The sequence below is a fragment of the Protopterus annectens genome, chromosome 12.part0 (assembly GCF_019279795.1).
Source record: "Protopterus annectens isolate FY-2018-M chromosome 12.part0, PAN1.0, whole genome shotgun sequence".
In the NCBI taxonomy this organism is placed as follows: Eukaryota; Metazoa; Chordata; order Ceratodontiformes; family Protopteridae; genus Protopterus; species Protopterus annectens.
This window is the reverse complement of record NC_056746.1, coordinates 919,296,093-919,440,271: the sequence shown is the minus strand read 5'-3', so window position 1 is coordinate 919,440,271 and position 144,179 is coordinate 919,296,093.

The following is a 144,179-nucleotide window of genomic DNA, read 5'->3' as shown; positions in this document are numbered from 1 at the left end:
ACACTGGTGCTATACAATGCATACAATAACACTACTCACACTCTGTCTGTAGTTCTGGAACCTCATGCAAATATGTAACTGGCCTGAGTGTGCAAGTTCTCTTGTAAGAGGTTTTGTTACCTGCTGTCTGTAACACTGCTGCCCACACACAGGAAGGATGTCCACCATACAGGAAAAGTAAAGGGTCCATGCCCACATGATGTAGGGATTTATAGTAGTGGGTTGCCATGACAGTGTTAATTGGAAGTACTACACAGCATGCTGCATGCAGGTAGCAAGTGGAGGACACTGATTGGTGCAGAGGCCATCACCTGATCATGTGCATCACCTACAAAAGCCATGCTGCAATCTATTTAAAGCAGCTCAATCCATTTGCTGGAGAGAGACTGAGATAGAGAGAGAGAGTGTGTGTGTGTGTGTGAGAGAGAGAGAGTGAGTGAGTGAAAGGTTAAAAAGAAACATCCATACAGCAAAAAGCAAACTCTCCAGAAAAGACTTTATTCCCACAAAAGGTATGTGAAGTATACATGCATGTAATTGACTGTAGTACATGGTCCATAATAATGGTATAGATGATGTGGAATGATTTATATGTGCCATCAGGTGTTGTTGTTGTAATGATGTTCAGCTGAACAACTGCTAAGGACAATAGAGTCTGTCTCTGTGGGTAGTGGGCCATACCCATCAACTTTGCAGAGCAGCACTTACTGATAAAATGTAAGCCATCATAGTGTGTGTTGTGTAATGGGAAGCATGTATATTACTGTGGCCAATAGCTGGTGGTAGAAGTAATGCCATAATGATGGGCATGTGGGTTCCACAGCCCACCACTTGCAGGATACTCAGATTAGCCTGTATTGTAGCATGCTGGAATGCCATAGGTGTGTAATAGGGTTACCTGCAATCTGTCTCTACATATACCCCCCTAATGTTAGAGTGTGTCCATATGTGGCACCTGTCTGTGTTGTAGCAAAGCAGAATAATACAGCTGTGCAGGAAGGTGTTGTGAGATTGTGGACCTGATATCTGAATGTACCCCATATATAGGTATGTATATGTTTACACACACACACACACACACACATATATATATATATATATATCTACATGGATCTAGGACTACTAAATGAAAGTCATCCAAAAATCTCGAGGCATTTAGAGGAATGATACATTAATGAGTGGTATTAATGAGTGTATGTTACCAAGTGTGATGCAGGATGGAGAACGCATGGGAATAAACGTGGGACTGTCTGTAAAGTCAGACAGGTAGGTATTAAGGTGGTATGTGTGTGTGTGTGTGTGTGTGTGTGTGTGTGTGTGTGTGTGTGTAGGGGGGTCTATATTAAAACACCAAAACTTCATTTACACGAATACCTAAATGTCGACACATAAATACCGAACCGCGAGAACACCAAATGTCCTGAAGCACAAAATTCGAAATATCAAATTCGCATAGTTGGCCCTTATCTGGTATAGCTCCCTAACGTAAATGTCCAATGGCTGAATATCTACTGTGAAAAACAAACTCCTGCTCCCAGAAGACCATTACATAGTAATGATCAGGTAAACAAACTGCTGGCATTAATGGAAATAGTACTAATAAAAAATTTGGTATTTTTTGGAGGCCAATACTTCAAAAAGGCAACCGGAGTGGCAATGGGGGCAGCCTGCACTCCGGTGTTTGTTAACTATGTAATTGCCTTCTGGGAGCAGGACTTTGTTTTTCACAGTAGATATTCAGCCATGATTCATCACTACATGAGATTTTTGGATGATATTTTTTCTGATTTGAAAGGGGTCTGAGGATATGTTAAAAGAATTTTTACAATTTATAAATGGAACAGCGTATTTTTTTAAATTTACACACCAATATAATATGGAATCCATTTCTTATTTGGACATACACCTTATTATAGACAAGGCTAATAAAAGTTTGGTTTCTGAAATTTATCGTAAACCCACTTTTTCGAATTCATATATAAATGTTGATAGTTGGCACCCTTATCATCAAAAAAGTCAATTATTAAGGAGCAACTAGTTAGGGCTGCCAGAATGGTAAGGGATTTGGAAAAATTTAAGGAAGAAGTGTCTTTCATTAGTAAAATGTTTGAGCATAGAGGTTACCCCTCACAATTATTGAAAGATATCACAGAAGAAATTATAAGGAAACGTATGGAAGAAATATTTAAACCAATTTTGAGGGGTGATACATTGGCAGTCACTACATTAAGGAGTGTTACAACAGATCAGAAAAATATGAAAATGAGTTTCATTACAACGTTCAATACAGACGCACTTAAACTTGTTGAAACGATAAGGAGGAATTGGGAGATTTTACAATTAGATCAACAGATATCAGAAAAGGTTGGGAAGATGCCAACAATTGTGTATAGGAAAGATAAATCATTTAAACAAATATTGGAGGCAAGTATATCCTATAATAAGGTGGAGCAGTGCATGGTAAAAGGAAATTTTAAATGTGGGATGGGGAATTGTTGCAAAAACATGTTGGAAACAGGACAGTGTTTCAGGGTGAATGGTACACATATTCATATATTTGGACATTTCAATTGTAACAGTAAAAATGTTGTATATTTAGCAAAGTGCCAAAATTGTCCCACATTTTATGTGGGAAAAACATGTAGGCATATGAAGGATAGATTTAATGAACATTTATCATATATAAAACATAAGAGGATGACAAATGCTCTATGTAGACATACACACCAAAATCCTGAGTATTTATTTACATTTATGGTCATACAATTGATCAAAGATTTACAAGGAAAAATTACAGATTTTCATTTAGATATATGTGAATTGAAGTGGCAGCTGAAGCTGGATGCTACAAAACATCTAGAAATAAATGAAAATATCAATATAGTATGCCTATTAAAACTGAAACATATTCAAGGTTAATGTGCATATGATAAAATTATTTAGTAAATATACACATTTTTTATTATTCAACATGGCTATTATTCATTCATCCTATATATATTTTTAAAATTTGTGAAAGAAATTTTTTTGTAACATCTGCAATATATATACATTTATGTCTGGTCTCAGGAAATGCATTTTTTAATATTTTTTAATATTTTTAATATTGTTAATATTTTGCAACATTTTTCCATAATGTTTTAATTCATGTGCTTCACATCGATATGGCCGTTCATTAAGTGTATTTTAATAGTGGTTTGCATGTAATGAGATTATATATAGCATTGCTTTTTTATTTTGAAAATGCATTTTGTAAATGTGACTTATATTGGTAGATTGAATTCATGTACTGGATTTTAGTTACTTAATTGTATTGAGATTTGAGGGTATTTAAGGGCTCGGTTGATGTTTTATGTTTGTACTGAGGTAGTCCCTAAGGATAGGGAAGAAAGCGCTCAACGTCTTTTAGTCAATAAACCTGTGTTTGGCAATTGGATTTCCTGGCATTATTTGTACAAGATGGTCTGCAGCTGTCCATAAACACCTGTGTAGGGCAGCCACATGGCAGAACTGTGTGCATGCATACCCACACACTATACAAACACACCTAGGGCAAACCCATACCTACACACACCACATCACCACACCCAGTTCATCTCACTACACCCCTCACCCACACACATGGTGTCAAATGTATGGCCAACCCTCAGCCTCCGGCAAACCAGCAACACATCCTCTGCATATGATGATACCTGTGCCACATCCCTGTCATCCATAACATTGATACAGGGACATGCTAATATGGTTCTGATGCACATGGTGACTGTACTACAGTGTACCAAAGTACTGCAGTGTAACATGTTGTCAGGAGTAAAGATTAATGTATACATGTCAGGTAGTGTAGCCATCCTGCAATAATGCATTATAGCTGTTAGTAACACTGGTTGATTGTGGTTTCCATAATGTTATCCATTTGTGTTGTAGATGTACACGTGTTAGCAGGAGGATGGTCTGCAGTCATATTCCACAATGGGGTATGGCATTGTGATGACACCATGGCTGTGACATATCTGGGGTACAGTTGAACACATGTCACAGGTTTGTATAACAGTTATTGCCTGTGCCACATGGACAGGTGATCCATCGGGACATGTATAATCTGCAACCTGATGTAGACTCATCATCATGCATGCACACTCTTAATTAGCAACAGTGGGATTAGTCCCCTACCTAGGTATGTAGTGCTGCTGAAGTGTGTGGCTTTCATTGCACACACCACACAACGTTTAGGGTGAGGTGTGTTCCAGGTTACATGTTACATGCTGAACATCCCCCAGACATGTACAGTATGCTAATGGGGGATGTAATGGGGGTATATGGACAATACATAGTGTGACATACCTTCAAATACACATTAACAGACACATAACAGGCAGACACACATCTGAGAGACCTGGGCCTATTGTTGCTAACTGACCATTTGTCCAATGTGTTACAGGTAGGCTGCACACAGCACATGCATAACTGGATTGGATTGTGGTATCAGTTACCTGTATGGTTGATGGTGACAGTGGTAAGCATAAAGTGGTACATGGGGCATATACTGGGTGTACCTTGGTGTAATGACAGTGTACACAGCACCCACACCCCCCAGTGGATATTGTACTCCCTGAAACCCATGATGACACTCTGATATACCCACCATCACACATTGCCCACGACTGCGATACAACCCATTGTATATCCCAACAATGGTACTACAGGGATATGCATCTAATGCACATGCCACAGGCATAGTAGGGTGTTGCATTGTCATGCCTCACCTATGGGCAGCAACAGCACTATCTGTACTACTTTGTGGCAATGGGTATTGTAATAGAAGTATGTGGGTTCGGAATGCTGTACCCTACAGATATACGGACATGCACACATACACACACTTGGCCAGAACTCAATGGGTATCCCATGCTTATCAACCCATTTGTAAAACACTGTTGTGCTGGTACTGCAAGGCTTGTGTAGCCAGTATGGAGAGAAGCGTAACAGGATACATGTAATGTCCCATACAGCAGCAGCCACAACTGACTATGGCAATGGGTGTTGCGGTGGTTGTGAAGGCCCTCATGAAATTCCCAAGTACAGTTTTGCTAACACACAGACAATGCTATACTCAGTAATGCACACATACACATGTGTCAGTACTGGGGTGCATCACTGCAGGTGGTCATAGCTGTGTACCTAGCTATTGTCCATGGAGAGATGGGTTGTGTAGGGGATGTGTGTACAGTGGAATCCTGCCACCTGCCATGTGGTAGCAGGCAATCTATCGACAGACACACTGTAGTGACCCTCAGGGTGACAGTGGCATGCATCAGCCAATCCTCTGGGTGCCTCCTGCACATGGCCACTGAGGTGATCAAGTTGACATGTATGCAACATGTATTACAACACATGGTTAGTGTCTGTGATGGAGACCTGTACCCAAGCATGTTCTATTGACTGTGCTAGTGTAGTGGAGGTACCCGTGGCATGTGGCACGTACAGGGTGTTGTCACCTATATGTGCCAGTTCTTACACAGCTGGGCAGACATGTAAGTGTCAATCAAGCATAGATTGCCTGTACATATCCCAGCTGGATACTTGCCATCTGCACAGTGACTGACAGTCATCAGCTTGGCAAGTAGCTATGCAGTAGGATGAATGTGTTGACAGATAGATGTTTCACAACAATATGTATGCCATAACTACATGTTGGAAATCCTCACTAACATGTACTGTACAGACAGTAGTCTACAGTTACATTCCATATGTCAGATCATTATCCAGTAGGGGATATATACTGTGACACAGTTCACACATCAGGGATACAACAGGGAGGCCTCAGAGTCCAGCTATGCCTGCAGGTGTGCCTGTTGTCAGTACTACATTTAGCACTCTACTCTTGCCTGGGAAAGCACTGTCAACAGTAGTACCACCATGATACACTACATGCCAGTGTGACAGCACGTACCCTGGGCTACTACCCATGTATGTAACACATTCACATGGACAACAGTGCTGTACAGGCCTCATATACTTCTGTGTCCCAGACATGACACTCATACCTCTTGCTACTGTAATGACAGCACATAGGTGCATGTATTCTACATGGCATTACATACACTTATTACAGATGTCATTACCCTGCTATGTTATTGGATTAGGTGGTGTGAACTGGTTACCAGGGCTAAGCCATGCTTAGCAGGTATCAACATTGCTCTAATATAACAGATAAGCTGATTTGCGCACTGGTAAGCAAAGCCTACACTGTGTAAGCGCCCATACATTTACCCATAACTTAGGACCATTTAGCTTCATGCTAACCCGCACAAACGCACTTAAAGCTGCTCAAAACTGCCTTAACCACACTGTATCCGACAGCCTATGTTCTGCCTAGCAACAAAATGAACAGCCTTTGCAGGTCTTGAACCCAAGACCTAGTACACTATAGTCACACCACTTAACCACTATAGCATGACCACTGAGAAGACAACGATTCTTTTTCGAATATATCTGTCAATACTATTGATTAGTATTGAACAATTGCTTTACTTCCACAACTGTGTAGTACTTGTTATTAATATGACTGTTGCATCACATATGTTATTTTATCATAATGTACACATATCAGATACATACGGTGAGATATATCTGGGAGGGTATACACAACCATGATGTTTACACATGACAGGAATATGGATATACACATATACATATGTTGATATATGTCTACATGTACATACAAATGTATATTCATACATATGTCTGTACACACATCAGTATAGTGCTTCATACATATGGCCATGTGTAGATCTCTTTGTAAATACACACACACAGATAGATAGATAGATAGATAGATAGATAGATAGATAGATAGATCGATAGATAGACAGATAGATAGATAAATAGATATATGTATATATAGCTATATATGTATGCACAGCCTAAGTGTACAGATATGCCTATTTATGTATATATATATATATGTAGATATCAATAACTAAATGTGCATACATATCTATCCTGATATACCTATCACTGTCAATATATATGTAGATATCCATAAGTATATGTGCATATGTATCTCTATCTGTATATGTGTAGACATATATTGTTGTGTATATGTATATATTGAACATGGAGTGGAGTCCTACCCCAGCCCCAATAGTCCAAACCCCAGCCCCAATAGTCCCAACCTCTTAGTGCAAGGGGATGTCAGGTATGTATTGCAGGTATATATGTACACTGTTGCTACTGTAATAGGGGTTGACTTAACAGACATGTTGTGTGTGGGAGGTCACATCTGCTTTTAACATGTGCGCCATTGGCTACTGACAGACATCCTAGGGACATCATAGTGCAGTACCACTGCTAGCACAGTAATGATTCTGTTGACTACAGCAGAGATATGTCCAATAAATGTGGACTGTCTGACACAATCTGATCAGTGCAGAGCTATGCACAGAACCCCTTAGTGCAAGACATGTGGAACAAGCCTGACAATGTGGATGTTAACAGCCATGTGGATGGGTATATCACATAAATACTGGAATTCATTTGCCCCATAGGTTATGCATTCACACACTCCTGTCTGTCCTGACACATAATAACCTCTGGTGCAGAGGTCACATGGCCACATACTACCCACTAGTTAGTGACATACATTTGTACAGCATGCCACTGCTTTGTCAGAAATACATGACAGTTATGGTGGCCCGGCAGCAGTACATCTGGCAAACATCTAGACATAAAATCACACTGGGTAAGTACACTAAGCTGCTAGACATGTAACAAAACACTGTACAGGCTACAGGCAGACTGACACAACACTGGCCTACATTTCGTATGGGGGGAATGCACATGTACCTGCAAATATAGCAGGATCTACAGGCATGTCACAGCACAGAGTAACAGACACCTGTGTGAAAGTGCATAACCACAACCAATGTGAACACAGCCACATATGGTAAGCTAGCTTAATATTACAGTATATGGACTGTCTGATCAACACCATCCTCATATGTGCCACTCACACACTATATACAAACTATAATATATATATATACACACTATATACACAAATATACTGGGCCACTACAGAGTGTGGTCCGATGGCTGTCTGTGGTATGGGACATGTGTGTGTTTGGCTTTACAAACATGTAAGCTGATAGGGTACCATACACTGGAGCAGCATATAACATCAGATAGAACAGGACGAAGAACAATGGCATCTACCACAGTCTGTACACAGGCCAAGGTACATATTCACAACACACACAGTGTCAACAATCACCATAAGTACACATACCTCAGTACTGTACACACAACCACAGAATGCCCAGGTTATGTCCTCAAATATAACCCCTACTATACATAACATGTGTAGCAGTCTGATATCTCACTGGCTTGTTATCAGATATGATGTCAATAAATAATGATGCACAGAACATATGCACCTCTTACTGCATGACATATGTACAAAGGTTGACAGAGTTATAGTGGAGCCACAAACGCAGGACCAGTATTGACATGTTGCTGTGATAACCTCATACATTTACTGTTGTAATAGGGTTTGTTGTGACATATGTCCTATGAGGGATATGAAGTCAGTAACTCTCATGGCTATCACCATGTACTGACTGCAATCCTCACACTATGCTTCTGCAGTTCTCAGATAGGTGCTCTGTGAGTAACACAAAAAACAAAAGGCACAACACACTGCCCAGTCTGCAGATGACCCTACAGATGGGAGTTCATTCAAAAACAGCACTGTCATGACAGGTATTAAAACATGTAGACCAGCTATATCCACACACACCCTGTTAAACCGATATTACTCCAAATGCAGAATAGCAACACTTACATTCTGTAGTCATGTCAGGCACATTCCCCTCCTGTGTGTTGGCCTGTTTCCATAGTGTATGTTGTCAGAGGTAAATCCCAAATCCATCTGTGATGCTGTTTGCCAAACAGCAGATCTAGGTCCTGCTCACAGTGAATGAAAAGGCCCAACACCAACATGATGTTCCTAGATATTGGAGTGTGTTTCCATGCAATTGGCTATTGGAATGTTACTACAACTGTTCCACATACAATCACCTAGAGGAGGGCTGCAATTCGTGCAGAGGCCTTCAGCTGATCATGAGCATTACTTACAAAATGCATGCTGCTGCCTAAGCAAAGCGGGTATAGTTCTCCACATCCACCAGAGAGGGAGGGAGAGAGACAGACAGAGACAAAGTAAGTCAGGGAGGGGGTGGGAGAGTAAAACCTTAGCATGTCTGTGTCACACAACTACCAGTACAGGGTTTCAAACCCCTGACTGACTATGTATTGCTATTATATGTCTATGCAGTTATTGCATGTGCCACATAGCTTACATGTTAAGGCACTAGCCAAACGTATATGTGATGTTGAGTGACATCTGCAACAGTGATAGGGTAGAGATACAATAGGTGTAATACATGTGCCTGTCCACATGAACATGTGTCAGCATCAACACACCCACACTCTCTCATGGACTCACACACATTGACACACTTGGCAGGGTCAGGAATACACTTCCTAATTAGTTAGTTTGGCACAATACAGTACTGTGCAGGTATCATATGCACCGCAGGGGTTATCCGGATGTTATACGGGCAAAGGGTATGTGAAGGTGTCTGACATCAGACAAATTGCTTCACTATACCAATGGGGGTTGTAGTGAGTGTGAATGTGGTCAAAAGCATCATACAGCACACACACACAGACACACAGTGCAGTACTGATATGCATGCGTGCATTGCTTCACAGGTGTGTAGTGGCTGACTGCGCCAAAAGGCTATACAAGGTGAGGGGTATACCTTGCCATCAGGCCACATGACAATAGTCTGCTGTGCGGCTCAGGGGTGTAGTGTCCTGATTGGGCCACACAGGTGGGTATTGTACTCACCACCCAGTCACCTGGGTAACTATTGTGCGTACAATTGCTGTGCAATGCTTACCATGTATGTGTTCTTTAGTCCATGACATGGACGCTGTCTGGGATGTGCACATATCCCACATACATGTACAGTGACATGTGGAACTGTACCTGGGGTGTCTGGACCATGTTGTGTACATAGATTGTTATCATCAGATGTGCCTGACCTGGCCTCATGTGCCGGGAACTGGTTAATGGACAGGCAGGTTGACCCTGCACCTACATTGATAGCATGATACAGGTATTCCTTGCTGTCTGTAGCATCTGTCCATACAGGGCATGTGTTTAAGGCATGGTATGTCCTTTGCGGGTCACATGTGATGACACCACAGGTGTTGCAGGCATCCAGTGAGGAACATAGTGAAGGCCCACTGTCTGCATGTACGTGCTTATTGTACTTATGGACAGGGTAATATGCCCTCTGTAGTCCACTGCAATCACACCATGGTTACTATCTGTGGGCAACATGCAGGGTACTACCAACATAGCGGTTGTTGCCTAGGCAATTGTGTTTGTGTATGAGACATGGGTTGAGAGTGTTCTCTTTGTAATACAGGGGTTGCTAACTTTGTTTGCCAGGCCTTGATGCCACATGTAGGGGTATGGATTGCCACCCCAGCCTCTCTGATATCACAGAGTGTGTGCAGCAGACAGTGTGCCTTCACTATGTTCCCCACTGGACGCCTGCAACACCTGAGGTGCCATCAAATGTGACCCACAAAGGACATACCATGCCTTATACACATGCCCTGTATGGACAGATGCCACTAACACCAGGGAATATCTGTATCATGCTATCAATGTGGGTGCAGGGTCAACCTGCTATCTATTACCTGTTCCCAGCACATGAGGCCAGGAGAGACACATCTGATGATAACACTCTGTGTACGCAACAAGGGCCAGACACCCCAGGTACAGTTCCACATGTCACTGTACATGCATGTGAGAAGTGTGCTCATCCCAGACAGCGTCCATGTCATGGACTAAAGAACACATACGTAGCAAGCATTGCACAGCAATGGCCACACACAATAGTTACCCAGGTGACTGGATGGTGAATACAATACCCACCTGTGTGGGCCAATCCAGCCACCATTGTCATGTGGCCTAATGCCAAAGAATACCCTTCACCTAGCCTTGTATAGCCTCCTGGCACAGTCAACCACTACACACCCATGAAGCAATGCATGCATGCATGTCAGTACTGGCACCCTGTGTCTGTGTGTGTGGTGTATGATGCTTTCGACCACATTCACAATCACTACAACCCCGATTAGCATACTGAAGAATGCTGTCTTATGTTAGACACCTTCACATACCCTTTGCCCATATAAAATCCCGATAACCCCTGTGGTGCATGTGATACCTGCACAGTACTGTATTGTGGAAAACTAACTAGTTAGGAAGTGTATTCCTGACCCTGCCAAGTGTGTCAATGTGTGTGAGTCCCAGAGAGAGTGTGGCTGTGTTGCTGCTGACATCTGTTGATGTGGATAGGGACGTGTACTACACTTACCGTATCACTACCATATCACTGTTGCAGATGTCACTCACCATCACATATACATTTGGACAGCTCTTCAACATGTAAGCTATGTGTTGCATGCAATAACTGCATAGACATGTGTTAGCAATACATACTCATTCAGGGATTTGATACCCTCTACTGTTAAGTGTGTGACACAAACACGCTTAGGTTTTACTCTCCCACCCCCTCCCCAACTTACTTTGTCTCTGTGTGCCTCTCACACTCTTTCTCTGGTGGATGTGGAGAACTACATCTGCTTTACTTAGACAGCAGCATGGTTTTTTTAAGTTATTATCATGATCAACTGATGGCCTCTGTATCAACTGCAGCTATCCTCTAGCTGATTGCATGTGGAACAGCTGTGGTAACATCCCCATAGCCAATTGCAAGGAAACACATTCCAATATCTGGGAACATCATGTTGGTGTTGGGCCTTTTAGTTCACTGTGAGCAGGACCTAGATATGGTGTTTGGCAAACAGCATCACAGATGTATTGGGGATTTACCTCTAACATACACTGTAGAAACAGGCAAACACACAGGAGGGGTATGTGCCTGACAGGACTACAGAATGTAAGTGTTGCTATTCTGCATTTGGAGTAATGTCAGTTTAACAGGGTGTATGTAGATATGGCTGGGCTACATGTTTTAATACCTGTCATGACAGTGCTATGTGTTTGAGGAAACTCCCATCTGTAGGGTCATCTGCAGACTGGGCAGTGTGTGGTGCCTTTTGTTTCTTGTGTTACTCACAGAGCACCTATTTGAAAACTACAGAAGCATAGTTTGAGGATTGCAGTCAGTACATGGTGACAGCTATGAGAGTTACTGACTTCATATCCCTCATAAGACATATGTCACAACAAACCCTGTTACAACAGTAAATGTATGAGGTTATCACAGCAACATGTCAATATTGGCTCTGTGTTTGTGTCTCCAGCCACAACTCTGTCAACCTTTGTACATATGTCATGCAGTAAGAGGTGCATATGTTCTGTACACCGTTATTTATTCACATCAAATCTGATAACAAGCCAGTGAAATATCAGACTGCTGCACATGTTACGTATAGTAGGGGTTATATTTGAGAACATAACCTGGGCATTCTGTGGTTGTGTGTACAGTACTGAGGTATGTGTCCTTACAGTGATTTTCAACAGTGTGTGCATTGTGAAGATGTACCTTGGCCTGTGTGCAGACTGTGGTAGATGCCATTGTTCTTGGTCCAGTTCTATCTGATGTTACGTGCTGCTCCAGTGCATGTTACCCTATCAGCTTGCATGTTTCTACAGCCAAACACACACATGTCCCATACTACAGACAGGCATTTGACCACACTGTGTAGTGGCCCAGTATATGTAGGGTTAGTGTATGAGTAGCACATGTGAGGATGGTGTTAATCAGATAGTCCACATGCTGTAATATTAATTTAGCTTACCATATGTGGCTGTGGCTGTGGCTATATTCACATTGGTTGTGGTTATGCACTTTCACACAGGTGTCTGTTACTCTGTGCTGTGATATGCCTGTAGAGCCTGCTATATATGTGGGTACATGTGTATTTCCCCATAAGAAATGTAGGCCAGTGTTGTGGCAGTCTGCCTGTAGACTGCACAGTGCTTTGTTACATGCCTAGCAGCTTAGTGCACTTACCCAGTGTGATGTTATGTCCAGATACTTGCCAAATGTACTGCTGCCAGGCCACCATAACAGTCGTATTTCCAACAAAGCAGTGGGATGCTGTACAGATGTATGTCACTAACTAGTGGGTAGTATGTGGCCATGTCACCTCTGTGCCAGCTGTTATTATGTGCCAGGACAGACAGGGGTGTGTGAATGCATAACCTATGGGGGCAAATGTATACCAGTATTTACATGATATACCCATGTACATGGCTGTTAACATCCACATTGTCAGGCTTGGTCCACATGTTTTGCACTAAGGAGTTCTGTGTATACCTCTGGACTGGCCAGAGTGAGTCAGACTGTCCACATTTATTGGCAATATCTCTGCTGTAGTCCACAAGATCATTACTGTGCTAGCAGTGGTACTGTACTATGATGTCCTTAGTAGTAGTACAGTAGCAACAGTCTACATATATACCTGCAATACATACCTGACATCCCCTTGCACTAAGAGGTTGGGACTATTGGGGCTGAGGTAGTATTCCACTCATGTTCTGGACATATGGTGAACATATATGTATATATAATTATCCATATATCTATACAGATATATACACATATACATATTGACATACATAGATGGATATGTATATGTACATATATATACATATAAACACTCAGATATCTACATATACACAGCAATATATGTCTACACATATACAGATAGAGATACATATGCACATATACTTATGGATATCTACATATATATTGGCAGTAATAGGTATATCAGAATAGATATGCATGCACATATAGTTATAGATATCTACATATATATATATATATATATATATATATATATATAGGCATATTTGTACACATAGGCTGTGCATACATATATAGCTATATATACATATATCTATCTGTGTATATATATATATATATATATATATATATATATATATATATATATATTTATATGTGTGTGTGTGTTTGTATATACAAAGAGATGTACACATGGCCCTATATATGATGTACTATACAGATGTGTATACAGACATATGCATGAATATACATGTGTATGTACATGTAGACATATATCAACATATTATATGTATATATCCATATTCATGTCATGTGTAAACCTCACGGTTGTGTATATCCTCCAAGATGTATCTCACCATATGTATCTGATATGTGTATGTTATGATAAAACAACATTTGTGATGCAACAGTCATTAATAACAAGTACTACACAATTGTGGAAGTAAAGGTAAATGTTCAAAACTAATCACAATATGTACTGATAGATATATTGGAAAAACAACAGCTGTTTTCACAGTGGTCATGGTGTAGTGGTTAAGTGCTGTGACTATAGTGTACAGGGTCCTGTGTTCAAGACCTGCAAGGGCTGTTCATTTTGTTGCTGGGCAGAACAAGGGTTGTTGGATACAGAATGGTTAAGGGAGTTTTGAGCAACTGTAAGCGGGTTTGCATGACGGTAAGCGCTGCTAAGTTACTGGTAAACATACAGGCGTTTACACAGTGTAGGCTTCACTTACCAGTGCGCAAATCTGCTTAGCTGTTATATTGGAGCAATGTTGATAACTGCTAAGCATGCTGCAGCCCTGGTAACTGCTCACACCACCCAATCTGATAACATAGCAGGGTAATGACATCTGTTATAGGTGTATGTGATGCCATGTACAATACAATAATGTGCTGTCATTACAGTAGCAAGGGGTGTGAGCATCATGTCTGGGACATAGACGTATATGAGTCCTGTACAGCACTGTTATCCATGTGAATGTGTTACATACAGGGGTAGTAGCCCAGGGTACATGCTATCACACTGGCATGTAGTGTCTCATGGCAGTACTACTGTTGACAGTGCTGTCCCAGACAAGAGTAGAGTGCTAAATGTACTACTGACAGCAGGCACACCTGCAGGTATAGCTAGACTTTGAGGCCTCCCTGTTGTATCCCTGGTGTGTGAGCTGTGTCACAGTATATATCCCCCCTACTGGATAATGATCCAACTTGTGGAATGTAACTTTAGACTACTGTCTATACAGCACATGCTAGTGAGGGCTTTCAATATGTAGTTATGGCATACATATTGTTTTCAAACATCTATCTGTCAACACATTTATCCTACTGCATAGCTACCTGCCAAGCTAATGACTGTCAGTCCCTGTACAGATGTGTAGATGGCAGGTATCTAGCTGGGATATGTACAGGCAACCTATGCTTGATTGATACTTACATGTCTGCCCAGCTGTGTAAGAACTGGCACATATAGGAAACAACACCCTGTATGCACCACACGCCACAGGTACCTCCACTACACTACGACAGTCAACAGAACATGCTTGGGTACAAGTCTCCATCACAGACACTAACCATGTGTAGTAATACATGTTGCATACATGTCAACTTGATCACCTCAGTGGCCATGTGCAGGAGGCACCCAGAAGATTGGCTGATGCATGTCACTCTCACCCTGAGAGTCACCACAGTGGTGTCTGTTGATAAATTGCTTTCTGCCACATGGCAGGTGGCAGGATTCCACTGTAAACACATCCCCTACACAACCCATCTCTCCATGGACAATAGCTAGATACACAGCTATGACCACCTGCAGCGATGCACCCCAGTACTGACACATGTGTATGTGTGCATTACTGAGTGTCTGTGTGATAGCACACATGTACTTGGGAATTCCATGAGTGCCTTCAGAACCACCACAACATCCATTGCCATAGTCAGTTGTGTCTGCTGCTGTATGGGACATTACATATACCCTGTTATGCTCCTCTCCACACCAACTACACGAGCCTTGCAGTACCAGCACAACAGTGTTGTACAAATGGGTCAATAGGCATGGGATACCCATTGAGTTCTGGCAAGTGTGTGTATGTGTGCATGTCCATATATCTGTAGGGCACAGCATTCTGAGGCCACATACCCCTATTACACTACCCATTGCCATACAGTAGTACAGTATTATTGCTGCCCATAGGTGAGGCATGACAATGCAACACCTTACTATGCCTGTGGCATGTGCATTAGATGCATAACTCTGTAGTACCACTGTTGGGATATACAATAGGTTGTATTGCAGTCCTGGGCAATGATGTAATGGTGGGTATGTCAGAGTGTCATCATGGTTTTCAGGGAGTACAATATCCTCTGGGGGATGTGGGTGCCATGTATACTGTCATTACACCAATGTACACCCGATATATGTCCTATGTACCACTTTATGGTTACCACTGTCACCATCAACCATACAGGTAACTAAAACCACAATCCAGCCCAGTTATGCATGTGATGTGTGCAGTCTACCTGTAACACATTGGACACATGGTCAAGTTAGTTAGTAGCAATAGGCCCAGGTATCTCAGATGTGTGTCTGCCTGTTATGTGTCTGTTAATGTGTATATGAAGTTATGTCACACTATGTATTGTCCATATACACCCATTACATCCCCCATTAGCATACTGTACATGTCTGGGGATGTTCTGCATGTAACATGTAACCTGGAACACACCTCACCCTAAATGCTGTGTGGTGTGTGCAATGAAAGCCACACACTTCAGTAGCATTACGTACCTAGGTAGGGGTCTAGTCCCAGTGTTGCCAAGTAAGAGTGTGCGTGTATGTGGATGGGTCTACATCATGTTGCAGATTATACCTGTCCCAGCGGGTGACCTGTCCATGTGGCACAGGCAATAACTGTTATACAAACCTGTGACATGTGTTCAACTGTACCCCAGATATGTCACAGCCATGGTGTCACCAAAGTGCCATACCCCATTCTGGAATATGATTGCAGACCATCCTCGTGCTGACACATGTACACCTACAACACAAATGGATAACATTATGGAGACCACAATCAACCAGTGTTACTAACAGCTATAATGCATCATTGCTGGACGGCTACACTACCTGACATGTATGCATTAAACTTTACTCCTAACAACATGCTACACTGCAGTACTTTGGTACACTGTAGTACAGTCACCGTATGCATCAGAACCATATTAGCCTGTCCCTGCATCAATGATATGGATGACAGCGATGTGGCACAGGTATCATCATATGCACAGGGTTTTTTGGTTTGCCAGGGGCCGAGGGTGAGCCATACATTTGACACCATGTGTGGGGGTGAGGGGTGTAATGAGGTGAATAGGGAGTGGTGAAGTGATATGTGCAGGGATGGGGCTCCCCTAGGTGTGTTCATATAGTGTGTGGGTATGCATGCACAAAGTTCTGCCATGTGGCTGCCCTACACATGTGTTTATGGACAGCTTCTGACCATACCTTGCAGGGTGTGCAGTTCACTGCCTCCAGCCACAGACACTTGGACTGTGCCTGCCAGGGGTTCCATAGGCCCATCCAGGTACAGGCCTTGATGTGCTACTCTCCCCTGATGATGACAGATGTCTACTGGAACCAGGTCCCTCCTGGGACTGGCCAGGACCACATGCTCATGGCCTGCTGAAATGTGGTGTGGACAGCGCCCCCCCCCACAGTCCCGGGTCTGGTACTACCACTACGAGATCTCCTAGGTGTCCTAGCATGTCCACATTGACTGCCAGCTGTTGGTGTTGCTGGCCTATGTCCATGCAGCCGTCGCCACACCCTCACGACGTGTTCAAGCACGGACATACCATGGTCGATGAAGGCCATCATCTCACCAGACCATCTATCCATGAGCTCTGTCCAAGCACGGATGGCACCAGACACTTCACGAAAGTTGTCGCTTGCAGATGTGAGAGCAGCCCTCTGCAGCCTCAGGCCCTGTCTGATGTAATGTTCCATAGATGCCAGCACCACCATGAGAGCCAGAAACATGCGCCTGGTGGTACCAGTTGTGGCACGTCTGCCAGGGGCATGATGACCAGCGGCCCTACCACAAGCACTCTGGGACATCTGCCTATGTGGTGCCCTACCGGACATCCGGCTATGCCTGCTGTGACCAGACACAGTAGGCATGGTTACCACACTCTCCTGTGCACTGCCACCAAATGCCAGCTGTCCCTCCGCTATGGCCACTGGTGATGGGGTATGTATAGGCACCAAAACTGAGTGCAGGTTTGGGGTGGCTAATAGGCAGATGTCAAATGATGGTGCTGTTTCTGCCGCTGACAACCCCATCTGTGTCTCAGCAGTACTATCACCATCTTCGATGTCTGTATGGACACCAACATCAGACTGCATGTAGGAGGGAACCTGACCCACCTCACCACCTGTAGGGGAAAACAATAAATGCACTGTAAGACCTGTACAGCATTGCATAACAGTATACACATACACACACATGCACACACACACACACACACACACACACACACACACACACACACACACACACACACACACACACACACACACACACACACACCACCTTAATACCTACTTGTCCGTGACTTTACAGACAGTCCCAGATATATTCCCGTGCGTTCTACATCCTGCATCACACTTGGTAACATAACAGTCATTAATGCATCATTCCTCTAGATGCCGAGACAAGTGATCACAACACAAGACCTGTTACTCCATTACCTCCCTGACCTGAGAGGAGTGGTTTTACATGGCCTCACTACTGTCATTCAGTGTTCACCCTGTGTATGTCCGGACATCATGAGCATGGCCCCAGTATGTGAGGGGCTACTATGTTCATGCCATAATGTCATGCACTGGAGTGTCATGTGTATGTATTGCTCAGTACATGCCAGATATGCTACTCAATCAGCCTATCGTGTGACAACTGTAATATATGGATACTCTCCCTGGTGTTGTCTAGTAATTTCCCAATGCATCTGTAGTGCTGCATACGTGGGTTGTCAGTCACCTCTCTGCTGAATGCGATATTAAGGGTATACCTGGTGCCTCCCTTCCCTCCCAATGCCTGTTCCATGCTGCAGACTTTATTATACTATCAGCTGTCCTGTGATTACATACATGACAAGTATTCCTGGTGTGTCATGTGTCAGTCCATGTCCATGTACTGCACAATCCCAAAGGGAAGTACTGCTGTATGAACAACCCCACAATCACACATGTGCATACATGGACACCTATACAAACAGACACACATGCACACAAGCATCCTACATGCATCAACCTCCCTCCACTTCACCAGAGTGACCCTACACACAAACTAACCACCCACTGCGACACACATATACACACACACACACACACACACACACACACACACACACACACACACACACACACACACACACATACAGGAGAGGTTGCACAATGATAGTACACACAGTCCTCCTATAACCCATCTGTCAACATGCAGTACACAACAGCATGCAGTGCAGCTATAGTCAATCCATGCTAGCAACAGTATACATGCGTGTGATGCATGTGCTGTGTTACTAGATGATGCCCCTTCCCCTGGATACCACTGCACCCATGTACACAGTATTGCTGTGCACCTGTTCTGCACCATGCCATGTACTGTGCACCACACCTCACAGATGTAAAACCCATTGCTGAATGTGGAGTACTGTGTCAGTTATGTCAGCTTTAATGCTCACAGCCCATATGTTTTTCAGCAACCCATACCTGGGATGATATGTGGACAGATGTCATTTGTGAATGCCTGATGTCTGGTTTAAAGCTCTCAACATCAGCGGACCATGTATGACCAATCCAATACTATTACACTGACAACCATCAGAGCATACCATGGATATGGGGAATGATATGACGTACCCTTCCTTGATCTGCCACAGGACCACATCACCACATATATTAACAGTACATAAGCCCGATATGTGACATATCTGTGTGCGAATGCTGACCATGATGCTTACACTCTGTGTGTGCATATGTGTGCACACCCTTATCTTGATGGTCTGTTGCACCTATTATTATGTGTACTACAGCAGTCACTACTCTTGGCAGGGGTATACTAGCGTGGGCCATCTGCATTTGCCAGTGTATGTTCAGTCTGCCCTACACGTCCACCTAATCTGCATGATTGCAAGGTCTACTCATGTGCACATCCCTTGATGTTTAGACACTGCTGTCACTATTGCTGTCGTGGTATGGTTACATCTGCCACAGTTATTGAACATGACTGTGAGCAGATACAGCCATTCTTAGCATCCTTAGGATCCCTGCTGCAGTGCACTGGTGTGTCATGCTGACACCACCCCCACCTTCAGCCTTTTTGCAGATGCTTGACGAGTAAGGCCAACACATCTGTGTCAGTTTGCAGTGTCCCATACACTGAACACCACATGTTACAGCCTAGTCCAGCTGATAATGTGGACCACAGTAATATGCTATGCCATAGTGTAACTCTGCAACAGTTGCCTTAGTACTACTTGTATATACACAGGTGTTGCACTGTATACGGGTGATGTTTCAAACATGTCCCTACTGTAGGCCAAGTCTCCCACTGTTATGTTACTCCCTGTGGACTCATTCAGCAATGACAGGATGTTAGTTATCTTGCAGGTGTCTGACATACCCTTCCAATACCACACCATGGTCACCACTGTGATGCCGTGCACTTAAAAGCAACCATACATGCACATGTACAGCATGCATTCTGGACAGGTGTGTTAGATGTGTCCATGGACTATACCATAGCCATTACATGCCCGGTGTATTGGCAAGCATCAACATAAACCATACTCACAAGCTACAGGCTACTGCCTTGGTGGTATACTGGAGGGAACTACATAAGAGGGTGAGAGATGTAAAGTTAGTGGCCACACTTGTGGCATTGCTACATGGTAGGTGCAGCATTACAATATATCAACCGCACATGTCCACAATACTACCAAGTATGCCAATCTGTTTATCACTACTATGCAGCAACATACTATATCTATGACATGTCAGATATGCATGATCTACCTATACAGATGTGGATGCATATGCAAAAGTGGTCTACTGATATACCCTGTGGCCTTACCTGCACACTCCTCAGCCGGTGTGTGGGTAGCACCCACCTCCACAATGGTGTCTGGCAATTGTTGACTATGCAGATGGGCAGGTGCCATGAGGCTGTGATACCCCCGGACTGCAGCAGCATGCCAATGAGCATTGAGAAGCAGGTCAGAACAATGATGCCAGACCTGCTCATAACTGCGGTTGTGCAGTCCGACATCATTGACCCTGTGGACTAGGTCGTTCCACAGGGTGGTCCGCTCCTGCTGCTCATGGGTGGCCCTGGGAAATAAGATAGGGTAGTGCTGGATTAGGTGGTTAACCACAATGTCATTCTCAGCAGCTGAGTAAGTTGGGAGCCTACCATGTGACATCTTGCCTGAAAGACATAAAGATGGAAACAGATGTGAGCAAGTCATACAGCGAGGTTACCACAATTCTTAATACAAATCACTGTCACCCCCCCACCATATCAGTGACAACAAACTGTACACACAACTCAATAAGTATGGCTACAGCTTACCTACCAGTGAGACAGATATTGTACTGTACCACACTTTGTGCAATGTGTTTCTAGCCATGTTCCCTGTGTGGACACTATCATTGCTGGCCTGTTATAGACTACTCACCTGCATGCCATTGTCAGGGCCACTATGGTTCCATATATGCCTGTGGTATGCTTGTTATGTGATTGCTGCACATGTGACATTTTGTGTTATTGGGGATATCTATGCATACCGTTCAACATGTTCCAGGATTGTGTAGACTATCACTACCTACATACGTTCTATAACAGTGACACAACTGCATGTTTATGGACTACTGGCCAGCAGAACCACCTCTCCAAACTCATCTGCCCATGTTACCCCACCCAGGGGCCTCCTCATGTACTGGTCCAGCAATACCTTCAGGTGGAGCCAACTCAGGAGATGTTGTCCCCCCATGAGGGCACAAACAGACATGATCTTGTCCCCTGAGGTCAGGTCCATGCTCTGTTCCATAGTGGACTCCACAGACACATGTGGGATGTGCTACATCACTTTGAGGCATCCAGTACACATTCACAGGGTCCACAGGCTCCTCCTGCTCAGCCTTCAAGCTAGGCACCTTCAGGATGTGGACTTCTGTTGTGAGTAGCAGTGGGTGGGAGGCTTGTTCCCATTATGTCCATATTGGGGCTCATGGAGCTTCCACATCACAGACCACACACACCATCCAGGGTGTTTACCCACCAGGTGTCACATACCACCCCTGTAGGCTGTCCTCTATATCTACCAACCTTGACCACCTCCAACAGTATACCTGCCATACTTCCCCATATTTCCATTCCATACTTTATAGACAAGGGCAATGTGGGCCCAACAAGGGGTTCACATGTGACATACCCGTCCATGTTGCCCACAGTGACAGCTGTATATATCTGTGTGTACTGCTATGTGTGCTGTTCCATCGCACATAGCATGCAGCACTGCGGTGGTAATATAGGGGACATGTATTTACATACATATATGTTTGGTGTGTGTTTGTTTATATGCAGACACTTCTGCAGCTGCACTGTTCTGCCTTGCTACAACACAGACAGGTGCCAAACATGGACACAGCCTGACATTATGGGATATATGTAGGGCCAGATTGCAGGTAACCCTATTACACACCTATGGCATTCTGGCACGCTACAATACAAATTACCCTGAGTATCCTGCAAGTGGTGGGCTGTGGAACCCACGTGTCCATCATTATGGCATTACTTCCACCACCAGCTACTGGCCACAGTAATATACACGCTTCCCATTACATAACACACACTATGATGGCTTACATCTTATCAGTCAGTGCTGCTCAGCACAGTTGACAGGTATGGCCCACTACCCACAGGGACAGACCCTGTTGTCCTTAGCAGTTGTTCAGCTGAACATCATTACAAGAACAACCCCTTATGGCACATATAAATCATTCCACATCATCTATCCCATTATTATGGACCAAGTACAACAGTCAAATACATGCATATATACTTCACATACCTGTTGTGGGAATGATGTCTCTCCTGGATAGTTTTCTGGATGGATGTGTTTTCTTTTCTGTTTTTTTTTTTTTTTTTTTGCCTTTCACTCTCTCTCTCTCCCTCTATCTTGGTCTCTCTCCAGTAAATGGATTGAGCTGCTTTGGATAGATTGCAGCATGGCTTTTGCAGGTAATGCACATGATCAGGTGATGGCCTCTGCACCAATCTGTATCCTCCACTTGCTACCTACATGCAGCATTCTGTGTAGTACTTCCAATTACCACAGTCATGGCAACCCACTACTATAAATCCCTACATCATGTGGGCATGGTCCCTTTACCTTTCCTGTATGGTGGACATCCTTCCTGTGTGCGGGCAGCAGTGTCACAGACAGCAGGTAGCAATACCTCTTACAAAAGAATTTGCACATTCAGGCCAGCTACATATTTGTATGAGGTTCCAGAAATACAGACACAGTGTGAATAGTGTTGTATGCATTGTATAGCACTGGTGCTACAGGGTTTGCATGTACATACTAGTTTAATATGGAATGCAGTATGTCTGCATAGCTCTCAACTGTCTGCCTATCCACTTGATGGTCAGAGGTGTCCCTGTTATGTTTTGTCTGTCCACCACATAGATCTTGTGTCAGATATATCACTGGCAGTGTGTGTGTGTGTTGAGTGCTATCAGTACATGGCTACATCCATTTGTGTTTCTAACTTCATATGCCTGACTAAAGGTATGCTGCAGCCTATCCTGTAACACCAGTGACTTGCTTAGTGTATGACAACAGTATTTCACATATGGACCTGTGTTCCAGCCTCTGTCCTCCACCTACATACCTAGCTTTGTCCATATGATATGCTGTCAGGGGTTGTTATGTAGTAGGCTGTGAGTATGCCATGCTGCCATTCCTGCCATCAATCCACTGCTGTTGTGGCCTCCACACATATTGTGGGGGTTGGGTACATATATGTGTGGGCTTCACCTACACAATATATGTGTGCCCTTATGCACTCCATAGACCAGTGTACGTAACAATGTTATATGGCCCTGTATTATTGAGTCTGGGGGGGATGCACCATAAGTAGCCTAGGCTGTTATAAAATGGGAGGTATCAGGGGTAAGCTGCCTTAAGTTATCTGGATGTACATCGCCATACAATTCACCTTGGGTAAATGCAGGCCTACTGCTTCCTGCCATACAGACTGTTCTGTCTGTCAGTGTGATTGTGATGGTGTCAGTTATGCCTTGTTATGTAACATATACATCCCATTGTGTCAGCTGAGGTCTGTACCCCTAGGGATTGTGTACAGAGTGCAGATAGAGGCTGCTGGACTATACATCTGCATTACTTACTGTTGATTGATTGATATCCTCTGGCCCAGTCTGTCTTTACTATTATACTACCTGAAGGCCTCAGCTTGGACAGCAACATATGTAAACCTTTCCAGACTACTGTATTAATATTACAGTTTCACAGTTGCATTAGTCTGTTTAAAGTCTAAACAGCTATATGACATGGCATATACAACTGTAATAGTACACAAATAAAGCTTTCCCATGTATTCCACCTGTGTGTGGTGTTATATCCTTTGACCTATCTGTGGGTATATGTTGCAGGCAACAATTGTCATTTGTATGGGTGGCTCATACAGTGTCCAGTCAGTAAGGTAGCAACTGTAGGCAGAGTGGGTATTCCGTATTGTGTGCACCTTCAACATGTGTATCTTCCTATACATATCTATGTGTATGTATGTGTAGTTTTGTATATATATATATATATATATATATATATATATATATATATATATATATATATATATATATATATATATACACACACACACACACACACACACACATATATATATATATATATATATATATATAATATATATATATATATATATATATATATATATATATATATGCAGATGCATATATGTGTCTGTGTACATGTATCTTAGGAATGCTGATTGCTTCCACATTGTACATTCCCTATGGTTGCCAGGCTGTACTGCATGATATGTTACTTATACCAGCCTGACATTGTACTGGTGGGATGGAGTACTGTTAACCTCTTGTGCCAATGTTGTGTCAGGTCCTGGTTATGGGATTTGCAACAATTAGTATTGTATTGCAGGGCAGATGTGTTTGGCTATGGGGGGAATATCTATACGTACAACACTTATGTTGTTTGGGCCTCCCTACCCCCATTAATGGTGTATGTGGACATATATCTTTTTGTTATGTTCTCTTATATATCTATAGATATATGTCTGTATATATAAATATAGATATATATTTATGCTTAACTATATATATATATATATATATATATATATATATATATATATATATATATATATATATATATATATATATAGACATACATATATAGACATACATATGTGGACATATATATCTATAGATGTATGCATATGTGTGTGTGTGTGTGTGTGTGTGTGTGTGTGTGTGTGTGTGTGTGTGTGTGTGTGTATATATATATATATATATATATATATATATATATATATATATATATATATATATATATATATATATATATATATATATATATATATATATATATATATTTATATATATATATATATATATATATATATATATATGTGTGTGTGTGTGTGTGTGTGTGTATGTGCATATATATATATATATATATATATATATATATATATATATATATATATATATATATATATATATAATATAAATATATATATATATATATATATATATATATATATCTACATATATAGATACGTTTTACTATTTAGATATAAATATATCTACAGACACACATACATCTACATGTTTAAATACATTTCCTTATTGTTGAATGACTGTGCTGGATGGTATGTTTGTGAAAACATCAGGGTTATGTATAACTGACATGGCTTAGTGGTAAATCACTTTGGCTATGGTGTGCAGGGTGTGGGTTCGAGCCTTGCAGAGGCTGTTTATTTTGTTGCTGGGCAGAACAAGGGCTGTTGGATACAGAGTGCTTAAGGCACTTTTAAGCAGTTGTAAGCAGGTTTGCACGGGTTTGCGTGGAGGTAAGCACTTCTAACTTCCGGTTATAATTTCTTATACTGATTTAGCGTCTCAATTGCTTAACCTGTGTAGGCATTGCTTACCCCCTCGCAAACAGGCTTAAACCCGCTTACTGCTGCTTAAAAGTGCTTACTCCCACTTATCCCCACGCTAATTTCTTTAAAAGAAAAGAAAAAAGGGTTGATAGGAAAGTGGTGAAAAAGGGGCACAAAGGGGGAAAGACAGTAGGGAAAATAGCTAGGGATGTGCTGGAAGGGTGTAGGGAAGGTCCATAGCTGCCCATTTTTTATACAGCAACAGCTGTGCATATACACTGAATTTGGAGGTAGATTTGGACACTCAAACCCCTGAGAGAGGGGTGAGGACAACAATAATATGTTGTGATGCCAGTTAGGCAAGATTACATGTGTCCAGTGGACATGTGTGCGAAATGGACAGCTATGTATGGGGCGTGATTTTTTTTGGGGGGGACAGATTGCCCTTTTTTTTTTCAGGTGAGAGTGGGATGTTGGGGAGGGATAGTAGGTATATTTGGGGTTGTAGGTTGGGTAGGTTAATAGGCAAGACAGACAAGACACATACAGGGGTGGTAAATGACACATGTGGGGGGTAAACACCTTGATGGGGAGGGGTGTTGGGAAATCAGAAGCCCATGAGCCCCCTAGTGGAAACAGTGGGTCTGAGGTCCCCACCCATGGGCAATCACCACTGCATCTTCACAGCCTGAAGGTGGCTGTGCTGGGGGCTGAGTCAGAGAACCAGGCCGACCCTCTAGTCAAGACACGTGGCTCTCGAGTTGGAGTAGCAGATCTCTGACCTCCCTGTGGGAGCTCGCTATGTACCATGACCCAGACCTGGCGATGGGTGACATGTTCCTGTCCACGCCCACTCCCAGGGGGGAGAGCCCCATCCCCTGAGGCAGTTACACCCGAAGGTGGTGCAGGACCAATGGACGAGGAGGTCCCAGGTTGGGTCCCAGACGTGCTGGTGCCCAGTGCCACGGCCAGTTGAGGTAGGACAGGTGGGTCAGCTGGGACCCACATTTCCATACGTGCTATGGTGTTTATGTTTTATCAACATATGTGGGTTAGTAATAGTCAACACATTCCAGGATTAGGTATAACAGTATGCATAGATATTCACATTAACCCAGACACCAGATATGGAACAGTTGCATAGCAAACAGAACACATGCATATATGGGACCACAGTGGTAATAACAACAGAATGGAGGTACATTGATGGCACCATGCCACCAATGTTGGAGTATTTCAACATAGTACATGCATAGAAACAGATTTAAATAATTATCAAACAATAGGACATATGTCCCAATATTACAGTGAAGTCATCACGTACCAATTGAGTTGGGTATTTAGTGTATTGTTGGAGATACGGTGGGGGGGGGGGGTGATGTCAATTAACAAGTAGTATATTCCTGTAGTTCACATTACTTTCCTAGTCAGTGCTGTTATATGTGCCTTACAAGAATTACTACACTACCCTATTGCCTTAGTTTGGACAGTGATATGGCTGTCGACAACTATATACATGAACTGGTTTTACCTGCAGTATACACCTTTTACCTGGTATACCTGTGGAGGAATTCTTTGTTAATACTGACTAAATGTTTCTACACATGCTCCTAGATTCCAGGTTGATGTTATGCGCATGCCTGTCCATCTCTTTTTGCACGGACTCTGGCCATGTCTTGATCACATGCAGGTGAACCGGGACATATGTAGACTATTGCCCTCTTCGACCTTTAGTGACTTACAACACTCTTATGCAGGATTTCCTAGACAGTTAGATTATGTAGTACAGTGTGGGTGACAGTGATGAGTAATACCTTATTATTCAGAGCAACTGCAACACTAACAATGCTATACAATACCAAAGTAGACAGTACCAGTACAGGGTATGACTTTTTTATTTCTGAGCACAGTGTTCGTATCTGACGGACCTATGGGAGCAATGTTTCTTAGCACTACCTGAATGTTGCCACACAAAGTACCAGATTTCACATTATTATTATGCACTTACATCTCACTTGGTTACTGTGCACACTCTGGTCACAGCTTGACAACATGGGGTGTCAATGCGACATACTTGGCTTATTACTCTCATAGTAGTTTGGGGAGTTGCTAAAGTGACAGGTTTGTTCTTACAGATGTGTGATAATCAGTTGTATTTCTTGTTTGCAGACTATATGTCTGGGTTCATCCCACTGATTTCCCAGGGGGACACAGTGACAGGCAGCAGATATCAGCCAATTTACTGGACATTCTGGACATATCTGTACAGCTCTGGGTTATGATTATGTATGCAGACTACTACCACTCCCAGGATTCGAACCATGGCTGTGTGTGCTAAACGTTCAACAGTTCACGTCTCAGTTGCATGTGCTATTTGGATTTTGTTGTCTGTCTTTTCACTCTTTTCTGTCTATGTCTCTCTCAGTTGTACCATCTGATCTCTGGGAATTACACCAGTCATATACAGACATTCCTGCAAATTTTTTTATTCATGTTGCACAGTGTGGGTAACCGTGCTTAATACAACAGTACTATTAAGTGATTGCAAATCTACATTACCATATGATACCAGAGTAAACACATGCAGTACAGTAGTTAGACCTTCATTGTCAGGCTATTATGCTTTTATTTACATACAACCTATATGAGACTTTTCCTGCAATATTATCTGGTATATGCAGTATTTGCCTTAAACAATACAGGTTTTATACAGGCAATTAACTTACTAATACTTTTAGGTTTATTTCCTATGACAGTACATGCAAGAGTATTACTAACCTGCCTCGCATTGCAACCTCTCCAAGTGACATCCATGGGCCTCCTGGTTCACAGCCTGCTCACTTGCCACTGTGAAGGACATAAGAGGAATATTTAGCCATACCTATCCATAATATACATGAGCTGGCAATTATTAAACAGGTAGTGGAGTGATACTTACACACTACTGGGACCTCCCTTGTCATCCTAGCCTCTTGGATCCACTAATCCAAGAGATCCCCCTTTTGCCATTTCAGGTCGGCATAGTGATGCCTGACCTGCTCACCAGTTCGGGGTATGTCAGTGGCACTGGTGAGGTAACGGGCGAGACGGTCCCAGGCTTCCGTTTTATATTGGGAACCCTGGTACTGGCCCTGCAGCAGTCTCTGCTCATAGTCTTTGACAAGGAGTCCTGCCATGGCTCAGGACTCCTGGATGCCCCAGTGCTTCACCCAAAAGCGCGCTCTCTCTCCCATTCCAGACATGGTGCCTGCAAGGGGAAGCTACAACCAGTTAAGATACGCATTCCCACCCGTTGAGTTTAAATAGGGCCAATTTCCCATACTTTGCCATGATTGGATGATTTTGAAAAGGCTGAGCTATGGCAAACCTGCTTACCTAAGGTTGGCATTGTTTAAAGGGGTATACCAATGGGCAACTTGAGTTAGCTGGCCTACACATTGCTTACACCTACTAAGCTGGCCTGTGCAATGCTTAGAGTTGTTTACTATTTACTTTACATTATATTTGCTTTTTGGCATTGATTTATTATTCATTACACATTTTATATATATATATATATATATATATATATATATATATATATATATGTCTGGTATCCATGATTCATGTGTACATACACTGTATGGGGTCCTTGTGTTTATTAGGGGACTTCAACACTTTATTACAATTACACCTCACATCTGGGCTTACTGCAGTACTCCAGTTCACATATTTATGTTATGTAGTAGTTTATAGAACATAAGACTGTATATAGATTCCTTTCACATGTTCAGTTTGATTTTACTATAGTGAGGATTTGTTTGGTGATACCTCACTTTCATGTAGTGCTGCAATGGCTTACTGGTTAACTACTGTGACTGCAGTGTACAGGGTCCTGGGTTCAAGACCTGCAAAGGCTGTTTATTTTGTTTCTGGCCAGAACACCGGCTGTTGCATACAGAGAGATTAAGGCACTTTTAAGCACTTGTAAGTGGGTTTGCGTAGGTTTGCGCAGAGGTAAGCAATGCTAACCTCCGGTTGCATATGCCTACAGAGAGTTAGCTTCAATATTACTTAACCTGTGTGCGCATTGCTTACTCCCATGCAAATGGGATTAAACCCACTTACTAGTGCTTATATATGCTTACTCTCACTTAGTTATGCTTACACTTGCTTACTAGTGCTTACTCCTGCTTACCACTATACTAATTTAGACAGTAATGTCTAATGGTTCTCGTGATGGTGGGGGATTTGGAAGCTATATGGAGTTATCATTCATTACACATTTTACCTTACATTTGTATCCCTGATTCCTGTGTACATATACTGTATGGGGCACATGTGATTATCTGTGGACATTGCAACATTATGACACTGACACCTCACATCTGCATTTAATATAGTACTCCAGTTCACAAATATATGTTATTTCATAGGTTACGCAACTAAAATATTGTTCATGAAGTGATTTGACATGGAAAATGGAATGTGCTGCAGTCGGACTCAACCCGGGAATGACTGGTCATAAGGCGAATGCTCTGTCCACTACACTATTGCTGTACTGCTTCATTTGCATATAGCTTGCTTTTTATCCTCTTGTGCCATTTAACCATAGCTAAGTGATGGGTAAACCCATGCACCTATGGTTAAATTGCATCTGTTTCATAAAAAAATCTTTATATTTGTTGTTTTAACTATTGCTCTTGTACACGTGGGGAGATGTTGCTGGGGGTATGCATACACCTATCAGCGGTCTCTCTCGTTCTTTTTGGACTTGTCTGCTGTTCTTCATTGCAGGGGAGTGTATATTCAGACAGCTCTGCTCTCAGAAATGCCCCCTGCACTCTTACATGCTCCGTGTAAGATTAAGAGCTCAGGCAGCATGCCTTTATTAATATGCATGGCACACTGCCATCATGCTCCTAAACGGCCACTTCCATGCAGGACTAAGCTAGTCCTGCATGGAAGGATAATAAATCTGGGGGATAATCTTTTATACAACTGTCAAAATTGGGAAGGTTTGTTAAAAACAATCATAAAAGTTGAACATTTACTCTAAAAATCAGACAAAAAATAATCTGCAGTTGTATAAATTGCCTACCGCCAGTAGATCAAGTTGCACAATTGTGAAAAATGTGATTCAGAGACAGTTGTAGGTGCTCATGTTAAAAACTTTACTGAGGTGGTGTCCTTTGGCAGACTATGCATTATGTTGGCACAGGAATTCCCTACACACACACACATGCACACACACACACACACACACACACACACACACACACACACACACACACACACACACACACACACACACATTCTTTCTCACACCCATATCCACAGGCATATACACACATACAAACAGACACACACAGACATGCATATATGGTTTACTATAGTTTTCGTGCAATTCACATTAGTGCAAATCTACCGATTTGGTAGAATTGGAAGAAAGAATGCCAAAATGTAAAAATTTACAACAGCGAATGCAATACCTCATTCGCTGTTGTGACTTTCTACATTTTGATGCAGATCGCACTATAGTGGGGATCGGGAAATGTACCCTTTCCCTCAATATAGTGCGATCACGGAGTTTGTATATCTAAATAGCAGGGGTGTTGACTGGAAGTGTAGTACTTTTGGTAAAGTCAACATTTCTGAGATGTTGATTTTACCAAAAATACTTCCTTCTACATTTTGTTAGTTCGTTGTTCTGATTTCTGATATTATTTTTCAGAAATCTGAACACTCACAGAAAGTTGGTTCGCGGAAACTATAGTAAACCAGATATTCATTTATGCTCACACTCTCCCACAGACATCCCCCCACACACACGCATGTGCACGCGCGCATGCACACACACACACACACACACACACACACACACACACACACACACACACACACAAATCCATTTACTATCATGTACTCCCCACCACATTTGACTGGACTTATGGGAACACTCAACTATCCACTCATACCCATGCTCCCATAAGTGTACATACTCACAATCCCCTACCTAACCTCCTGCTGTAACCACCCAAGTAGACACACACACACACATGCACACACACATACACACACACACACACACACACACACACACACACACACACACACACACACACACACACACAGTCATCTGACTCAATTCATACCTCTACAGACATACAAACACACTGTAACACACAAGCACACACTTTAACCTCCCACCCTACATCTCCACTGAAGTTCAATTATCTTCCAGCAGAGTTAGATTTTTTTAATGATGGTAATTTTCAGAGAACTGCAGCATAAAATGGTAGCGGCAGGCATTACAAAGGGAGACTACCTGACTAATTTAGCATTAGCTGCTCCCCTAGATTTCCTCATTAGCATGTACCATGACTGGTGGGACCAGCATCCATGCTGATACTTCTGCTTGCAGAAAATCAGTGTGGTCAGGCAGTCTCTATATCAGAAAAGGCCATAGCATAGGGTTAGCTGCCTGTGATAAGTCTTACTGCTCACTGTAACCTTTTCAGAATCCCAGGGATAATCTGGACCTAAAGGTTAATTAGAAGCACATATTTTATGACTGCACTTTATTGTATGAATTTAGAAAGATTTCCAGCTGTTTAGCCAATCACTGTGGGAAATAAATTTATGTTAATTGATTTTCTTGTAGTATATAATGCTCCATATCCTACTTGTGTAAATACAAATGAATGATACAGGGATTGATTTTGTGAGACTCTTTTTATCTAAATATTCATCATATAATACAAAATATATCTTTTATGTACACTGCTCAATGTTATCTTAGAGAATAACGTCTTCACTTTCAATTACCACTATTTTCTTCAGAGGGTTGATGTTGCAATGGGCACCATGTCTGCCAATAATTATGCCAACATGGTGCTGGCATATTGGGAATATCTATACATCTTTAATAAAAGTAACTTCTTTCTTAAATATGTTTCTTTTTATGCACATTTTGTGGATGATATCTGTATGGTCTGGTCGGGAACGGATGATTTGTTACATGAGTTTATATCTTATTTGAATCATACAACAGCATTTTTGAAATTTACATAATCTTTTTCTAAAACAAGCGTTGACTTTTTAGATGTATGTGTATTTTTAAGTGATAACAGTTTGAGTACCAAACTTCATAAGAAAGAATGTAAAAAGAATAATGTGTTACATCGAAGCAACGTGTACCTGAAACATGTTCACCTAAATGTATTGAAAAGGCAGTTTTATCAGCATGCACATCTTAATGCTAGTGATGTTATCATGAAAGAAACTTCTGAGAGCCTCAGAAATGATTTTTTAAGGAGGGGATATAAGAGTATGAGATTAGTACAGACTGTAATGAAGTTGTTCAACATAGAGGCGACAAGGTAAGACCATATTTTTCTGTGTGAACTTATGATGAAACACCCGCTACTTTTCATGATATTGCTAATGGAAGTAAACTCAGAATGAGTGCCACATACTGTAATGATGTTGATATGATATGTGAAGTGATAAAAGGAAACAGGCATATTCTAATGTCTGATATGAGGTATAAGAATATATTTGGTGACTCACTACATAGATCTTTGAAGAAGATTTTATTGTTATAAATGTCTTAGTAAAAAGAAAGGTTGTTGAACAGACAGGATACATATGCTTGTAAAACCTGTAATTTTTTCAATTGTATACATAGCAGCACTACCTATATGCACCCCACCACAAGACACACTTACACTTTTCACTTTTATGCTGACTGCAAAAGCAGTGACCTTGTTTACTTAGCTTTCTGTAGGCTTTTCAACATTTATTATGTGGGCACACCTAATAGATGCTTGAAAGATTGGATACGTGAACACCTGTATGAGATAAGAAAACAGGACAGTAGGAATGCTTTAAGTGAACATATATTAAAGCATGGCAATTCACATCAATTCAAGTTTATGGTATTGAACTGTATGAATGTAATAAAAGAGGGGGTGCTACCAAATCCATGGTTGACTATATGGAAACTAAGTGGATTTTAGAATTGCAGGCTGACAAGGGGATCGGTTTAAATTAGACTGTCCCTTTAAGGTTATTAAAGTCACAAGATTTGATGAGGTAACTCTGTACCTTCTTAAATGTTATTCTGCTTGTTATTTGTTAGATCTGATAAAGAAGCCATAGTAAAAGGCTGTGAAAGTGCTTATCTTTGCTTTTAATCTGTTTTATGAAGAATTAAACTGATTTAATATATATATTTGGAAGCTTTGGAAGTTTTTGTACATCCAACAACAATATATGTTGCTGTGTTGTGGCTGGTTATCTGTTTCTATTTGGATTTGGACATTTTGTTTGATTACCAGCCTTTACCTTGCATCTAGTGTCTCTGCTTTCAAATGACCATCCTCTTTTCTGGTGCATTTTTGTAACACCTGCAAAACTTATTGCCAGAAGGGAGAAAAAAACCCTCTCCCTCCATCTCATAATTCATTTGTTAAACCATCTTAGTGCATAGCAGAGATATTAATCATATTATTATTATTATGAAAACAAACTCTTGAATGGTTAACTATAAATTCCTGCCTAAATTAACTATGTTATTTGATAATTACAGGAATCTTTCGAAGCATAAATTAACTGACTGTGAGTACAATGTATTAAGTAAAGGGTTAAGTTTCATTCCAACTTCTGACATGAATATTGTTGATTTAATACTGGATTTAAAAATGTTTTCGAGAAATTTGATGCTAAAGAGCATGTATAAAAATAATTCAGATGAATATTACTCTAAATTTGTAAGACCAAGTAGTTTTATTCCTGTATTATCACCAATAATTAATGCATTTGAGCAGATCTGTATTGCGGATATACATGCAGTATTCAATGAGAAACAGCACAGTAAGAAAGGTTATAGAGTGTCCAATTTGACTAAAAAAGAATTTGATGCACTACATGAGTTAGAACATAATGATCAATTGGTAATACGGCCGGCTGATAAGGGAGGCCGTATTGTTGTTTTTGATAAAAACTTCTATAATGTGTTGATGCATGAGATGTTATCGGATAGGAAGTTCTATAAAATTATTAATAACCAAAATGTACTAACTATGGTCAATAGCATTAGAAATCAGGTCAGGTTGCTGAACCTGAATGGCAGTTTCAGTGATGAAATATGGAAGTATTTCAGAATAGATAACTATATTATACCACAGATACAAGGACTGCCTAAATTTCATAAAGACCTGAGTAGACCCCCCATGAGGCCTATTGTCTCGGGGGGGGTGTACAGAGTCTATTTCCATCTATTTAGATCACAAACTGAAACCTATTCTTGGTAAATATGAAACACTTTTGTCCAATACAGAGCACTTCCTGCATGATCTTTTTGAGTGTGTTGAAAATAATACGAATTTGAGTGAAACTTTACTTGTAACCCTAGACGTTGTCTCATTGTTTACAGTTATTCCCAATGACATAGGGATAAGTGTGATGAAAGAATTACTGAATTCTAGTTGTATGTACAGTGTTGAAGAAGTGAAATTAATGCAAGAATTATTAAGTATAGTCCTAGAAAATAATATATTCATGTTTGAAGGTAATACATACCGTCAGAAAAATGGTGTGGCAATGGGCAGTGCATGCTCAAACAGCTACGCGAATGGGGTAATGTTAGTATGGGAACTTGAACATGTTTTTCCCAGCCCTTATCAGAAGAGTATTATTTTATACAGGAGATTCGTTGATGATCTCTTTATTTTATGTGATGGCACTGAGAAAGAATTATTAACCTTTGTTGAATATGTAAATGGGACTACTACTTTTTTGAAATTCACAGTAGGATACTCTAAATATGAAGTCAATTTCTTGGATGTTTGCATAAAAAATGGTGTGATGGGCATTATAAATACAAAACTATTTAGAAAAGACTGCTATGTTAACAGTCTTCTCAGTAGGGACAGCATGCATCCAAGTTATGTATTTAGTAATGTGACACACAACCAGTTCTACAGAGCCTCTAGGCTCAGTGCTATGGAGAGTGATTATGAAAAACAGATTGCACAGACTAAGCAAGAATTAGTTAATAGAGGCTATGATGAAGAAATGGTAGAAATCAGTAGTACTAAAATTCAACATTTGAGGGCCACTAGAGCGAAACCCTATTTTTCACGTAAAGAATCTTACATGAAAAATGTACCTCGAGGTAGAGAGAAGTTGGGTGTTTGCATTCCCTATACCAGGGACGTCAGAGAATATACCAAGATTTTTAATAATCATTGGAATATTTTACTGACGGACCCAGTGCTAAGGAATATAGTAGGTGAGACACCACAATTTACTTTTAGAAATAGAAAAAATCTTAAGAGGAGACTTTGTGCACCTAGGAATAATACCTTGGATGAAATTGTATATGGAACCAGACCATGCGGTAGTTGCAAGCAGTGCATACACATTATGGAAGGGGTAGAGTTTAAACATCCGGACACTGGAAGAGTTTTTGAAGTTAGGGTTAATGCCACATGCAGCACGAAACATGTTGTCTATCTCGCTGTATGCTCCCAGTGCCGTAGCTTCTATGTGGGCAAAACGGACAGAATGTTAAAAGAAAGGATGAGGGAGCATTTGTATCATACAATGAAAGGGACAAGGAATAATGCTTTATCCAAACATTTTATGGAAAAAGGTGCAGGGCATATTTTTAAATTTATGGTTATTTCTAAAACTTCCCCCAATAGTAGGTATAGTGACATTAAGAATAGGACGGAAGAGCTTGAGGCTAGATGGATTATCATGTTGAGAGCTACATATGGGCATGGTCTAAATGAGAATATACCTATTAAACCAGCTCTTAAGAAAAGGAAATTACGTAGGTAATGTGACAATTTCATATACATATTTATATAGGTATGTCACTGTATATGTTTTATACATGTTTTTTATTATATTATATTTGTATGAGAGTTTTTATGTGTGATTTTCAATAAGAAATTCTATGAACAGGTGTACAGTACCATTAGGATCAATTGTATATATATCTATTGTTTGCCCGTTTTTATTCTTAACATATAAATATATATATGTTTTTTAAGGTGGATATGACTTTAAGTCAAAATGGCATGTGATTCTTTTTGAGTATTTAAACAGGTGTGTTTTTTCTATGAGTTAGTACACCTGATGAAGCTGTAGTGAAAGCGCTTGTGTCTCTCGAATAAAACAGTGCTGTGTTTTTAAGATTTGGAGTTGGACGTGTATTCTTCGTTTGGAATTGCATTTTTTCATAAGGACGGGTAATTATTATAACAGCTGCTCTTTTGGAAAAATATTTTTGACTTTTCTAGTTGTTTTTGCTGCATTATCTCCTGGAGCTGACATAGACTCAAGTGGGTACTGCTTTGGAATATAATTACAGGAATGTTTATAATGCAATAGTAGGGAATAAAATCTTATTTCCAATTTGAGGTTAGATTTAGACTTCAGAATTTTGTTCTGATTTGAATAATATGAAAAAGACATGCTTTGTACAACAGGTACAACCAGAGTGGGATAAACGGGGCAGTCTCTCCAGGTATAAGGTGTTAAGGAGCATGATTGGCAGATGCCAATCAGTCAGTACACCAAGACTGACATAAATTTTTCTACTGGCATTCACATAAATGAATGATGATACTGTTTGGGGGATCATGACTTCAGCAAGTGGTATATGCAAGATGAGTAAGGGGTATGTGGAGGCTTTACATTTTAATTAATGTACCTGTTTCAAGGGTCACACCAAAAAAAAACAAAAAAACAAACAAAAAAAAACAGAGAAACATCTAAAGATTGCAAAGAAGTAAAGAATGTGGTAAGGGAGATGAGCAAGGCATAACTGAAAGAGGTGGGTAAGGGAGCTTACCTCTTAATTAGATAACTGAATCTAACACATTTTCAGAACTACAACAGAGACAGGTTTGGGATTGCCATTCAGTATTGGAAGTCAGTAAGGTGAAACATCTAAAAACACCTCTAGTGGTATTTCATTCTCAAGGTGAACATAAATAATTTTTCACAATGTCCAAATGTCCCTTTAAGTCAGTATAACTTGTGAGTTGAGCAACGGGTTAAACAGAATATGAGTAACATTACCATAATTTGGATAAGAGCATATGTGAAACAGAAGTAATGGGACATGAGGAAAAAGTAAGACAGTTATGTCATAGATAAGTAAGGGGACATGTAGGAAAACAAGGGGGTTATGTGGATGATGAGAAAGGAGATTTTGGAGAGGAGTAAAGGAGTATATGGAATCAGCTGACACTTCACCTATGCATTCATCTGTGATATTCTCCTCTCATGGATGTGTATTTTTTAGCCTACAAAATCTAGATTTGTACTTAGTCATCTACTGCACATTGCCAGCTAGCCCCAGCACCCCAACCCTCTCTCCACACTACTACACCCTTTTCTATCATTTTACCCATTGACTATCTCCTATTCTGCTTACTGCTCTTACCTACCTGCAGTCCTTGCACTTTACTGCTCTATCATCTGCTTACCATTTTATTCTCCCCTCCCTCCCCCTACCTAAATCACTCTATTTTTAATACTTGTTACCCACTCACACTCCATATGTAAAGCTTTATTCTCCCTGTCTAGTTATACATTAGCAGCACTGCTTAGCCTCTCCCCCTTCTGTATTCCTTTCCTCATACAGCTTAACTATTATCTCCCTCCTCTTCTGTTTTATCTTTACATTGTGCTATATCGTCTTAAAGCTATCTGGCATATTTTGTGCATATAATTTGTTTTAAAAGCTTCTCACTAATTTGGAAGTGCTTACTGACTGTGTTTCTTCTCAGTGGTTCCAATTCTTGACCTGGTCTAACCCGTTCTGTTCAACCTTGCTCTGCTCAGGTTCACTCCGCTTCTCTACCCTACCCCCTATTCCCACCCACACCCACTTCAATTACATTTATACACCATAAACACTCCCACACCTGTACATGGACAAATCACATCCCTCTGACATCATCCACTCATCTATCCATTCCATCCAACCCATTCTTTCTCTCCTCTCCACTCTATCCATAGATCTAAGAAACTATCAAGCTACTCCCTACCTATAACTATCCTACCTTAGCTCAGGTATCCATATCCTTTACATGCAAATAAAACAAAACAATCAAACTCTCCAATCCACTACATAGCTCTCCTATTCTAGACAGCTTTAACTCCTCTACCAAAGGCTCTACCATATAATAAAACTATAAACATATAACAATATCATACTAGGAAAACATAGCTATTTAAAATACTTCATCTTTCCTACTTTCTCCTCTACTTCTTGTACACATCAGTGATAACATTACTTACTACTCATCTCACCTAGGTTAAAAGTTGCTTTCAATACTGCCATAACCTATAACTAAACTATACCCTACTAGATAATTTGGTAGCTAAAAACATTTAACTTTAAATATCAACAAAATCCAACTATGCCTCACTGCCTTAACAATTCTGACAATACTTTCCAACAGTATTTCATACCAAATGGACATGCTGCACCTCAGAAAATCCAAATCCCATCGAGCTACGTGCTCAAGGGACTTAAACCTCAGCACTGAAATAAATAGGACATGCTGGAGGGACAGATTCATAACCCAGAGGCTCCCTTTACTTTGGAATAAAATCCCAGTCCAGGTTAGGCAGAGGCCCTCATTGACTCTCTTCAAGAGGAATCTTGATGAGTGGATGGGAGATTGTAGGTTTACCCCAGGTATCACTTCTGTGTCACTGTTAGACAGAGGCACAGTATACTAACCTCGGAAAAGGGCATAGCAAAATTAATTTAAAATGGGTGGCGAAAGCCATATACACTCTGGCTAGGCTTATAAATGCCATAGGGCAGATAGCCTAGTATGAACCTATGAACCTATGAACCTATGTCAGTCTAATTGACCCAACACGCCACCATGCTACCACTACCCCTTATTCTAAAAGCCCTGCTTATTTCACTTCCGTTATCCACTCAGCCATTTTTAACTTATCAGCAATTCATTGCACTCCCTACGTATCCCCATCTCACCACCATTCCCCCAAACCATCCCTGAAATATGATAGTTTTTTTGGCCAAAATCATAAGGTATGTGGCATCTAAACTATCGCTCAGCAGTGAAATACATCATAATCCAGGTCCACCTACTCTTATTCCTAGCACCTCCACTCAACAATCTAGTCACTATCACACCATACTACAACCCGCTAGAAAAGCTGCAGACTTAAATATAAGAAGCATTACTAAAAAAATTCATGACCTACACACTAGCCTCTCACTATAGTCACCAGATATTGTCCTTCTAACTGAAAAATGGCTAAAACCTGACACTGCAAATAATGAAATCTTGGCACCAGGTTATAATATATATAATGACAGAAAAATTAAAAAGGAGGCAGCATTGCCATTATGTTTAAAAATCAGCTTAATGTTGAAACCTTTGAACTATCCACTCCTACTCTTGACAAACCTGAAGTTATCCTTACCAGACTAAAATTAACCCCCCCAAATTTTTTTACATAATCAGATGCTACATTCCGCCCAGTAATAACATACCCATATTAGAGAACGTACTACACTAGGCCTCCAATGTATTCTCATGTGAAACAATCATTATGGGGAACTTTAGTATAGAATGGCTAACTTGTAACTCAATAAATCCCACCAATTGCATCAACCTCCATGGATATAATCAATCAATCCAGTCACCAACTAGAACTGATGAATCATCCAAGAGACAGTCACTTCTGGACTGGATATAAATAAATAGGCTAGCTAATTCACCACCTACCAAACTTTATGATAAAACAACATGCATATCAGGCTAAACCTACAACCTACCAGCTAATAAGAAGCAAAAGAAACTTAACCTCACTAACTTTATTACTACTCTAAAAAACTGTAATTGGGAAACACTTAAGACCCTCACCCTAAATTAAGCAGTATATTACTTTATCTCTATCTTTATAGACATACTGAACTCACATGCACCTCCCAGAACTGTCAGAATGAAATCCAAATTTGCACCATGTCTTAGAAAAGAAACTAGATCATTATTAAAAGCAAGAGAAAACATTTGGAACCAATGGCATAAAACTGGATCTCAAGCCTCTAAACAGTTATACCTAGAGCTAAGAAAAAAGCAAAGAAATTTGTAAAATAGATAAGATAAATTACAATCACAATATACAAAAAAGCATCTAAACAAGCCTCAAAAATTCTGGTCAGCCATTAATAACATTCTCCTACTTGGTAAAACTGGTACACCCTCCCCACCACAACAAACTCCTCAGAGAACATAGCCACACAATTCAACAAATATTTTATTGAATCTATTCTGGCCCTAGTCAGCCCTCAACCATCCCCCACTCACAAAGAACCAATTAAACCAAAAATTAAAACCCACAACATTAGCTGCAGATAATCTCCCAGCTGATTTTCTGGGAACTGCTGCTGATGTAATAGCCTACCCTGTAGCCATTCTTATTAATAGATCTATATCTGAAAATCTAGTTTGTGATATCTGCAAAATTTCCCATATAATTCCACTTCAAAAAGGAGGTGATTTAAAAGAACTGACAAACTACTGCCTCATCGCCATTCTTTCCCCCTTATCTAAAATCCTAGAGAGGTGTAGACATACTCAAATCATGGAATACCTAAATACTCACAAACTTCTGTCTAATACACAACAAAGATTTTGGCCTTTTCATAGTACCACCACTGCCCTAATTTTATTCAAAGTGAAAGTTAATGACCACAGAAACAATGGAAAATTTATATCTGCAATCTTTCTGGACCTCTCTAAGGCATTTGATACGATGCACACATGAAACTTATTAATGTTCTCTCTGATCTAAATTTCAGTGAAACTACTACTGCCTAGTTCCAAAGCCATCTATCAGGTCAAAAGAAAGCAGTTCAATGGCAGAAAGACATTTCTCCTCTATTTCCAGTTATTGTAGGTGTTCCCTAAGGTTCCATCCTTGGGCCCCTACTGTTCTCTGTTTTAACTAACAGCCTTCATACCTCTACACTACATGCTACTGTCATCCAATATGCAGATGATTCCACATTAATATGTGCTGCTTCTTCCCTTCAAGATCTTTATTTACTAACACAAGCCTCCTTTCTCTCTGTCGAATCTTGGCTCTCTAACTCCCAGCTTATTTTGAGCCCTAATAAAACTAAACTGCTGCTCTTCCACCTGACTATATACACTTCACCATCTCCCCAATTCAACATCACATCTAAAAATAATATCATTATCTTACCTGTCACCCACCCTAAACTACATGGGGTTGAAATTGACTGTAATTTGAGATTTGATATTCACATCTCCCAAACCATAAAGAAGGTCCACAAAAATTGAGTGTCCTATACAGAAATAAGCAATTTCTTACAAGAACAAGTAAAGAAATAATAGCACGCACACACCTTCTCTCACTGCTTACCTATGCTTCTCCAATTGTCACTAATCTAATAAAAACAGACATTGCAAAACGTGACTCTTGATATAATAAACTTGCTAGGTTTGCCACAGACAATCCTTATAGGTCTCACCACTGCTCTAAAGCAACTTAAATAGTTAGAATTACCACAGTTCATCCTTTATAGGCAACTTTCTCTAGCCCATAAAATTCTGTATCCCCCTGAAAAAAACTTGCTCTAAAAATGCCTAATTTATACCTACACCTGTAACAAAGTACTACGCTCCTTGAATTATTAACTTTACTAACCCTTACTTTTCCATGTACTCATTAATGTTGAATTTGCTCCTTCTTTAAAACATTTAAAAGCAGAAATGCCAATGTTCCTTATGAACAGAGGCAGTCTGTAAAATGACTCAGGGTTCCATCACCTAAAGACTCACTACCCTGATACTAACCCATCCCATATCTGGGGAAATAAGACATAATGTTGTCATATCCTGGGTATTATTAGCTAGGCATGTAAAGGCTCTTGTGCCATTAGACAAGTAATCACCTATGAACCTATGAACAAAAAAGAAATAAAAGATATGGTCATTTCTTTAAGACTAAATGCTTAAATATAAAGTGTCTTAAGAATTTAAGATAAGTAACTTCTATCAGATTGGATATACTTTGCATCTAAACCTGTTCCCACAGACTTCACTATATTCTCCATAAGCAAAACCCAGACAGAGTTAGTAAATCAGGCCAAACTGCTAGGAATTACCATTGACAGCAAACTTAGCTTTGACTTGCATATTAATAATGCAATAAAAAAGACTCACTTCAAATTAGGCAAATGTTACAGAAGCCAACAATACTTAGACAAATCCATCAGAATAAAATTTTAAAAAGTCTTCTCCTTTTCTATATGGGTCTCCTATCTTCACCAGTCTCCACAACTCTTTGCAACACAAACTACAGTCCTGTTATTATAAGACTGCAAAATTTGCATCAGCCCAACCAAATCACACTCACCATTGCCAGGCCACTAAAGAACTAAACTGGCTAGAATTTGGACATTACCTACATTACACAGAACTTACATTTGCCCAAAAACTCATTTGTAAACCCAAGTGTTGCCCTTCCCTGAAAAATATCATTGAACTTTATGTCCCATCCAAAAATCTACACTCTAACAACAAACACCTACTTAAAGTATCAAAACCTAGTAAAAGAGCAGGTAACTGCCTCTATTACCATTCCATAACTAAGCTGTGGAACACCCTTCCATCATCAGTTACAGAATTAGACAACATAATCTCCTTTAAAAGAAAATTAAAACAACATCTCACTGATAACCCCAGCTGCACATGCAACACATATCCGCAGCCTCCTTAATCTAGCAAAACTGTTTCAAATAGCAAATATACTTATGTATATGTTATGCTGTTACACCATACAAGTTATCCCTAATCTTTAGTGTTATAGTCCACACATCAATACAACCATCTTAACACATTTTCTCTTCTCTGTCACTTTCTACTTTTAATACTACCATTAAATATATGTCACCTATAAGCTACTTATACCTACTACCTAGCTATAAGATTCTAACTATACCTGTCTTACCTTTAAGTTTAACTCTCTAATTCTATCTTTCCCTTTCCCTACTCCCCCACAAAAAACTGAACTGTATTGTTAAATAACTGTATAATTTTCCTACATGCTAATATTCCATTGTTATTGTATTGTGCCTTTTTACAACATATTTGCTGTTTAGATAGTTTTCTGTATTATTTCACTTACTTTATAATTATAATGTTGTTTCCTTATAAATTCATGTAATGATTTTAATGTAACTTGTTGCTTTTCTCCCCGGGCCTCCACTGAAAATGGGTGTCAAGCCCAGTGGACTTTCCCAGTCAACAAATGTCAATAAATAATATTATACTGTAAAAATTTGATGTAGTTATCAACATTTTATTACCTGTGATTATTATTGGATATTCTAGAATTTTTTTCTCATTTATTAATCCCAAGTGCAATTTTTTTTCAGTTAGCATTATACAAGGAGTCCAGACAAAATGTTATTGCTTTCAAGACAGATAATAAGTTTCATGTCAGGAAATTTTAAATCCCCTTTCTTCCAGGCTTTTATATGGTGTCCATAAGCTAGCCCTTTTTTATGATACCATAATATTTTAATAGTTAATTTTTAATAATTGCTAACTGCTGCTTATTAGGCTTAAGAACAGCATAATTAATTAAATATAATACTTTAGGTGAAAGGACCATTCTAATGAGATACAATCTATCTTCAAAAGAAAAGTAAATTTATTTCAATTAGTGAAATGAGTTTTTATTTGATTAATTAATGGTTTGTAATTTGATAATTTAATTTCTTCTAAACTAAGTTGAATTAAAACTCCTAGATATTTGAGTTCTCAATAATCACTTTTTAAATTAAACAAAACAACTAATAAACTATTGCTTTATTTCTTTATAAGTAATGATTTTATTAAAAAAAAAAACAGAAATTAATTCAAAAATGTGATTAATATATTTGGATGTATTGTTGGTTATCAATATTTGTAATATCATCCACATAAAATAACATTTTTGAATTATAAATATGTCCTACTGAGATACCTGAAATATTAACATTCTGTCTAATTGTATCAGTAAATGGTTCCATTACTACAGCAAGTAATAGAGCTGACAAAGGGCAACTATATTTAGTCCCTTTGCTGATATCAATTGCTTGAGATAAAAAATGCCAAAGTTCAAAATAATCATTTTTAGTGTAAATATTATTTAAAAAAATAATAAACACTATAGAAAAGCCCAACATGCCAAGTACACAAACAAATAATCCCAGTTTATAGAATCAAATGCTTTTTTATAAATAAACCAATAAATGCAGTCTCATATTTCTTTTAAAATGATTATAATCCAGTAAAGTTAAAATGTATTTAATGTTGTCTTGGGTATGATTCTTCAAGATACGTCCTACTTGATCAAACTGCATTAAATTAGAAATGTGAATTTTTGATTTCTCTATAAAAATTGAAGTAGATAATGTATAATCAACATCTAATAGAGAATATGTCTATAATTAGAACACTCTAATGTATCTTTACCTTGTTTTAATATTGGGGAAATAAAATAATATTTCCAAGAAGGACAGATTATATTAAATGACTGTATTTCTAGATAACTTTTGTGTAACATATGAAGAAAACATGAGGAATGCTATTTATAAATTTGGGGGATGATTCCATCTATATCCAGTGCTTTATTCAATTATACTTTTTTAAGTTGTAAATTAATTCCCATTAAAGTTAATGGTTTACATAAATTATCATTTTATTTAGAATGTTTGTAAAATAATATTAAAATATATAGGTTCATAGGTTCATAGGTCCATAGGTTGGTACTAGGCTATTGGCCCTAAGGCCTATGCAAGCCTAGTCATAACAATTCCCTTGTAATTTTTCCCACAATATTTACTTCTCTGGGCCCCTGTCTAGCAGGGTGACTGACATGATCCCCGGGGTGAATTTCCTATCTTCCATCCAATCATCAAGGTTCCTTTTGAAGAGGGCCAATGAGGTGCTCTGCTTGACATGTATGGGCAGTCTATTCCAGAGTATGGGGAGTCTCTGGGTCAGGAACCTATCCCTCCAGCATGTTTTGTTCATTGTGATGACAAGGTTTAGATCCCTGGAGCGTGTGGCTCTGAGGGATTGGGATTTCTTTAAGTGTCGCATGTCCAACAGCTCAGGGTTTGACATGGCCTTGTATGTTAAGCAGAGATCGCCTCTGAGTAGACGATATGCCACAGAGTATAGCTGGAGTTTTTTTAGATGGTCAGCATATGGCATCTGCTTTAGGCCTGTGATTCTTTTAATGAGGTATTTCCATGGCCTTTCCAGCTGTTGCAGATGTTTTGTGAGGTACATACCAAATGGGACATTATACTCTATAATGGGTCTAATGAGGGATGAGTACAGTGGGACAATGACCTCCTTTTTTCTGGATTAAAAGCCCTTAGTGATGAGGTGTGCCACGTAGAAGGATTTCCTGACTGTTGTGGTGATGTGGTTATCGAAAGTGAGACCACTGTCCACTTGTGTCCCTAAGTCTCTCATCACACTTTTGATGTTTAGTGTCCTGCCACCTATGTGGTAGTTCATGGGTACATGTTTTTTTCCAAAGGGGATGACTATACATTTCTTGGCATTAAGGCATCTGTTTCTGTAAGGCCCTTTTGTAGAATATCCACATCATTTGGGGATTCAATAATGGCTCCCAGTTTGCAGTCATCTGCAAACTTTGTTAGCCAGAGTCCCTTAGTGTTGGCCTGTACTTCAGAGAAGTAGATGCCAAACAAGAGTGGTCCCAGGACTGAACCCTGAGGTACTCCACTTGTCACTTGTCTGGAGCTGGATTTGGAGTCAGTTATTTTTACAGTCTGGGTTCTGTCAGTAAGCCAGTTGGCAACCCATCGATTGATGTAGGGATTTATGCCCAGCTTAGTAAGTTTATCTATGATTCCAGAGTGGGGGATGGTGTCGAAGGCCTTGGCGAGGTCCAGATAGGCTGTGTGGACCTCCTTACCCTCGTCCACAGCTCTGGAGACCGATTCAAAGAAGTCAATCAGATTCAAGAGACAAGATCGGCCCTTCACAAACCCAAACTGGGTGGGGTCCAGTGTCTGGATGTTACCAATGTCTTTGTTTATAAGTTCCATGATAAAGCGTTCCATGCCCTTGCAGATCAGGCTTGTCAGACTGATGGGATGGTAGTTCCCGGGATCCAAGGTAGATCCTCCCATGTGGATCGGGATAACTGTAGATGTGGACTACTCAGTGGGCACGAAGCCTGAGGTGAGGCTATGATTAAACATGACACTTAGGTGGGGTGCCAGTTCATTTTGTAGTTCATGTAGTACACAGGCTGGGATGTCATCTGGTCCCATGGATGCTGTATTCTTAGATTTGGAGAGTGCTGTGTCTACCTGTGTGGCTGTGATTATTGGAATTTGGCAATCTTTTGGTATTTAGATGGGCTCTTTAGGGGGTAAGAGGAGAGTAAAGTTGGCACTAAATCGATCTGCCAGGATATTGGCAATATCCTTGGGATCAGTATATTTAATGCCATTCTGTTGTAGCTCAGAGCAGATCTGAGCATTGCCATTTAGATTCTTGACATAACTATAGAATGCCTTGTGGTTGTCTTTGGAATCTTTGGCAATTTTATTTTCATAACTAGCTTTTGAGGATTTTGTGAGTGATCTCAGCTTCTTACTGAGGCTGGTGAGGGAGTTTTTTGCATCCTGAGATTTTCCTCTTTTCTGCAACAGTTTCTTCCTTCTGTTGTATAGTTTGTTTATAGCAGGGGACCACCAGATTGGCTTCCTTTTTTTGGAGAAGAGTGTCTTGGTTCTATTTGGGATGGCACGATTCATGCACGAGTGGATGTGCTCGTACAGTGCCTTAGTGTAGGATTCTGCAGTCGAACTTCCAGATCCCGTCGGTGTGGGTGTTGTGAAGTTTGTCAATTATGACTTCAGTAGCATGAAGTTGGCTTTGGAGAAGTTTTTTAAGGAGGTTTCCTTACTGGGGGGTGGGGGTGGGATGTGGATGTCAAGGGTGATTTGCTTATGGTCAGACCTGACCAATGAGGGGGTGACCACTGGTGTGGAGCATCTATCTCCCATGTTGGTAATGACCAGGTATAGGATATTGGAGCCCCTGGTGGGACAATGAATTAGTTGATCCAGGGCATTGGAATTTATGAATTCTAAGAACCGTTGGGAAAAGGAGTTGGTACCTGAGTAGTTTTCCCAATTAATGGCAGGGTAGTCGAAATCAATTAGTATTAGGGTGTTTGGTTGTATCTTAATATTTTCCAGTATGTTTAGGAAGGTGTAGTGAGAATCTTGGGGTATGGTGGGGGATCTGTAGCAAACTACAATTTGGATTGCAGTCTTACCTAGTATTAGTTGCACCTGGAGAATTTCAGATGCATTGTGTTGGGCAACTAGCCTGGAGGTGTAAATATCCTTGGTGAATATGGACACTCCTCCACCTTTAGTGTTTCGGTCTTGGTTTTGTGTCCGAAAAGTGTGGTAAGAATTGTAGCCTGGTATTGCAGGGGTGCTCTCTGGAGCCTTGAACCAGGTCTCAGTCACTGCACAGATATCGATGTTCTCCATTTTTAGGAGTGCCTCAAGAGAGTGCATTTTGAGGTTTAGACTTCTAGCATTGAGTAGCATTACCTTCAGATTTTGCATGCTTGTATCTGTTACGGTGGTGGTTTTCTCCTTTGAACCTTGCCTAAAAAAGGCACTTTAGGGGTGGCAAGAGCTTTAGCCAGTAACCTGAATCCCAGGGGTGACAGGTGCAGACCATCTCTGGCAAAGCATCATGGTTTGTCGATCATGTCTTCCCAGGCAGACAAATACTGGATCCCCTTTGAATGACACCAGAAGCTTAGCCAATTGTTGAAGTCAATCATTTTGTCCTTATACTGTGGTATAAATCTGGGTGAAGGCAAGATGCTACTCAGGGCTAGGGCCATACCTGCCTGGGTCACATGATCCAAGAGCTCTTCCATGTCTCTTTTCATGTAGTCCAGGGAGGTACGTCTCAAGTCATTTACTCCAGCATGGACAAAGACAGAGTTGTATTTCTACTTGTGGAGTGACTTGAGTGCATGCGTTATGTGGTGGATCCTGGCACCCGACAGGCAGCTGACTGTAATTTTCTCCTTGTTCAGCCTGGTGAGTGGGACATCAGTGTGCCTGACTATAGAGTCACCTATGACTAAAGTGTTGGGTACATTGTCTTGCCTTAGGGGTTGTTGTTGGATGGCATACTGGTGTTGTGAGCTGTGTGTCACTTTGGTTGTGACTGGTGTTTGCATTTCAGCTTTGGAGGTCCTTGTTGCTTGGGCAGGTTAATGTTAAGGGCCTCCGCATATGTGGGTTTAGTGTTGCTATGTGTGGAGTTGATGGTGTGGGTTTTGAAGGGCTATGAATTGCTAGAGGTGTAATGCAGGTGCTAGCCTTCTCCTCTTGACTGTCTAGCACAGTCTTGACCGGAAATAGCTTTGCTTCCAGTTTGGCTATGTAAGTGCATCTCTCACAGGTTGTAGTGTTGGGTGGTAGGAGGAGAGGATTGTCTGTGTACATGAGGCAGTTGCCACATTGCCCCAGTATGCCCAGATTCACCAGGTGGACAGGAGAAACCACTGGAAGCTGCCTCTTGGACATGCCTGTTTAGGTTTTTTTTTGTAAGGTTTAAGAGCTGTTTTCCCTTACCTTTGCAAGGTACTTTGCAATTGTAGGCTGTTTAGTGCCTATGATTAATTTCTCCTTATTGACAAGGGGAGCTGAGTGCTTGTGTCAGATTCAGGCTTCCTAGTGCTTTACAGCAGGTTCTAGAGAAAGTGCTGGGGTTCAGATTTTAGTGCTACTACTGAGAAACCAGCTAGTTTTAAGGGAAAATTTGAAGAGCAGACTTTCTGGCACCTGGAATAGTTTAATTGTAGCCTCGTAGTGCTGCACGATGTGAAAAATGTATATAAAATTCAATTTTGTTATTCTTAAAGGAGATATTATTAGAATTTAATTCACTGTAATATTATCTAAATTCTTGTAAAATATCTGACATTTCTGTTTTAAGATTTTATCCTGGGAGCTCTAATACCTTGAATTTGATTTGATTTTAGAATTAATTTTGATCTTCTATTTAAGTTGCACATTCCTCTAACATTCATCTCCAAATAATTAAGTTTAACTTTTTCTAAACTAATCATAGTTTTATGATTTAAGACATGTTGATAATTCTCTTCAAATTTTTAATAGCTCCTTATAGAGTATTATCCCATTTTTGGATTTTGTTTCATCCTAGTTTATATAGTTGTTTAAATATATAATAATTCTTTGTTCCAATATTTTAATTTGTTTTTGCACGAATATAAGATTTCCCATAAATGTGAGTTTTAAAGATATCCCATAGAATAATGTCATTAATTTAATCATTGTCATTTGTTGACCAATGTAATTCTAATCCCTTATTGATCCAAGACTGAAATTCTTTAAATTTGACCATATAGCCTGGAATTCTAGTAATTGTTGCTGGTGTATTTCAATTGGATGTTAAATTAAAATGTCAAGGCTTATAATCAGATAATAGACAATATATCATTTTGAAATAACTTATTTTGATAATAAAACATTTGAAAAAAAAACTTCATCTATGTTTGAATGAGTGGCATAAACATAAGAGTAGTATGTATATAATAAAGAATTTGCATTATTAATATTAGAGAGATCTTCTAAATTTAGTAAATTCACATGAGTTATAAACAATTTTGCTGAAGCTGATATTCTTGGAGATTTGTGAGCACTGGAATCATTATTATCAAATATACAATTGAAACCTTCCCAAATAATTATACTTCCTTTCAAATGTATAATTAATATATTTATTTTTTTAACTTTTTTAGCTCCCATACTGGGTATTCAATGCATATTGGCAATGGTATAGTTTCTATATTGAAATTTGATAATAACCATCGTAAACATATTTTCATTATCACTATAACTAAATAATGTTTTGGCATAATAATATTTTGTTTCCATAATACAGTTACTCATTTTCTTCTATGCTTAAAAGAAAAATGAGCTACAAGGTCATACTTGCTAAGATTAATATTTTAATTTCTAATGGAACTATGTATATTTCTTGAAGAAAGTTAACTTGAATATTATTTCTTTTCAAATAATTTATCAGTGCTCCTTTTTAAGATGATTATTTAAACCACTAATGTTTAATGAAAGAAAGTTCATGGAAAACATTTTAATTCAAAACAAAATTGAAAAGATATTAAATGTTGCATATAATATACTCATTATACAATTTGAAGTAAGTTTTAATTTTAATTTTGACTTTGTAATATGGAAGACAGGTAAGGAATACTTTAATATATTAAGAAATTACCACAAATAATCTACCCCACAAGATGACAGCAAATGCTAGTCAAAACCTTTCATCAGTTTCAAAATGTGTTAATTATATTTTAAAAGGATCTCTACTCTCCAGCCATATAATCATATAGAGTGATAGACAGTGTTGTTTAAACATCACATTCATAGAGTCATAGATTATTAGACTAACAACCCAGGGAGCCTTTCTAAGCCTAGCCAAGTTTTCCCAAAAAGAATAATTTATGTCCTGCATCCAAATAGGACATTTAGGGCCAGGCACTTAAAAGCTATCTCTGTCCATAAGAGACATGGGTGCCAGGCCTGATATAAATGTCCTATTCCCAAAACACTAATCTAGGTTGCCCTTAAACTGAGTAATACATGAACTCAGCTTCACATGGATGGGGAAGATTGTTCCATAGGAAGAGCAGTCACTGGGGCACATATCTGTCTCTCCAGCATGTTCTGTTTAAGTCATAGACAAAATTTGGGTCCCTAGATCTTATATGTCTGGTACTCTTTAACTTGCAAATATGTAGGAGATTCATAAGTGTGGGGGGGGGGGTGGATGCCTTGTAAGCCAGACATAATAATGTTTAGAATTGCAATCTCAGACTTTTCAAACCTTTCCTAAACAATTTTCTGCTACAGTCCCAGAGAAGCTATGCATAAATAGAAACTATCTCTAACATATTCCTCATTCAACATGGAATTCTAGACAGTATCTAGATATCCTAATGTCTAGGTAAAATAAAGGACCCCCCCCCCCAAAAAAAACAGATACATCACAATATTGATTAACAGCAAACTTGGGAATGCATACACAAACTCACAAAGTTCTCCAATTCAGGATGGTGCTGGTAAGTTGACACACACTGGTGAAGAATGGTAAATCCCGCTATGCAGCTCTGGAATAAATAAGTCCTTTCTTGTTCAAAAGTTATCCAAGCAATTGCCACGTTCAAGCATCCAAGTATAAATAGTGGACAAAAGGTAGAACTAAAACCAAACTGGACCAAACAGGGCCAGAAATTTATTAAAACATTAAGCAACACGGTACAAAAATATTGCTTTTCATCCTTTCATCATACAAAGACTTCTTCAGACAAATGGTTCTACACAAGAAACCAGCCTGTGTTATAAAGGCAATTTCAAATTCAAATTGTGCCCCTCCCCTGCTACAATCCGAATGACCTCATTTCCTGATCACAAAGCATTTGTCATTTCCTCTTCCTAGTTATACACCCATTCAGTGATATACACAATTCACTTGCAAAAAACAAGAATAAGGTTAAAACATTAAAATGAAATGAATAAGAGTACAATGGGTAAAAATACACAAAAGTAAATCCCCATTTCAAGTATAAATTCACTAAACAAATATGAGTAATATAAACTGCAAGAATAACAAGTCCAAACATACACATTTAAACATTTAAACATTATGTCATTATATAATAAAGGTAAGAGTGGGAAGGGGGGGGGAAGTGGGGGAGAAGGGGGAGGGAAGAGAAATGTTTGCAACAAAATGATGACATAATGATGAATAACTCTGCTTTCTGTTGACTTCTAACAGAATTTAGTACTATAATGTATGAGAACCAGTCAATCATAAAACAATGGAAAGTAAAACTTAAAATAAACACTTTATGACAAAGTTATGCTAAAAATAAAATGATGAAGTAGTAATATAAATGTCGCAAATATATATTGTGTATGTATATTGAACATTGAAAATGAAGTGCGTATTCAAACATTATATGCTCTACCATTTCTGCATGTGTCACAATAAATGTCAGAGATAAAATGGCCTATCTATTCAATGCTTTCAATTTCAAAATACTAGAAATAGAATATTGCTCATTAAGCCCTGGTACTGAGCAGGCTCTTGTACGAAGTTGCCACAACAGTTCTTGTCTCTCTAGAAGCAGGGGGGTCAGTCCCCCTCTATCATTGTGGACACATTCACCTATTACTCTAAAGCCAAAGGTATGATTCGGAAATGTCGCTGTGTGTCTAGCTAAAGCATTGGTCATGTTTCCAGTTCGCATACTATATAGGTGTTCATACACCCTTTCCCTCAGTCTCCTCTCAGTTTTGCCGATATAGAATGAGGGGCATGCTTTACAAATAGCTACATATACCACATTCTTTGAATTACAGTTGAATTTACCTTGGCTGATGTATTGCCTATTTCTCAGTGTAAAATGTTTACCTATGTCCATGTGAGTACAATACCTACACATATTGCATTTATTCATGCCTAACATAGATGGCCTACAGTTATTCATTTTGCTTGTTTGCAAGATGCTCTTTGTATTTGCTCCCTTCCTGTATACTATTTTAACTCTATTTGGTAGTGCACTTGGGAGTCTCTCTTCGTCTAATAAGAATTTCCAATTCTTGTTAATAATGTCTGAAATTTTGTAAGCATCCAGACTGAATGTTGTAATAAAGCAAAAACTATTGATGTCAGCATGTTCCTCCCTATTAAGTGGTTCACTTAACGTGTCACCTCCATTAGTTGTACTACTTAAATTTTCTCCCAAAAGTGGTATGCATATGTTTTTCATGCGTTTCAATGATACTTCCCTTATAAGTGCATCCACCAAGGTAGGAGGATATTTCCTCCTCAAGAACATACGTCGCAACAATTCACACTCTAAGTCAAAGTCAGTTTCCCTGGACACCATTCTAGCTGCCCTCACCAGTTGGCCTTTGACAACAGCTCTCTTTTGAGTCACAGGATGGCAGCTAGAATAGTGTAAAAAGGAGTTTGAGTATGTTGGTTTCCTGTAGATCCTTGATACAAAGGTACTGGTTTCCAAGTCCTTTTCCAAGTATACATCAAGGTATGCAATTCTACTTGTATGAAAGCTGTGTGTAAAAGATAAAAAGGTGGTGCTATCATTGAAATGGATGAGTAATTCATCTGCAACTTCAGAGTTGCCCTTAAGCAATATAAAAATGTCATCCAAAAATTGAGTGTAGTACCTGATGTTGCTGGCCACCTCTAAGTGGTGAAGTACATGAGTTCTCTCCCAGTGTGCCATCACCAGATTGGCGAAACTGGCCCCACAGGGAAAGCTCATCAATACACCTATTTTCTGCACAAAATATTCCCCACCAAATGTAAAGTAGTTGTTATCCAACAAAGCCTCAAGTAGTTCACATAATAATGAAACCAACGCAGTTGTGGCCCCCATTTTGAGTAATAACTCCCTCACCCATTCGACCCCCGTGCTTTGTGGTATCAATGAATATAAGTCCTTAACGTCTATAGTTAAGAAATTTAACTCTTGGTCGAATGGAATGGAGCTAATAGATCTCAAAAACGCCCAGGAGTCCTTACATATCTGTGGGAGCTGACATACAAATTTCTTTAAATCATAATCTATAAATTTAGCTATTGGGTAAGTTATAGTACCTCTAGCATCTATCAAGGCTCTCAATGGTGGGTCCGAAATAGATTTGTGAATCTTAGGGATCCCGAAAACAGTCGGGATCTTTGGAAATGCCATGAACAAAAAAATGTAAGTATCTTTGTCTATTCTAGCCTCTACAAAAAGTTCCTCAATCAGTGCTCTTATCCTGTTGTATGCTACGTTCAGTTCATTTTTAGATACACTTTGATATGTATTTGTATTAAGGATCCGCTTAACCCTATTATTGTAGTCTGGTACATCAAATATAACAAGACCACCTCCCTTATCTGGTTGAACAACCCTAACATTGGTGGTCTGGATCAACTCTATACATTGTTTCTCTTCATTTGTAATGTTATTAGTAGTTGAATTGTTACTAGGTTGTACATTATTCAAACAGTTAAAAATATCCCATTTGCATATTTTCTCAAACAAAGCTAATGATGTGCGCATTGGTGGACAAAAGGAACTAAACACATAAAGTGGATCAAGTGCTCCTTGTGAGGCTTTACTAGGACCAAATAAGAAATGCAAGTTGAGTCTTCTCATGAATAACTTTAAGTCCACCATAGTGTGTGCAATACTAGCTCTTGTAGCAGGTATAAATGTTTGACCCTTCGCAAGAAAATCAGCCATTATTTTGTCAACCTGAATGGTGGAAAAATTGTAAATACAAAAGTCACCTTCTGAATTCATGACAATTTCAGGTACTGGAACCGGTCCTGGATCAGGGTCAACGTCATGGGCGTCTGTTGAAGATGGAAAAATTATTTCTTCCATGAGTTCGCATACTTCACCTGTTGACCCCGCCTCAAATTGTAGTTCGAGGCAGGCATTGGAAAATTTTGCCCCTTCTCCTTAGCCCCTCTGTTCCGGTTCCTGGTATCCGATGAAGGAATTGCCTGGTTGCCTTGAGTATGCTCACCCACTACCTCGTTGTTCTCATTAAGGTTCACGTCATCCCCTTCGATGTTATCATGTCAGTTCTTCATAGAATTATCATTCCCCGATTGAGATTTGGGGGGGGGGATAAGCTGCATTCAAATGGTAAGCTTCTTTATCTCTATTTAGTTTCTTAATTTTGATAGATTTAAGTTTGACAAGATGCTGGTCAATGCTAGTAAAACAGCGCTCATAATCGAATTTATATCTAGAAAAATCCAGACTTGACTTTAGCTTTGAGTCTAATGCATTGAGTTCTTGCACTAATGAATCAGCCCATGACTGATAATGCTTAGAAATTAAAGTCATTAACTCAAAGCCATGTTTATCAAACAAAGATATAAGGTCCTTATGAAAGTCAGTCCCCCCCCACAAGGCCAGTTGGATACTGCCATGAACTCAGTCCTTTTGGGACAATTCTCTCACTGAGACATTCCTTAAAGTAAGCAAGTTCAACTTGTAGTTTCTTATATTTGTAAAGTTTGGCATCAAATTCTTTCAATAAGTTAGTTACTACTTGCCCCTCGGGTTCATTAATTTGAAGGCATTGGTCATTGTTGTCATTAATGAAAGAGACTACAGTTCCTAACCACTCATCAAGATTTAATGCAATAGGTTGCCTCACGTGGTTCTGTTCATCACCAGTTCTTTGGATATTATTTCCGTCTAAACGTTGCATCCCAGACCCCTCAAATGGGGTCGAGTGAATAGACATGTCCAGGTTAGGGTCATTCATTGACAGGTCTATATTTTGGGTAAGGGGGTTTGGGGGGTTTAAAAGTTCACTAGTAATACGAGGGCCATTATTAGTAGTAGAAAGCCCTCTTAACCCCTTGTCAGCTAAAGTATCGACCCTCTCAGTTAATAGTTCTACCTTTTTAGTTAATTTCTCCATCAAAGTAAACAGTACCTGTAAGTTGTTAGAGTTGTCATTATTCGGTTGGCTTCCCTGCACCACTTCTGAATCCATGACAAACAGCAAACTTGTGAATGCATACACAAACTCACAAAGTTCTCCAATTCAGGATGGTGCTGGTAAGTTGACACACACTGGTGAAGAATGGTAAATCCCGCTATGCAGCTCTGGAATAAATAAGTCCTTTCTTGTTCAAAAGTTATCCAATTGCCACGTTCAAGCATCCAAATATAAATAGTGGACAAAAGGTAGAACTAAAACCAAACTGGACCAAATAGGGCCAGAAATTTATTAAAACATTAAGCAACACGGTACAAAAATACTGCTTTTCGTCCTTTCACCATACAAAGACTTCTTCAGACAAATGGTTCTACACAAGAAACCAGCCTGTGTTATAAAGGCAATTTCAAATTCAAATTGTGCCCCTCCCCTGCTACAATCCGAATGACCTCATTTCCTGATCACAAAGCATTTGTCATTTCCTCTTCCTAGTTATACACCCATTCAGTGATATACACAATTCACTTGCAAAAAACAAGAATAAGGTTAAAACATTAAAATGAAATGAATAAGAGTACAATGGGTAAAAATACACAAAAGTAAATCCCCATTTCAAGTATAAATTCATTAAATTTGTTTAGTGAATTTATACTTGAAATGGGGATTTACTTTTGTGTATTTTTACCCATTGTACTCTTATTCATTTCATTTTAATGTTTTAACCTTATTCTTGTTTTTTGCAAGTGAATTGTGTATATCACTGAATGGGTGTATAACTAGGAAGAGGAAATGACAAATGCTTTGTGATCAGGAAATGAGGTCATTCGGATTGTAGCAGGGGAGGGGCACAATTTGAATTTGAAATTGCCTTTATAACACAGGCTGGTTTCTTGTGTAGAACCATTTGTCTGAAGAAGTCATTGTATGGTGAAAGGACGAAAAGCAGTATTTTTGTACTGTTTTGCTTAATGTTTTAATAAATTTCTGGCCCTGTTTGGTCCAGTTTGGTTTTAGTTCTACCTTTTGTCCACTATTTATACTTGGATGCTTGAACGTGGCAATTGTTTGGATAACGTTTGAACAAGAAAGGACTTATTTATTCCAGAGCTGCATAGCGGGATTTACCATTCTTCACCAGTGTGTGTCAACTTACCAGCACCATCCTGAATAATATTGATTAAGCCATAACTGTTGAAGATGTATCAGGTGGAAGTAAATATAGGAACACTAGACTTGCAAAAGCTGCAACATACTCACCAAAAAAACACACACACACAACACCTCAAGACTGATATAATGCTTGAAATTCTTAACTATGAGACATACAAACATAGTTGTATATAAATAACTAAAAAAGTTACAAGTTTCTTACATTTTGTCCTGAGCTGTACAACTAGCGCCAGCATCATGCATTTCCATCTAACCCATATTCAAAAAAGGAAAAACCTAAGCCACTATAATATTCTGACAATAAATCATTCCTCTGCTCATCAATCTCCAGACTGTGACAACACATGAGACAAGCTGAGAAAGAAACAAAAAGGAAAATTAAAGTCAATTGCACCATCCCATACTCCCTGTGACAACCACTGTCAAAGCCTTTCTCATTATATCTGATGCAAACAGCTCCTCAGTAAACAGGGAATGAATATCAAATGTATTTAAAGGGTAAACCAGTCAGAACCATTATCTCATCTTGGCAATAGGCAAATGTAATGCATCCTGAAAAATAACATATAATATTTTGTCACAAAGCCTGACAATAAGCATTTATGAGGTAACTACTTAATCATAAAAAGAGCAAGTATTCTATTACTATACCACATCATGAACATTTTACATATTTTCAGTTAGTCTGACATTACTGATAGGCAGAAATGGCATTAGCATACCAAACAGCAGAGACATTACGTTTTTTTCTGGAAACAATACAAAAATGTGATAGAAAATAAAATATTAAACAAGTTCACTTTACTTATAATCAAGACAATAACCCTATAATTTACAAATGCTAAAAAAATCAACTAAATTAAATAGGAAAAAGTAATATAATTTTAAAAAGAGTTGCATAGAGAATTTATATAAAAGAGAAAGAGCTACATATAGGGATGGTCGAAGAGAAAGCAAGTCAATAGTTTTGTCGGTTAAAACTCTACAGAGAAAACAACAAAGCATTTGTGAGTTCTGTCACTTTAAGACTATTAATAAATATTTAATAGGTACTCATGTTCTTATGGCAATGACTGCACAGTATCACAGAAAATGAAAATAGTAAAATGACCATGTAGTAAACGATCAATATACGCAGCATTAATAATAAAATCCCACTAGATGTCCACCAATTTGATATCCTATGCCTATCTGAAACATGGCTTAAACCCACAGTCAAAGACAATGAAGTCACCCCTCCTGGTTATAATATCATTAGAAAAGACCGTACTACCAAAAAGGCAGGAGGGGTTGCAATCCTCCATAAAACCACACTACAAATTAGTACCTTTGACCTCAACCCATCCTTAGACAACAAAGCTGAAATTCTGATCACTAAACTTCAGGTTAACCCTAATAAAGCCATTAATGTCATCTGCCTATACCTACCACCTGGTAATAATATTAACACTCTCGAAAATATCCTGAATTGGCTTACTATCAACCTCCCACAGGAAACTATAATTCTAGGTGACCTTAATATTGATTGGCAGTCCTGTAATAGTTCACACCCCTCTACCCATATCAACCTATATGGCTTTACTCAAACTATCAACTCCTCTACCAGAACTCACATGCCCAACAGCAAAGAAACTATCCTGGACTGGATACTTACTAATAATCCTCTACATTCCTACAAAGTAGGAACCCTCCCAGATGATCTAAGTGACCACTCCCTAACCTATTTTATTAGATCTAAAACCAACCTTACAAATCCCAATACTGCCAGAACTGTTCGCTCCAAAAAACAATTTAACCATGATCTATTCCTTACAGAACTTAAACAATGCAATTGGACACCTCTAAAATATCTTCCACTTGATGAAGCAGTATCATATTTTAATTCCACGTTCTTATCCATCCTGAACTACCATGCCCCACTATGTTCTATTAGATGTAAAGCTAAACCTGCTCCCTGGCTCTCAAACACTTCAAGGCATAAAATCCATCTGAGAAACAAAGCTTGGGTTAAATGGCATTCTACAAAAAACCCACTAGATCACTTAATTTTCAAACAACTAAGAAATGACACTAAAAAAGCCATTGTACTAGATAAAAAGAACTTTTACCTCCAAATACAGCAAACCCATGTTAATAAACCACAAATGTTCTGGAAAAGCATTAACAAACTTCTTCATCCAGGACAATCAGTCACCCCTAACCCTCTAGGCTCGAACCCAGATAATCCCATGGACACTGCCAACTCATTTAACTCCTTCTTTGCCAATGCCACCCAATCTCTTGCTAGTCATCTTACACCAGACATTGCAAACCTTCCTAATTCATCTGTAAATCCTCCACCTTCCTTTCTATTGCATCCAGTGCCCACATCCACTATTTGCTCTCTACTACGTAAACTTAAACCTTCCACCCCCTCAGCTGACCAACTCCCAGAAGAATACCTTCAAATAGGTGCTAAATCTACAGCCTACCCTATATCCATTCTTATCAATAGAACCATTAGTGAATGAAATATCCCGTCCATCTGGAAGATTTCTTGTATCATTCTTCTACAAAAGGTGGGAACTCAAATGATTTCTCTAATTTTCATCCCATAGCCTTGCTATCTCCCCTCGCAAAAATTATGGAAAAGTGTATTCAGAAACAACTACTCAACCATCTGCTCCAAAATAAATTTCTGGCTAACTGTCAACATGGCTTCAGACCTTACCATAGTACCACCACTGCCCTGCTATCTTTTACAGATTGTATTAACAATAATCGTAACAACAGCCTTCATTCCTCAGCAGTATTTGTTGATTTATCCAAAGCCTTCAACATGGTTCATCACCACCTGCTCTTACACATCATACAATCTCTGTCCTTAGACCCATTAACTATCAACTGGTTCAAATCTTACCTTGATAACAGGAAACAAGCAGTACTCTGGCACAATAATCTATCAAATCTCCTACCTATATCCCTTGGTGTCCCTCAGGGCTCCATATTAGGGCCACTCCTATTTTCCATCTACACTAATGATCTTCACTCAACAATTCCTTACTCTACCTGCATTCAATATGCAGATGACTCCACCATTATCTGCTCAGCTACCTCTCAAACTGAACTGCAAACCTTGACCCAAAATGCATTTAACACTGTGGAACAATGGTTTACTAACCGCTGCCTCCTCCTTAATCCCAAGAAAACAAAACTGCTACTTTTCTCCCCAACACGTAAGTCCACCCCCATACAATTTTCACTTACATCCAACAATGGTACTGTTATCTCTCCAGACCCAACTACCAAGCTCCTAGGAATAACTATTGACAACAACCTCAACTTTGACACACATATTAACACCACAATAAAAACTGTCAACAAGAAACTTGGATCCCTCTATAGAATCAAACCTTTTCTCACTACAACAGCCAGGACTGCTATAGCCAGAACTCATCTCATCTCTACTCTACTCTATGCCTCACCCATATTCACAAACCTTTCTAAAACCAACATTAACAAGCTCACTGTATCATATAATAACATTGCTAGATTTGCTGCTGCCTCCCCTTACCATACTCATCACTGTCTAAACCTTTTACAACTTGATTGGTTAGAATTTCATCAGCATCTTCATCTTTCTCAGCTTACTATTGCCCATAAAAGCCTGTATCAACCCTCAAATACTCCTATTCTCTCAAGACTACTTACGCCCTACCATAATCCTAAAAACTTACGCTCAGCTAATAAACTACTGTTTAACACCTGTAGAGCTCATAACCTAGCAGGTGACTCCCTCTTCTGTAACACCATTGGTAAACTATGGAATCTACTACCTACTGAACTTCAACTCTCTCCTCTCATATACTTTTCAAAAAGAAGCTCAAGCTTAATCTCAAAAAACACTGGTTATGTTCCTGTATTACCCCTGACTAATTGCTTTATCATCTAGCATTAACCACCTGCATCAACTTCCATTCACTTTCTAACCTTTTATTTATATTTTCTTTTTTCTGAATCCTGGGACTTTAGTCTTCATAAGTCTTCTTAAGTCTTCACATATATTTCCTTATTATCAACATTGGTAACTACCTTCCACACTATACATTGTATATATTCTATGATGACTTTTTTTTCAAAACCTTACTTAAAATGTTTTTATCATATTATTCTCTAGACTTTTTCATGACCTTATTTAAAAATGTGTATCTTTTATTTTTATTATTATTATATTTCTCTTCTTTTCTATTTTGTCATTTTATATGTTGTTATTGTTTTTTATCTATATTGTTTTGCACATGGAGCTTTTCTCCCTGGGCCTCTACTGAAAATGGACATGTATCCAGCTAGACTAGCCCGGTCAACAAATGTAAAATAAAATAAAAATAAAAAAAATAAAAAATAATGTAATTCTTATCTTAATCAGAATTATTTATGGAGAAGAAGTATTACCTTTCCCACATGGTCTCTGGGAACACCATACATTTTTCTCAGTCCTAGAGAAAGTGGACACTGCTACACCATTCACAGCCAGACTCTTCCTCTATATATTTACCAACATAGAAGGTGAATGTGAATGACAAGTAAACAAAGCTAGAAATATTCTGTCTCTTATTTTGCCCTCTTCCTTCTCTTAGTTTTCTTCTGAACTCACTGCCATCAGGGCCCATTCCATCAAACACAGTACAAGCAGCCCAATGTGAAAGAGTGGATGAAGGTTCCATGCCAAAGTCAAAGAAAAATTATGCAATGACAACATTAGAATTAGCTCTATCACAATACCACCCTATGCTCACTGACCACAAAGTCTGCCACATCAACCAAGGCAGAATTAACCCCATACAAAACAATATGTACTTGTCACTCACCTGCTGATGGATGAAGAAGATCTAAGACAAAATGAGTCCCTCCCTTTCCATCATTCCCACAACCACTGATCTAATAAAAAAAAAAGAATTCTGACCATATCTCTACAATGAGAGAAAAAGAACAGAGCAATCACATCATATAGTGACTATCCTATACACATACAGTATTAAATTAGTCAAATTACCCAATTTCCCATGTTTGCACCTATGCAAAAAAAAAAAAAACAACCACAATAAGAACTTTCCCACTAAATATACTGCATTTGCAGTGTCATGATGGGAATAATGTATATCTACATGGTCTGCCATGTATCTAACAAACTATACTCTTGCTAGAAAAAATTACTCAAATGAAATAAAAATATTTTACTAATTTGTTAGATGGAAGATAAATTAGTTTAATATTACTTTTTTTCTTGTTTTTCAGGAGTCCACTCAATATGAGAGCACTATTACAACTTCACACTCAAAATAACATTTAAGAATTTGTATAAGGTAAAACAATGTAGTTTATGAGATGCCTGCATTCAAAAACTAGAAAAGAGAAATCTACAAATGTAAGGCAATTTGAAATGCATTTATAATTATGAATTGAAAGTTTGTAAACCCATTAGTGGGTATGCATCAAAACTGTTAAAATAATAAACGAGAAAGCCGATTGCTTTAATGAATTTAAAGATGCTCAAAACAATACATTTATTACAATCAACTCATAACATATAAAAAACTAAAGCAGAACTTTTAAAACCTAAAAATAACATTCATAAAAATACTGATGTAATCCTCTAAGGGAGAACTAAAATATAGTAAAAGAGTACTACAGAGATGCTTAGTAAGACTAAGTTACCTTTCTTCAAGTCTCAGTATGTATAATATAATATAATATAATATAATATAATATAATATAATATAATATAATATAATATAATATAATATAATATAATAATACAGATTGACATATGTTGTAATAAAACTTTCAAACTTTATATTGAACATTTATGATACAAGAAAATACTTGAATGTATTATAACAAAGTCAAGTAGTGGTAACACTTAATATAGATCTCTTTTTCTCTTTATCTTTGCTTCATGCTGAAGGAGAAGGAATCTGATTTTTTTTGCCTGACATTTCTGACCATCCAGTCTTGCTAGCTGATCTCTTTAGTGAAGAATAGGACCAGTCCATATTGTTTAACATAGGAATGATATTAATATTCTTTACAAAGGACATAGCTACTTCTAAAGTGTAAAACATTCTTGGACCAATGGTAAGGAAATGTTTTAGCCTTGCTGGATACAGCAAATGCTGCTGCAAGGACTTACACAATGTCCAGCATTCCCTCCTTTTACCTAAAGTTTTTTTTTTAGCATAGTCATTGGGAAATCTTACAGTAGATTGAGCTATTTTGATTGGAGATTTTGCCCAAGCCATTTTGAGTACCAGCAAGACAGTGTTACTGTGAAAGGATATGCATGTTGTTCCTCACCACTCAAAGAAATCATCCACTAGAATAACATATATCTCTGACTGTAAGTTATTAGATTAGTATCAATTTTCAGGCCTTTCCAATTGCATTGAGAAGCTTTTGAGCTGCAAACATTGTATAAGCTAAAGTAAGCTTTTGGGATTTAGCATACTTGGGATTTGCACATGTTTTGGTAGCAAAGTGGGCACTGGATATTGATAGTTTTAGCTTGGTGAAGAGTAGAAAAGTCACCTTTCTTCTGTACTCCCAGACTGAAATGAGACTCGTGCTTGATGCAAACCATAAGGGGGAGCCCAATAACCATGTCTAAGAAAAAAAACACTGAAGTGTGGAAGAACAGACTGCTTCTCCTCATTCTCCACTATTTTTCCTTTGGACAAATATAACAAAAAAATATATTGAACAATAGTCTCTGCAAAGAATGTCAGGTAAGTGTGTGTATGGAAGGAAACTGTAACCTAGTTATTAGAGACAAAGGTTAGAATAACTTCAAATTACAGGTGTCAAGTGTTCCCCAGTCTAGCTTATCATGTTAACAGGATTCTGCTAATACCTTACAAGATCTTACCACCTTGATAACAACAGCAAACAAAAAAGAACCAGCACTCCTGTGTACTTCTATTTGTAATATGTAATCTGACACCTGTCATACTAGAAACTCTTTACAAAGACTACAGTTATATTTGGTTGATTATGGGAAATAAGTGACATATCTTGAATACTGTAGTACCAAATTTATTCATGTAGTTAATACCCTATACAACTGTCCTATTATTTTTAAAGAAACAGTTTTGTAACCGAGAGGAAATCCAGGACAGCAAATGTAATTATTAGAGGAATGGGTGAGGAGTTCCTAAATGATAGACTAAATTAAGCAATTCATGATATTTTTAGTTCTTTGGTGGCCTCTGCAGGACTTTATCCACATATAAAGTCAAGCATGCATATAGAGCTCTGCAATCTTCCCTCCATTTAAGAGACTTCTTCCTAGACTCATTAAAATTACTCTGTGCTCCTGATGATTTTTATAGTTTAATTTCCTCTGAAAAACGAAATTCCTTTGCATGAAATAGATATAACTTGAGTATTTCTGCTGATTTACCAAAAGAGTTGAGAAATTAGTGCAGCAAAATGGTGTCAATAGTTTATCTTTTGGTGTAACACAGAATCAGGTTCAAAATGACTTAGACATCCATTCTTTATTTTTTCATGGGAAAAGGGTAAAACTGTAAAGTACATAATGCTTTAGGGATGTCACAATTGTGTAAAGAATTATTTGGCAATGACTGAAATCATTGTCCAATGTACAGTAATTCCGTATCTGATGCAGTTACTTGACTTTTGAATGTATGATAGTTGTATTTTGTTTAATGGTATGGGATCAACTATATGTGATAACTAGGTGTGAACTGAATGTTTTTTAGTAGTGACTTGGAATTTTAGGCAAAACTGCTAATGGTCCAAGTACAAGTGTAGATATATACATATATATATATATATATATATATATATATATATATATATATATATATATATATATATATATATTTTATACGTGCAGAATGTGTCATCAATGTGGTTTTTCATTGACGAGTGAAATGCCAGTATATTTGATCAAAAATGAGATGATCTAATACAACGTCTTTTTCACCATGAGGTTGTAGTACAGTGGAGAGTGGGGAATGTGCCCTTTCCCTACATAAGTGCAATTTCACAGTAGGTATATATAAACAGCAGGAGATGTGGAGGATGCAAAGGGACTTGTTTAGTTTTCATATTATTTTTTACCTTTTGTGGATCAATGCTTTTCTTCCAACCATTTGAGTTCAGTCACTTCTTGATCAATATGTAATGGGTTTGATGAATTGTTAAGCATTCTTTTATATTTACTTACACACACACACACACTCAAACACTTAAATACCTAATCTACATTTTGGATCAGAGACATACATAGTTGTCTAATATGAATGTCAACATCCTAAAGGTAAACCACTCTACATCAGCAACAGAAATATCATCTTCCTCATACCTATGTGCCTAGGCTGCTTCTTGACACATCAAAATACTACTTCCAAAAAATAAAAAAATAAACAATATCCTTCACAACCCCTGCTAATTATTTATACGTACTAAGAGATTGCACAATCTCCATCCTCTAGCAAACTATCTCAATAGTCAACCAAATGCAGTCGATTAAACAGATGTCGACCAAACTCCCTGTAGACCAAACCTCCAGAGTATATATATATATATAGATAGATATACATAGATATATATATATATATATATATATATATATATATATATATATATATATATATGTGTGTGTGTGTGTATGTATATATATATATATATATATATATATATATATATATATATATGTGTGTGTGTGTGTGTGTATATATATATATATATATATATATATATATATATATATATATATATGGGAACCTATCAGATCCACGAAAAACCACTTACCCGAAGACGAGTTCACTGAGACCAAATCGCTGACACAACACATCACCGACAATGGTAAGTAGGTGGAACAGGATGTATTCCTGTTTCTGCAATGTGGTGCAATCTTGGAGTTGGTATATTTAAGTAGGGGGGCTGCTGCTATATACATGTTTCTTGTTTTTTATTTAATTGCGGTAACAGGAACACATTCTGTTCCACAGTACTTATACTTAACCTGTGTCGGTGATGTGTTGTCAGTGAACTCGTCTTTTGGTAAGTGTTTTTTCGTGGATCTGATATGGATCCATAATATATATATATATATATATATATATATATATATATATATATATATATATAGATATAGATATATATGTATATATATACATATATATATATATATATATATATATGTATATATATATATATATATATATATAAAAATAGATGTTGATATAGTTTGACAGATATATATGCAGTATATATTGCCAACTAAATAAATAAACTTGCTCCAGCATTGGTATCTATGTAAATAAACAGTAGTGCCTTTCAGTTTCAGTCAGGCTGCCTCAGTCATGTAGCTCAACATAGGGAAAGCTCCTGGTTCCAGTGATTTTGATGTCATGTTTTATAAATGTTTGAGAAAAGGTTTCTCTCCAGTCTGACTTAAATCATGCAGCTCTGTAATATGCAATTGCAGCAGTGTCAAATATGTGAATCGATAAAGAAAAAAAATTATTACAAAATCTAGCTGAAAACTCTTTACAAATTACATACTATAGACCAATCTTGTTATGTAATCTCAACATGCAAATTTATTCCATGATGTTTTCAATTATATTTCATGGAATGGCATCAGTCCCAGGATGATAATATAATGCATAAACTTTACACTCCCCATGTTATCAAGCAGTATTTACTCTAGACATAGTAAAAGACAGATATCCATAAATTTATGAGAATCAATATTAATGATACTGTTTACAAAATGAAATCAGATGTATACATGCAGTATAACCTTAAATGTGACTTGCTAGTATGGGTGTCTACAATCAAGATGAATGTTTTCCAATGATACTTTATTTTGACAACAGCTCCAGCTCTCACATTTCTGATGAATATTTCAACTTAATCAATAAACTCACTGCATCACGCATTTGGGGTATCATATATCCCAAAATAAATCCAAGCAAACCTTTGGATTTCAGGATATAAGATGGTTTAAAATTCCAAACAGTATTCTCTTTTATACAATTTCAAGAATAGCTACACTTTTGTTTACTACTGGATATTTAAGCATTCATTAGGCAATATACATCTGTAGATTTTAACCATAAGATCTATGTTCTAAAAAAGTGTATTTCTTTTCCCTCCATTCATAAATAATTGGATGTTTTCATTAAACTTCCATCAAGTATTAAGCTACTAATAACAGATCTAGAATACAAAACTACACACCCCAGTAATAATCCAAAAGACTCCTAGTTAAGCTATGTCACCAAGACCAGCAGAAAAAACAAAAAAAGTTTCTACCTAAAAGCCATTCATTATGTGTAAAACAAACTATTGAAAGATAAATGCTTTCATTCCAAGTTCATTTTTAGCTACAACCTTTTTTTTTTGCTGGTCCTAATAACAGAGTTACATAATTTATTTAGTAAGTTAACTCTTTTTAAGAAACTCATGTTATTTCAGCCCACTGAAAATAAACTAAACATCACCTTTACCAGTGAACCACTAAGATGATTAACGGAAAGCTTCATTATGACCTGTAAGTCAACAATTGCTTGGCTACTGTACTGGATTTATCCCATCTTTGGGAAATAAAACCAAATGCCACTTCATAACTGAATTTTATATGTATTAGCACAACAGCATTCTTCATAGATTCATGGATAAACAATAACAAAGTGAACTTAATCTCTTCCTGGTTCAATTAGACTAAAAAAAAACAGAATCTCTTTACTATATAGTTCAATAATACATGCACACAGTCTATTAGAGTCTGTTGTCTTTGACTATTAGTCCTCCGTACTAAAAACAGTAAATATTTACCCTGAGAGTCAATCTTGGTTGACACTTGTAAAATATTATCCTTTTCTAAGTTTATTCTTCAGCAGTTTATATTTTAATATACTTCAGAATGCCTACCTGACTCCCTGTAAGTTAGCTGTAATGAGTAAATTGGATCCATCCGCATGTTCCCTATCAGATAATTATATTTTTGGTGTATGTAAATCTGTGAAATCTGTTTGGTCTCAATTAACTAAAATATTTAAGGAATATTAAATTCACAATCTAGGTGACTATCAATGACATAACTGTCTGCTGGGAATTCATGTTCTGAAACCCCAAGTTTGTTTTGCTTCACTGTGGGTTAAATTTTATACAGCAAAATACTGGATCAAAACAAAGGATGTTTCTATGAAGAATTGGAATACCTTCTTAAAAGCTCTGCTTTTTGCTTGGAAATTTTAACAGAAAATGTTGATGTTTACCAAAACACTCCCAAGTCTATGGACAGGCAAGTACAAAGTATGATGCCTTGTCTGAACTGTGCCCGTATGGCTGCTTTTGCAATCTTTCTTTACTTTTTCCTAAGCCTGAATGCCTTCTCATGCTGCCCTGGCAAATTGTCTCTTAACATTTCTTTTATCAGAGACAGCACAACTGCAACTTTATCAGATGTGTGTCAAGCATCAACATGGAATATTGTATTGATATGTCATTTTTTTATTTCCTGCTGTACTTTTTATATTAGTCTGTTCTAATGTACTTGTGGTCACATGGCTAGACAGCATTGATGTTATTAATGTTTTATTTGGCTGGATGTTTGTTTTTTTTCTTGTTCTTTTGGGTTGTCTACTTTTGGATAAAACTTTTAAATAAAACATGATTGTTAAAAGCATCTAAATACTGATCTGAACAAGCAGTACACCTTATAACCTTAGCAAGGGTTAGACATTACAGATGTGACAATTATCACTAGAAAACATCATTCACTGCATGAATTTATTTAGTGCTTCAAACTTGAGTGCAACTTCGAGCATCTGAAATTAACATAGTTGATAAATGGCATTGTACAGACTAAGGGATTTCCTTCTGTAAATGTTAGTCTGCTGCGGAATGTTGCTATAAATGTATGAGTTATTTTATCTTCTTGTTCTTAACCCACTAAATGACCATCAGCCCTCCCCCCCCTCAACTACATTGGGTGCTAAGCCCTTTTTTTCCCCTCCATGCTTGCTGATTGTAACTAATGGGAGGGTATGTCTGTCCACTGAAGAATTTACAAGTGAGGGTGTGTGGTGAGGCCTGTTCTCCAGGGAGGCAACCACCCCAATCCCTTCCATGGTTATGATGATTGGGGTGGTTGTCTAGGTGTTTTACCTCAGTCTCTCCTTTTGTGATGATCAGTGGAGTGGTTTTCTTGGTGTTTTACTCCTCAGCCTCTCCTTTTGTGGTGATCAGCGGGGTGGCTGTCTAGGTGTTTTACTCCTCAGTCTCCCCTTTTGTGGTGGTCAGTGAGGTGGTTGACTAGGTGTTTTATTCCTTAATCATTCCTTGGTGGAGATTTGTGTTCCTGATGTAGCACGGCATGCCACACTGGACCTAGCTGTGTTTATGTGATCTCACACTTCCACCTCATTCCCAGTGACACTATTATGCACTACTTAACAAGTTTAAGGCACCCAATCTTCCCATTTTTTTTTTTCATTTTATTGTTAAACTACTTGGTGTCTATCTGCTAACAGAGGCAAAATGAGCCAGACAGCATCCCCAACACAAAAAAAAAATAATAACCAGACTAGGGAAGCTCACTTCTATCCCCTACATGGCTCCTCCATTATCTGGATTGCTAGTCAAAATGGATCTGCTGGGGCACAGTCAGACCTTTATTCCTCTGCACCATTAAGCTGACTAAATCTAAAATGCTGTACAAAACGAAACACTTCAAAATGTGCACTTACAATGGCATTTGAGCAGCTAAACTAAACCTGGAATTTTAGCAGCTCAGACCTAGACATAAACCACTGTTTCCAAGGAACATACTAGTCATTCCACTCAACCTGCTTTGTCATGGCATCATGGCAGACGTGTTCTGCCTAGACTTGCCAAGGACAAAATACAGAGATGTGCAGGAGCAGTACAAACTACATTAGTCAATACATTACCTTCTACTTTATAAATGAATACCAAAGATTGCTTCCTATGTGCTTTTTCATCTTCCACTAGTGATGTATTAAAAGTTTCATACTTGAACCTTCCTTTTCAGATACTTTGATTAACCACCAGGTGTGATTTGATCTTGATAAGCCACTCATCTGTACACCAAGGAGTTGCTCATGTTTGAAAAGTAACTAATTTGCCCATAATATTAATCCAGACTGATTCCTAAGAGACTAGTGGACTCTTATGTTTTATATGTTCAAAAAATGTGCCAACATTTTAAGTTGAGACTGGCAAGATCTTTCATGCATTCATGTTGAGCAAAACCTGGCTGACTTCTGTTCTGCTCTCAAAGCAGGAATCCCTTCAAGCCTGGAGAAACTTTGGCTGACTTCTGTTCTGCTCTCAAAGCAGGAATCCCTTCAAGCCTGGAGAAACTTTGGATGTACCTAAGGCATTGAGGAAAGTCATTGACTGTTTCTGAAGAATAAAAACTGAAAAGCTTAGCTAATTATAAACCCAGATGTTCTTCAGACATTTTGTAAATCATTGATATTTTTATTACTTTTTAAGCCAGTTGTTGGAAAAAAATCAGACTAGTAAATACACAAGCACTGAAAAACCTTGGACACCTACGCAGTTGTATAAATCATGGGACAGGGGTTGATCTGTAGACAGTTTAAAAGAGGTTCATTATATTGGGTTCTAACTGCCCAGTCACATTTTTGTGAAGTGAATAGGTTTTTAGTTCTTGTATTACAGACAGTGCAATTTCAATTTTTGTGTGAGACCACTTTGTGCTTGAATGAGTAGTCACTTCTCTCCCCACTGTCATGTGACTGTGGAGTTAGGGAATGTGGAGGACAAAGTCCCCCTCATGGGTGAAACAGAAGGGCAAATAAAAAATGTGTCTCAAGTAATTTCAGAGTTAGTTGATATGAACTGTGTTTTCAGAGATGTGTTGAGATCATTTGAGTCTCTTATGTTTCACATAGGAAAAATTTAAAATTGAAATGTAAATCAGTAGTTAACACAGTCATATTGCATTAACCTTATCAGATTCATATTTCAGAGATAATATGAGGTGTTAAAACAATACATCTTTGGCTGAAATATTTAGTCTTACAGCTTGATAGTAATCATGAGTGAACTGATAATGTTACATTTAAGCCAAATTCAGTGTTTGCAGTAGGTGATGCACTAGGTGCTGCTGGTTATCCAGAGAGTATTGTTTTCACATTAACATGAACATCACTTTTACAGTAAAGTGGGCATCACTTTCATAGTGAATTGAAAGTATCACACTTGGTTTAGTTAAAGATTGATTTAGTATGCCTTCTAGTGTATATTCAGACAAAGAAGAGAAAGACAATGGTTCTATGAATGTTAGTTGGGTAGAATTGGGTCGAGCAGCATACTCTGTTCTCTAGAACTATGCTGAATGTAAGATGTATTTGTCCAGGACTGTCTATAGATCTCCCATGTACTCACTAACTATCAATACTTTTTTTGTTCCCATAAGCCTAGCATCTAACTCCCCAAGGACCACCTCTTTAATATTTCTTTACCTGTTCTTGCACTTAGACTCTCACATGTCCACCTCTCTGAAATGGAAAAAGTAACGGACTCCTTGCACCAGCAAACAACGAAATGGTAAAATCTTAACGCAATTTTATTATTTTGACAAGCGTTTTCGCCACGAAAATAATGTGGCTTCTTCAGAGAAAAATTTTAAAATGAACAACCATCTTACAGCACGCTCAGTATAAATAACACCAAAGAAGGAAATGACATCACAGTTAATTCACATAGCATATTCCTGTATACTAAAATAAATTAATTAAACTTCGAGTAAATTAAATACTTTAAAATTGTGACAACTAAATAATTGTAAAAACAATAAAACAATAAGAGTATATCATAATATATAATAGTATTATGATAAAAAATTAACTCCATATTAAAAAGGGCTCAATTCTTAAATAATATTGTATGGGACAGAACAGGGCTTTACCATATACCCAGTCATCAATAACAGGTCAACAAGACGATATTAATTAATAAATGTTATTATGCCTAGAATAGATTTAAGCAAAAACTTTCAAGAAATTAATTATAAGCAACTAATTAGCAATAAGCACACAAAACACTATCTAAACTATTAGTAACGCTACCTTAAGTAGCTTCTTAATCTCAATACTGCAGAGATGTTACAGTTTTCATTAAGCCCTGGGTGACAAAAGGCATCAGTTCTTAACTGCCACTCTAACTCGCGGGTTTCCAAAAGTAGTGGAATAGGACCGCCACGGATGTTAGTTGTCACTTGGTCAATGGCCATAAATGAAAAACTATGGCCTGGAAAACTGTCCACGTGCTTTGCTAAAGCATTAGTGTCAATTTTTTTCTTTATAGCATACATATGTTCGTAGACTCGATCACGCAGTCTACGATCGGTCTTACCTATATAAAAGGAGGGACAGCACTCACAGTAGGCAACATACACTATAGATTTACTCTCACAATTGAGTGGAAATTTTATAGTGTACTTCCTATCTCTTATTCTACGAGTCTGTCCCGTCCTAACTTTATGGCACCAATTACAAAATCCACATATGGACATGCCAGTCTTTTTATTGAACTCTTTACTATACAGATCTCTTTGCAGGAGTTCTTTAAGATTATTGTTCCTTTTGAAGGTGAAATTGGGTGATAAACCCAATTTCTCTGTCAAAACAGGGCTACTCAAAATGAATTGCCAGTTCTTCCTTATTATAGCCATAATAGCTCCAGAATTGAAGCTATAAGTAATAACGTAACTCAAAGAAAAGTCACGTCCATTATTAGGGCTGATATTACTAAGTTGTAAATCAGTTATACTATTAGGTGAATTTGGCGTAACTGGTGCCAGAAAGTCCAAGCTAGTTTGAACTTGGTGCAGAATAGGTTTAAAGAAGCCACTTAACCTCTTGTTATGGACCTCAGAAATGAGCTCATCAATCAGATGTCTCGGATAGCCTCTGTTAGAAAACATGTTACCGAGCTGCTCACATTCACTCTGGAAATCAGCCAACGTACTGCACATTCTCCCCGCTCTGACCAGCTGGCCCTTTACAATGGCCCTCTTTTGTTTAAAGGGATGCTGGCTCGAAAAATGCAGGAAGGAATTGCAGTACGTGGGCTTTCTGTACACATTTGAGACATAAGCATTCATATCACCATCCTTGCGTAGTCTCACATCAAGATAATCGATGTCTGTCACAGAAAACCTGAATGTGAATCGTAAAAATTCCGTTGTACTATTGAGTAAGTCAACAAAATTACAAGCTTCGGTATAACTACCCCGGAATAAGATAAAAATATCATCGAGGTATCTCGTGTAGAATCTAACAGGGGCCATCGTGTCCGGGGAGGAGAAAAGAAATTTCTTTTCCCAGTACCCCATAAAGAAATTAGCCACAGATGCTCCGCAAGGTGACCCCATGGCTACACCTTTTTTCTGCAGAAAAAAATTTTTATCGAATAAGAAATAGTTACATGTTAGAACAACATCCAAGATCTCAGTAACTAAGTCAATTTCCGTTTTGGAAGCTCCAAAGTCACCAAGTAATAGAGCTAACCATTCCAAAGCTTCCTGGTGGGGGATCGAAGTGTATAAGTCAACAACATCGATGGTGAGAAAATTATTCTCACCTCGAACGACAAATCATTGATGCTTTCCAAGAAAGACCAAGAGTCCTTACATATCCTAGGAAGATGTTTCAAATACTTAGAAAGGATCTTATCAACCAGTTTGGCACTTGGATACGTCATTGAGCATCTTCCATCAACTAAGGCCCTCATAGGCGGGTTGTTGACGTCCTTATGGACCTTAGGAATGCCAAACATAACAGGAAGTTTGGGCAAAGTTATATCTATATAATTGTAAGTGTCAAAGTCTATCTTACCACCCAAAAACAAATCCCGAAAGAGACCTCTCATCATGTTGTGAGAACGGTTAATTTCGTTGATGGAAGCTTCGGTGTAAGCAGGAGTGTCCAAAACGGAAAGCATTTTCTCCGTATACATGGAGTTGTCAAAGATGACCAACCCACCACCCTTATCTGGTTTAACTAGCCTGACAGGATGGCGGCAAAGGTCATCAAGAAGGAATGCCTGTTCTTTTGTGATATTATATCTAAGGGCTCCAACCCTGGACCAATGTTCCTCAGACACATGCCTAAAGTCAACCTCACAAACCCTCTCAAATAACTGGAGAGACGGGTGAAGGGGCGGATTGAAAACACTAGGCAACTTCAAGGAATCTTGAGTAGTGTCCGAGCTGTTATTGAAAAGTAACTTCAAATTAAGCTTACGGACAAAACACTTTAACTCAAGTATCTCTTTTGGAATGTCACCAGTTCTACTAGGAACGAAAGTATAGCCAAGGGCAAGCAATTCAACTAGTTCATCTCGCAGTTCTAACCCTGTGAAGTTGTAGATTTTAAAATCATGCTTTTGGTTAAAGCTGATCCTAGGTACACCTTGTTCCTGGTGAGGACTAATTGTGTTTACCAGAGTACCAACACTGGTATTCTCTAGATCATTAATAACATCCGAGTCCTTACTACCAAAAGGAACTGATGCCTTTAGTCACCCAGGGCTTAATGAAAACTGTAACATCTCTGCAGTATTGAGATTAAGAAGCTACTTAAGGTAGCGTTACTAATAGTTTAGATAGTGTTTTGTGTGCTTATTGCTAATCAGTTGTTTATAATTATTTTCTTGAAAGTTTTTGCTTAAATCTATTCTAGGCATAATAACATTTATTAATTAATATCGTCTTGTTGACCTGTTATTGATGACTGGGTATATGGTAAAGCCCTGTTCTGTCCCATACAATATTATTTAAGAATTGAGCCCTTTTTAATATGGAGTTAATTTTTTATCATAATACTATTATATATTATGATATACTCTTATTGTTTTATTGTTTTTACAATTATTTAGTTGTCACAATTTTAAAGTATTTAATTTACTCGAAGTTTAATTTATTTTAGTATACAGGAATATGTTATGTGAATTAACTGTGATGTCATTTCCTTCTTTGGTGTTATTTATACTGAGCGTGCTGTAAGATGGTTGTTCATTTTAAAATTTTTCTCTGAAGAAGCCACATTACTTTCGTGGCGAAAACGCTTGTCAAAATAATAAAATTGCGTTAAGATTTTACCATTTCGTTGTTTGCTGGTGCAAGGAGTCCATTACTTTTTCCATTTGTACAGTGGTTTGCATTTTTCGTTGGTTTCACCTCTCTGAAATGCCATTAACCATTCAGCAGCTCTTTCGCCTTTTTATTTGATTCACTTAATTTATTTATTTATAGACACACAAACATTTCCCCACTGTAGCACTATCGGTAGATCTTTATTTTTGTTGGGCTACACCAGCTCTGACCATCTGAATGCCCCATAAAAGGCTGTTAAAAAACAAACATTGAATAATAAGACCTCATATTCACATGCAAAGACTTTTGGGATGGCTTTCCACAAAGACTGCAGTGCTACAGGCCCCATGAAATGCCCCCTTATCCCTCCTACCCAGAAAGTGTACTTCCAATCCCTTAAACATGGTGCACACTTGAAATGACCTTGTCAAATCCCTCCCAGCCCATTCCTTTGTGAAAATCAGTTCAGTGATGACAGGTAACTTCTAGCTTTACCTGGATTCCTACCTAAATTCTAAATCACAATGATGTGGATCCTAATCTGGTCACCTGGAATAGGACATGTTGCTTTTGACCCTAGGGAGATTCTCATTTCTAGAAAGTGTTATATTCCCCTTTCATGCATTACTCTTGTCCATTAACTGAGATAATTAATCATTAGCTATAATTCTTGCTTCGTCAAAGTGCCCAAAACTGGTCTAGAACCCACTCCTGCACTGGTGCTGTATGTGACACCAACCTTGTGAAACAGTTCCACTGTAAATGAAAAAGGGAATTTGCTGTTGAGTTTTCTAAGCCTGGCACATATTGGGCTCTGATAGTCACACTGACAGGCATCAAAGAATAAAGTGCCGCGTCAACCTCCCCATAATTCTTCTACCCCCACTTGGTTATTCACAATCTGTATTATACTATTATTGTCCATTCTAAGTCTCACTGACCTATTTCTTATCTGTTTTCCCAGAATTCCAAGACCACTGCCACCAAGAAGAACTCCAGTTCTGCAATGGGTATTCTCTAGTGGTCACATCTCATTAAACCATTGCCCCTTAAAGGAGACTGCAAAACCAATGCTGCCATCTGCTGCATCTGTGAACATTTCTAACTGTTCCCATTTATTACCATACTGCCAGCTCACTGAATTCCTGTAGGAACATACCTTTGGCTCTATCTTCATATCTGCGGTAATCCTGATTGTGTTTTGTGACTTTGTGCAATCTGACTCCTTTTCTAATAATCTATGCATGAAGAATCTGTCCATTGGGATGACCCTGCAAGCAACATTCAATAAGCCTGCTAACTCCTGCAACTGTTTTAATGTTACTTCCCATTGCCTCAGTGCCTGGTTCAGGCAATGTAAAGTTTAGTTACTTTATCTTCCTGAGCTCTGACTTAACTCGGCTGCACAATCAATCTCTATGCCAAAAATTAAATTTTGGAGGTACGTCTTTCAACCTTCTTTGCTGACAGTGTCAAATTAGTTCTGCACATGCCTATGTAAAGGCAATAACTGTCTGTTGACATTTATCTGTGTTATTCTGGCCTTCCCTGGCCATCCAAATAGGCTATGATGTTGTCGCTGCTTAATTTCTGCACTGTCTTCCAGTGCAACATGGTACTGAACTTGTCAAACATTGCACAAGCAATGGCACATCCATAGGCCTGCATCTATTTATCTATCCACATAGTACTGTCTCTGCACTACCATGCCCAACCACCCTTGGTCTTCATGCCATATTATCAACAGCCTAAATGTTGAAATTATATGTGCCTCAGCCATTAACATCCTTGTGCCATCTTCTGCACTTTTTAAACTGCTTCATCAAAAGACAAGTAGGGCACTGATGTTTCATTGCCATCTATGTAATCATTAATTGATTCCCCTTCAAAGTATGACAGGTAGATAAATAAGATGGAATCCATACAAGTATTTTTGTATAACTAGACCAATAGATGATATCCTAAATTCTTTTCTATGGGCAGAGGTATTGCTAAGATGGAGCAAAGGTGACACTCATCCAAGGTACATTTGGTAGGGGACATAATTGTCAGATGCCAATCAGGCATAAGTGCAGTACTGGCATTCGGAAGCTATGATTGAAGTGATTCAGTGCTTCATGTTTATTTAACTGTAGAAAGTCACTTGTTACTTTTGTAGCAAGCAGTTTGCTATAGCTCAAGAAGATTTTTTTGTCCTCCACTTTGAGATGGGGTGGGGGAGGACACAAGACTGGGGAACTGACCAGGAATTCAGAATAGGTAGACACCATACTGTTAGGTGTCCACTTAAATGGTCCTATCAACCTGCCTGACTTGACCTCTTTTTCCAATTTTATCCACATGATCTCTGTATTTTCCCTGCCTGATTTCAAATTAGTGCTAACCCTTTCCTTTTACCCCTTTTACTTGTATTCTAAATCCCCATGTAAAATCAGCACTCGCATAAAAGGAACTCTCTTATTGACATTAGGATTGAAAGTGAGGTTGCCTGTCTGCACCTGGGGAGGATGTTATCCCCTGTTTTGCAGCACTATGAGACTGATGCAAGCCCTTGTGGGGCAATGTGGCTTCCTGTTGGCCAAGGGATGATGCCAAATGTTGCATATGAAAGGATATGGGCACTGTCCAAAATTGTATAGAAAGCATCTGGTAGCACCACTTCATCTCACCAGGGCTAGTTTTTAGGACCATTCTTAATCCATCATCCCATATTCCTTCTTACTGATTCTGTGAGTTGTCTGGCTGGAAACTACAACCCATTGCTAGATCTTCTCCCCCAGTTTCAGTCCAGCAGGCTATACCTATTTCCATCCATAGCCATTGTATTTCTGGATAGGTCTGCCTCATTTTCCTGTAGTCCTCAATGTGCCATAACCATGTCAAACCGTCTTGCAGAAAAAGCATGGTTGTTACCCTATTGAAATATGGCCACCTACATGCCACATTCTTAGGAGTCCTGTCACCAAAAATTTTCATGTATAAAGAGAACTCAGTGACCTAATTCTTCCATGACTTCCTAGCCATAACATTTCTTTTCTATTATATAAATAACCTTTTTTTTCTTTTCTCTCTCTCTATCCTCATGCTCTCTGTTCAGTTGAGAGACTATGTCTACACACATTCCACTCAATCTTTGCTGTTTAACCTTTTTGGTTAGATGAAATCCTAGTGGTTGATTCTATGTAGTTATCCCTATAGTACCTCTGATAATTAAATGTCCTGCCATCTGCCTCTATAAGTTGAGTACTGTTAACCTCTTGATGTATTTACTCCTTTTACAAAAGGCTGACACCTCTTAACTGACCTACCAAAGCAATTTGGTCTAAAATTGCCTCTACTGCAGCCATCAAACCTAACCCCTCCATTCCAATTCCCCATGAATTCTGTGTCATTTGCCCCTTTATCACCATTCTGCTTATACCCTTGCTCCACTGTCCATATATCTCCCCATTCTGTCTGCTCTCTCCCCCTGATTCTTTTGACTATATTATGGCTAACCCCGCCACCTCCTTTCTTTTCTATTTCCTGCCCTTTTCCTGTCATGGCATAAGCTCACATTGTATCCTCCTCATCCATAAAAAAAATGTATGTGTTCTTTAACCACTACAGAAACAATTGATCATCATTTAATTCTATCTAACCACCCTCCCCTCCTTCCTTCTTCCATTTTTTTCCATGTTTCTTCTTCCGTTGTTTCATTCATTACCTTCATGTTCACCTTAGATCCCCTCCTCCAGACCTTCATTCATCATACTGATCCTTTCCATGGGATCTAAAACCTAACCCCCTCCATGCCGTATCTGAACTCTGGTCATTGGTCACAACAGGTTGCTGTGCACTTTCTACCATCTGATGAACTAAGCCCACCCACCAATGACTTCCTTTGAGCTTTTACACTGCATGTAACTATGCTTGAAGCTCTTGCTCCTTGATGTCTGTAATACAGGAAAAATTTTGGTGTTACATCACAGCACTGCTTGGGTCACACATCAATACACGAGCCATATCCAGCAGTGCTTCTCCAACCTAGCCACCAGCTGCATACTTATATCCAAAAACTGCTTAGCCACTATGCACACCTACCACTTACCTATCAACCCTTTAATGCAAGAAATGTGGACAAAGCAAAAATAATGGGGGAGGCAAAACCCCAAAAATAGGGGAGGCAAAACCCCAAACAACCACCGCAGGTTGCTAATGCTGAAATATTAGCTCTAAAAATACAACTAAATAAACTAAAAAGCATAAACCTAATAGTTACCTACATACCCTCAGGGAACAATATCGAAACTTTAGAAGCCATCTTAAACTGGATAGATAACAACTATCCACAAGAAACAATAGTCCTGGGAGATGTTAACATTGACTGGGACCAATGCTCTGCACAGTCCAATCCTACTTCTTTAAATCTCCATGGTTTCTCTCAGATTATAACCACTACCACCAGACTAGGTAATAATAAACAAAAGGAAAGCATACTTGACTGGATGCTCGTCAAGGAGCACCCCCAAAAATATACCCCGGGGACTCTCCCCAATGATCTTAGTGATCATATGCTTACTTACATTATGAAAGATAATACACCCAATGCTAGCATGCCAGTCTATAGAACAGTCAGAAACAAAAAAAAATTTGATCCTCTAAAATTTAACATGGAACTTAAATATTGCAACTGGTCAACATTGAAATCCCTTCCCCTAGATGAGGCAGTCTCACATTTTAATGAAACATTCCTTACCATACTTGACTCTCATGCTCCCAAAAGGGTATCTAGAATCAAAACTCACATAGCACCCTGGCTAACTACAGAAACCAAAACCAAAATGATTAATAGGGACAAAGCATGGAACAAATGGCGTACTACCAAGTTACCACTAGACCGGATCATCTTCCAGCAAAAGAGAAATGAAACTAAAAAAGCCACCACCCAAGATAAGAGAAACTACTTTCACCACCTACAAAACAAAAACCAAAAGAACCCTCAAAAATTCTGGGCAGGATTGAACAAACTTCTCCAACCAGGAAAATCCACCACTCCTACCCCAGAAACTCTGTCTGACAAAAACCAAGAAGAAGTAGCTAACAACTTTAATACCTTCTTCACCGAAACAATTCAGCTACTAGCTAACCAGCTACCTGCTCCCTCTACCACACCTAACAATATGACACCCGACTCTCCACTATCATTTAACCTCCAACCCATATCCACTGCCTTCATCCGATCCTGCTTGAAAAAACTAAAGCCAACTACCCTCTCAGCTGATCTTCTACCTGCAGAATACCTGCAAATTGCTGCAGATGTCATAGCATACCCCATTTCAATATTAATTAACAGAACCATTACTGAGTCCACTATCCCAGCAATCTGGAAAATATCTCACGTCATACCTCTTCATAAAGGAGGAACATCCACTGAACTCTCTAACTATAGACCAATTGCCATCCTATCACCACTTGCCAAAATTATGGAAAAGTGTGTGCATAACCAGCTCATGTCCTATCTCACCCAAAACAAGCTACTAACTGACTGTCAGCGTGGATTTAGACCCCACCATAGCACGACCACTGCCCTCCTCTCTTTCACTGAGAAAATTAACCACAACCGGAATAACAAAAATATCTCCTCAGCCCTCTTTCTAGACATGTCGAAAGCTTTCGACATGGTAAACCACCAATTACTTCTCAAAACCTTAGTAACCTTACATCTAGACACCCAAGTCCTAAACTGGTTTCAGGCCTACCTCATAGGCAGACAACAGGCAGTTATGTGGCAGGACAAGCTCTCCAGCCTACTACCAAACAGTATAGGCGTACCTCAAGGGTCCATCCTAGGACCTCTTCTGTTCTCAATATTCATAAATGACCTCCATTCAGTTATCCCCGAAGCCACCTGCTTAAAATATGCTGATGACTCAACTCTCATCTGTTCTAATCCTATCCTTGACAATCTTCTAAAAACCACCCAACACTGCTTTACCAAAGCTGAAAATTGGCTAACTGACCATCAACTCATCTTAAACCCAAAAAAAACCCAACTTCTTCTTTTCCACCCAACCAACCCAACGCCATTCACACACTTTACCATTCAATCCAACAATGGTACCATTATTTCTCCTACTACCAGTGCCAAACTATTAGGAGTAATCATCGACAATAAACTACGATTTGACACCCACATCAACCAAACTATTAAAATGGTTAACAAAAAACTAGGGTCTTTATATAGGTTAAAAACCTTCCTAACTCCAGCCGCTAGACTAGCTACTGCCCGCTCGCACCTCTTATCCACCCTACTATACGCCTCCCCAATCCTTACGAACCTCAATAAGTCTGACCTCAATCGTCTGTCCACTTCTTATAACAACATTGCTAGATTCATCACTGCCCTACCCTATAGAACACACCACTGCATTAACCTGAAAAAACTTGACTGGCCAGAATTCCCTAATCTTCTACTGGAATACCAACTCACAGAAGCCTTTAAAATCCTGAAACATCCAGATAACACCCCAGCACTAAAGAACATCCTAACCCCTTACTCCAACCTAAGTTCTCTTCGCTCATCTAACAAACTCTTAATACAAACTTGCAAGTCCCATAACCTGGTGATTCACTGTACTCAATATTATTGGCAAGGTATGGAATTCACTTCCAAATAAGCTAACGTCCTTACCATCACTAGCTCTATTCAAAAAGAACTAAAAATCCACTACAAATCACATTGGCTCTGTCCATGTACAAACCCTGACTAACTTTCCCATGAGCAATTCTTACAAGTATGCAATTTTTTGTATTATTCAGCTAAGAGTGAATTAACCAGAATGCAATGTAATGTAATCAATTGTACCTTCTATTGTAATATGTCTTCTTACTCTTAATACAATGTAATATGTCTTTATGTCTTTTCTAACAATATATTACTGTTTAACCCTGTTGGAGCTTTTCTCCCCGGGACTCCGCTGAAAATGGACATTTATCCAGTCGGACTATCCCGGTCAACAAATGTAAAATAAAATAAAATAAATAAATAAATAAAATATTGCTCTTATTAGCTTAGAAAGCTGCTAGAATAATACGTTTTGTATTAGCATGCCTTTTTAAAATGATATGAAGTCTGAAACTCAAATGTCTGTCATTATTTATTGACTTCAGTCCTAAATGATTTAATAGAAAAATACAAATTTTATGAGGAACAGACCAAAAATATCTGGTAAAAATCTGGACAGTTGAGAGTGGCTTGCTGGCATTTAAAATTATATGTATACAGGTATATGTCTATCTTTTTCTTCATTATGTATTTAGTCTATATTTGACACATGCCTAACTAGCTTCTCTTGTTGTTTTAATTATTAACTAACCCATCCCCCGTATAAATCTCGACCTCTTTATAGATAAACAGAAGAATCTATATGCATGTATCTTTTCAAACTGTTCTCTTAGTTGCTGTTAATCAAAAACATATTTATTGGCCAAGTGTGTGCACATACAAGTAATTTGATTACGGTTTCAATGACTCTCCAAGTATGAATTACATAAATGACATACATATAACTATTAAAAACAAGGCAAAAATGTAAATATACATATACATACAAGGTGAAAAGTGCAACTCAGTGCAAGAAATACTGAAATAAACTCTGAAAGAAACAAGTATTAACAATAAGTAAACAGTACTGCAGATCTCTCAGAGGCTTGGGAAAAAGAATACCCAGCCTAATAAGCTGAGTTAACCATTTATGGAACTTGATGGCCTTTGGGGAAAAAAATGTTCTTATATCTGCTTGTTTTGATGCATATTAATCTATAATGCATGGAGAATGATAATACTTCAAAAAAGATGGTGACCTGGATGTGAAAGATCAGTGATGATTTTCCCTACCCTTTTCATGACTCTGGAATAATACAGGTCCTGTAAGGAGAATAAACTAGCACCAATGATATTTTCAGCAGGCCTAACTATTCAATGCAACCTATTTTTGTCATGATTAGACAGAGATCCAAACCACACTGCTGTAGATGAGCTGAGAACAGACTCAATGACTGCTGTATAGAACTGAATCAACAGTTCCTGTGGGAGGTTGAACTTCCTCAGCTGTCACAGAAAGTACCTTCGCTGTTGTGCCTTTTCTATGAAGAATGCTACATTGTTCTCCCACTTCAGGTCCCAGGACATTATAGATCCCAAAAACTTGAAGGTTTTCACAACTGACATAGCAGTATTGAATATAATGAAGAGGGATAATATGGTTACCTATTACAACCGCGAAATAGCAGTTGCTCGAATACGGAAACGTCAACACATATTGAGCGAACTGCGAAAACACTGAACGTCCTGAAGCACGAAATTCAAAATGCCAAATCGTCATAGTTGACCCTTCTCCAGTATAGCTCCTTAAGGTAAGTGTGCAATACTTACGGATCTTAGGGTTAGGGTGCAGGTTAAGGTAAGTGCATACACAGTAATACATGTAAGCTTTAGTTTAAGGTTAGAAGTAGGGTTTTGTTAAGTGCATGTATGTGGATTATTTATTTTGTTTGGGTATATCTCCTTAAAGTAGTTGTGCAATAGTTATGGACCTCAGGGTTAGGGTGCGGGTTAAGGTAAGTGCATACACAGTAATATATGTAATCTTTAGTTTAGGGTTAGAAGTAGGATTTTGTTAAGTGCATGTATGTGGATTATTTATTTTATTTGGGTAGGTAGTACGTAGCAGGTGGTGAGGTTGGCCAACTATGCCAATTCGACATTTTGAATTTCATGGTTCAGGATGTTCGGTGTTTTCGCAGTTCGCTCAATATGTGTCGACGTTTCCGTATTCACATATGTGAGGTTTTGCATTTATGATATAGACCCAATAATATTGTAGTGCCACTCCCAAAGTCAACTGTCATATCTACAGTTTTAAGAGTGTTCAGCTCCAGATTATTCTGACTACACCAAAGGGCCAACTGTTCACCCTCCCTTCTGTATGCTGACTCACCACGATTCCTGATGAACTCAATAATGGTAGTATTGTCTGCATATTAAATAAGTAAGACAGAGGTCATCAGAGGTGCAGTCATTAAAAGGTTAGATCCAGTTGCTAGTTCTGTTCCTTCATCAATGCACACACACACAAACACACACACACACACACACACACACACACACACACACACACACACACACACATGTACGTGCGCGCGCAGACACACACACACACGCACACACACACACACACACACACACACACATGTACGCGTACACGCACACACACACACACACACACACACACACACTATGCACTTTTTTATTAATATGTCTCCCTTCACCATTACCCATCTCCTTTATTGCTTATGTGTGGCTTTATCAACCTAATTACCAGCAATAAACTTACAAGCTTGTTATAATGTCTTCTTTTCTTTCTCTTGGTTTATATATGTGTTCTTTTCTAAATACTTTCAATCAAAACTATTTCAGCATTGTTTATATATATTTTTTTTTTACATAACTCCTTTTGACTGATACCATTTCAGCACTTTGTATTACCTATTGGTAAATTAACCACTGCCTGCTAACAGCCATTATCACTATTACCTAAACTTATGTTTCTCTCCATAGCAATTCATAAAGTGATATATACCCACCTCTGTATTATTTTTATATCGATAGCTATGTGTGTGCTTGTGTGTGTGTGTGTGTCTATCTCTCTCTCTCTCTCTATATATATATATATATATACACACACACACACACACACACACACACACACACACACACACACACACACACACACACACACACACACACACACATATACATCAGCCCATCTATTTCCCATCTTTTTTATTCAAATGTGCAGCTATCTGTAACCTCATATATTTAAAGAGGTTACAGATATCTGCTGACTATATATATATATATATATATATATATATATATATATATATATATATATAGTTGCTGTCTGTAACAGTGAACATTCTTTTTACCTTGTTTTTCAGCCTACTGGCTGCTTTACAATGTGAGATTGCAATACTCAATTGCAATTAGTCTGGGAATTTGCTGTTTCCCCTCTGCTTTGTGATCTTGGAGCTGGCATATATGCAGGGGGGTGTGGAAAGGTGCAGGGGGGGCTTACCTCCCAGTAGAATATGTCATTCTGGGTGGGTCTTTGATCTTTTTAGATTTCATTTAAAAAGATTGCTCTTTTTGAATTTGCTCTTTAGAATGCTCAAAATTTGATAATATATTTATATCTGTCCATCTATCCATCCACAACCCCTTTTCCAATTTTTGCACATGGGTTGGGGTGTCACTTCAATGGTGACAATCATCTGGATCCAAGATTCACACTACTGGGTTTATATATATATATATATATATATATATATATATATATATATATATATAGATATATATATATATTTTTTTTTTTCCTTAACACTTTCCTGTCATTAGTTATTTTCACTTTCTTAACCTCCTTTACCAATTTTGCCTTCTTCTTCACCAGTGATTTACTACCTGTCCTTCTTTAAGCAGGACAGTCTCTGTTTGGAAGATGCACCTTGCCAAAAAACAAGAAAAAAGGCAAATGTCCTGAGATTGTAGGACAAAATATATTTTCTAAGTTTCTTCTAATGGTTACACACAACAGTTATTTTGTATGTGAAGCACCTTGTTATTATATGAAATAACAGAGCAACTCAAAGTCTACAAGAGTGAGCTTTTACTTTGACGAAAAAGTGAAGTCCAGTCCTTTGCTTTGGTTATGTGCATGATTTCGAGGCATAGATAGGGCTGGGCAAAAGTTGTGGTTGCCCTGAGTACAACTTGCCAGGATGCCTGATTGGCAGATGCCATCTGAATGGTAGTGCAGCACAGACATTCAGAAAAGACTGACAATATTACATTTGCTTCCAGAGCTGAAGAGCTTTAGCACTGTGTGTGGTATAGTGCAGTACTATACAGAAATGAAAATAAATGAATCCCAACACTATATTTGCTTACATGAGAATGTTTTAAAAGCCTTTATTGTTTTAGGTTCCTACATAAAGTTAGGGGGTGCCCAATCAGGGAACTGCACAAGGTGCTTGAATACCTAACTTTGGTTTTGGTATGATGTATCCTGCAACATCTTACATTTCCATGAAAAAGGCCCACCTTGGACACCTGAAATGCTGGCATTCCTACCTAGAGCTGAACCCTCCACCTTCTGATTTTAAAGCCAAAACAATTAAGCCTGCACTAAAACTAATGTGGTTGAAAGGCCCCTGCAAAAGATCTTTATGTTATAATCTCATCTTTCCTTACCTTCTATTGTTTGTAATGTAAGTGTTTTTTCTCTCCCTTTTTCCAGTTCAAATTGTGGCCTTATGAGGGACTCACACACTTGAGTTCTGGACAAGGCCACAAAATGGGCGAGGAGAGAGGAATAACGCCAACCTCTCAACATAACTGCAAGCCTGCTTCACTCAAGCATTAATTGAGTTAACAGTTGGATCTATGTGCATTTCCCATTCATACCTCTCTACATCAATTCTCATAGTGTGGACCAAGTTAAGGATAATGGAGCACAAAGGCCCAAAATCAAGGACTATTTAAAATATTACTCTAATTCACTTCACTTAAAATGTTAATCAAATACAAGGCTTTGAATTTTGAAGTATGAAATTCAAATGAATGACATTATTTACTAACTGTAAACATCAGTGATGGCTCTTAGTTAAACACTAGAAAATCAGTCTATAGACTGTCACGCACATAGCCAATAACCAAAGGTGAGAATCAAATTATGACCCTTTCGATTATGAGATAAACACCCTAACCACTATGCCATCCCCCAACCTGTAGTGCCTTATCAAATACTTCAAAATTGTAAGACGTACTGACCAAAGTTTGAGACAAAATCAGGAACGTTCCATTCCACCAAGGGAAAAATGCACAGATGCACAGGAGCAGTACAAATGGCATTAGCACACTACCGTCTACATTATAAATGAATACCAAAGAATATTTCCCTTCTGTGTGCTTCTTCATCTTCCACAGTCTCATGCCTGAACCTTCCTTTCCTGTTACTTCCGTTAGCCATCATACATGGTTTGATCTCGATAATCCACTCATCTCTATACCAACAAAATGCTCATGTTTGAAAAGTAAGTATTCAACCATTAGCACACTATTAATCCAGACTGATTCATAAAAGGCCAGTGTACTATTAAGTTTTATAAGTTCAAAAAAGTTGTCAGTGTTTTAGGTAGAGACTCTCAACATCTATCATGCATTGATGTCAGTCCAGCAAAGCTTAGCTGTGCTCTCCTCTCAGTTATCTCAATACAGGAATCCCTTCAAGCCCGCAGAAGATTTTGGGATATACCTACAACATTAAGAGAAGTCATAGAATGTTACTCAAGAAAAAAAATACTGTAAAACTTATAAAGACATATGCTCTGCACACAGTTAATAAATCATTGATAATTGTGTTATCTTTGCAAGAACAGAATCAGACTAGCAAATACAAGTGCACTAAAAAAAATCATACTTGGGGTTGGACACATTTCTAATTATAAACCTGCACCATGCAATTCAGGGGGGGGTGCACTACAAGCAGTTTAAAAGAGGTTACCTGCCATTGAATGATGGTTATTTTATTGTGCTCCAACTGTACTTGAAGTAAATATTGCTTTTAGCTCTTGTATTACAGACAGTGTGGTTTCACTTTTTGTGTGAGACCACTTTGTGCTTTAATGAACATTTCACTTATTTTCACTGTTGTTTGACAATGGAGTTAGGGGATGTAGAGGACAAGGACTCCCACATGCATATCCCTCAACCTCTTAGCACAGAAAATCTGGACAAAGGCAAAAATAATGGTGCCCGAAGGCCCAAAAATAGGGACACAGTTTACATTTTGCTTTTGTAAACTTAGAAAGTTGCTAGAATAACAGGTTTTGCATTATCATGCATTTTTCTGAAGGAAATGAAGTCTGAAACTCAATTCCATCCTTCCATAACTCCTATTTCTCATTTTGTACATGGGGTTGAGGTGTCACTTCAACAGTGGCAATCATCTCAAGCCAAGGTTTGCTCCACCAGGTGGCTAGCCCTGCTGCAGTAGTTCATCCATACCACTCACACCTACAGCCATTTTATAGTGTCCACTACACCTACTGCATGTCTTTGGAGTCTGGGAGGAAAACTGGAGCACCCAGAGGAAGCCCACTTGACTGCAGGAAGGATATGCAGACTATACAGAAGGCATCCCAGCCAAGAACTGAACCAGATAACCTCTTGCTGTGAGGCAACAGCACTAATGGGTGCACCACCACAGCCACCCTCAAATATGTCTGTCATTATTTAGTGACTTTAATCTTCAATGATTTGCTAAGAAACCCCAAATTTTATGAGGAATATTCAAAAAATATGAGGCAAAAATCTGAACATTCTGTGAAATTCAGAACAGTTGAGAGGTATGGGGAAGGAAAAAGGGTAGCAAAGATGTTTTCAAGTAATTTCAGTGCCAGTTTTGTAAGGATTGTGTTGTCAGTCAGAGATGTGTTGAGATCACCTGAGTCTCTGTCATTCACAAGGGAAGAATTTAAGAGTGATATTTAAATCAGTAATTAACACAGTCATATTTCTTTAACCTTACCAATTTCATATTACAGAGACAGAATAAGCTGTGTGTATTCTCTAAGAGGGAACATGCTGAAACAGTCAAGAGTGCAGTAATAAGTTTCAGCTGTAAATCAGTGCCTGGTGATTTTCCAGCACGTGACTAAGTGAACAGTGGGTGATGTACTGGGTGCTTACTACTGCTGGTTATCTGGAGGGCAGTATTTTCACAGTGAAGTGGAAGTATTATATGGTTGCACACTGATTGCTTTAATAAGCCTTCTGGAGTGCATTCAGACTCAGAAGAGACAAACAGTTGTATAGAATGCTGGGCGGTAGAAATTGCTGAAGTAGCACACATCGCTCTCTGGAATTCTGCAGAAAGACGGATGTAATTTTTCTTACCTAGTCTGCTAATCATCTAATCCAGCAGCCTCCATCACACATTGTTTTTGCCAGTACAGATATGTGCAGCCAACAGTCAGTGAACAAATGACTGTGTCTATCCTATAGCTGTCTGAAAATATGTAAACTAAAGTAAACTGCATAGGTAAAGATGCAGTTAATCCAAGGAAACATAAAGGAATTTGGCCCTACTTAAACCCAACAGGCGGGAATATATCTCATAACTGGTTGTAACATCCCCTCGCAGGCACCATGGCAGAAAGGGAAGAGGGAGTGCACTTACGGGTGCAGCGCTCAGTCATCCAGGAGTCTAGAATCATGGCAGGACTCCTTGTCAAACACCATGAACAGAGACTGCTGCAGTGCCAGTATCAGGGTTCCCAATATAAGGTGGAAGCCTGGGACTGTCTTGCCGTGACCTCACTAGTGCCACTGGCATACCCCGAACTGGTGAGCAGGTCAAGCATCACTATGCCGACCTGAAGCGGTGAAAGGGGGATCTCTTGGATCAGTGGATCCAAGAGACTAGGATGACAGGGGAGGTCCCAGCTGTAAATAAATATCACTCCACTACCAGTATAATAATTGTCAGCTCATGTATATTATGGATAGGTATGGCTAAATATTCCACTTATGTCCTTCACAGCTGCAAGTGAGTAGGCCGTGAACCAGGGGGCCAATGGCTGTCACCTGAAGAGGTTGCAACACGAGGCAGGTGAGTAATACTCTTGCAAGTACTGTCATATGAAGTATTAGTAAATTAATTGCCAGTATAAAATCTGTATTGCTTAAGGCAAGTACTGCATACACCGGAAAATATGGCAGGAAGAGTCTCATATAGTTTGTATGTAGATAAAAGCATAATAGCCTGACAACAAAGGTTTAACTGCTGGACTGCATGTGTATACTCTGGTATCATATGGTAATGTAGAATTGCAATCACTTAATAGTATTCTTATAGTAAGCACTGTTACCCACACTGTGCAAAAGAAACAGAATGTGTAGGAATGTCTGTATATGACTGGTGTAATCCCCAGAGGTCATTTAGTACAACTGAGAGACACATAGATAGAAAACAGTGAAAAGGCAGACAACAAAATCCAAATAGCACATGCAACTGAGACGTGAACTTTTGAATTTTTAGCATACACAGCCATAGTTCGAATCCTGGGAGTGGAAGTAGTCTGCATACAGAATCATACCCCACAACTGTACAGATATGTCCAGAAAGTCCAGTAAATTGGCCAATAACAGCTGCCTGTCACCCTGTCCCCCTGGGAAATCAGTGGGATGACCCCAGATGTATAGGCAGCAAACAGGAAATACAACTGATTGTCACACATCTATGAGAACAAAGCTGGCACACTAGTAACTCCCCAAAATCTTATGAGAGTAATAAGCCACGTATGTCCCGTTTACACCCCATGTTGTCAAGCTGTGACCAGAGTGTGTACTGTAACAGAGTGAGATGTATGTACATAATAGTAATGTGAAATCTGGTACTGTGTGTGGCAACATTCAGGTAGTGCTAACAAACATGGCTCCCACAAGTCTGTCAGATACGAACACTGTGTCCAGAAATAAAAGAATGATACCCTGTACTGGTACTGTTTACTGTGGTATTGTATGGCATTGTGACCGATGCAGTTGCACTGAATAATAAGGTATTACTCATCACTGTCACCCACACTGTGCTACTTAATATAACTGTCTAGGAAATCCTGTATAAGAGTGTCGGAATACAAGGTCAAAATGTAAAAACACAGGAGAATTATAAGACAGAAAACAGATAGGAGATATACAGCAATTTCTATATAGCACACACAACTGTGATGGACAGTGTTTTAATTTTAGCAGACACAGCCATGGTCTGAAACCTGGAGGTATAAGTAGGCTGCATACAGAACCATACCCCACAACTGTACAGATAAGTCCAGAATGTCCAGTATATGGGCTCATATCTGCTGCCTGTCACCCTGTCCCCCTGGGAAATCAGTAGGATGCTCCCAGATGTTTAGGCAGCAAACAGGAAATACAACTGATTGTCACACATCTATGAGAACAAACCTCTCACTCTTGCAACCCCTAAAACTGTTATGAGAGTAATAAGCCAAGTATGTCCTATCTACACCCCCATGTTGTCAAGCTGTGACCAGAGTGTGTATAGTAACAGAGTGAGATGTATGTGCATAATAGTAATGTGGAATCTGGTACTGTGTGTGGCAACATTCAGGTAGTGCTAACAAACATTGCTCCCACACATACGACGGATACAAACACTGTGCCGAGAAAAAAAAAGCGTGATACCCTGTACTGGTACTGTTTACTCTGGTATTGCATGGAATTGTGAGTGTTGCAGTTGCTTTGAATAATAAGGTATCACTGATCATTGTCACCCACACTGTGCTACATAATATAACTGTGTAGGAAATCCTGTATAAGAGTGTCGTAAGTTAGTAAAGGTTAAAGAGGGCAATAGTCTAGATATATCCTGGTTCACCTGATTGTTGTCAAGACATGGCCAGAGGCTGTGCAAAAAGAGATGGACAGGTTTGTGCACAATATCAACCTGGAATCTGGGAGTATGTGTAAAAACAGTTAGTGTTAACAAACATTTCCTCCACAGGTATACCAGGTAAGAGGTGTATACTGCAGGTAAAACCAGTTCATGTATAACGATGACAACAGCCATATCACTGTCCAAACAAAGGCAATAGGGTAGTGTAATAATACTTGTAAGGTACAGCTAAAAGCACTGACTAGGAAAGTAATGCGAACTGCAGGAATATACTAGTTGTTAATTGACATCTATCTCTCAACCACACCATATTTCCAGCAATACACTACATACCCACCTCAACTGATATGTGATGACTCCACTGTTATGTTGGGACATATATCCTATTGGTTGATAATTATTTAAATCTGTTTCTATGCATGTGCTATGTTGAAATACTCCAACATTGGTGGCATGGTGCCATCAACGTACCTGCATGTTACCACTGTGGTCCCATATATGCATGTGCTCCATTTGCTATGCAGCTGTTCCGTATCTGGTATCTGGTTTAATGGGAATATCTATGCATACTGTTATACCTAACCCTGGAATGTGTTGACTATTACTAACCCACATATGTTGATACACCATAAACAACATAGCACATATGGGAATGCAGGTCGCAGTGGACCCACCTCAGCTGGCCGTGGCACCGGGCACCAGCACGTCTGGGTCCCAACCCGGGACCTCCTTGTTTGTTGGTCCTGCACCACCTTCAGGTGGAACTACCTCAGGGGATGGGGTTCACCCCCCTGGGAGCGGGCGCAGAAAAAGAAGCTGTCACCCATCGCCAGGTCCGGGTCGTGGTGCATAGAGAGCTCAATCAGCAGTTTGGAGATCTTCTACGCCAGCTCGAGGGCTGCGTATCATGACTAGAGGGTTGACCTGACTCTCTGGCTCAGCCCCCAGCACAGCCACCTTCAGGGCTGTGAAGGTGCAGTGGTGACTGCCCATGGGTGGGGATCTCAGTCCCACTGTTTCCACTAGGGGGCTCATGGGCTTCACATTTCCCAACACCCCTCACCATCAAAGTGTTTACCCCCACATGTGTCATATACTGCCCATGTATGCATCTTGTTTGTCTTGTCTGTTAACCTACCCAACTTACCTCCCCAAATATACTTACTATCCCTCCCCAACATCCCACTCTCACCTGAAAAACAAAAGGGCATCCTGTTCCCAAAAAAATAATATTGCCCCATGCATAGCTGTCCATTTCGCACATGTGTCCACCGGACACATTTAATCTGGTCTAACTGGCATCACAACATCTTATTGTTGTCCTCACCCCTTTCTCAGGGGTGTGAGTGTCCAAACCTACCTCCAAATTCAGTATATATGCACAGCTGTTGCTGTAGAAGAAATGGGCAGCTATGGATCTTCCCTACACCCTCCTGCACATCCCTAGCTATTTTCCCCACTGTCTTTCCTTCTTTGTACCCCTTTTTCACCACTTTCCTATCAACCCTATTTTCTTTTCTTTTAAAAAAATTAGCGCAGGGGTAAGCGGGAGTAAGCACTTTTTAGCAACAGTAAGCATGATTAAGCTTGTTTGAGTAGGGGTAAGCAATCCCTACGTAGGTTAAGCAATTTAGAAGCTAACTGAGTATAAGAAACTGTTACCTCCACGCAAACCCACCTACAACTGCTTAAAAGTGCCTTAATCACTCTATATCCAACGACCCGTGTTCTGCTCAGCAACAAAATAAACAGCCTCTGCAAGGCTCAAATCCAGGACCCTGCACACCATAGCCAAAGTGATTTACCACTAAGCCATGTCAGATACACATAACTCTGATGTTTTCACAAACATGTCATCCAGCCCAGTCATTCAACAATACAGGAAATGTATTTAAACATGTAGATGTATGTGTGGGTGTACATACATTAATATCTAACTATATATATATATATATATATATATATATATATATATATATAAGCATATATACATACATATGCATACGTCTATAGATATATATGTCTACATATCTCTCTCTCTCTCTCTCTCTATATCTATATATATATATATATATATAGATATATATATACAGCAATATATATATATATATATATATATATATATATATATATATATATATATATATCGGTATCTACAGACATACATCTGTAGATAAAAATGGGAACATAAAAACATATATATCCACATGCACCGTTAATGGGGTTGAGGTGGCCCGAACAACATATGTCTTGTATGTATAGGTATCCCCCCGCAGCCAAACACGTCTGCCCTAAAATACACTACCAACTGTTGCAGATCCCATAAGCAGGACCTGACACAACATGGACACAAGATGTTAACAGTACTCGGTCCCACCTGTATGATGTCAGGCTGGTATCAGTAACATATCATGCAGTACAGTCTGGCTACCATAGGGAATGTACAATGTGGAAGCAATCAACATCCCTAGGGTACATATACACAGACACATATATGCAGATACAGATATACATATATATATATATATATATATATATATATATATATATATATATATATCTATATATATATATATATATATATATATATATATATATATATATATACACACACACACACACACACACACACATATATATATATATATATATATATATATATATATATATATATATATATATATATATACATATATGTAACTACACATACACACAGAGAGATATGTATAGGAAGATACAAATGTACATGGTGCACACAATACGGAACAGCCACTATGCCTACAATTACCACGTTACTGACTGGATACTCTGTATGAGCCATCCATACAAATGACAATTGTTGCCTGCAACATATACCCACAGACAGATCGAAGGATATAACAACACACACAGGTTTGCATACATGGGAAAGCTTTATTTGTGCACTTTTACAATTGTATATGATATGTCATATAGCTGTTTAGATACTGACATACATATAAACAGAGTAATGCAACTGTGAAACAGTTATATTAATACAGTAGTCTGGAAAGGTTTACATATGTTGCTATCCAGGCCGAGGCCTTCAAGTAGTACAATAGTAAAGGCAGACTGGGCCATAGGATACCAATCAATCAACAGTAAGTAATGCAGATGTATAGTCCAGCAGCCTCTATCTACATTCTGTACACAATCCCTAGGGGGTACAGACCTCAGCTGACACAATGGGATGTATCTGTTACATAACAAGGCATACTTCACACCATCACAATCACACTGACAAACAGAACAGTCTGTATGGAAGGAGGCAGTAGGCCTGCATTTACCCAAGGTGAATTGTATGATGATGTACATCCAGATAACTTAAGGCAGCTTACCCCTGATACCCCCATGTTATAACAGCCTAGGCTAGTTATGGTGCATCCCCACCCTAGACTCAATAATACAGGGCCATATACCACTGTTACATACACTGACCTCTGGAGTGCATAAGGGCACACATGTATTGTGTAGGTGAAGCTCACACATATATGGACCCAACCCCACAGTATGTGTGGGGGACACAGCATCAGTGGACTGATGGCAGGAATGGCAGCATGACATACTTACAGCCCACTACATAACAACCCCTGACAGCATGTCATATGGACAAAACGTGGTATGTAGAAGGAGGACAGAGGCTGGAACACAGGCCCATATGTGTAATACTGTTGTCATGCACTAAACAAGTCGCCGGTGTTACAGGATAGTCTGCAACATACCCATAGTCAGGAATATGAAGTTAGAAACAGAAATGGATGTAGCCATGTACTGATAGCACTCAACACATACACTGCCAGTGATATATCTGACACTAGATCTGTGTGGTGGACAGACAAAACATAATAGATACATCTCTGGCCATCAAGAGGATAGGCCCACAGTTGAGAGCTATGCAGACAGACTGCATTCCAAGTTAAACTAGTATGTACACACAAACCCTGCAACACCGGTGCTATACAATGCAGACAACAATACTACTTACACTTTGTCTGTAGTTCTGGAACCTCCTACAAATATGTAGCTTGCCTGAGTGTGCAGGTTCTCCTCTAAGAGGTATTGCTACCTGCTGTCTGTAATACTGCTGCCCACACACAGGAAGGATGTCCATCATACAGAAAGGTAAAGGGACCAACACACATGATCTAGGGATTTGTAGTAGTTGGTTGCTATGACAGTGGTAATAGGAAGTACTACACAGCATGCTGCATGCAGGTAGCAAGTGGAGGACACTGATTGGTGCAGATGCCATCACTTGATCATGTGCATCACCAACAAATTCCATGTTGCAATCTATGCAAAACATCTCATTCCATTTACTGGAGAGAGACGGAGAGCGAGAGAGAGAGAGGGGGGGGGAGAGAGAGAGCGTCTGCGTATAAGGCACAGAAAAAAAAAAACATCCAGAAGAGTCTGCATTCCCAGAACAGGTATGTGAAGTATATATGTATGTCATTGACCATAGTACTTGGTCCATAATAATGGGATAGATGATGCAGAATGATTTATATGTTGTGCCTTCAGGTGTTGTAATGATGTTCAGCTGAACAACTGCTGAGGACAATAGAGTCCATCCCTGTGGGTAGTGGGCCACACCCATCAACCGTGCAGAGCAGCACTGACTGATAAGATGTAAGCCATCATAGTGTGTTGTTGTGTAATGAGAAGTATGTATATTAGGTGGCCAATAGCTGGTGGTGGAAGTAATGCCATAATGATGGACACATCGGTTACACAGCTCACCTCTTGCAGGATACTCAGGTTAACCTGTATTGTAGCATCCTGGAATGCCATAGATGTGTAATAGGGTTACCTGCAATCCAGGCCTACATATACCCCCTAATGTCAGGCTGTGTCCATATGTGGCACCTGTCTGTGTTGTAGCAAGGCAGAACAGTGCAGCTGTCTGGCAAGGTGTTGTGAGATTGTGGACATGATGTCTGAATGTGCCCCATATATATAGATATACATATGTGTGTGTGTATATATATATATATATATATATATATATATATATATATATATATATATATATATATATATATATATATATATATATATATATATATATATATATATATATATATATATATATATATATATATATATATATATAAATATACATAAATAAACATATATATATATATATATATATATATATATATGCATATATATATCTACAGGTATGTCCACAAATATCCAGATACCCATGTGTAGACATATATATGAGCACATATATACATCACATATATCTACACATATATAGATATATACCTATATGCACATGTCTACATATATACAAACACACACAAACATATGTATGTAAATACATGTCCCCTATATTACTACCACAGTGCTGCATGCTTTGTGCGAGGAAACAGCACACATAGCAATACATAGAGATATCTACAGCTGTCAGTGTGTGTAATATGGATGGGTATGTCACATGTGAACCCCTTGTTGGGACCGCATTGCCCTTGTCTGTGAAGTATGGAATGGGAATATGGGGAAGTAGGGCAGGTATAGTTGTGGAGGTGGTCAGGGTTGGTAGATATAGAGGACAGCCTTGTATTCTTTTTCTATTGAAATGCTGATGTAGCTTTAGTTTCTACATATGCCTGGTCAGGCATGTACTGAAAGGAGCATTGTACTGTATGATTGCTGTGATAAGGTTAGACTACAGTAGGGTAATGGCCTCTTTGGATCTAGCTGGCATGCTGTTATCTATAACTTGTGCAACACAAAAGGATTTCCTCACCACTGTGGCCATGTGGTGGTCAAGGGTCTATATCACGAAATCGAAATGGCTAATCATTGAACGCCATTTCATCAACCACTAAATATTGGAATACAAGTTACTCAAATGGCAAAATCACCGTTTTCCTAGAGAAAAAAAAATGCTTTGCCATTGCCATGAATTTGTCCTTTTCCCCACTGTAGTGCAATCTTGGAGTTGGTATATTAAGTTAGGGGGGTGGGGCAGAGCCTCCCCACATTGAGGGGTGTGGGGGTGAAGCCCCCCTGCTTTGTAATGTTTGACGTTGTGTGTCGTGTCTGGTTAGCCAACCAATTTTTTTTCCCTAGAAAAAAAAATTGGTGATCTGTCCATTCACATAAATTGTCCTTCAAAGTTTAGTGGTCAATGAAATGGTGTTTGCTGTTTAGCTATTTCAATTTCATGATATAGACCTGGTGGACAAAGGTAAGGCTACTGTCTACATGCATACACAGATTCCTGACCACTGTATTGACTGTTGGGGTGGTGTATTTTCAACATGTTAATTATCCAGGATGGTTGACTTTCCAAATGGGTACAATTATGTAATTCTTAGAATTGATTTTAAAACCATGGCTTGGACATGATTTGTTAGTCAGAGATAGGCCTTCTATTTTGGCCTCATGTGCCCTATCAGTGAGCCATTTGGCTATTCAGTGATGGATAAAAGGGTTTATACTTTATTTATTGAGCTTGTCTATAATGTCTGAGTGGGGTAATTTATCAAAAGCCTTGGCTAGGTCGAGGTAAGCTGTGTGCACAGTCTTGCCCACATCCATTGCTTTAGTGACTCTTTCAATGAAGTCCAGCATATTTAATAGCCATGATGTTCTTTTAACAAAGCCAAACTGTGATAGGGCCAGCATTTGCATGTTACCCATGTCCTCATTTATCATGTCTATGATGATTCTTTCCATGGCCTTACATTTGAGGCTGGTCAGACTTATGGGCCTTTATTTACTCTGATTAGTGATTGGACCTCATTTGTGCATGGGAATGACTTCAGCCATCTTCCATTGCTTGGGCACAAAACCTGACTGAAGGCTGCAGTTGAAAAGTGATTCAAGTGGACCAGAGAGGACATCTTTTATGCTATTCAGTAAACTTCCCGTGATGTTATTGGGGCCCACTGATGTAATTTTTTTGTCCTTGGAAAGTACATTGAAGACCTGTTGTGTAGTAATGCTTGTGTGGAATGTGGTACATTATTTCCTTTGGACTATCAGGTTGAAGTGGGTGGAGAAATTTCAGCAGAAACTCACATATACATTCACACACAGGCATAACTACTCGGGGAACACATGCAAGGGGAAAATAATGACCTACTGCAATACACTCAGATGAACAGTTTACTAAGGCAGACAGCATTATTAAACAGTGCAGGTCACAATAATAATGCTATGCTGACATTTACAAGTTTTTTGGTCAAAGTTCAGTTATGGTAATGCTGCATGAGGCAGAGTTGGGCATGCTTCCATTCAAATGTCAGGATATGTTGCATGTGCTTGCTTTGCATATGCTTGACATGCTTCATGCTGCTCAGTTTTCAAATGTTCAGGTGATGTCTTGATTTTCACTGGTAAGCTGTATTATGCATGCCATTACATGGCCTTGATTAAACTGCTCTCACTGTTGATGGATACATTCTCCCTGACTTGTTCTGTTATTGGTCTTGTCCATAATTATAGATAACGTGACACAGGGAATGTGTTACGTGCATTAGGAGCTATTCACTAGCAGCAGTTGTGTTGATTATAATTCTGCTATTTTCTAATGTTAGCATCATTTAAAATTAAGCTGTTTTAAATAAGAAGCTTGATGTATGCCACTACACCTTTAGTCTCACATTTGTATCTTCAGAAGTCCCCAGTGGATGGTATGGTAATTATGGTAGATTGCAGATGTGCCCATGAGTTTCATATTAAGGTCAGCTATGATCTTCATGGGAATGTGCTGTGTGACAGACATTTGCTTTTCATTTCTGTCGTATTTTGCAAATCATCTTGACAGATCATAGGACCTGTGGACATTCGCCTGTTAAATGCAGATGATGAGCACATGCCAGGCCACTGCAGGAGTCCTCAGATGACAACAATGATGATGACAATGACAATGATGAGGAAGCTAGACCCACATCTGCCAGACCCATCCTGCCTGCTGAACCCTGAAGGAGACAATGCCAGGACTAGAACATAAATGATTATTGGGTGGACATAAGGGAGATTGTGGTTGATGTGTTTCAAACACAGATGAGGAACATGAAGGGGGCATTCTTCTAGCTATGCACATCTCATTCAGGGAGATAGCCTGTGAGGTCATTCATGAGGCTCAACCTCATCGGTCTGGTCCCTCCAGTTAGTAAGCATTGTCTGTGCGCTGATTGCCATATAATTGAATGGACTGTATATGCAATCTTGTGCATGCATACCATGTAGCTCTCATGCTTATGTGTTATTGTCATGTGACATTTAACTATGTTTTAGTGTGTGCATAACACACACTAACACATTATACTTTCCTCCAGCATTCAGACATCCATGCATTGAAGCAATTAACCTGCAGCTAGTGCTGCAACAGTTAGCCTGTAGACATGTGCTTTACTGATGTTGTCCATAGTACAGCACTACCACTGTGATATGGATTGAATTTGTGTATTGATACATCATGTATGTGCAACAGAAGAACATGTCATTGTCCATGCATTTTGGATGACAGTTGTCATACTGTTCCACTGGCAAAGTGGGGTGTTATGTGCCATGTGCTGGCAATGCTGATGCTATGTGGGATCATATACAGGTATCTCATAGCTATGGGCAGTCCTACTTTTCTGACTGCATCAAACACAAATGTAAGATTACTGTGTACACACTGTTACAGATAATGTATTCTGTAGTAGTACAACATTGCACCACATTTGCTGTGTTTTACGTTTCAACATCTATTACTTATTCACATAAGTTCACATCTTCTGCAACCAGATGAACATATTAACTGATTGTACAATTCTCTGCACATAGCCGATCAACAGTGACACACAAATGTACCTTTGATATGTGATCATTCACTGATTTTCTGCTGATGTGCTGTAATGATGCTCACAGGATTGCCCTCTGTTCAGTAATGAGTGTGTGCATGACATACACCTGCAGTTGCTTATTCAGCATTTGCATGAGGATATATATGTATGTGCTTGAAATTCTTAGCTTGCTTACCAATGTATGTATAAGTTACATTATTGCACATAACTGTGTATGTGTGATTTATACATGGCCATTTCTGTGGACATCAGAAATCACTCTACCCATATGATGTATGTTTGCCATTTGCTTAAATGCATTTTGGGAAGACTTCTACAGCACTCTGTGTGCTGTACACATGCATTTGCAATATGTCAAGTTACCTCATCCTGCTTTTCCTCGATGTAGGTCCAGGTTGTCCACTTCCATTCCACCTTCATATTTCAGTAATATACTTTGCAGATATGTTTGCCTTTGTTGCAATTATTGACCATCACCATGTATTACATTGCTGACATGGTGAACATGTGCCAAATGTATGCCCATTTTATGGATGCAGGACATTTGCACACAAGTCGCTGAATACTGCTTGCAATATATCCTTGTTCCTATTATACTTATGTGTTAACCAGTGTACATTGTTGAGATCCATGTGCACAACCTGATATATATTTTAAGCTGTACTGTTAGATTTTTGTAAATATTCTTACATATCATTGGTATGAGTATGTTTATTGGTATTGCTTTCATGTACGTTCCATTTAGGCCTCTAACAATCATACATATATGCCTACACCTGTGTGTTGCTTTTGACATGGCATATGTGTGTAACATATGTGCATTCCAGTACTCATTTGTTTGGGTTGTGTACACCTACTTTTTGTATTTAGCAGCCATTTTGGTGCTTTGGGGTAGTACTGCTGTTTGGCACTCTGCTTGATTATTTGCTTCTTGCATGCATGGTTGGAGGTTTGGTTCTGTCCTCTGCTGGTGTTATTTAGCATTGTTAGACCTGCATTTGTTCATCTGTGATGTTGCTTCTCTTATATTGCACTGCTGACACACTATTTGAATATCTCTTTATTCATCTAATTTGTACTGTGATCCTTATTTATTACCCTCCAGCATACATCTACCATTGGTCATATACATCCAGGTATGCGTGAAACACAGTTTGCTACATGTTGTAACATGTTAGTGCATAGGTAGATACATTTTTTGCATTTCACCATGGCTGGTGTGCATCCCCACCCTGTATGATGACTTTCTATTGCCCATGTTGTACAATGTATTGGTTGTGTAACTTACCTGTTTTTTCCAGCTTTTGTCTGTTATGTGTTATGATATTTATTATATGGGTATACTTGCTATGATGGCCTTCTCCTCCTCTTTCCCTATCTTGACCTTTGTTTCTATTCTTAAAAAAAAATAAATGGGGCCTATTCCCACCAAAAAAAAATTGCCCTTGCCCCTCTGACTTTCCCACAGATTTTCCTATTCCAATATTCCTCTTGTCTGTCCTTCTTCTTCACCCATACCCCACATCTTTTTTATCTCCCATTTTCCTTGGGTGTGTACATTACCTGTGCTCCCCACACAGGTTCTGCACCCACTGTTAGCTAATCTTAGTTATGGTGATGTGGCTGTGATTTCCTTCAACCTTTATTAATTTTTTTATAAAATTTATGGATTCTATCAGAATCTGCAAGTGCAAACATATTTTATTAGTACATGACTTATGGAGATATCCGCACTTGTCCCTAAGCTGAATGAACAGATTGTTGAATATGTGTATTACAAATGGCATACAGCTTGCAAGCAAATATATATAATCAGAAAAAGAGTTACGGAAATATCCATAGTTGTCTCAAACATTACTGGACAGATTTCTGAATATATGTGTTATGAATGCCATGCAACTTACATTGAGATAGTTACCATTTTTTTATAACAGAGTTAGTTATATTCCATAGTTATCCTTAAGCTTCTTGGAGAGATTTTGTTATAAATATGTACCATCAGCATGCTTGAATTGTGATAATCTTTCTATAACTTTGTTAATGCATATCACACTTTGACAGTGATTTTTCATTACTTACTGATTACTTGCTGGTATGTTTTATGTGCCATTGTTATTGAGATAATACCTTTTGTGCTGAGGTATTCTAAGTTCACTGTGGTACATTTAGATATTATATTGTTATCCACAACCTTAGTGTTGATATTGAAGCAATGCACCAGATTCCACTATCTTTACAGAATACGGCCCCTGATCTGTGACTATACCACTCAGCATATTCAATGTTAATGTGTGGTGTAGCTAAATTTACATATTAATAATCCCTTCCAAGCAGCTTTGTGTAAGATGTCATATATATATATATATATATATATATATATATATATATATATATATATATATATATATATATATATATATATACATTCTTTTTAGAATATCCCACTAAAATCTCAATGTATAAACATGTAATACATAAAGTTAATTATTTCCTTTTTTTAAATCAGCAAGCACACTATCCAAAAAAAAAAATCATGCCTCGTAAAGGAACTATAAAACTCTCAGCTTTGTCGTCAGTGGATATTCAATTAATACATTCCAAAATAAAATTTATTTTTATGACATTCACAAGCCTTTGGACATCACTAAAAATAGCATTCTTTTTCAATGCATTTACCTGGATATACAAATATTTTGATTTATACATAATTGTAAATTCATAATATCTTTATGAAACCATATTCTGAATATACCTGACTACTAGTTATGGTTTCAAAATAACCTCAGCAATCCAGTAGTCATACAATTTCACAATTAAATCTTGTGTTCAAATCCCAAAAATATTTGCATCAGCTGTAAACTTTAAATACAGAGCAAAGAATTAAACAGTTTTGTGACTGTCCTCTGGATTCAGCAAGCCCTGCATGGTGTGCAGGACTAGTGCAGAAGTTCCAGCAGGCAATATGTCTGCCATGCGATCCAGGAATAAGATGTAGGGACATGCATGAGCGCTCCTGCACTAGTCCTGCATGGACTCACCCCCTGTATGCAAATTACCCCATTTGCAGGAGAAATCCATGAAAATCAGGTGAATTTTTGATTCAGCAAGCTGGAAGCCGGCCGTGCAATACTAGTGTAATCTACAGAAATGTACTCCGCCAGTAACGGAGTAAATTTCTACAAACTACAAAACGGGGCCATGACAGTGCCAAATAAAGGGTGGATATTATGTAGAAAGCATGCCAATGATCAAATATAAGGCCACTGGCATGGAAAACAGTTGCAAAAATAAAAAAAAAAATCAACTTTTATATTTTTTTAGCTGATCTCGGCTGTTTAAGCGTAGGGCAGCTGCGCGCAAATGGGACCAGGCGAAAAATAAGAAAAAAAAACTAAAATATGCATTCTAACCAAAATTACTATTTTGCCATTATATTCAATGGCAGGCAGAAGACAACATGGCCATTGAATAGTGATTGCTAAGGGGGGAGGCTCAGTGTGGGACATGTAACTATGCATCAGCAGGCAATCTTATGCAAATGAGGGGAATGATACTGAATCCCAGATTTCCCCTGCATGCTAGTCAGCACCCAACAGTGTAAGAGCAGGAACAGATTGTTGCAAGTCTAGAAGTTAGCTGACATCATAGGGGTGTGTGTCAGGCATACTGTTATCAGACTGGAGCCCTGTGGCTCAGGATTGCCCTTAGCTTAACAGAGCTAAGCAAGGGGGTGTGTCTGAGGCTGCCTAGCACTCTTTACATTGCCTAAACGGGTGTGCGTGCCACGCACCGTTTTTTAAAGGAAAAAAAAAATAAACTAGGAAATAGCAGCTCTGTGTACATTTGAACACTGTGTTTGAGCGGCGTGCCCTCAGGCTTAAACAGGAAGGCAATGGCAAGGGAAAACTGCAGTAGGAAGGTAATCTAGGAGAGCTAGCATAGCTGGCAGGTGAAACGTATCAGAATCAGCCAATTACACAGGCAGCAGACCAGCCCATCCCAGAACACTACTATAAACTATGCAAACACCTTTCCCTCTGATTTTTCCCGCATACTCTACACCACTGGTGCATACAAGCGGGGAAATTTTAACAAACAAAATCAACAGAATGATAGGGGCTGCAGCAGCTATCAGACATCAACATTTGGAAGAGGCTGAGGGTGGTGAGGATGAGAATGCTGCCAATCAACCCACAGTGAGGAGACGGAGAAGGGTGTACAGACCCAGGTTAACCTACCAGGGGCTACATGAGCTGGAGATATTGAAGCATTATAGGGTGGACAGGGACTTCCTACAGCAAATTGGTGAGCTGTGCTGGCCATGCCTGACACACAGAACTAACAGAAAGAAACCCATCCCAGTGGATACCAAAGTATCTGTAGGCATAGGTATACTAGCCACAGGTACCTCCCAAAGCCCAACTGGAGATATCATGGGGATCTCACAGACATCAGCATTCAGAGTATTCCACCAGTTCCTGGATGCCATGTCAGCACATGCTGGTGAGCACGTATATTTCCTCAACACCCATGAGGTGTTGACCAGCAATATGCGTCTCTTCCACAAAATAGCAGAATACCCTGAGGTGGTGGATGCTATAGACTGCATGCACATATACATCAAAGCACCACCCAGTGAGCGGGGTAGGGTCTACATCAACTGCAAGGGCTTCCCCTCCATCAGCTGCCAAGTCATGTCTGATGCCCAGGGCATTATAATGAATGTGTGTGCCAGCTGCCCTGGAAGCTATCACGATTCCCACATGTGGCATCTGACACAGCTATACCAGAGATTTGCCAGTGGGGACATCCCTTATGGTCAACTAGTTTGGGATGCTGGTTACACACTGGAGCCGTGGCTGATGACATCCATCAGAAATGCACACACACCTGAGCAAGACCACCATAATGAGGCACAAGGACAAACCAGAATCATAATAGAGTGTGCGTTTGGGATGCTCAAGTCACGGTTCCGGTGCCTGGACACATTCAGTGGAGCCTTGCAGTACTTACCAGCTACGTGTACCCAAATTGTTATCGTATGTGCCATGCTACACAATATGATCCTGCAGAAGCAGCTGCAGCAGGAACAGAATGGGGCAGAGCCACACAGCCCCCCACTAATGCCAAGGCCTGCACAGGCACAGAGTGACTCAGAGGAACAACAACCTGAGCCTGCCCCAGTAGGCAGATGGAGGCGTGCCCAGTATGTCATGGCCTTGGCAAAGAGGCAATGCATAGCACATACACTCACACAGTAGGGGCCCAGAGAATGAGACCTCTCCCTGACTCACACATACAGTAAAAGGGTTGCCAAACATGACACTACCTGTACTCAACCATGTATATGGAGTATACTATATGCATCCGACATAGGCAGCCCCCATCACCATCCTCAATACTGGCACATCCACAAGGTAAGTCACTCCCCTTACTGATTGCTGATTGGAGTAGTATGTGTTGTTACTTGTATCTATGGTATGGATGTGAGCATGCAAGGGAATCGAGTGACTGAATGGGATGCCAGCAGATAGTAGACACCTAGAGTGGCAGCATGAGATCTGTAACAAATACGGGTGTCACCATAGTAGCCAGTACTACACATGGTGACAAAACCCACTGCAGGAAATGTGCTGGGCCACATGTGTGTCCATATGACACACACATGCCAGTCAGGGAGGTTCACATACCCAACAACAGTCACAGCCAGCAGGGCAGGTGTAGGCAATCACAAACAAAGGCTGTGCTAAGGCCACTGAATGATACCTATGGGTAACCCTCCCCAAGCCTACACAGACAGACTACATCAGGTCAGGCAGTGGGACGTTAGTTTTGAAGGGTAGGAAGTCAGAAGGTAATATGTAGGTCAATCAAACGTAAGACCTGTAGTACACTGACATGCCTCTAGTCAGCATGATAGGTTAGAATGCAGAATGAAATGAAGTACCTGACATACCTGTACAGTCATAGCAAATGTGTACAAGTGTCAGGTATGCCCCCCTGAATCCTGTGTAGCAATATAGAAACAATCAGGTGCCCCCCCCTCCCAGCCTATATAGACATGTAGTAACAGTCAGGTGTGCCCCCCCCCCCCAATCCTATGTAGACATGTAGTGACAGGCAGGTGTGCCCCCAATCCTGTGTAGCAATCTAGAAACAGTCAGGTGTGCCGCCCCCATATACTATGTAGACAGTAGTAACACTCAGGTGTGCCCCCCAGTCCTATGTAGAAATGTAGTAACATGTATGTGTAGGTATAATACCAATGAAGCACAAATTCCCAGAGTTGGCCAAGGTAGCAGGATAGATTGTAGCATTTGCACAATATGCAGGTATGTGTCTGTTAGGTTGGTGTGTGTTTCATACTGTGTGGGAGTGCTCAGTATGTATGCATGTTGGGGTATGACCTGGTGGCCATTGCCCATTACTGCTGATGACAGGGCCAAGTCCCTACAAGCTCAAATATATGTGAGAGATGCAACTACATAGCCAAACTGGAGGCTGAGCTCTCTCAACCCAGTACTGGCTCAGTCAGTCAGGAGGAGAAGGGAACCACACACCCCACAATTCCAGTCTCACATAGACCTACCACATCAGCAAACCAAACACATAAACACACAAAAACATACTCGGAGGCTCTAAATAAAAATCTGCCTACGCAGCAGAGACCTCCAAAGCAGACATCCAAGCAAACCCTACCGCACACCAATACCCACGTATCACATAGTTCACAAAGTCAGTGTGCCACACAGTCATAGCCCTTAAAGCTAAACAACACACCTAATACACTTGTAATAGGTGACTCTATTGTCAGACACACTGACATCCCACTCACCATACTGAACAAGGAGAAGGTCACTGTAAGCTGCCTGTCGGGTGCCAGGATCCGCCACATAATGCATGCACTCAGGTCACTCCAAAGCAAGTACAAGTATGACTCCGTCATTGTACATGCTGCTGTGAATGACCAGAGACCTACCTCCCTGGACTACATGAAAAGAGACATAGAGGAGCTCTCTGATCATGTAGCCCAGGCCGGTATGATCCTGACCTTGAGTAGCATCTTGCCCTCACCAAAAATGATGCCACAATATAAAGACAAAATGATCAATTTTAGCAATTGACTAAAGTATTGGTGTCATTTAAAGGGGACCCAGTGTCTGTCAGCCTGGGATGGCATGCTCGACAAGCCACGTTGCTTCGCTAGGGATGGCTTGCACCTGTCACCCCTGGGCTTTCGAATACTGGCTAAGGCTCTTGCCACCCCCATAGTGCCTTTTTTAGGCAAGGCTCAAAAGACAAACCCACCTCCATAGATAACACAATGAAAAAAAAACTAAGGGTAATGCTGCTCAACGCCAGAAGTCTAAACCTCAAGATGCACGCACTCGAGGCTCTCCTCAGTATGGAGAATATCGATATCTGTGCAGTTACAGAAACCTGGTTCAAGGCTCCCGAGAGCACCCCAGCACTACCAGGTTATACTTCATACCATGCTTTTCGGCCACAAAACTCGGACCGAACCACAAAAGGAGGGGGAGTATCCATATACATCAAAGATACCCACACCTCCAGGTTAGTAGCACTGCACAAAGCATCGGAGACCATCCATGTGCAACTAACAGTGGGCAAAACTGCCTTTCAGTTTGTAGCCTGCTACAGACCACCCTCTCAAAATCAGGAACCCCACTTGGCTTTCCTGAGAACACTGGAGAATATGAAGGTCTCACCAAACACCAGTATATTGGGTGACTTCAACTACCCAAACATCGACTGGGAAAACTACTCAAGCCCCAACACCCTCGCCCAATGGTTCCTAGAATTTATAAACTCAAATGCTATGGAACAACTAGTCACCACACCCACAAGAGGGAAAAACATATTGGACCTGGTCATCACCAACATGGGGAATCTATGTTCCACACCAGAGGTATACCCCTCATTGGTAAAGTCAAGACCATAAATTAATCTCACTGGAATCCATATTCCGTCCCCACCCCCAGCCAAGGAAACCATGGTGAAGAACTTCTCAAAAGCAAACTTCACACTTCTCAAAACCGAGGTGGTATTCTTCAAAGCTCCCGGGCCAGTGAAAAATACAGCTCAAACCGCAGAATCCTTTACAAACGCATTCTATGGACACCTACAGGAATGCATGGATCATTCTATCCCAAATAAAACCAAGACTCACTCCCCCAAAGGCAGGAGACCTGTCTGGTGGACCCCGGCAATAAATAAGCTATACAACAGAAGGAGGAATCTACTACATGATAGAGCAAAATCCCAAAAAGGGAAGGCATCTCTGATCAGTACTAGCAAGAAACTACGATCCCTCATAAAATCATCTAAGGCTAGCTTCAAAAGAAAAATTGCACAAGACACTAAAGACAATCATAAGGCCTTCTTTTGTTATGTCAGGAACCTGGGTGGCAACTCCCAGATATGCTCTGAGTTAGTGCAAAATGACAAAAAATACACTGAACCCACAGACATTGCCAACATCCTGGCAGACAGGTTCAGTGCAAATTTCTCCCCCCATCCCCCCCAAAAGAGCAAATGTCTATCCCAACAGAGTGTAGCCTCCCTGATATCACAGATGAACAGGTGAGAGCTGCCCTCTCCAAAGCAAAAAACACAGCATCAATGGGACCGGACTTGTCCTGGGCTGCGTCTTACACAAGCTTCAAGAAGAACTTAACCCTCACATAAAGTCACTGTTCAATCTCAGCCTTACTACAGGATATGTACCCAAGGAATGGAGTACAGCAACAGTGGTCCCGCTCTACAAAGGTGGTGCCACAATGGACCCCAGAAACTATCGCCCTATAAGCCTGACTAGCCTGGTCTGCAAAGCTATGGAGCATATCATCATGGAACTCAAAGACATTGGGAACCTCCAGACACTGGATCCTACCCAATTCAGCTTTGTTAAGGGCAGATCTTGCCTCTTGAACCTGGTTGACTTCTTTGAAACAGTTACCAGGGCCATAGACGAAGGGAAGGTAGTCCACACAGCCTACCTGGACCTCGCAAAAGCCTTCGACACAATACCCCACTCGGGCATCATACATATGCTCACCAGCTTAAATATCAACCCCTATGTCACAAGATAGGCTGCAAACTGGCTCAGGGATAGAACCCACATGGTCAGAATTGCAGGTGCCACGTCAGATTCTAAACCAGTTACAAATCATGTCCCACAAGGCTCAGTCCTGGGACCTCTCTTGTTCGGTATATATTTCTCTGAGGTACAGGCTAACACGGGAGGACTATGGCTGACCAAGTTCACAGATGACTGCAAACTGGGTGCCATAATTGACTCTCCGGCTGACACAAGCATCCTCCAAAACGGTCTCACAGAGACAGATAACTGGTGCCAAAGCCATGGCCTAAAGCTAAATGCCAAAAAATGCATAGTCATCCCTTTTGGGAAAAACAAAGTGCCCACAAATTACCCCATAGGTGGTAATCCATTAAGTACGGAAGAAGTAATTAGGGATTTGGGGACCCAAGTAGATAGTAATCTCTCCTTTGACAATCATGTTGCCAAAGTGGTTAGAAAGACCTTCTATATAGCCCACCTTATCACGAAAAGATTCACATCTAGATCAAGAGAGGTCATTGTGCCCCTCTACTCATCACTCATCAGGCCCATAATTGAATACAATACCCCATTTGGGATGTAACTTACCCGACACCTGCAGCAACTGGAAAGACCCCAAAAGTACCTCACCAAGAGGATCAAGGGACTCAAACAGATGCCCTATGCAGTTCGGCTAAAGAAACTCCAGCTCTACTCAGTTGCCTACCACCTACTCAGAGGTGATCTGTGCCTGACGTATAAAGCCATGTCCAACCCAGAATTAATGGACATGCTCCACCTCAAGAAATCCAAATCCCTTAGAGCTACATGCTCCAGGGACTTAAACCTCAGCACAGAAATAAATAGGACATGCTGGAGGGACAGACTCATATCCCAGAGGCTCCCCTCACTCTGGAACAAAATCCCAGTCCAAGTTAGGCAGAGCCCCTCACTGACCCTCTTCAAGAGAAATCTTGACGAGTGGATGGGAGATCATAAGTTTACCCCGGGGATCTCTTCTGTGTCCCTGCTAGACAGAGGCACAGTAAACTAACCTTAAAAGGGCTATGTTCTGTGACCTACTATTCAAAGGCACCGTCTACTAATCTAAAAGGGTGGCGAAAGCCAAACACTCTGGCTAGGCTTATAAATGCCCTAGGGCAGATAGCCTAGTATCAACCTATGAACCTATGAAGTCCTCACAACTGCAGTACCAAAGACAATTCCCACCACTATAATACATGCTAGCATGTAAATGTATGGTGGTAATATGTGTCACCATCTGAAAGACTGACATGGCATGGCTGTTGGGCCAGATATACAAGCAGTACACAAGGAAAAGTACCCCAGACATATGGTATATAATGTGTAACTGTAAAATGGACACACCCTTGGAATTGTACATACAGGTATGCATCACATTATCTGGGCCTGTAGTAGGGGATACCAGTGTCCTCTGGCCGAATACTTGCAGATCACAAAGGTGGTAGACTGATGTATTGGGAAACAGCTGATGTACCTGCACATGCCAGCATAACTGGAATGCCCCATGCATATCTGTGCATCAGATGCAAGTAGTGTCCATAGCACACATGCACCCAGCTCACTAAAACACCACCCACAGGTACCTCTCTGGTCGTATCCCTGCTGTTGGGAATGGGTACAATATGACCCCCACCTGTATATGGCAATAGCGAAAGAATGCAGCATGCAGTGCAAGTGTCCCATGCAGGTGTGTCCCTAGCTGTAGGAAGCACACTGCCAGCATCCACATCACCTGATCAAGACTGATAGAAAGTATTGGCATGAACACCTATCACACCTAACCTGTCACCCCAGGGTAATATAATTTATGGCAGCCTGAGACTGTAGGACTGACAGAATGCAACGGCCTGCCACAGCTGGCCCACCTCAACACCAAATGGCCTACAGTCCTCTGCCAAAGGCCTGTGTCTCACAAGTACTGCCAATACATGTTATGTTACGGACACCCAAATAACAACATAATACACTCCACATAAGCCATATGCAAGGCCATGTGGACAAACCACAGTAACATGTCCACCATGTCCCACTGCATGAACTGTGGACCAACACCAATACACAGCTGTGATGAGGTGATAACCTTAGGGAAAGTATTAGAGAATGTATGCATAATCTATGGAAGAGGATAGAATGATAGAGGGGGGTGGGAGCATGGCCAGCATGGAATGTGCAAGGTCCAACACACAACTATGTGCACACACTATCCCTGGCTGCAAACACATAAATGGGTGGCTAAAAACCTGCCCGTACACCATAATAGGGGTAATGTCCTGACCCATGGCCCCTGCCTCTGGGTAACCTGTGTGAATCTATACAGCTATGAGGTATTGCCACAGCAGGATAAGGCCATACTGTCATGTCGATGGATGCCAGCACTGTACCAAGGTTCTGAACCAGATACACAGACCCAGCAGCAAGTGTCTGCAGCTCCCCCTCCAGAATGGCATAACTTACTATGAATATGTAGGCACCTGCCCACAATACCGGACACAGCTGCAGTCACCCTTGTCCCTCTGGACATCACTGTAAGCAAGAATGTCCACCTGACAGTACTTGAGGACATAAAACATCACAGTGTATAACAGCACACATGTCTGAATATCTCTGCTAACACCAATACCATGTAGCAGAAGCAGCACAGACACAATCACCTACAGTACACACTATCCCCTGCACAGTTTGCCCCCATATTGCCAAATGATCTATGGACACCCTGCTACCTGTAGGTGTACAACACAAAGGTCTGCACTGGAGTGCAAACTACCTGGAATGGATCCACACATTCAATACAGAAGGGCATACTGGGCATGCTCACACACTTAGAGAAATGAAGGAAATGTCAGACAACAACATACAGAAAGGTCATACTGGCCATGCTCACACACTTAAATGAAGCCCATGTCTGCAAACAATAGTGGACCACACATATCTGATAGTTGCAGATGTTAGTGCATACACTCCTCAGTATGCGCCAGTCATACTTTGCACACACATTGGATAGGAATACAGACATATATCAAGGGACAACACACTATAATTAGCCAAACATAGACATACATAGATGTGTGGAAGAGAGTGACTGTGACAAAGAACCATCTATCATGAGGCCTGTCCCACCCAGCACGCATCCAAATGGCTACAACCACATGATGTGTAAATGTCACTCACTGTAAAAATTAGCCACTGGTACCCATCAGCATTACAGACTATGTGGTGCAAGTGCTAGCTGTGCAACATGACTGTACAAGGCAGTAGTCATCTAGCAGCTGTGTACAAGTACCTGTGGACTATAACCCTGCATGTGCCTGCATGTGGTATGTCAACCTCTAGATGAATGGGTTATGGCTCATGCACACACACTGCTCTCCCCATAGTCCTACTATGACAAGCCTGCTGATGATATACACTTTGAAATACACCTTTGGGAATAGAGTAACCAGTTAATCTCTGTGGCATGTCCTAAAACTGCATAATGCTGTAGTGTGATAAACTAGTTCGATAGGAGCTCTAATCCCAGACATGGCAAGTGTGTGTGTGTGTGTGTGTGTGTGTGTGTGTGTGTGTGTGTGTGTGTGTCTGTCTGTCTGTCTGTGTAGGGAGCAATGCTTTTTAGGATAGTCAACCCCATTACAATTCAAATGCCCTATTTTGGCAAGGCTGCTGATGTCATTCACTATGAAATACACCTTTGGGAAAAGAGTAGCCCATTAATCTCTGTGGTGCATCCTAAAATTGCTTAATGCTGTAGTGTGATAAAGTAGTTAGGTAAGAGTTATAATCCCAGACATGGCAACTGTGCGTTTGTGTGTGTGTCTCTGTCTGTGTAGGGAGCAATGCTTTTTAGGTTAGTCAACCTCACTACAATTCACATGCTCTACTTTGACAAGGCTGCTAATGTCATTCACTGTGAAATACACCTTTGGGAAAAGTGTAGCCCAGCAATCTCCGTGGTGTGTCCTATAACTGTGTAATGCTGTAGTGTGATAAAATAGTTAGGAAGGAGTTCTAATCCCAGACATGGAAATTATATGTGTTTCTGTGTCTCTGTCTGTGTAGGGACAATGCCTTTTTAGGCTAGTCACACTCAGTACAATTCAAATGTCCTGCTTTGGCAAGGCTGCTGATGTCATTCACTGTGAAATACACCTTTGGGAAAGATGTAGCCCAGAAATCTCCGTGGTGTGTCCTACAACTGTGTAACGCTGTAGTGTGATAAACTAGTTAGGCAGGAGTTCTAATACGAGACATGGCAAGTGTGTGTTGCTGTCTGTGTAGGGAGCAATGCTTTTTAGCCTAGTCATGCTCACTACAATTCAAATACCCTACTTTGTCAAGGCTGCTGATGTCATTCACTTTGAAATACACCCTTGGGAAAGGTGTAGCTCAGTAATTTCCATGGCATGTCCTATAACTGCATACTGCTGTAGTGTGATAAACTTGTTACGTAGGAGTTCTAATCCCAGACATGGCAACTGTGTGTGTCTCTCAGTCTGTGTAGGGGAGCAATGCTTTTTAGACTAGTCACACTCACTACAATTAAAATTCCCTACTTTGGCATGGCTGCTAATGTCATTCACTATGAAATATACCTTTGGGAGAGGTGTAGCCCAGTAATCTCCATGGCATATCTTATAACAGCGTAATATTGTAGTGTGATATAGTACTCTGTGTGGATGTTTGGGTGTGTGTTCCTTTGTGTAGGAAGCAATGCATTTTAAGCTAGTCACACTCACTACAGATCAAATGCTCTACTTTGGCAAGGCTGTTGATGTCATTCACTGTGAAATACACCTTTGGAAAAGGTGTAGCCTTGTAATCTCCGTGGTGTGTCCTATAACAGTGTAGTGCTGTAGTGTGATATAGTACTCTAGTAGGGGTTCTTTTTCCACACATGGCAAGTGTGGATGTTTGTGTGTGTTTCTTTGTTTGTGTAGGGAGCAATGCATTTTAGGCTAGTCACACTCACTACAGATCAAATGCCCTACTTTGGCAAGGCTGCTGATGTTATTCACTGTGAAATACACCTTTGGGAAGGGTGTAGCCCAGTACTCTCCATGTCATGTCCTATAACAGTGTAGTGCTGTAGTGTGACATAGTACTCTGGTAGGGGTTCTTTTCCCACACATGGCAAGTGTGGACATTTGTGTGTGTGTGTTCCTTTGTTTGTGTAGGGAGCGATGCATTTTAGGCTAGTCACACTCACTACAGATGGAATGCCATACTTTGGCAAGGCTGCTGATATCATTCACTGTGAAATACACCTTTGGGAAAGGTGTAGCCCAGTAATTGTTGTGGCTCGTCCTATAACTGTATAGTGCTGTAGTGTAATAAACTAGCTAGGTAGGAGTTCTAATCCCAGATGAGGCAGGTGTGTGTGTGTGTTTCTGTGTTTGTCATTCATATCCTGTGCGGAGGTGGCTGTGAGTGTGTAACAACTAGACTCATTGTGGAGCTGGTTTTGCAAATTTCTTATATGGTGGCCCCATTATATATCACAATGTCTACCTTACAGGGATAACAGATGTGAAATAGCCGAGAGGCTGGGGTGCCAATCCATACCTCTACATGTGACATCAACGCCTGGCTAACAAAGTTAGCAACCTTTGTATTACCAAGAGAACACTCTCAACCCATGTCTCATACACAAACACACTTGCCTAGGCAACAACTGCTATGTTGGTAGTACCCTGAATATTGCCCACAGATAGTAACCACGGTGTGATTGCAGTGGACTACAGAGGGCATGGTACCCTGTCCATTAGTAGAATAGGCGTGTACATGCAGACAGTGCGCCTTTACTATGTTCCCCACCGGACACCTGCAACACCTGTAGTGCTGTCAAATGTGACCCACAAAGGACATACCATGCCTTAAACACATGCCCTGTATGGACAGATGTCACCGATACCAGGGAATACCTGTATCATACTATCACTGTAGGTGCAGGGTCAAACTGCTGTCCATTACCAGTTCCCATCACATGAGGCCAGGACTAGCACATTTGATGATAACAATTTGTGTACGCAACATGGGCCAAGCACCCCAGGTACAGTTCCACATGTCACTGTACATGCATGTGGAATGTGAGCACATCCCAGACACCATTCATATCATGGACTAATGAACACATACATGGCAAGAAATGCACAGCAATGGCCGCACACAATAGTTACCCAGGTGACTGGATGGTGAATACAATGCCCACCTGTGTGGGCCAATCCAGACACTACACTCCTGAGCCACACTACAGACCATTGTTATGTGGCCTGTTGCCAAGGTATACCCATCACCTAGCCTTGTATTATCATCTGGCACAGTCAACCACTACACACCTGTGAAACAATGCACCCATGCATATCAGTACTGGCACCCTGTGTCTGTGTATGTGGTGTATGATGCATTTGACCAGATTCACACTCACTACAACCCCCATTGGCATACTGAAGCATGCTGCCTGATGTCAGACACCTCCAAATACCATTTGCCCATATAACCTCTGGATAACCCCTGTGGTGCATGTGATACCTGCACAGTACTGTATTATGGCAAACTAATTAGTGAGGAGGTGTATGCCTGACCCTGCCAAGTGTGTCAATGTGTGTAAGTTCCTAAGAGAATGTGGCTGTGTAGATGCTGACACCTGTTCATGCGGCCAGACACGTGTACTACACCTACTGTATAGCTGCCATATGACTGTTGCAGATGGCACTCACCATCATGTACATGTGTCGAAAACTCCTCAACATGTAAGCTATGTGGTGCATACAATAACTGCATAGACATGTCATAGCAATACATAGGGGTTCAATACCCTGCACTGGTAGGTGTGTGACACCAACATGCTTAGGTTTTACTCTCCCACCCCCTCCCTGACTTATCTTTCCCTCTGTCTGCCTCTCTCACTCCCTCTCTGGTGGATGTGGAGACATACACCTGCTTTGCTTAGGCAGCAGTGTGTGTTCTGTAAGTGATGCTCATGATCAGCTGATGGCCTCTGTATGAATTGCAACCCTCCTCTAGCTGATTGCATGTGGAACAGCTGTGGTAACATTCCCATAGCCAACTGCATGGAAACACACTCTAATATCTAGAAACATCATGTTGGTGTTGGGCCTTTTCATAAACTGTGAGCAGGACCTAGATCTGTTGTTTGGCAAACAGCATCTCAGATGGACTGGGGATTTACCTCTAACAACATACACTGTGGAAACAGGCCATCACACAGGAGGGGATGTGCCAGACATGACTACAGAATGTAAGTGTTGCTATTCTGCATTTGGAGTAATGTTGGTTTAACAGGGTGTGTGTGGATATGGCTGGTCTACATATTTTAATACCTGTCATGACAGTGCTATGTTTCTGAGGAAACCCCATCTGTAGGGTCATCTGCAGACTGGTCAGTGTGTGGTGACATTTGTTTCTTATGTTACTCACAGAGCACCTATCTGCGAACTTCAGAAGCATAGTGTGAGGACTGCAATCAGTACATGGTGACAGACATGAGAGTTACTGAACTCATATCCCTCACAGGACATATGTCGCAACAAACCCTGTTACAACAGTAAATGTATGAGGTTATCACAGCAACATGTCAATATTGGTCTTATGTTTGTGCCTCCAGCCACAGCCCTGTCAACCTATGTACATATGTCATGCAGTAAGAGGTGCATATGTCCTGTATGCCATAATTTATTGACATCATATCTGATAACAAGCCAATGAGATATCAGACTGTGACACATGTTATTTATAGTAGGGGTTCTCTTTGAGGACATAACCTGGGCATTCTGTGGTTGTGTGTACAGTACTGAGGTCTGTGTACCTATGGTAATTGTCAGCAGTGTGTGTATTGTGAATATGCACCTTGGCCTGTACAGACAGTGGTAGATATCATTGTCCTTGGTCCTGTTCTATCTGATGTTACATGCTGCTTCACCATATGTTACCTTATTGGCTTACATGTTTGTAGGGCCAAACACACACATGTCCCATACCACAGACAGGTATCAGACCACACTGTGTAGTGGGCCAGTATATGTAGGTTTAGTGTGTGAGTGGCACATATGAGGATGGTGTTGATCAGATAGTCCATATAGTGTAACACCATATGTGGCTGTGGCTGTGTTCACACTGGTTGTGCCTATGCACTTTCACACAGGTGCCTGTTACTCTGTGCTGTGACTTGCCTGTAGATCCTGTTATATATGCAGGTACACATGTATTCCCCCATAAGGAATGTAGGCCAGTATTGTGCCAGTCTGCCGGTAGCCTGCACAGTGCTTTGTTACATGCCTAGCAGCTTAGTGTACTTACCCAGTGTGATGTTATGTCCAGATACTTGCCAGATGTACTGCTACCAGGCCACAATAACAGTCATGTATGTCAGACAAAGCAGTGGGATGCTGTACAGATGTATGCCACTAACTAGTGAGTAGTATGTGGCCATGGCACCCCTGTACCTGGGTATTATGTGTCAGGACACACAGGGATGTGTGAATTCATAACCTATGGGGGCAAATGTATACCAGTATTTACGTGATATACCCATCTACATGGCTGTTAACATCCACATTGTCAGGCTTGGTCCACATGTCTTGCATTAAGGGATTCTGTGTATACCTCCGGACTGACCAGAGTATGTCAGACTGTCCACATTTATTGGCCATATCTCTGCTGTAGACCACAGGATCATTACTGTGCTAGCAGTGGTACTGTACTATGATGTCCTTAAAATGTCTGTCATTAGCCAATGGTACACATGTTAAAAGCAGACAACACTATCACAGTAGCAATAGTCTACATATATACCTGCACTGCATACCTGACATCCCCTTGCACTACGAGGTTGGGAATATTGGGGCTGAGGTAGGGCTCCACTCCATGGTCAGGACATATGGTGGACATATATGTATATATAATTAGCCATATATCTATATAGATATATACACAGATACATATCCACATACATAGCAAGATATGCATATGTACATATATATATATATATATATATATATATATATATATATATATATATATATTTATATACATATAAACACTCAGATATATACATATACACAGCAATATATTTCTACGCATATACAGTTAGAGATACATAGCCATATATAGTTATGGATATCTACATATATATTGACAGTGATAGGTATATCAGAATAGATATGTATGCACATATAGTTATACATATCTACATATATATCTACATAAATAGGCATATCTGTACACATACAATGTGCATACATATATAGCTAATATAAATAAATATATATATATATATATATATATATATATATATATATATATATATATATATATATATGTACATGCGAAGAGATGTACACATGCCCATATATATGTTACACTATGCAGATGCGTATGCAGACATACGTATGAATATACATGTCTATGTACATGGAGACATATATCAAACTATTATATGTATGTATCCATATTCCTGTTATATGTAAACCTCACGGATGTGTATACTCTCCCAGATGTATCTCAGCATATGTATTGGCTATGTGTACTTTATGTTAAAACAACGTATGTGATGCAACAGTCATATTAATAACAAGTACTACACAATTGTGGAAGTAAAAGCAATTTTTCAATACTAATCAATATGTGTACTGACAGATATCTTGGAAGAACAACAGCTGTCTTCACAGTGGTCATGGCGTAGTGGTTAAGTGTTGTGCTATAGTGTACAGGGTCCTGGGTTCAAGAACTGCAAGGTCTGTTCATTTTCTTGCTGGGCAGAGCAAGGGCTGTCCGATACAGAGTGGTTAAGGCAGTTTTGAACAGCTTGAAGTGGGTTTGCATGGGTTTGCGCAAAGCTAAGCAGTGCTAAGATATGGTTAAACGTATGGGTGCTAACACCATGTGGGCTTCACTTACCAGTGCACAAATCTGCTTAGCTGTTACATTGCAGCAAAGTTGATACCTGCTAAGCATGGCTTAGCCCTGGTAACCAATTCGACCACCCAGTCTGATAACATAGCAGGGTAATGACATCTGTAATAAGTGTATGTAATGCCATGTACAATGCATGTGCTTATATGCTGTCATTACAGTAGCAAGAGGTGTGAGTGTCATGTCTGGGACACAGACATATATGAGGCCTGTACAGCACTGTTATCCATGTGACTTTGTTACATACAGGGGTAGTAGCCCAGGGTATGTGCTGTCACACTGACATGTAGTGTATCATGGTGGTACTACTGTTGACAATGCCTACCCATGCAAGAGTAGAGTGCTAAATGTAGTACTGACAACAGGCACACCTGCAGGCATAGCTGGACTCTGAGGCCTCCCTGTTGTATCCCTGGTGTGTGAGCTGTGTCACAATATATAACCCCTACTGGGTAATGATCCGACATGTGGAATGTACAGTCTGTACAGCATATGATAGCGAGGGCTCCTGACATGTAGTTATGGCATACATATTGTTGTCAAATGCCTATCTGTCAACACATTCATCCTACTGCATAGCTACTTGCCAGGCTGATGACTGTCAGTCCCTGTACAGATGTGCAGATGGGAGGTATTCTGCTGGGATATGTATAGGCATCCTATGCTTGAATGAAACTGACATATTTGCCCAGCTGTGTAAGAACTGGCACATATTGGAGATAACACCCTGTACACACCACATACCAGGAGTACCTCCACTGTACTATCACAGTCAACTGAACATGCTTGGGTACAGCTCTCCATCACAGACACTAACCATGTGTTGTAATACATGTTGCATGCATGTCAACATGATCACCGCAGTGGCCATGTGCAGTAGGCACCTTAATGAATGGCTGATGCATGTCACTTCCACACTGGGGATCACTACAGGAGAGTCTGTTGATAGCTTGCCTGCTGCCACATGGCAGGTGACAGAATACCACTGTACACACAACCCCTACACAACCCATCTCTCCTTGGACAATAGCTAGGCACACAGCTATGACCACCTGCAGAGATGCACTCCGGTACTGACACATGTACATGTGTGCATGACTGAGTATAGCAGTGTCTGTGTGTTAGCACACCTGTATGTGGGAATTCCATGAGGGCCTTCACAACCACCACAACACCCATTTCCATAGTCAGTTGTGTCTGCTGCTGTATGGGACATTACATGTACCCTGTTAAGCTCCTCTCTATACCAGCTACATGAGCCTTGCAGTACCATCATAACAGTTTTGTACAAATGGGTTGATAAGCATGGGATACCCATTGTGTTCTGGCAAGTGTGTGTATGTGTGTGCATGTCTGTTTATCTGTAGGGTACAGCATTCCAAGGCCACATACTCCTATTATAATACCCATCGCCACAGAGTAGTACAGATAGTGTTGTTGCTGTCCATAAATGAGGTATGACAATGCAACACCCTCTTATGTGGGTTGCATGTACATTAGATGCATATCCCTGTAGTACCACTGTTGGTGGGTATATCAGAGTGTCATCATGGGTTCCAGGGAGTACAATATCCAATGGGCATGTGCGTGCTGTGTACACTGTCATTACATCAAGATACACCCGGTATATGTCCCATGTACTACATTATTTTTACCACTGTCACAATCAACCATACAGGTAACTGATACCACAATCCAGGCCAGTTATGCATGTGCTGTGTGCAGCCTACCTGTAACACATTGGACCATAGGTCAAGTTAGTTAGCAGTGATAGGCCCTAGTCTCTCAGATGTATGTCTGCCTGTTATGTGACTGTTAATGTGTATATGAAAGTATGTCACACTATGTATTGTCCATATACACCCATTACATCCCATTAGCATACTGTAAATGTCTGGGGATGTTCTGCATGTAACATGTAACCTGGGACACCCTCACCCTAAACGCTGTGTGGTGTGCGCAATGGAAGCCACACACTTCCATATCACTACATACCTAGGCAGGGGTCTAGTCCCAGTATTGCCAAGTAACAGTGTGCGTGTATGTGGATGTGTCTACATCAGGATGCAGATTCTCCATGCCCCAGTGGGTCACCTGTCCATGTGGCACAGGCAATAACTGTTATACATACCTATGACATATGTCCCAGCCATGGTGTCACCACAGTGCCATACCCCATTGTGGAAAATGACTGCAGTCCATCCTCGTGCTGACACATGTACACCTACAACACAAATGGATATCATTATAGAGACCACAATCAACCAGTGTTACTAACAGCTATAATGCATCATTGCTGGATGGCTACACTACCTGACATATATGCTTTACACTTTACTCCTTACAAAATGTTATACTGCAGTACTGTGGTACACAGTAGTAGTCACCATGCACATCAGAACCATATTAACTTGTCCCTGCATCGATGGTATGGATGACAGGGATGTGGCACAGGTATCATCATATGCACAGGATGTGTTGTCGGTTTGCCAGAGGCCAAGGGTGGGCCATACATTTGACACCATTTGTGTGGGTGAGGGGTGTGCTGAGGTGAACTGGGTGTGGTGATGTGGTGTGTGTAGGTATGGGGTTACCCTAGGTGTGTTTGTATAGTTTGTGGGTATGCATGCACACAGTTCTGCCATGTGGCTGCCCTACAAAGGTGTTTATGGGCAGCAGCAGATCATACCTAGCAGCGTCTGCAGTTCACTGCCTTTGGCCACGGACACATGGACTGTGCCTGCCAGTGGTTCCATGAGCATGTCCAGGTACAGGCCTCGATGTGCTACTCTCACCTGATTATGACAAATGTCTGCTGGTACCAGGTCCATCCTAGAACTGGCCAGGATCACGTGCTCATGGCCTGCTGTGGTGTGGTGTGGACAGCACCCCTCCTGCAGTGCCGGGGCTGGTACTGTCACTACAAGAGGCCCTTGGTGTCCTAGCACATCCATGTTGACTGCCAGCTGTTGCCATTGCTGACCTACGTCCACGCGGCCATCGCCGCACTCCCACCACATGTTCAAGCACAAACAACCACGGTTGATGAGGGCCATCATCTCACCAGACCATCTATCCATAAACTCAGTTAATGCATGGATGGCACCAGCCAGTTCATGGGGTTTGTCACTTGCAGATGTGAGAGCAGCCCTCTGCAGCCTCAGGGCCTGTCTGGTGTAATGTTTTATACGTGCCTGTGCCACCATGACAGCCTGAAATATGTCCCTGCTGGTACCAGCTATGTTGCCTCTGCCAGGAACATGATGTCCAGCAGCACCACCATGAGCACCCTGGGACATCTGCCTATGTGGTGCCCTGCCAGACATCCAGCTATGCCTGCTGCGATCAGACACAGTAGGCATAGTTACCACACTTTCCTGTGCACAGCCACCAAACTCCAGCTGTCCCTCCAATATGGCCACTGGTGATGGGGTATGTATGGGCACTGAAATTGTGTGTGGGGTTGGGGTGGTTAAAAGGGTGATGTCAAATGATGGTGCTGTTTTGGCCCCTGACAATCCCACCTGTGCCTTAACAGTACTATCATCATCTTCATTGTCTGTATGGACACCAACATCAGATTGCATGCAGGAGGGACCCTGACCCACCTCACCACGGTGGGGGAAAACAATTAACGCACTTTAAAACCTGTACAGCATTGCCTACCAGTACACACACACACACACACACACACACACACACACACACACACACACACACACACACACACACACACACCACCGTAATACCCACCTGTCCATGACATTACAGACAGTCCCACGTATGTTTCTATGTGTTCCCCATCCTGCATCATGCTTGGTAACATACACACATTGATATCACTCATTAACATATCAGTCCACTAAATGCCTAGACAAGTGATCACAACACAAGACCTGTTACTACCTTACCTGCCTGACCTGTGTGTAGCAGTTTTAGATGGCCACACTGCTGTCATTCAGTGATCACCCTGTGTATGTCCGGACATCATGGGCATGGCCTTTATATGTGTGGGCTACTATGTTCACTCCATAATATCACACACTGGTGTGTCATGTGTATGCATTATTCAGTACATGCCAGATATGCTGTTCAATCAGCCTATCATGTGACTACTGTAATATATGGATACACTCCCTGGTGTTGATTAGTACTGTCCCAATGAAACTGTAGTGCTGCATACATGGGTTGTAGGTCACTTTTCTGCTGAATGCGATATTAAAGGTATACCTGGTGTCTACCTTCCCTCTCAATGCCTGTTCCATGCTACAGACCTTATTACATACATGACAAGTATTCCTGGTGTGTAATGTGGCAGTCCTTGTGCATGTACTGCATGATTCCAAAGGGAGGTACTGCTGTATGAACACCCCACAATCACACATGTGCATACATGGCCACCCACACAAACACACATGCACACATGCATCCTACATGCATTAACCTCTCTTCACTTCATCAGAGTGACCCTACAGACAAACAAAATACCAACCAGGATGCACATACACACATACAGGTGAGGTTTAACAATGACAGTACACACAGTCCTCTGATTACCCATCTGTCAACATGCATAACATATGGTACACAACAGCATGCAGTGCAGCTGTAGTCAATCCATGCTAGCAACAGTATATATGTATGTGATGCATGTGCTGTGTCACTAGGTGATGCCCCTTCCCCTGGATACCACTGCACCCATGTACACAGTATTGCTGTGCACCTGTTCTGCACCCTGCCATATACAGTGCACCACACCTCACAGGTGTACAACCCATTTCTGAATGTGTAGTACTGTGTCAGGTTTGTCAGCTTTAATGCTCACAGCCCCTATGTTTTTCAGCAACACATACCTGGGATGATATGTGGACAGATGTAATTTGTGAATGTCTGATGTCTGATTTATAGCTCTCAACAGCAGCGGACCATGTATGATGAATCCAGTACCATCAGAGCATACAGTGACTATGGGGGGTGTACACACCTTTATTGATATGATGCACCCGTCCTTGATCTGCCATGGGGCCACATCACCACATATCTTAACAGTACATGAGCCCGATATGTGACATATGTCCTGTACTTTCACATGCAGTGTCTACGGAATGTGTTAGGTGAGCAGATGCTGACTGCGATGCATACACTCCATGTGGGCACATGTGTGTACACCTTTATCATGATGCACCTATTGTTATGTGTACTACAGCAGTCCCTACTCCTGGCAGGGGTATACTAGCGTGGGCTATCTGCATTTGCCATTGTATGTTCAGTCTGCCCTACACATGTCCACAAAATCTACATGACTGCAAGGTCTACTCATGTGCACATCCCTTGGTGCTCACACACTGCCATCACTATTGCTGTGGAGGGTAGGGTTACATCTGCCACAGTTCCTGAACATGACTATGTACAGATACATCCATTCTTAGCATGCTGAGGATCCCTACTGCAGTGCACTGGTGTGCCATGCTGACACCCCCCTCCTTCAGCCTTTTTGGAGATGCATGACAAGTAAGGCCTACACGTGTGGCACTTTGCAGTGTCCCATACACTGAACACCACATGTTACAGCCTAGTCCCAGCTGATAATGTGGACCACAGTAATGCCTTATGCCATAGTGTAACTCTGCAACAGTTTTCATTGTCCTACAGGTATAAGCACTGGTGTTGCACTGTATATGGGTGTTGTTCCAAATATGCCCCTACTGTAGGCTATATCTCCCACCATTATGTTCCTCCCTGTGGACACATTCTGCAATGACAGGATGTTAGCTATCATGCAGGTGTCTGACATACCCTTCCAATACCCCATCATGGTCACCCCTGTGATGCCATGCATTTAACAGCAACAATACGTGCACATATGCAACATGCATTATGGGTAGATGTGGTAGATGTGTGCATGGAATATACCATTGCCATTACATACCTGGTGTATTTGGAAGCATCTACATAAACCATACTCACCAGCTACAGGCTGCTGCCTTGGTGGTATACCACAGGGACCTACATAAGAGGGCGAGAGATGCAAAATCAGTGGCCACACCTGTGGCATTGCTACAGGGTGGGTGCAGCACTACAATACATCAGCAGTACATGTCCACAATACTACCACATATGCACATCTGTTTAACACTACTATGCAGCAATAAAATATATATATGACATGTCAGATATGCATGATCTACCTGTACCAACGTGGATGTATATGCAACAGTGGTCTACTGATGTGCCCTGTGGCCTTACCTGCATGCTCCTCAGCCAGTGTGTGGGTGGCACTCACCTCCACAAAGGTGTCGGGCAGTTGGTGGCTGTGTGAACGGGCAGGTGCCACGAGGCTGGTTAGGAGCTCCTCCACATGTGTCGGAGGGATGGATGGCATGGCCCCCACCTGTGGCGAGGTGAGCCCCCTGGACTGCAGCAGCATGCCAACGGGCATTGTGAAGCAGGTCAGAACAATGATGCCGGACCTGCTCATAACTGCGGTTGTGCAGTCCAACATCAATGACCCTGTGGACTAGGTCGTTCCACAGGGTGGTCCACTCCTGCTGATCATGGGTGGCCCAGCCAAAAAAGATCACATAGTGCTGTCTGAGGTCATTCAGCAGAATCTCAATTTCAGCTGCTGCGTATGCTGGCAGCCTTCCATGGGACATTGTGCCTGAAAGACATAAAGATGGACACAGGTGTGAGCAAGTCATGCAGCAAGGTTACCACAGTTTTTAATACACATCACTGTCACCCCTGACCATATCAGCAACAACAAACTATACACACAACTCAATATGTATGGCTACAGCATACCTACCAGTGGGGCAGAAATTGTACTGTACAATGCTTTGTGCAATGTGTTTGTAGCCATGTTCCCTGTGTGGACACTATCATTGCTGCCTGTTACAGACTATGCACCTGCATGCCATTGTCAGGGCCACAATGGTTCCATATATGTCTGTGGTATGCTTGTTATGTGTTTGCTGCACATCTGACATTCTGTGTTATTGGGGTTATCTATGCATGCTATTGGACATTTTATTATTTATTTTATTTTACATTTGTTAACCAGGAAATTCCAACTGGACCAGGTCCATTTTCAGCGGAGGCCTGGGGAAAAAAGCTCCAACATCAATTTATACAAATACAGTACATCCAGCATAATACACAAAACAGGTTACATAATGTATGCTGAGCATAGTAATATAACAAGAATTAATAAAAACACTCCAGGTAAAAGAAGATATAGAACATGGGTAAAAGACAATGTCAGTCATACATTGGTAAGAAAAGAAAATATATCAAGTAAGATTTTACAGTTAAAATTACCCTTTCAGATGACCATGCCTACAAGGGATCAGAGCTCCAGCATGTGATCAGAGAGAAATTTGGGGAGTTAATAGTAGTATGGGTAGGGTTATGTGATACAAGGGCATAACCAGGTACTAAGAAGGTACAATTTGAAGGAGTTTTTGAATATGGATGTGGAGGGGGCAGTGGACACGGATAGGGGAAGAGAGTTTCAATTTCTAGCAATGGTGTGGGAGTAGAGTGTTTTCCCTGCATTATTGTTAGCCTTGGTGATGGAGAGGAGAGATTTTTCACTGGATCTTAGGTACCGGTTTGCATTATAGATAGTAAGTAGGTTGGCTAATGAGGGTTTTTTTTCAGGATATTTGAGAATATTGTAAGCTGTGCCCAGCTGGTGATAGTTAACTAGATGTGGTAGCTCAAGCCATTTTAGTTCTTTTAGTGCAGCACAGTGATGGGTTCTATAGGTTGAGTTAGTAGCAAACTTGGCTATTTTATTGTAGCATGATTCTAGTTTGTCTAGGTCACACTGTCTGATTTGGGTAAAGACTGGTGCTGCATATAATATAGTTGAGAGGAGGTGGCTTTGTGCAAGAGTGACTCTTGCTTTTTGTGAGAGAAAGGACTTATGCCTGTATAGGGAGCCTAGTTTTTTGTGTACTAGTTTTATAGTATGTGAGATGTGAACATCAAAGTGGAGATTATTGTCTATTTCAACGCCCAGAAGTTTGGTGTGGTTAGAAGGGGAGATGGTGGTGCCGTCTTTAGATGTTATGGTAAAGGAGAGTTTTTTTTTTTATCTGTTAGGGGTAAATAGTAGCAGTTTTGTCTTTTTGTGATTTAGAATTAATTGGATACCCGATATCCATTTTTCTACTGAGATAAAGGTATATTGAGTGAGTGTATGTAGGGTGGTGGGAGATGAGGCAAAGCAGATCAGGGTTGAATCATCTGCATATTGTATGAGTGTGGCATGTTATGTAGAGCATTTGAGGTTATTTGTGAAAATAGAGAACAATAGCGGGCCCAGTATAGAACCCTGTGGGACTACTATGGTGGTTGGAAGTTGTGTAGACAGAGTTCCTTTCCACTGGACTGATTGTTGCCTGTCAGACAAGTAGCTTCTGAACCAGGCTATAGTAGAGGAGGTGAAGGATAATGATGTTAGCGAGTCTAGTAGAATGGAGTGGGAGACCATATCAAATGCTTTTGAGAGGTCTAGGAAAATGGCCGATATGTATTTGTTATCATTCCTGTGAAGGTTTATATAATTAGTGAAGGATAGAAGGGCTGTGGTAGTGCTGTGATGTGGACGGAAACCATGTTGTGTGGTAGATAGTAGATTGTGTGTGTTAAGAAATGTCATCACTTGCAAGTGGATGCATTTCTCAACAATTATGGATAAGGGGCAAAGGATGGCAATAGGTCGGTAGTTGGAGAATTCATAAGAATTACCTCCTTTATGGAGAGGAATGATGTGAGATATTTTCCAGAGTTTGGGTATTGTGTAGACAATTACTACCGACATATGTTCTATAACGGTGACACAATAGCATATATATATATATATATATATATATATATATATATATATATATATATATATATATATATATATACATGTACTACTGGTCAGCAGAACCACCTTTCCAAACTCATCTGCCCATGATACCAGGCCACATAACATGTGTGACCCACCCTGGGGCCTCCTCATGTACTGGTCGAGCAATACCATCAGGTGGAACCAACTCAGGGGATGTTGTCCCCCCCAGGGGCACACACAGACATGTTCCTGTCCTCTGAGGTCAGGTCCAGGGTCTGTTCCATAACGGGCTCCACAGGCACATGTGGTATGTGCTACATCACCTTGAGGCACCCAGTACACATTCACAGGGCCCACATGCTCCTCCTGCTCAGCCTCCAGGCCAGGCACCTTTGGGACATGGACTGCTGTTGTGAGTAACAGTGGGTGGGAGGCTTGTTTCCATTTTGTCCATATTGGAGCCCATGGGGCATCCACATCACAGACTACACACACCATCCAGGGTGTTTACCCACCACATGTGTCACATACCACCCCTGTAGGCTGTCCTCTATATCTACCAACCCTGACCATCTCCACAACTATACCTGCCATACTTCCCCATATTCCCACTCCATACTTCACAGACAAGGGCAATGTGATCCCAACAAGGGGTTCACATGTGACATACCTGTCCATGTTGCATACGCTGACAGCTGTAGATATCTGTGTCTATTACTATGTGTGCTGTTTCCTCGCACATAGCATACAGCACTGTGGTGGTAATATAGGGGAAACGTATTTACATATATATATATGTTTGTGTGTGTGTTTGTATATATGTAGATGTGCATATAGGTATATATCTATATATGTGTAGATCTATATGATGTATATATGTGTTCATATATATGTCTACACATGGGTATCTGTATATTTGTGGACCTACATGTATATATATATATATATATATATATATATATATATATATATATATATATACACACATATGCATACCTATATGTGTGGTACATTCAGACATCAGGTCCACAATCTCAAAACACCTTCCTGCACAGCTGCACTGTTCTGCCTTGCTACAACACAGACAGGTGTCACATACGGACACCGCCTGACATTAGAGGGGTATATGTAGGGCCAGATTGCAGGTAACCCTATTACACATCTATGGCATTCCTGCATGCTACAGTACAGGTTAACCTGAGTATCCTGCAAGAGGTGGGCTGTGGAACCCACGTGTCCATCATTATGGCATTGCTTCCACCACCAGCTATTGGCCACGTAATATACATACTTCCCATTACACAAGACATACAATGATGGCTTGCATCTTATCAGTCAGTGCTGCTCTGCATGGTTGACAGGTATGGCCCACTACCCACAGGGATGGACTCTATTGTCCTTAGCAGTTGTTCAGCTGAATATCATTACAACACCTGAGGGCACATATAAATCATTCCACATCATCTATCCCATTATTATGGATCAAGTACTACAGTCAATTACATACATATATACTTCACATACCTGTTCTGGGAATTAAGTATTTTCTGGATGTTTGATTTTTTTTTTTTTTTTTTTTTGTGCCTCACACGCACACTCTCTCTCCCTCCCTCTCTCACTCTCTCTCTCTCAGTAAATGGAATGAGCTGATTTTCAGAGACTGCAGCATGGAATTTGTAGGTGATGCACATGATCAGGTGATGGCCTCTGCACCAATCAGTGTCCTCCACTTGCTACCTGCATGCAGCATGCTGTGTAGTACTTCCAATTACCACTGTCATGGCAAAGAACTACTATAAATCCATACATTATGTGGGCGTGGTCCCTTTACCTTTCCTGTATGATGGAAATCCTTCCTGTGCATGGGCAGCAGTGTTACAAACAGCAGGTATCAATATCTCTTACAAGAGAACCTGCACACTCAGGCCAGCTACATATTTGTAGGAGGTTCCAGAACTAGTGCGATTAGTGTTGTTGTATGCATTGTATAACACCGGTGTTACAGGGTTTGTGTGTACATACTAGTTTAACTTGGAATGCAGTCTGTCTGCATAGCTCTCAACTGTGGGCATATCCACCTGATGGCCAGAGGTGTGCCTATTATATTTTTTCAGTCCACCACACAGGTCTTGTGTCAGATATATCACTGGCAATGTGCGTGTTGAGTGCTATCAGTACATGGCTACATCCATTTCTGTTTCTAACTTCATATTCCTGACTAAGGGTATGTTGCAGACTATCCTGTAACACCAGAGACTTGTTTAGTGTATGACAAGTTTTACACATACGGGCCTGTGTTCCAGCCTCTGTCCTCCACCTACATACCAGGTTTTGTACATATGACATGCGGTCAGGGGTTGTTATGCAGTGGGCTGTGAGTATGTCATGCTGCCATTCCTGCCATCAGTCCACTGCTGTTGTGTCCCCCACACACACACTGTGGGTTTGGGTCCATCTATGTGTGGGCTTCACTTACACAACACATGTGTGCCCTTATGCTCTCCAGAGGCCAGTGTATGTAACAGTGATATATGGCCCTATATTATTGAGTCTAGGGGGGTATGCACCATAACTAACCTAGCCTGTTACAACATGTGGGGGTATCAGGGGTATGCTGCCTTAAGGTATCTGGATGTATATTACCAAACATTTCACCTTGGGTAAATGCAGGTCTACTGCCTCTTGCCATAGACTGTTCTGTTTGTCACTGTGATTGTGATGGTGTCAGTTATGCCTTGTTATGTAACAGATACATCACATTGTGTCAACTGAGGACTTTACCCCCCTAGGGATTGTGTACAGAGTGTAGATAGAGGCTGCTGGACTATACATCTGCATTACTTACTGTTGCTTGATTGGTATCCTATGGTCCAGTCTGTCTTTACTATTGTACTACATGAATGCCTTGGCCTGATCAGGAACATATGTAAACCTTTCCAGACTACTGTATTAATATAATTGTTTCACAGTTACATTACTCTGTTTATATGTATGTCAGTTTCTAAACAGCTATATGACATGGCATATACAACTGTAATAGTACACAAATAAAGCTTTCCCATGTATGCAAACCTGTGTGTAGTCTTATATCCTTTGACCTCCTGTGAGTATATGTTGCAGGCAACAATTGTCATTTGCATGGGTGGCTCATACAGTGTCCATTTGGTAAGGTGGCGACTGTAGGCATAGTGGCTGTTTTGTATTGTGTGCACCTTCTACATATGTATCTTCCTATACATATCTCTTTCTGTGTATGTGTAGTTACATATATATATATATATATATATATATATATATATATATATATATATATAGGTTTACTATTAAAATCTCGAAAGTTAAAATAAAACAGGTAATTATGAGCGAAGTGCTTCGTCGAAAGTACTCATTACCTAACGTCCCTAATGTCAAAAAACAGCTGTTAATGCTGAAAATGTCAAACACGACGTTTTCGGCACTTAACAGCAATCCCACCCTTCCCGTAACTACCTAACTAGGAAATCTACCATACTGTTTATGCAGGGGGGCAAGCCACCCTGCACCCACCCTAACTATATATTCCAACTCGGAGATCGCACTACAGTGAGGAAAGGGATGTATTTCCCTTACCGCACTGTACTGTGATCCCTGTACATAATCGAATGTTATATTTGCGAATGCACAGACAATTCACAAATATTCTGTTCGATTACATGGCCGGCACACATATGAACTATTCAAACTGAATATATATATGTATACACACACACACACACACACACATATATATATATATATATCTGTAACTGCATATATGTGTCTGTGTATATGTATTCTAGTAATGTTGATTGCTTCCACATTGTACATTCCCTATGGTAGCCAGACTGTACTGCATGATATGTTACTGATACCAGCCTGACATCATACAGGTGGGATGGAGAAATGTTAACATCTTGTGCCCATGTTGTGTCAGGTCCTGGTTATGGGATCTGCAACAGTTGGTATTGTATTGCAGGGTAGACGTGTTTGGCTGGAGGGAGGAATCTATATGTACAAGACATATGTTTTTGGGCCCTCTCAACCCCATTAATGGTGCATGTGGACATATATGTTTTTGTTATGTTCCCTTTTATATCTATAGATGTATGTCTGTATATACCTATATAGATATATATTTATGCTTACATATATATATATATATATATATATATATATACATATACATATATATATATATATATATATATATATATATATATATATATATATATATATGTATATACACATATATATTACTGTGTGTGTGTATATATATATATATATATATATATATATATATATATATATATAAGTAAAAACAGTTTTCATACAGGCACGAAATAGCCGGTCACCTCCAATGCAATATCTCAAACAGGCACAAAAAACGGCCGGTCACCTCCAATGCAATATCTCGGCTTCTCCGTTGCCAAAAAGCATACAAAACTCAAAAAATCAATCAACGATAGTCCAATCGAGTAAATAAGAAACAGGTTTAATTCTGGAACCAGTGAGCGCTTTCACCCGAAGGCTTTATCAAACTTCAACGCACACTTACAATCATTACACATTTAAATACAAGTTAAAAACATCTGATAGGTCAGCACATTAGGGCGTGAACATTATATTAAACCACACGCTCTAACTTAATATCATTCAGCTCACTTCAAAAACGAATGTTTCTATGCTGAAGCGTATTTACACTAAAACATTAAAACATTATAATAACATCTATAAACACATTTACTAACAATAAATAAACTTTACAATGCAAATGTATGCGCTCTAAAACATCTAAATATTTGGACTAAAACAAAATCCTAAACTATGAAATGACTAATACTAGAGCATCATTAAATCTAAAGACCGTATCAAAATAAACTTAATAAAGGTCTAGAAAAATGCAGGTGCATGAATAAAAACATTAAGTAACATACCCAAAACACTCAACCAAACTGTACCTAAACTAAATGTACAGCCTAAATAGTATATAGTCAGATCACTAAGGTCCTATTTAAATTTCTTAAAACAAATAAAACTAACTCAAGGTTTCATTAGCCTCCTTTTTCGTAAGATGGGCTGTAATTGTATCTTATCATTTAGACCAGGGGATCGATCAGACCTCAGCCTGATGATCCATCTAAGCTCACATTCTTGTAGAAAATTATCTGTATCACCTCCTCTAATAGTAGGTGTAACAATCTGTATAACTCTAAAACCAAAGTAGTGGTCAGCGCCCTTAGCCATAACGTGTTTGGCTAGTGCATAACTTGTTGATCCTAATCGTATATGGTATACGTGATCACGTATACGTTCCCTTAATGATCTAGATGTTTTTCCAATATAGAATGCATCACACGAGATGCACTTAGCCATATAAACAACACACGTACTCTGACAGCAGGTTCTTGTTTTAAATTCAAACCTAACTCTTGTGACCGCATGAATAAAATCCATGTCTAGATCAATAAATCTACATTGATTACAGTGGCCACTAGGATGTGCATTGAATCTATCTTCTATGGGATCTGTCTTCCCTATTAGAGATCTAAAACATAACCTCCGTCTCAAATTGGGTTTGTTCTTATAGACAAATTTGGGGCGCTGTCCCACTACCCCATGTATCTCCTCATCTAGGGTGAGAACATCCCAGTATCTTCCTATAATGCTTTCTACTTCTTTTACATCCCTTGTGAAAAATAAAGATAATCTCAATTCATCTTGCTTTATCAAGTCACTACCCACATCTTGTTGATCCCTCTCTGAAAAATATGGCTTCGCCCTGTTATCCCTAAGGTAATGAACTGTTTCTATGCTTTGGTCTATGTCGATCTCTGAATAACATCTATCTGAGAATTCCTTCTTAGATCAGAGATCTCTTGGGTGTATCCTGAAACTGTCGGGTTAAGTCTTGATGCTCTCATTAATTGTCCCTTTAGGACATTATTAAAAACGAACCTAGGGTGCATATTATGTCGATGTAACATAGTGTTACGATAACATGGTTTCCTATAAATACATGTGTTCAGAAGGCCATTCTCCAACCTGATCAAACTAACATCTAAAAATGCTATATTACTGTTTGAATAATTCAATGTAAATTTAAGAAAGGTAGTCATTTCATTCATACTATTAACGAATTCCTGTAATAACAACTCATTACCCCTCCAAACCATAAACAGGTCGTCAACAAACCTTCGATAGAAACCAACATATGTACAAAACATCTCATTAACCAATAACAGTTCCTGCTCCCAGTCAGCCATAACCAGATTGGCATAGCTATTGGCACAGGAAGTGCCCATATCTACGCCATCTTTTTTCAAGGTAAACGGATTGTTATCTACTATAGGCCTTAAATAATGCTCTATATATATATAAAATAGTAAGCAATTCTTAGTTGATCTGTATGAGTATATTATGGCTTTAGGTGGTAATGAACACTACATCTTAGTTACACTTGATGTAGTGAGTCTCTTCACAGTTATACCTAATGAGGAAGGTGTGTTTAGAGTGCAGAATTATTTGAGGACACAGACTGACCTAGATGATAAGGTTGTGGACTTGATTGCTTTACTTTTGGAAATTATACTTCAGAATATCTTTGTTTTTGGTGAAGAGGTATATATACAAAAAAATATCAGACAGATGTTATTCAGAGATCGACATAGACCAAAGCATAGAAACAGTTCATTACCTTAGGGATAACAGGGCGAAGCCATATTTTTCAGAGAGGGATCAACAAGATGTGGGTAGTGACTTGATAAAGCAAGATGAATTGAGATTATCTTTATTTTTCACCAGGGATATAAAAGAAGTAGAAAGCATTATAGGAAGATACTGGGATGTTCTCACCCTAGATGAGGAGATACATGGGGTAGTGGGACAGCGCCCCAAATTTGTCTATAAGAACAAACCCAATTTGAGACGGAGGTTATGTTTTAGATCTCTAGTAGGGAAGACAGATCCCATAGAAGATAGATTCAATACACATCCTAGTGGCCACTGTAATCAATGTAGATTTATTGATCTAGACATGGATTTTATTCATCCGGTCACAAGAGTTAGGTTTGAATTTAAGACAAGAACCTGCTGTCAGAGTACGTGTGTTGTTTATATGGCTAAGTGCATCTCGTGTGATGCATTCTATATTGGAAAAACATCTAGATCATTAAGGGAACATATACGTGATCACGTATACCATATACGATTAGGATCAACAAGTTATGCACTAGCCAAACACGTTATGGCTATGGGCGCTGACCACTACTTTGGTTTTAGAGTTATACAGATTGTTACACCTACTATTAGAGGAGGTGATACAGATAATTTTTTACAAGAATGTGAGCTTAGATGGATCATCAGGCTGAGGTCTGATCGATCCCCTGGTCTAAATGATAAGATACAATTACAGCCCATCTTACGAAAAAGGAGGCTAATGAAACCTTGAGTTAGTTTTATTTGGTTTAAGAAATTTAAATAGGACCTTAGTGATTTGACTATATACTATTTAGGCTGTACATTTAGTTTAGGTACAGTTTGGTTGAGTGTTTTTGGGTATGTTACTTTATGTTTTTATTCATGCACCTGCATTTTTCTAGACCTTTATTAAGTTTATTTTGATACGGTCTTTAGATTTAATGATGCTCTAGTATTAGTCATTTCATAGTTTAGGATTTTGTTTTAGTCCAAATATTTAGATGTTTTAGAGCGCATACATTTGCATTGTAAAGTTTATTTATTGTTAGTAAATGTGTTTATAGATGTTATTATAATGTTTTAATGTTTTAATGTTTTAGTGTAAATACGCTTCAGCATAGAAACATTCGTTTTTGAAGTGAGCTGAATGATATTAAGTTAGAGCGTGTGGTTTAATATTATGTTCACGCCCTAATGTGCTGACCTATCAGATGTTTTTAACTTGTATTTAAATGTGTAATGATTGTAAGTGTGCGTTGAAGTTTGATAAAGCCTTCGGGTGAAAGCGCTCACTGGTTCCAGAATTAAACCTGTTTCTTATTTACTCGATTAGACTATCGTTGATTGATTTTTTGAGTTTTGTATGCTTTTTGGCAACGGAGAAGCCGAGATATTGCATTGGAGGTGACCGGCCGTTTTTTGTGCCTGTTTGAGATATTGCATTGGAGGTGACCGGCTATTTCGTGCCTGTATGAAAACTGTTTTTACTTATTTCTTGGACTTTATCATAACAGGCACGTTTATCCTTAGAGTGGTTTTGTTTGTATTTACTGCACTTTTTATATATATATATATATATATATATATATATATATATATATGTGTGTGTGTGTGTATATACATATAGATGTAGACATATCTATGTATATATGTGTATATATATATATATATATATATATATATATATATATATATATATATATATATATACATATCTTCTTCTTCTTTCTGCTGCTCCCGTTAGGGGTCGTCACAGCGGATCAACTGTTTCCATTTCTTCCTGTCCTCTACATCTTGCTCTGTCACACCAACCACCTGCATGTCCTCTCTCACCACATCCATAAACCTTATCTTAGGCCTTCCTTTTTTCCTGTTACCTGGCAGCTTCATCCTTAGCATCTTTTTCCCAATATACTCTGCATCCCTCCTCAGCACAAATCCAAACTTAAATAATTTTGCCTCTCTGGCTTTTTCTCCAAACCTTCCAACCTGGGCTGGCCCTCTAATATACTTATTCCTAATCCTGTCCATCCTCGTCACACCCAGTGCAAATCTTAACATCTTCAACTCTGCCACGTGAAGCTCTGACTCTGGCCTTTTTGTCAATACCACTGACTCCAACCCATATAAAATAGCTGGTCTCACTACCCTCTTGTAAACCTTCCCTTTCTCTCTTACTAGTACTCGTCTGTCACAAATCACTCCTGGCACTCTTCTCCACCCCTCCAACCTGCCTGTACTCTCTTCTTCACCTCCCTTCCACACTCAGCATTACTCTGAACTGTTGATCCCAAGTATTTAAACTCATCCACTTTTGTCACCTCTACTCCCTGCATCTTCACCATTCTTCTTTCCTCCCTCTCATTCACACACATATATTCTGTCTTAGTCCTGCTGACCTTCATTCCTCTTCTCTCTAGAGCATATCTCCCCCTCTCCAGGGTCTCCTCCACCTGTTCCCTACACTCACTACAGATCACAATGTCATCTGCAAACAGCATAGTCCATGGGGACTCCTGTCTGATCTCGTCTGTCAACCTGTCCATCACCATTGCAAATAAGAAAGGGCTCACAGATGATCCTTGATGTAATCCCACCTCCACCTTAAATGCACAAGCCAGTGTATTTCTTTGTGCCGGTCCCAAGCCCGAATAAATGGGGAGGGTTGCATCAGGAAGGGCATCCGGCGTAAAATTTTTCCAAATCATACATGCGGACAGCAGTACAGATATATATATATATATATATATATATATATATATATATATATATATATATATATATATATTTATCTACATATATAGATATGTTATATCTATTTAGATGTTAATATATATATATATATATATACATACACACACACATACATCTACATGTTGAAATACATTTCCTGTACTGTTGAATGACTGGGCTGGATATGTTTGTGAATACATCAGGGTTATATGTATCTGACATGGCTTAGTGGTAAATCACTTTGGCTATGGTGTGTAGGGTCCTGGGTTCAAGAATTGCAAAGGCTGTTTATTTTGTTGCTGGGCAGAACAAGGGCCATTGGATACAGAGTGACTAAGGCACTTTTAAGCAGTTGTAAGCAGGTTTGCAAGAGTTTGCACGAAGGTAAGCACTGCTAACTTCCGGTTACAGTTTCTTATACTGATTTAGCTTCTCAATTGCTTAACCTGTGTAGGCATTGCTTACCCCAATGCAAACAAGCTTAAACCTGCTTACTACTGCTTAAAAGTGCTTACTCCCGCTCACCCCTGCGCTAATGACTTTAAAAGAAAAGAAAGAGGGGTTGATAGGAAAGTGGTGAAAAGGGGCATAAAGAGGAAAAACAGTGGGGAAAAAAGCTAGGGATGTGCTGGAAGAGTGTAGGGAAGTTCCATAGCTGCCCATTTCTTATGCAGCAACAACTGTGCATATACACTGACTTTGGAGGTAGATTTGGACACTCAAACCCCTGAGAGAGGGGTGACGACAACAATAATATGTTGTGATGCCAATTAGACCAGATTACATGTGTCCAGTGGACACGTGCAAAATGGACAGCTATTTATTGGGCAAGATTTTTTTTGGGGAACAGATTGCCTTTTTTTTTTCAGGTGAGAGTGGGATGTTGGGGAGGGATAGTAGGTATATTTAGGGAGATAGCTTGGTTAGGTTTACAGACAAGTCAAACAAGATGCATACAGAGGCAGTATATGACACATGTGGGTGGTAAACACCTTGATGGGGAGCGGTGTTAGGAAATCGGAAGGCCGTGAGCCCCCTAGTGGAAACAGTGGGACTGAGATCCTGACTTATGGGCATTCACAACTGCACCTTCACAGCCCCCAAGCTGGCTAGGCTGAGGGCTGAGTCTGAGAGCCAGGCCAAACCTCTAGTCATCACACATGGCCCTTGAGCTGGTGTAGAAGATCTCCAAACTGTTGATTGAGCTCTCTACACACCATGACCTGGACCTGGCGACAGGTGACAGCTTCCTGTCCACACCCATTCCCAGGGAGGTGAGCCCCATCCCCTGAGGCGGTTTCACTCGAAGGTGGTGCAGGACCAATGGTCAAGGAGGTCCTGGGTTGGGCCCTAGATGTGCTGGTGCCAGTGCCATGGCCAGCTGAGGTCGGATAGGTGGGTCCGCTGGGACCCGCATTCCCATATGTGCTATGGTGTTTATGGTGTATCAACATATGTGGGTTAGTAATAGTCAACACATTCCAGGGTTAGGTATAACAGCATGCATAGATATTCCCATTAACCCAGACACCAGATATGGAACAGTTGCATAGCAAATGGAACACATGCATACATGGGACCACAATGGTAATAACAACAGCATGCAGGTACATTGATGGCACTATGCCACCAGTGTTGGCATATTTCAACATAGCACATGCATTGAAACAGATTTAAATATTTATCAACCAATAGGACATATGTCCCAACATAACAGTGTAGTCATCACATACCAGTTGAGGTGGGTATCTAGTGTATTGTTGGAGATATGGTGGGGTGAGAGAAAGATGTCAATTAACAACTAGTATATTTCTGTAGTTCGCATTACTTTTCTAGTCTCCTGTAGTTCGCATTACTTTTCTAGTCAGTGCTGTTATCTGTACCTAACAAGTATTACTACACTACCCTATTGCCTTAGTTTTAACCATGATATGGCCTTCGACATCTCCATACATGAACTGGTTTTACCTGCAGTATACACCTCTTACCTGGTATACCTGTGGAAGAATTGTTTGTTAGCGCTAACTGTTTCGACACATACTCCCAGATTCCAGGTTGATGTTATGCACATACCTGTCCATCTCTTTTTGCACAGACTGGCCATGTCTTGACCACATGCAGATGAGCTGGGACACATTGATGCATTCAGTTACACCCCAAACTTCTTAATTTCTCTAGCATGTCAAAGGGCCAGATGCTGGCATCCCCTCCTGTCCAGTTGGTGAATCTGGGAATATTGAGGCAATGTTACAATTGCCTCATGTACACAGACAACCCTCTCCTCCTCCCACATAACACAAATACTTGTGAGAGATGCAGCTATTTAGCCAAACTGGAGGCTGAGCTCTCTCAACTCAGGACTGGCAAGACCAGACAGGAGGAGAAGGCAACTACACACACACCACAAAACCAGTCTCACATAAAGCTATCACAACAATGAATCAAACACATAAACACACAAAGACATACTCGGAGGCTCTGAGCAAAAATTTACCTAAACAGCAGAGGCCTCCAAAGCAGACACCCAAGCAACCGCCACCTCATGACACACCACAGGCAACACATAAAACACAAAATCAGTGTGCAAAGCAGTCACAGCCCTTAAGGCCAAATACAACACCAAACATACTTGTCATAGGTGACTCCATAGTCAGACACACTGACGTCCCACTCACCAGGCTGAACAAGGAGAGGGTCACAGTAAGCTGCCTATCGGGTGCTAGAATCCACATAACACAAGCACTGGTCACTCCACAGCAAGTACAAATATGACACAGTCATTGTCCATGCTGGTGTGAATGACCTGAGACATACCTCCCTGGACTACATGAAAAGAGACATAGAGGAGCTCTCTGATTATGTAGCCCAGGCAGGTATGACCCTGACCCTGAGCAGCATCCTTCCTTCACCAAGAATGATGCCACAACACAGAGACAAGATGATCAGCTTTAACAATTGGCTTAATTTCTGGTGTCATTCAAAGGGGATCCAGTGTCTGTCTGCCTGGGATGACATGCTCGACAAGCCACGCTGCTTCGCAAGGGATGGCTTGCACCTGTCACCCCTGGGATTCCGGATATTGGCTAAGGCTCTTGCCACCCCATAGTGCCTTTTAGGCAAGGCTCAAATTCTAAACCTACCACCCTAGAAAACAAAAATGGGAAGAAACTAAGGGTAATGCTGCTCAATGCCAGAAGTCTAAATCTCAAAATGCACACACTCGAGGCCCTTCTCAGTATGGAGAACATCGATGTCTGTGCTGTGACTGAAACCTGGTTCAAGGCTCCTGAGAGCACCCGCACTATCAGGTTTTACCTCATATCATGCCCGCCCCAAAACCCGGACCACACCACAAAAGGAGGGGGTGTATCCATATTCATTAAGGATACCCACACCTCCAGGTTGGTGGCAACGCACAAAGCATCGGAAACCATCCAGGTGCAATTAACCATAGGCAAAACTGCTCTACAATTTGTAGCATGCTACAGGCCACCCTCTCAAACTCAGGAACCCACACAGCCTTCCTGAAGACACTGGAGGGTATAAATGTATCTCCAAACACCATTATATTGGGTGACTTCAACTACCCGAATATAGACTGGGAACATTACTCAAGCCCAAACTTTCTAGCCCAAAGGTTCCTGGAGTTCATAAATTCAAATGCCATGGAACAACTAGTCACCATTCCCACAAGAGGAGAAAATATACTAGATCTCATCATCACAAACATAGGGACAAAATGCTCCACACCGGAAGTATATCCCTCATTGGTGAGATCAGATCATAAACTAATCTCACTGGATATCCGCATCCCGTCCCCACCCCAAACAAAAAAGACCACAGTGAAGAACTTCTCTAAAGCAAACTTCACACTACTCAAGACTGGTGTGGTATCCTTCAAGGCCCCCGAGCCAGTGGAAACCACAACCCAAGCTGCGGAAGCCCTTACAAATGCCTTCTACGAACACCTCCAGGACTGCATGGATCAGGCAATCCCTAATAAAACCAAGACTCTTTCCACCAAGGGCAAACGTCCAGTCTGGTGGACCCCAGCCATAAACAAACTTTACAATAAAAGAAGAAAGCTGTTACATGATAGAGCAAAATCCATAAAAGAGAAGACACCTTTGATCATTATTAGTAAAAAAATACGAGCACTCATAAAATCATCCAAGGCCAATTTTGAGAGAAAAATTGCCATAGATTCAAAAGACAATCATAAGGCCTTCTTCAGCTATGTTAGAAACCTGGGTGGAAACTCCCAGATATGCTCAGAATTAGTCCAAAATGATACAAAAATCACTGAACCCACAGACATTGCCAACATACTGGCAGACAGGTTCAGTGCAAACTTCACCCCCCTCTCCCCCCAAAAGGAGAGATAACTATCCCAGCGGAGTGCAGCCTCCCAGACATCTCCAATGCGCAGGTGAAAGCTGCTCTCTCTAAAGCTAAAAACACAGCATCAATGGGACTGGATGGTGTCCTCGGCTGTGTGCTACACGAACTCAATGAGGAACTAAACCCGCACATAAGGCAGCTGTTTAATCTTAGCCTTACCACAGGATATGTGCCCAAGGAGTGGGGTACGGCAACTGTGGTCCCACTCCACAAAGGCGGTGCCTCTACGGACCCTGGTAATTACCACCCCATAAGCTTAACAAGTCTGGTCTGCAAAGCTATGGAGAGGATCATAATGGAACTCATAAACAAAGATATAGGGGACTTGCAGACATTGGACCCGACCCAGTTTGGCTTTGCCAAGGGCAGATCATGCCTTTTGAACTTGGTCAACTTCTTCAAAACAGTCACCAAGGCCATTGATGAGGGAAAGGCAGTCCATACAGCCTACCTTGACCTTGCAAAGCTTTACACAATACCCCACTCGGGTATTATAGAGAAACTTACCAGCTTAAATGTAAACCCATATGTCACAAGATGGGTTGCAAACTGGCTAAAGGACAGAACCCACAGGGTTAGAGTAGCTGGCGCCATGTCAGACTCCAAGCCGGTCACAAGTGGTGTCCCACAGGGCTCAGTCCTTGGCCCCCTGTTGTTCTGCATCTACTTCTCAGAAGTACAGGCTAACATAGGAGGACTATGGCTGACAAAGTTTGCAGATGACTGCAAACTGGGAGCCATAGTGGAAAGTACATCGGACACAGATATCCTTCAGAGGGGTCTCACGGAAACTGATAGCTGGTGCCAAAGCCATGGCCTGAAGTTAAATGCCAAAAAATGTATAGTCATACCCTTCGGGAAAAACAAGGTAACCCCAAGCTACCATATAGGTGGCAATCCACTAAGCACAGAAGAGGT